The 127,811-nt window shown below is 43.1% G+C and overlaps 1 protein-coding gene across 1 annotated transcript; it reads right to left on the bottom strand.

Moving 5' to 3' along the window:
* Window positions 1-6,901: 6,901 nt before the first annotated feature.
* Window positions 6,902-108,176, bottom strand: IQSEC3 (IQ motif and Sec7 domain ArfGEF 3). The gene is made up of 14 exons (XM_085324037.1): window positions 107,656-108,176; window positions 59,345-59,425; window positions 41,937-42,225; window positions 34,590-35,683; window positions 29,632-29,793; window positions 20,121-20,243; window positions 19,312-19,478; window positions 17,069-17,208; window positions 16,140-16,265; window positions 14,921-15,020; window positions 11,523-11,684; window positions 10,656-10,748; window positions 9,924-9,967; window positions 6,902-7,678 (listed from the first exon to the last, which is right to left on the bottom strand). The coding sequence occupies exons 1-14, from the start codon at window positions 108,174-108,176 to the stop codon at window positions 7,241-7,243; spliced, it is 3,540 nt and encodes a 1,179-aa protein (XP_085180163.1). The 3' UTR covers window positions 6,902-7,240.
* Between the last annotated feature and the right edge of the window lie 19,635 nt (window positions 108,177-127,811).

Below are 127,811 nucleotides of genomic sequence, written 5' to 3' on the forward strand. Positions count from 1 at the left end.
ACTTGATATTGTTCAGGAACATCTACCCTTCATGAGCAGAAAGGCTTAGGAAACCAGGACTCTTGTTTTCAAGAAGTCACTACTGACTGCACCACGCTGTCAGACCCTGAGGCTGGAGTATGGTTGTTGCGTAAAAATGACATCCTACACTACATGGCTGGGAACTATCCCAGCTCATGGATTGTATAGATTTAGACAAAAAAACACAGCTCTACAGTCAGCATTTGACCTCATTTGCACTCATTTGCAAAGATGCTCCATGTCCTCCCAAGTGTGACTGAGCTCTCAAACTGATTAAATCCTACAGCCCTACTCACCAAGTTGTCTTTGTCCTTGAGGCACCTACCTATTTTCAGTCACCTTGCTCATATCAGGCAGGAGTACATGCATGACTCCTGGTTGCTCTAATCAGGATTGGGCAGAGACTTTCTTGAGGGACATTTCTCCCCCCCATTAGCAGATGATGATGGGAAACTTGGACCTGAAGGAATACATGGAGCCTGATTCTGCCTTCAGATGTCCCCTACGGATCYTTGAGGCACCAGCACGACCTTTCTAGATTTCCCCAAGTGACATGGAAATCGAGTCATAGTGCCCTGCACACAATAGTGACAGTGCAGGCACTATCCCCTTGTGGTTCCTGATGTGGGACCATGACATGACAGCTTTGGGTTTGTGGTAATCCTATTGCCACCATGCTTCTCCCTGAGGGTAGCATTGTTTGTGTTGGCCTTGGGAAGAGTGTTTAGACTTAAGGRAAATGCCTGTGCAGAGCAGGAGACAACAGGTTACCTAGTGCTGAATTTAGCAGCAACATCTGTGCATCTTGCTTGGTTGCTTGCTTGGAACCCAGGTTTAGCAAGTCACTTTAGGGATGTGCTGAATTTAGCGCCCATCTTTAAAGTTTCAGAAAATATTGTACCTAGAAATTCTCTGCCGAAAGGAGTGGCATATTTTGATCAGCTCTGAATGTATTATGTATATGTTATTATTTATTATTTATACTATTTAAAGAAAGCAGTATAGAGATGCAGTGTGAGAGGCATAGTATATGCTTTGTGGTCTGTAAAGTCTTTGTACAGGCACTGCCTATCTCTGCCTGCATAATGTCTGTCACAAAGGGACATGCCATCTTCTCATTAGCAATGATCACTATATGCACATTGGAGCAAGGTAGGAGTATACCACATATAGACAATCTGTTTTTATTGCTTTCATTTTTACAGCCAGGTGTGTGATCTAAACATTAGGCAGAAACTTGTTGAGATAATCTCCTGTTTCAAAACATCTTAGAAAATAAATGTGTTTGGGACAGGCTGATTTATAATATATCCGTGGCACACAAAAACATAGATGGAAGCTTCACAGTACTGGGAAAATTCCTGTCTGTGTCTCAAAGGGGTTTCTGCCCTCCTAAGTCTTTCACTGGGCCTGGGCATCTAAGCGATTCTTTGAAGTCAGCAAAGAATTTGCAACCTATGCACAGCCTTTTCAGCAGATGCAGTTTCACCCTAGCATTTGTTCAAGTCTTGGCTGCAAAACAGTAGGTTGCCTTTGCCCATCTGTTGAAGAGGAGAGCTTGCTTTGTGTGCATGTGGTTGTGGTGACATCTCTCATCCCTATGCAGAATTTTGCAAAGGTCAGTTTCACTAACCGTGGGGTTCTGCTTTGTATAAATATGCATGTCTCTGATTTGCATGGGAAATGTCATTTTCCTTGTGTGTCTCCCATCCAAATGTTAACCAAGCATAAGCCTGCTTAGCCTGTGAGATGTGCTTTGATTATAACTGTAGCCAGCACAGCTGTCCTGCTACGGCAGTGTATGGCTGCATATGCCTGATATTTTTGTATGGCATGTTTGTCCACATGGATAGTAGAGGTGCCTACATGTTATCTGCCATATAGCCTTACATATTGAAGGCTGGCAGATGGTGTGTGTATTCACACACAATATGTGCCGATGTCTCYGGGTGCCTGAGTTTCTCAGCAGCCAGCTGGTGTACAACACATGCATCGGCACATGCAGGATGTGAGGTTGCTCTTGAAGTCACARCACGCACACATGGGGCAGCATGAAGTTTGCATGTATGCATGGACCTCCTTCCCCAGAGGTGCAGAGCACACAAGCATGAGCAGAGGGCTTGGGGCTGGCTTTGCCACATGCCAGCAGGGTAGAAAGGAAGCAGCTGCAGYATGGAAGGGCTTTGCCTTCCCCCTGTTTTCCTCTCTGCAGGTGTGACTTTTATACTGCATTGCCTTCTCTTGGACAAGACTGTTTCTTCCTGCTTTTCCCTGGGTGTGATCCTCAGAGAGCCTGAGCACTGAGTCAGCTCCTGCTGCACTGGCGAAAAACCAGCAGTAGCTGCTGAGGGCTGCCTTGAAGCCAGCAKGAAGTGAAGCCGCTTGGCATTCCTCGGGAGCCCCTTCCATGCATGACCGATGTACCTGCACACACCAACGGAGCCCAGGGATACAGGGAGAAGGGCTGAGGCAAAGAAGACATTAGCGCACAAGTGACATATCTCAATATAATTTCTAAAACTCTATTAATTGAACAGATAAAATACCTCTGATCTATTTTTGTTATTTTGTTACAAAATATTAGCCATTTGGATTCTTTGCTAGGTGTGACCACACCACTTTTCCCAGAGGAAGCTTTTCTTGRTAATATTTACAGCAGGAAACAGGTACAGACAGACAGACAAGTGCTTTCAAAAGCCTACACACAGGTAACACTTGTTAGTTTTGCTTTTTAAAAAGACACATTCAGATGGGGTTGTGACTAGTGTTGAAGAGCTGGGTGATTTCAAAGATGCTGTCCCAGGCATGGCTGTGGAAGAGCGGGCAGGACAAGGACAGCTCTAGCTCACAAAACACTGCCGGCAGTCCCTGGAGCTTACACTAGCACAGTGGGTGGCTGGTGGAGCGGGAAGCAGGGGAGCCCACTCAGCAGAGTCAGACAGCAACTCCCGTTTCAAAGCAGAGACTCTCCCAAGCAGCAGCTTCCTCGATCTAGGGCTCAGATTTGTTTTGGAAACCTCACAAACATGTTCAGATGACTGCAGATTGAGCCTTCTGAAAAACACAAAGCAAAACTCAAACTCCTATAGTTCAGAGGCTCTCAAATTCTTCCAAATCTGGTGGTACTTTTCCATTAGAAAGTGTGAGTGTTGATGAAATACTGCTTTCAGACCGTACCCACACCTTCTATCTACAGGGAGGAGAGAAAACATACATGGCGGGATGTTTTGAAGGTCTTACAGGAAGTACTCAATGTTGCTACAGCAGTGGCTCAAACTACAGCATTGTAAGTACTACAGCAGCAGCCAAATACTGCATTAAACCCAACTTGTTAGTGCTAAGCTTGATGTGCCTGTCAGATTTTTTCATCTCTTTGCTATTGGAGTAAATAAATTAATTTCACTGGACTTGCACTAGAATGAGCAAGAGAGAATAAGGACAAAGTATGAAGATTTGCATGACATAGCTGTCTAGATCTCAATAGCACTTTGCTCTTTTCCATCTTCCAGCAGAGTCACCTTTTCATTCGGCCACTGGGTATTGGACACTTACTGCAGAATTCTCTTTATTGATCTTCTCTTTTCTTTCCCTCTCTCTCCTTTTTTTTTTTAATATAAAAGGATATGAATTCAKCAAGAAAAAGCCACTGGTTGATTCTGGTTGATCTTATCTTTGCAGCAGCTTCTTACCTGATCCCACAACCCGAAAAATTATGCTAAGCTCATGATCAGAATCACTGCTGCCAATGGTTGATGATTTTCCTTTGGGCTGATCRCTCATGGTGAGTTGCTGCGTACATTTTGCCCTTCATTAGGCTCTCACTAACATACTCATTCTAGCCTGCACCCTTGTCAATGATTAATTTGTGTGCAAGGGTGTCTTCACAGCACTACAGGTATATGTGGGAGGGCTGTGGGAGTAGACAATACAAAAGATCAGATGAGGTGTAGACATGCTTTAAAGTGCTTGTTATCCTTCTAGACCAACYTTCAAAGGAAAAAAATCCTTATTTTGAAGTGAAGTCTGAAGGGTTCAGCTACACAACAGATTTTAGAGCAAACTGTTTCACTAGAACCTGGAATAAAATGATTTGGTATCTCGCCAGCTGACCCTGACAGAAGATGCTATGTCCAGCAGAATAGAAGACAGCAAGGGTTAGCTATGGTTGCTTCTCTGTCCAAAGCTCAAGGCCAAAATTAGCCTTTGCAAAGTCAGGGAAAGGGAGCCAACTTGCCCTGAGAAACTGTTGTGCCTCAGGTATCCTGGCACTTTAGTTAATGYGTCGCCATCTTCCATCCAGCATTAAGACAGGAATCTCAATGAAGCTTCCTCATTTCTTTCTTACATTCTTGTAGCTTTCCCAATTATTTATTAAAGCATCAAATCTCTCTTGCAGGAACTTCTTAGGTATTGTTATAAATATTTTATCTAAAAAATTATTTTATCAAGTATCTTAAGGGTTTTGTTGTTGTCTCTTTGTGTTAAATGTCAAGTAAAATCTAATTTATTTATTTTAACAAATACACACACACACACACATATACACTCTTTCCATGGCTCACTGTACTGTGGGAAAAAAGAAGCAAATGAGCACTGCTATTCTCATTGCTGTGAGTGAAGTAACTGCTGAGAAGGAAGTGCAGTGCCAATGTTCCTTGGATACCATCACTTTTACCTCAGCAGTGAGTAAAAATAAAATGGCAGACTGGACAACAGTGGATGCCACACATAAGCTTTTCCAGGAAGCTATAGGCAAGTCAGATGAGATCCCAGCTACTACAGGTGTGGTAGATCGCCACTTTAGACAGAACAAGTGGCAAATCAGATGAGTCACATTTCTCAGCTAGCTGGAGGATGAGGGTCTGAGCCCTGGCCAGGGCCATGTGCTGCAGAGAGGGTGAGGACCTCTCTGTGGGTCTGGCTCTGAGTGTGGGATGTCCTCAGTGCCCTTGGGGCTTGGCAGAAGAAAGTTTTTTTGGTATGGAGGGAAACTGGGCTTTCGTTCAAGGCTTTTTTACAAGTTTTCAGTCTCCTGCTTCTGTAGCACTCGCTGGGTCTGTGCTTGTTGGTTCCTGGTCAATACATCTGCTATTACATATGACAGCAGCAGCAGCCTAATGTCCTGCGCCACACAGGTAAGCAAACAGTTAAGACAAATCTGTTGGCACGTCTGGGTATATGGGTCAAGCTCAGAAGTAAGAGGAGCTGGAGGTAAGCTTTCTGCCCTGAAGGACTAGCCRAGCTTAGGAGACCCTTCACTCCACCCCCTCTCCGCTCTCCTAACTCCAGSTGGGCTTGGGCCCAGGACAAATATACAAGCTTTCCTTTGAATGTTTCAGCAGAGCCAGATGGCATCYGAACAGCACTGAGGCAGGCCAGGCCCTGATGCACTGTGGGTTTGGCCACTGGTAATAGCCCCAGAGATGAGCATGGTGGAGCACTGGTTAAGAAAAATGCTGCTTTCTTTTACCCCATAAGGTCAAAAAAATCTTTCCTGCATCTTTCACTGCCCTCCTTTCCCTGACATTTTTCACATCCACACCACTGCCAGCAAAACTTATCTCTCCTCACCCAACAGCTGTGTCATCAGCACCTGGTGCCCATGTCTCAACCTCACATGGGAAGGAACAGCATTTATTTCTTTCCCTCTAAAATAAGAATAAAGGCCATAAAAGGCAGTCTGTCCTATTTTAAAATCCTGAAGTTGATCTTCTTAAGCCTTGAAGGGAGATAGAGCAAGTGAGCGAGACCAAAGCCTTTAAGCTAATTAATATCTTCCCCTCCCTATTTCTCAGAGTTTTTTTTCTAAAAATACAGCCATAGCCCATTTTTAATGCCTTCTTCCTGCACATCAATGTTCCCAATAAAGCAGTGGAGCTGAGCCGTCATCTCTGTCTCAGGATCTTCCCCTCCCCTCACTTTGAAGCTGCAATATGGAGGGAAGGAGGAGGGGAGGCCTTGGAGCCTAGTGTGTGTGGAGCTTTCCTACAGGAAGGGTTGATGGGGTGAAGGTATATAGCTAGGTAGGGGATACAGCTGGGACCTCATGTGATTGGTGTCCAAAAAGCCCCTTCTCTCTAACACAGGAGGAAGAGGCTAAGGGAAGGGATCACCCATCCCACAAGGTGAACATAATACTTCTCTTTTCTTTGAGAAGATAAAAAATCAAGTGAGAAGGAAACACAAATCAGCTACAAGGTGGAAAGCAGAGGTGGGCGTCTCTCATGCTAGAGAAGACATCCTTGTGTGTGTGTGTGTGTGTATGTGTGTGTGTGTATGTGTGTGTGTGTTTAGGTGGGTGGACACCTCTTGGTGCCATCTCTTTGGAAAAGTGCCCATCCATTCCAGGAAGGTTCCTAGGTTTAATGTCTTTCTTCTGCTCCCTCAGAACTGCTTGGTGTTTCCTTTAGTAAGCATGCTCCATACATACTCTACCATATAGGTGTATTTACATGTGATGAGGTCTGCTAGGTCTCAGCAGAGGTCTCTAGGTACATTGCTCCAACATAACAACAGAAACAGTTTTGGTGTTCAGAGTGAGGCCTTCCTTGTGTTGTACTGCAGCTTAGGATAGTCTCTCCTCTTTTCATGCTCTCAGTGCACTCCTTCGCTCCGAACCATCTGCTGCAGGAAGGAGATAATATCGAAGAACGATGAAGAGAAAGCATGGCAATTGGTACAAATTCTCAGCTCCAGCTTAGCAGGCAGCAGCAGCAGTGGCAGGGGGAACTCCGGCCCCAGATGTGACCCAAGATTGGGCCTTGGCATGGATGAGTTTGTCCCTTTCCGAGGCTGCTGAAGTTTTGGGGTAGATGATACAAACCTATGGCCAGGTAAATGCAAGGCAGGGGAAAGGGGTCGAGGAGTAGCAAATGGAAGACACAGTGTCTAGAAAGCAGCAGGTCATCAAGCCTCTCAGGAACAGGGCAACAAAATGTTACATGGGGATGTCATGAGCACAGGAGGCCAGTTGGGCTGGCAGGGTATGAGGATGTGTGAGCATGTAGGTAAGCAGTTTCTACAAATGGCTCCTCACAATTAGCATCATCTCGAGGGGATACAGGGTAAGAGTTAGGTCAATCAACATTTTTTTTTCTTTTCCTCTTCTTTTACTAAAAAATAAATCACAAACTAGATCTCTGTAGGTAGAAGGGGTTCCAGGGAGGTAGTGGGTAAGGAAAGGGGGGAAGTCTGTGCTGTTTTGGTGCTGGTGGTGTGGCTACACAAGGCTGCGTGAGCCACTGGAGTACCTGCGCCTCTGAAGCAGGGAGCTGGGGGGGCAATACTGGTGTGGGTGATTGTAAGGAGGAGGTGGAGGTGGGAGGGGAGGCTGATGGACTAGCTTCATGGAGGTCCCAGGGAGCCCGCTGCCTGTGCTGCGCCAGGGGGTGGAGCTGCAGGAATCAGAGGTGACATAGCGTGTCAGAGTCTGGTTGAGGGCCGGCTCCATTCGAGCGAGGCACGGCTTGTCCAAGACAATGACTTTGACAATCTGCTGGCACTGTACAAGTGTCCCCGCTGAGGCGGGGTGCGAGGCCACCAGTGCTGTCTCCAGCCGTTCCCGTGGCGTATTAAGACGCATGCTGGGCTGCATTCCACTCTCGGGCCCCAGGGCGGAGTTGTGCTGGTACGTTTGAAGCCTGTTGTGAATTGACACCTAGTTTAGAAACAGTCAAAGAAGCATTAAATGTTACAAGACATTTTTCCCATCTGCTGCTGCTGGCTGCCCTGAACCCTCCCCACCAGTAAACCTCACATGCACTAAACCCTCCCTCCTCCTCCTCCTCCTCCTCCTCCTCAAAAAAAAAAAAAAAGGTACAGCCCCTGCTGGCTCTCCCTTTCCAATAGCCCCACCATCCCCCATCCCCATCCAGGCCTAAGTACCCCTGTCCTTTCCATCACATCAAAGGCAGCAAGGCCATCATTCCCAAATGCAATGCAACTTCGATTATCCAAACAGAACAGGGAACACGAATCAGATCTGCAAGTGGAGGAGTGAATTCTCAAATTAATGAACAGACCTCAAAGGTCATGCCCTTGTCCCCAGCAGCAGAAAAGAGAGGGAACTGGAGAGCAAGGTTTCAGATATTTGAGGCTGTACATTTCAGCAAAATGATGGTAGCTGAATCTGAGATAGAGAAAGACAGAGAGACTCAAACCCTTCCCAGCTTCCTGCCTTTCTGAGTAGGAAGGTACACCACATGACTAGCTAATCTGTTTACACAGGAAAAGGCAGAAATCTGACATACTCTAGCAAAAGGCAGCTCCCTCTGATCCATTTGATGGTTTGTCAGTGAAAGGAAATGATTTTCAAAAAAGAAAAAAGAAAAAAAGCCCATCTAGCTCATACAATGATAAAAGAAATTAATGATGAAATGGTAGCAGATTAGATAATATCAAAGAAATGGAAATGCTTTTCTGCTGGCGGAGTATTACTTGGGCAACTGGAAGGGGGAAGGGAAGGAGCAGGTCATCAGGGTCCCTGCAAAGAGATGCCATAATGGAGTCATCCAAATAAGGGAGCTCACTGAGTTTGGCTTGTGAAAGGGGAGATGGCCTGGACTGGCAGTCCCCAGGGAGCATATGCAGCAGGAAAATGGTGGATGAAGTCATAGTTCCTCCTGTCAAGGACATGAGCTGACAGAGACCGCAAAGCAGAGCAAGATTGCTGGCTCAAAACAGAATGCCAGTCAAGTGACAAATCTGACATGAGAAACAAGTGTTTGCAGGCTGGCAGGGCACTTCCAGCTGGGCAGGCGTACATGCRACAATTGTGGGTGCCCTGATAGAGTATGCATTGGGCAGTGGAGCCAGTGACTGGGAAGAGTGGCAGTGTCAGTGGAAAAGAGCAGTTGTGGACTGGCCAAACTTCCCACAAGGGTGGGAAAAGGATGAGCTGTTTGTACCTACTCAAGCATAGAATTTGCTCAGGCTCACTGCACAGCAAGGCCTAATGCTGTGTCAATATTTGTTCAGGCAGCGGATCACCACTGGGAAAAACTGACTGCTGGGCCACAAAGTGCTAATGACTTTACATAGAAGTAATTCCCCAAAAGGAGACAGTCATCCCAGCAGGAATTGGAAGCTGGCTGGGAGAGACACCTGCCCCAGAAAGGGTGAGTGTGCAGGAAAATGGAGTGCTCAAAATGGAAAATCRGAAGCACTCACTTCCCACAAAGAAGCTGAACTCTTCAAGTAAATATACTGTGACAAGCGGGGAAAGAACTACCATGGAAAATGGCACATTTGGGGCAATGGGGGTATTCCAGACAAAGAAAGAGTAGGAAGTAGGAGACAAGATTTTTCTGTGTAAAGATTCACTTTCCTGTTTCCTCACAGGCAGTAGGAGTGCCTGTGAAGAAACAGGCAATCCAGTGGATGTGAGACATCCCTGCAAAAATAGATGCACACAGGACAGCCAAGCTCCCTACCTAGGAAGGTGAAGCTCTAGGGCAAGTCTCTGATATACAAAGACCATGCTTAATCCCCTTCAAGGCGGGGATGGAGAGATAGAACTGCAGAGACTGTGCAGGGAACCTGGGCTGCAGAGGAGTTTGCATGTGATGCTGCATGGAGTTAGCATGTCAGGGAAGTTTTTAGTGGGATTCTCAGTCTCCCTGTAAGCAGTAGGGTGGGTTAGTCTACAGCGTTTGGGAGCTTGGTCCATGAGGGATGTTACAGTTATAAAAACGGATTGAAAATGCTTTGAAGTTTAGTTTGGATTTGAAAGTTGTATTACCCGTCCTAGCAGTAACTTTTAATTGTATCTCTGGAAATTGGTAAAATTGTCAGTCTGGCTGGGGAGGCATTGATTAAAACCTGAGAAAAGAAACAACAGAGAATGTGAGAAGAGCTGAAGTGAGAGGGAATTACTTACCTCAGCTGCTCTGCACTCTACTTACCTCCACTGTGCTGTCCGAGACATTCTCTCCCAAATCCTTCTTGCCTTTGAAATAAAAGAAAACATCTCACTTACAAGGTCCATACCTCAAGTTAACRACTGGCCCTCATACTGTGGACTGGAAAGCTCAAAGCAGAGGTGTAGGACCCAACAGGACTCTCAGTTGAAGGATCAAATTCAGGCCCTATTGTAACCTGATAGCTCCTTAGAGGTGTAGGGGGAAATCCTTTTGGAGCCTTATCTTTAGGTCCTGATCTTAGTGCCATTCTAGTGAGWTGGTAGCCACTAACAACTTTACATGACTTTTGCTGGCATACAAACTAAGGCATGAATGGACACAAAGCCACAGAACACACAACAGAAGCTACACAGAAGATATTCCTTCAGAAGTGTTGATGAAGACTAAGAAGGCAGATAACAGTGCAGTTACTGTGTGGCACCAGTTTAGGGAAGAAAAAGTAGGCCCAGGTTTCTAGGAGTTATCACACAGCATTTTGCTCCATCAGCAATCCCTCTTTGCTGGATGTTACAGCTACAGAATAGGTAATGAGATTTTAATGGCTTTTCTAGTCTATCTGAAGAATGTGCACTGCTCTCATATTTCCATTATTCACCCAAGGCCAAAGGATGCAAAATTGATCACTTCTTTTAGCAGTTATTCCCACAGGGATCAATGAGAACACATTTGGAAAAGTAGCACAACTAGGCCAAGAGTAGGTGGATGTCTCCTTACTTGTTGGAGATCCTTGCTTAGATTGTAGTTCCATCTGGGCTCCGTTGGTCCTTAATGAGAGMGCCTTTGTCCCTTGCTGTTTCTCCAACTCCCCTGCAAGGAAGAAGTGTAGAAGTGAATGAGGAGAGGGATGGAGGGAATGGCATACTGAAGGAGCAGTGTGTGAAGTCAGTAAGGAGAATTAACGCAAGAAAACAATGACAGAGTGATAAAAAAGGAGGAAGAGAGGATCAGTTAAGAAAGAAGCAGAAATTGGAGAGGACTTGACTTGTGAAGGCACTTAAATATCTCCATACATTTGTGTGTATGAACTCCATTCATACAGGATAGGTTATTGCTGCACAGGAGGGGACCATTAATGCTGAGCTACTTTGGCTCATCAATTCATACATGGGAAGGCCATCAGGGACTAATCTAATATGTTCTCCACAGAGGGGCACAATACAGACTGTCTGTCCCCCAGACATTATCACCATCCATGAGTGTCCTCTCACTCATGCAGAGTGCTAAAACTATCAGACCTTTCTTGTACTTTCCAGCTACTGCAGATTATATTTGTATAGTGAAAGGAGTATAGAACGGAGAAGAGTCAGCCAGTTCAGGCTTCACTGTTTCAAGACACAGTACTGTAGGCTCTGTTTCATAGCATCATAAGTAGCTACATTCCTCCAATTTTCCCACTGATGAGTGGTCATAGACCCTAAATGCTTTTTCTACTGATGAACACAAGGACAATCATATGCAGACTTCTACTACTCATCCTCCTTAACCCTGTTCCTGAGGAATCCACCTTGTTTGCCCTTTCTCCCCCTGAAGATATATGAAGTGTGATTTCATTGCAGTCTGAATCATACTAGAGGCCCTTACATTCAATTCGTATCTGTTCCAGCTCCGTCACCTCTGCTATTGACTCTTTCAGATCTTCCACAAATTTCTGCATTTCGTCAGCACCCAGAGCACAGAAGTGTAGTACCTGCTTCTTCTCTGAACCCGAAACTGGAGTCACCAGTGTGATGCCATGGGGGTAATCTGGAAAGAAGATGTGTCAACACAACAAAAAGACATTAGGCATTCTTGCTTGAGAAGCTGGCTGGCTTTGGCACCACTCCAGGACAGAAAATTTCTAACACAAGTCCAGAGGAATAATGCACTTCAACTTGTCACACTGAAAACTGTGGGAACGTGCAGCATTGTGTTGAGCAAACATAGCAGCCAGGTTGCAGCGGCAAGGCAAGTACCATTACCACCAAGAAACTGCATCTTTTCTGCTCTGGGCAGGCACAATAGTGCCATGACCAGAAAACTCTTGTGCTTAGTTACACTTAGTATAACACTGGCTCAGAGAACCTGAACACAGGGATAGGACTATAAAGTCCTCCTGAATCTGGAGGAGTAAACGGTATATGTAAGAGGCCAGCAAAGCTTTTTCTGCTGTGGGAGACGAAACAGGAGAGGCTGGCTTCTGCAAAGACAGAACAGCCATTAACATCCACAGAGGCAGGACCTCTCCTTGGTCTCCACTTTCACCAGCAGGGAGCATGGCAGCGGTGTTAGCACAACATGGGTGGGAAGCTCACTGTGCTGTACAGAGAACATGGTAAGAAGTATGTGGGTTTGTAGGTCTATGCTCAGTATTCCCCAACAGGCAAAAGATATTGTAGGAATGCAAACRGAAGAGTACGCCCAGGCAGTGAAAATATCACAGCAAAAGGTCTTGTGTTTTAAAGATTAGGTTGGGTACAGGGAGGAGGTAGCTGGAGATCCAGTTAACAGAAGCAGGAAAACCAGAGGCTTTTGGGTGTGCAGAGAACTTGCTAYAGTTGTGACTGGACTTTCTCTATCTTTTGCTTATTGGCCAGAAGTTTCAACTCTTTTCCCCCTTCACCTTTGTCTACATTTAATTTCTTTCTTCACCTGTCTTGTTTTCTTTTCTCCTTCTCCTGTAACAGTCTGCCTTCCTCAAGCAGTCTTTTCCAAACAAGTTAGAGGACAAACTTGCTCTTTGCAGCCAGCCCACAGTTCCTTCTGTTTAAATCCCAGGGCCCTTCTCCCACCAAACACAGAATCACAGAATGGTTGAGGTTGGAAGGGACCTCTGGAGATCATCTAGCCCAACCTCCCTGCTCAAGCAGGGTCACCTACAGCATGTTAGACAGGGTTGCATCCAGGTGGGCCTTGACTATCTCCGGAGAAGGAGACTCCACAACCTCTCTGGGCAACCTGGTCCAGTGCTCTGTCACTCTCACAGGGAAGAAATTCCCCCTCATATTCAGGCAGAACTTCCTGTGGTTCAGTTTGTGCCTATTGCCTCTTGTCCTTTTGCATGGCACCACTGAAAACAGTTCAGCCCAATCCCCTTGGTACCTCCCCAAGGTATTTGTATACATTGATAAGATCCCCCCTCAGTCTTCTCTTCCCCAGGCTRAASAKGCCCAGCTCTCMCAGCCGTTCCTCATAGGGCAGATGCTCCAGCCCTCTGATTGTCTTCGTAACCCTATGCTGGACTCTCTTCAGTAGCTCCATATCTTTCTTATACTGAAGAGCCCAGAATTGGGCACAGGACATGAGATGAGGCCTCCCCAGGGCTGAGTAGAGGGGCAGGATCACCTCCCTCAACCTGCTGGCAACACTCTTCCCAATGCACCCCAGGAGACCATTGGCCTTCCTAGCCACACGGGCACACTGCTGGCTCATGGTCAACTTATTGTCCATCAGGACTCCCAGTTCCTTCTCTGCCGAACTGCTATCCAGCAGGTCATCCCCCAGTACATTCCGTGCATGTACTCATGCATGGGGTTATTCCTCCCTAGGACTTGCCCTTGTTGAACTTCATGAAGTTGCTCTCCACCCAACTCTCCAGTCTCTCCAGATCTCTCTGAATGTCAACACAGCCCTCTGATGTGTCAGCCACTCCTCCCAGCTTGGTATCATCAGCAAACTTGCTGAGGAGGCACTCTGTCCCCTCATCCAGGTCACTGATGAAGAAGTTGAACAGGATGGGACCCAGTAGTGAGTCCTGGAGAACTCCACTAGCTACAGGACTAGCTACAGGTCTCCAACTAGATTCTCTGCAACTGATGACAACCCTTTGAGCTCTGCTTTTCAGCCAGTTCTCAGTTCACCTCAGTATCCACTCATGTATCCCACACTTCCTGAGCTTACCTATGAGGATATTATCGGAGACAGTGTTGAAAGGTAAGTGTTGACCATATCTGTCTCATTTGTTCAGATCACAAGCTCTTTGGGACCTCTGTTTTTCTAGCTGTGCAGGGGATACAGAATGGGATGTCTTTGACAGTAGCTCCTTCAGAACTCCCCAGACAGTCACAATACCATGAAAGGTGATCTCAGTTCTGACAGTGCCTGTTGGATGCTCAGYTTTGACTGCCTCTTTTATACATAGAGGGGGTGTGAAACCTATTGCTTGCTGTGGAAGGTAGTGGGGTTCAGAKGATGACTTACGTTGTCAGTAGGGTAGAGAAAGGATGTGAAGAGGTCAATATGGGTACAGTACTGCTACAGTCCCTTCTCTGCAGTATATTTTGCAGGTGCTCACAAAAACCCCAGCAGGTATTAACCACACTGGCCATGCAGTGCCTCTGCTTGTGCCAGCAGGGAGCCCGCATGTTTCTGGCACTCCTCTACCACACAACCAGCCTCAGCCATGATACATCATGGCTCTATTCCCAGACCATCAAGGTCAGGCTAACTAGGGCTGGCCTCTTGCCATGCTTTGGTGGGTGCTGTTCCAAGGGCTCYACATCTGTTTCAGAAAGCTTTCAGCACAGCATGGCATGGCATAGTGAGAGGAAGTGGCTGCAGCATTTCAGCCTTTATCTAATTCAAAGTTAGAAGTGGGGGTTGTGACTTGTGGCACAAGGGAAGAGAGGTTAAAGTCAGCAGCAGCAGTTTTGTCAACAAGGTTGTCCACATACAATTTATTCCTGAGAGCTAAGTGAGATATATTTGGGGATTGATTCCATCATTCCACCCCACTGGCACTCTTCCTGCCACCATGAGAAGTCGGTCCACTCAAGTTCACCACTTCTGTGGATGTTCAGGCCTAAAGAGAGGAACCAGGAGCCTCTTCTCATTGCAGTGTACCTGCATAGCTATCTCCTCCACATGAATTTTTCTTGCCTCCCCTTTTAACCCTGATGGAATACTTTGTCTGGTGCAAAATCACACTGGGTGACACAGCCCCCTCCCTCCTTTTCTTTTTCCCTGACAAACTTCTCCAGGCTGGCATGGAGTGACAGACTTACATTCATTCTCAAAGAGATGGAACTGCATCCCCAGCAGGCCAACTGACTTGCAAAATGTGTAGGTCGAGGAACTTTTCTTTTTGGGGCAAAGCTTGAGGATCTGTTCAAGGGAGAGATGTATCATTGGGCAAGCGCTGGGGAACAGGAGGCAAGAACAATGAAAACTATTCAAAACACAAAGCAAAAAGCTTATTTGTAGGGTTTGTTACTGTAATATGGGAGTAACACTTGGTGACTGACAAGCTCTTTCCCTAGATAAATGCCTGGCATGCTGCACTTGTAACAACACTTCTGAAATTCTGCCTGCACAGCCCTGGGGCCCACTCATCTCTCTGTCTTAGGGACATGGGCTTTTTGATGCTCATATTTCTGACTTTGCAAGGATCATTCTGTTCACCCAGGGCCAGATTGGAAGGCTAAGGGAAGCCTGTTAGAATAGCCTCTTAGAGCTGAGAACCAGCACAAATATGATTTACCCCATGTGCTAGACTAGTAGCAAGGAGCAGACCATCTTCCCATGCTCATACCTATAAATGGGTGCAGAGGAAGAGATGGGGAAAGCTCTCTTGTCCACTGCTCATACACAAGGGATTAGCTTTGGCCAGATACTTGCAAAATCCACAGTCTTCTTTTGCCATAACACTCAGGACTTTTCGCTGAGTGCTTAATACAGAACTTTCCCCCTTTTTTTGCCCGCTCCCAGTCCCAGTCTGCCTGTGCCCTCCCTTGTACTTGTCTGAACTCAATCACAAGGTCCCTTGGAAAGCACACTTTTAAAGTGCTATACAAATTCTTGGCTCCAGTAAGTAGTATCTATTCTCCCACAGAGAGTAGCTATTACCTTCACATTGATAGAAAGCAGTGGCTTTAAAGTGTCTAGCAGGAAAGATCTAAAGTGCATGGGAGAACTCTGTCTACCATGGTATAAACAGTGAAAGAAATGAAACTCCCCAGGTTGCAAAGAGATGAGAGAGAGCAGTGATGTTGCTTGGATAGCTGTGGGATGTGGATCTGTTTTTTTTTTTTTCTAAGATCAGAGAAATTTTAGGTTTGGCTTGTTTTAACAGCAAAGGATCTAGAGCCTTGTCTTGCAGTGTTAATGGGTCAAGAGATGGCCTATTCTTAGGAAAGAGGGGAGATGTGTATATGTTTCAGACTTYTTTAAAGATAGTGGGGCTAGTTTTATCATTGTGGTGCCCAACCATCAGAACACACTCACCACCAGCAGATCATTGAAGAGAAAAACTTCCCTCTGGTGAGCTGCCTGCTTCTGCACTTTGTTCACATCAGTCACCTCATACAAGCGGCTGCAGCAGACCAGTCGGCGATGGGGCACAGAGAGAACCTACAAAAGGCACACAAGAGCATGTGTTGAGGGCAGGATACAGTGAGGGTCTCCACCATCTCCCTCACAAACCTGCCCAGTGGCAGTGGCAAAAACCAGCTCTGCTCACTCATATCGTTTCCTCATGATCAGTTTTCCTGCTGATCCAATAGCAGAGAGAGACTGATGCTTTTGTGACTTTGAGAAATCAGAGTGGAGCGTGCTCTAGGGGACCTTACTGATCACAGATCCCATCTTCATATACCTCTGGCTTTCAGTGGCTAGGTGAATGCTCATCCTCTCACCCTCTGGACAACTGTGAAGTTCCTGACTCCYGAAAGATTATTCAGCTCAGTTTGGGTATTTAGTATGTTTTTGCATTACACTTTGATTGCTGTTAAAGAAAGTGTCTCTGCTTTTGGAGCTCTCTTAACCCCAGCAGGTCTTGGGGAATTCATTAGAGAGATGCGTGAAATTGTTTTCTCTCACTTTCCCTTCTGCTTCCTATATCTCACAAGACCTGAAAAATCTGGAGCACTACAGGGCTATCACTGAGGCATCAGCAAGCAGCAGATTCTGGACAAACAATTAATGCACCAGCTAGGACAAACTCTCTTCAAGAGAACCCCAAGAATTAAGAAAGAAAGAGACAGCAAGGAAGAAGGTGTTTGGAGAAAAAGGACTAGATGAATCATGGCAGACAAGGAAGATTTTATGGAAGAGGAAGAGAAGAAGCATAGAGGAAAAAGGCAGAAAAGAGGGCCCAGTGAGGGAGGCAGAGATGAGAGAAGTGAGTAGGTGGCAGTAGGGGTATGGATGCTCACCGTTTTCATTCCAACTATGGATTTCTCCACTTTAGTGACATAAGTCACGTGATCCTCATTGGATTTTAGTTCTTTTTGCTGGATCCTCTCATAGATACCCACCACCAGTTCCCGTGGGATGTCAGCACCATCATCCACCCCTGCCAAACACAGAAAATACAGGGCAGACTAGACAAGGATAGAAGGAAAGGGAAGAGTTGGTGATCCCTTACAGATACCATCTACAGGCAGTAGCTGCACTGTACCAATCCTTTTTTTTTTCTTTCTTTCAGGCTATCTTCCCTCTTGTTCTAACATACCTGATACACCAGGAGAGACTGACACCTCTAATGCCAATGCAGAAATGAAGAAGATTTCATTATTCCATTGCTCTGCATGGTGGCTCCTTTCCATATGTTCCCTAAGTTTTATAGCCACGATTTCATATTCATATATCTTGGGCTACTCAACAACAACCCCAGCACTGATCTCATATTATCATAATTGCTAAAAGTGGAGGAGATCTATGTTGGAATCTAGCTGCTCTGCTTGCCAATGCAAGCCTCAGCTCTCCTGTTTGCTTGATGGCCTCCATCATTTTCCTTCTGTGATGTCTCCCTGGCCTGATATCTCCGTGTTACACTATCTATGATGTCTCTGTCTTGGATCTGTCCAGTCCTTCTTTTATGTCTCCTTAGATAATTTTTCCGATTTTGCTGTCCAGTCCTTGCAGAGCCTGGCAGAAAAGTTCTTCACCCTTCCCTTAGCCAAACATCAAAAATTAAACTGCTAGTCTTTCCTCCTGAACTGAATTCTTTGAATCATTTTATATTGATTTTCTGTGCTTTCCTTCCAGCTCCCCAGTCTGAGATGTACTGTGTTGTTCTGCAGGTAAAGAAATGCTGAGGAACAAAGAAATATTGTCATTTCCTGGCTTCCTGATTTACGTCCTTGCAAATGTAACCTGATTATTCTCAGATTTTTATAACACAGGCCAGGTAAGCCTTGACCTGGGCCTTGGGCTGAAAGTCAGTTTGGGATGAACTGTATCCCTTTGTGTATAAAGGGGCCTACCTTTAATGAGGTGTGATGTGTTACAAACTGCAGGTGAGTGATACTCATGGTGGCTGAATTCATTGTGATGTGAATCAAAAGTTTTTTGAGCAACTCTTATATGCAAGGTTGCAAGTTAACAAAAAAATAAAAAAACAGCTTTTGAGTTTGGGCTATCTACTGCAATAACAAAGATAATGATGGCAGATATCAGTACCATTTAGTATCTCCACAAAGAGGGCCTCAGCAGCACATTATTCCAATCTGAAGTTTACTGTAGATCGGGGGATGTGTAGGAGGCAGGGATGATACTGTCTAAATAGCCATGAGCACAAAGAAACAAGACAAAGGAACCTACAGAAATTTAAAATCCAGACTGGGGTTCACAATGGGAAAACTTTGAAGGAACTTAATCTGAATCACAAATGTGCAATAAGAAACATTTGGAGGATGACTGACCTAGGACTGAGCATAGCTGGCAACGTAGACAAGAATTTGTCTAGACATGATGTCAAAAAGGCCAAACAATACTAAGCTGCAGTAGTAGATTTGAGAACAAGGAGAAAGCAGTGGCTTTACATATAGGTACGTCATGACTACATCTAAAAGAGTGCTTTTAGCAAACTATTACCAAGATGGGAAGGACTTTGAAAAGAGAAGAAAATTGATTTGGGGAACTGATGTATCAGAAATTGCTAAGAGGTAATGTATGCATAAACTCAGTCAGAGCACTAGTTACTAAAAGTAATTATGAGCAATTAAGAAAGGGAAAAATTAGCCTGAACTGAAGGAAAATGTGCTCATATTTTTGAAGCAGCGAGGAAGGAAAGAGCTTGTTTAGTGCAATCCAACAGGGTATAGGAGGAACAGAGCTGAGAAATAGAAAAATTTAATATGATGGACTGCTTCCAAACAGTGAGATCTATCAGAAGATGAAACCATCTCTCAAGGAAAATAATGCAATTCTAACATTTTGAGCTGTTTCTGAGACTGCTGGACAGCTTTCTGCAGAGGACAAAGCTGAGATTTCCCTCTTCCTCAGCCCTGGCTGTCAAGATAGAGGAGACCTGAAAGTGCCCACCTCCATTTCTGGCTCACAGAGAGCAGAGAGGCCCTGGAAAAAGGCATTTCCACTAGCTTCTGGTTGCAGCTTTCACCTATGTGGGTTTTAGAGTAGCAAGAGAGAAAACAAAGCAAAGTGGGACCCTCACCTCTCAGATTGCGAATGAAGTCCTCCAGCATCATCTTCCTGTCAGGCTTGATGTTGGGGCTGTACATGTCCGTATTGAGAAGTATGATTGCAAAGGCCAAGATGAAGATGGTGTCTGGATTGTGAAACTGCTGGACCACATCTGGGTTACACATGCAGTATCTCTGGCTGCAGCAGGAGAGATGCACACACTTAATATGGAGACCTGGGAGTCCAGTCTGCTCCAGAAGGGCAATGGCTTCATCACAAGTGGATCTCTCCATCTCTCAYAAAAATGAGATGGAGCAGACTGCTCTCTGAAGGTCAATTTACCCACCAATGGCTGAAGTAGGCCATTGAAACTTCAGCCTTCTTGTCTTCAGGAACCAAAGGAACAAATGAGATCAGAGAGGCTACACTGGGTAGTACATTATGCAAGGCTAATGTAAGAGGTGTCTCCTCCAGACTGCCTTGTTAAGGACAAAACACAAAAAGAGCAGACCCAGGACCCCTTACAAGCCCCAGTACTGCTTCTCCTGTGAGTCACCAGTGAAAAGGGAGTCCCTCGCAGGCCCTGCCCTGTGAAGTCATGCAGGCCTGGATCTTGTGCCCTTCAGGTCACTGAACATCCAACAAGGACATGCTCTGCAGCAGCAGTGGGATAGGCAACTCTATGCTTCACTTGCTCCCCCTTATTTAGCTCTTTGGAAGGGAGGTCCTCCGCCATTCAATCCACTGCTACTGCATGTTTTCTGCCTTGAGCATGCTCCTTGTTCCCACCCCATTGCAGCAGAGTGGAAAAAAGGGTGGCAGTAGGGGTTGCTCTCTTACCTGAAGGCCTCAATTAGCCGCTCAACCTTCTGTGCCTCCCCCTGCACGCGGATGTGGGCCTGGAATTTCCGCAGCGCTTCGTCCAGCTCCATGCCCGAGAAGTCCATCTCGTCCACCACACAGCTGTAGGAGAGGGACACAGCCTCTGTCGGTAGTCCTCCCAGAGACAAGGCCAGGCAGGCTCCTTTACTGCAGTGCCAAAGCCAAGTCCCCATGGGAATTACCATGGGAGAGGCCTTGAGATATTGTTACAGCCATCCAGATGGGACAGCAATAGGGCAGTGATTTCAAAAAACCCATTCCTGGACTCTACAGCAGATGAGCAATTCTTACACCTAACCATATACACATTTACATATATATATATAGTATATATGATTTCAAAAAACCCATTCCTGGACTCTATAGCAGGTGAGCAATTCTTATGCCTAACCATATACACATTTACATATATATATGGTATATATCTGTATTGATGTATATTTATATCTATACAGATACAGATATCCAGACATCTCTTTATATATCTATATAGGTACAGATATAAACATACATCTATTTCTGCCTTTCCTATCATCTGGTAATCCTTCACACGCTGTCCATCCTTCCTCCCTTCCAGCACATGCACTTATTCACTACTACTTGTCTATCCTTCTTTTATCTGAATTTACCCAGTTGTTCTTGTACTATCCTCTCCCCATCCTCCATTCAGTCAGGTATCTATCCCCATTCACAAGCCACAGCTTCTTCACCCCTCTTCACTCACATCCAACCACTGCAGCAGCAATGCTTACTATGTCTTTGGAGATCACAGTCGACTCAAAGAAAATAGGAAATTGAAGTTGTTGTACAGGAATGCCATTGTAACATCAAGGCAAGACTGGGTAAAACTCTTCCCACACACTTAAATATGAGGAGTCTCCAACAATTCATTCCATCTCAATCTTTATTCATTTTGTATGTTTCTACCATTCCACACCATCCTTTCCATTTCTACCATATTTTAGTACCATGCTTCCCTGCTGTCTACTGGAAATCCTCCATCTGACATATTTATATTTATTTTCTTTTTAAGGTAATATATTGCACACTGGTAGTTCACAGCCACCTTAGCTCTTCTAATACACCCCACATTTTTTCCTCCTCTTTTGTCTCCCACTAAAGTATTTTCAGCTTATAAAAGTCCTACTGTTACTCTCCAAAATCTGCTGTGACAGTTCTTCCTGTCTGTATTGGTCAAATTGTCTAGTTCTTACTGCATGATAGTCTGGTCTTCACTTCTAATGACCACTCCTTCCTATTGTGGCTTCAACACATTTTGTTAGCATACTCCCACCATTTGTGCCCAGGCCATTACTGCAAACATTAATTAAAAGCAGACTGAGAAAACTTTACTTATAACCTCCCTTAAGCCAAATACTTCCCATTTCAGCACAGCAGGTTAGCATTAATGTCTGCATTAGCCAATTCTCCTCCACATTTATGATTCCTCTGCTAATTTCTCCCTCTTCCAGTCTCAACTGGCAATTTCCCATGTCAAGTGCTTTGCTGATGTCCAGAATTATCTTCTGCATGTCCCTTGTCCAGAAAATCAGTTGTTTTATCAAAGAAATCCACTGAATTAATCTRCTCTCCATGACCTTCAGTACATACCACTTACCTTCATGTCTGCCATTATTCTTTCCCCTAAAATAAATTTTTAAATCTGACATATTGTCTGACACACCATGAAATCCACAGTTACCAAAATCCTGTTTTCTTTAAGCCTTTCTTGAATACAAAGTACTAGTTTGCTAATCTTCTGTCACATGCCACTACCTGGACATTACAAGTGTATTAAAAATCCAATGACTCCATATTTTCTGTTTTTACATTCTTTGGATGCTGGTTTTATTTTTTCCTCCCTTTTTCTCTTTCTCTGTATTGTGATCGGTTTGCCTTTTTCATGTTGTAAAGACAAACTGATCTCAAATTTAAGGTTAGGAGGAAAATTTTCCCAAGATAGGTTGTCAAGGACCTTATGGGGAATAGCAAAGGGAAAATAAAGGGAGAAGGGATTCCCTCTCTTCTAGACCTTTCCATCTCCTAGGCTCATCTGGAAACTTTATAAAATAAACCTCTACTAATAAAGGGATGTGCTGCCATCAGTTTCTCCTGCTTCCTTCCTGTGACACACTAGAGATGTGACTGTTGGTCATCTTTATAATTTTGTAGTTCACCGCAGGCTGTTGGGAAGTATTTGGAACACCACATGCAGCTCTGCTAGAACAAAAATCTATTCTATGGTATCTCAGATGAGGGAGGAACTTGGTTCATATGCTCAAGGGTTCTCTCTATTCTTGCATTYCCCTACTGAGCCAAGAGGTGAGGTAACCTTGCTTAACTGGCTGTGAGACCCGCAGAGTGTTTTACCAATAGCTCTGGCTCTTTAACTCGCATGTCTGTAGACTGTTCGGTATCTTTTAAAACTACAGGTTTATTTAGTAAATTCCAAGCTGAAACTCCTATAAATCCCCTCCAGTTGTCCCTCAGCCAAAACAAGGGTGGCCCTCTTCCCAAGAAAAGATGACTACGCAAAATTACAAGTTAGGCAGAAATTTTGACTCAAGCAAAGTCATCCTGAGCTTGCATTTGATCTCTCCAGCAAAACCTGAACCAAAGGCCTGAGGAATAGCTTCTAGAGCAGTCCTCAGATAGGCTGCTAGGGGACTGCAAACAAGTAGAAAGAATGCTGGGTCACAGTTATCTGATAATTTTTGTGAGTAAATCTGACACAGAAAAGTACATTCAAATAGGCAACCAGCTTTGTGCCATGGGGCTGCCATGTTCCTACTCCTATTCTAGACGTCTACAAATTTTCCTGACTTGTCTGGCCTCAGATCAGGTCAGGCTTTGTACAGTATCCCATTAAGTTTCTGAAGTGTACACTGTGGTGCACACATCAGAACTTCCCTGGAGCTCAGTGCAACTTTTCTTTGTGAAACAAGAGCAGGGAGGTCTTTTCTTTCCAAAACAGGTAGTGACTCCAGAAGCTGATATAGGATATTGTGGCAAACATACTGCAAAGAGCACATTCACCTCATCAGCCTTCAGAGCTGCAACGTAAAAGACAGTATACTAGTGTGCATAAGGAGGCTCTCTCTCCCCAGAACTGGATATAAGAGATCAAGGTCAAGCTGAGAGCGGATGGCTCTGCATTCAAGCAATAAGTCAACAGCTTATGGGTATGTGCTAAAACTAGTGGTGAGTTTATTTTTCCACTAATAGCAGCATGCCTGTGAGAAGCCTGCATCAGGATCACCAGGAGGCCTGAAGGATAAGAAAGGATGGGGCAGAGTAATTGCCCTATAAAATCTCCTGTTTTAGCCCCTTTCTTCCCAAGGACTTGCTATGAGTCTAGTAAATTGAGCTCACAGAACACGCAGACATGCAGTTAGCCCAGTGTCTGCAGGGACAGGACTTTGGATGCTTGGTACACGTTGCTGAAGTGAACAGGAAAGGTGCTGGCACTTTGCTTCATAAACAAAAAGTGGTGCATTTTAAAGGGTCCTGTGGCAGCTGAACGCACAGGGAGCTGGATCTGTCCTGAGGCACTCATCAGATACACACCTCACAACTGCTATGAATTGGACTCCAGGTGCCAGGTGATGTGACCTAGAGGGTGGGCGCCTAGTTGGATCAATTTGCCCAACAGTTATGTATGTTGTGGCCATGCTACTTCCTGGGCTGTAGGGCATGGGTCTGCCAAAAAGGGAGTGGACACTGGAGCATCAGAGCTGCAAAGATTCTGCACAGGACTAAGTATGGCAAAAGAGCCTTGTGGCAGAAGAATTCGGAGAAGGCAGGAAGCAGCTGTATCGTGTGGGGCTGAGATCTGCTCGCCCAAGCATAATGACCTATTTTCCAGCTTTTCCACTCAGGTGACAATGCAGCAGAAACTGGGCTCCAACTAAAAGCATCTGTAATGAACCTGCAGTTCATGCTTAAGAAGGGGTAAGGGGGGAGGCAGCCAGGTGGAAAGTTTAAAACCATAAGGTACAAAGATATTAATAAAAAACATCCTTCTTCTCAACATCCCTACCCCTACACTCTCTCACAAGAACTGAGCTCAAGGTGGGCTACAGAAGGGTTAATTTCCCTGGCAGGAAGCTGCCCTGCATATGTGAACTGAAGCTTATGGTATGAAGAGTAAGCAGGGCTCACTTGCACCAGCAAGTACAGTCATGCGTCCCGATCCTGAACTTCAAATAGTACCTCTCTTTACCCTCTATCTGCCAGGGTAGCCTCCATAGTAAAGATCACAGCATATACCAGTCTCATCTTCTGGGGAATGGTGCACTGCATATATAGCCTGTTTTTCTCTAGGGCTGAATTATGCCTACAAGCCCTCCCAAGCTTGCTGGTAGCTCACATGGAAACTTGCTTGGGCATCCACTCCTTCACAAGTGAAAAATTGCTTGGAATGTCATACTTTGGGCCAGAGTTGTCTCACAAGGTGGAGAGTTGTTCCCACTCRAATTAGGTTGGCCATGCAGGAGAAGTTCTGCCCAGCTTTCATTCCCCCCTCCAGAGCCATTAGGAGTCCTTGCATGCCTGGCATGGTAAGGCTGCTCTAGTTCACAAGGCTGAGCTGTGTGCAGCTCAGCTTTGTAAAGGGAGGTTGTGGCACAGGGAGTCGCAACCAACAAGAGGTCGGAGTTGTGCAACACATTCTGCCCTGTCTCCTTCACCTCCTTCTCATCTTTTCTATTGCTCCACAGCAAGAGCTGCAGCACTGCACTGCTCAAACACTCCTGCAATGCAAGTTCCCTAACAATTCTCTGTAATGTTCTTAGTGAGAAGGGGAAGGGAGGACAGTTTGGACTAGTCTGTCAAGTTCGCTCTGTCGAGCGAATGGAATCTAATGCTTCTTTGAGATACAGCCTTTTTTCTGGGTGTCCAGCTCTGCATTTACACTCTCAGGAGCAGCTTTTCTCTTCTTGACTACCCACTAGAGAAAAAGAACATAGTACATGTTTGACAGATGGGATAGCTGCTCACTCACGTGGAGAGTGTGTCAGAACTACAGCAGCACTTACAGTCTAACAGCAACCAGCCCCCCACCCTGCATAATGTCACCTCTGCTTGAATCCCTCCCCCTTTCTCCTCTCACAGCAGATGTGTAAGGACATCCACTTCTGCCCTTCTCAGAGTCCCATGACCTGAGMACAAACCATCTGACACTAGCAGCACAGTTGACTTCATTCACAGCATCACTCACATTATTTTGCTCATGAATGAACTATAAATGGAAGCAATTCTTGAGTCAGAAACGGGTGGAGGGGAAGAAAAAACTACAGTGAAGGGAAGGATGAATAAAGAAGAACAACAGCAAAAACTAAACACAGAATGAAGAGCGCACAAACAGAAACAATAAATACCTCTGAGTTTTTAATACAAAAGAAAGGAGGTAAGAAAGAATGTTAAAAATGACAGCATGCATCATAATAAAAATAAATGTTAATGCTTTGAGCCTGATACTTCCTTGTTCTTCTGACCAGTATGTATAATTGCTTGTGTGTTAATCAGGTATCATTTTTGGTTTCCAAGAAAATCGGTTAAAGACTGAAAGACAGAGGATGAAAGTGGAAAGAAGAATATAAGTTCAGGGCTTTTAGGAGTTAGAAATTCCAGTACGGGAAGGCAAAATAGCATATCAAAGTACTCAAGCCTCATCCTGTGCTTAGCCTTATTCATGGTCCACCATGCACATCGGAGGCTTTGCAACCAGCATGTCATGACTCTGGAGTTTTGCATTCAACAAATGAGCAGTAAAGAGAGATGATCTTCACAATGCCAAATACCATTGTGCACTCCTAAGCTCTGTTCCCTGCCTCCAGGCATGMGAAGTGTTCGACTTGCTTGTCAGCCACCACAGCTCCAGGCAAGAACCCTCTAACAGCGTGAACAGCCGTGGAAGCCAGCAGAAGTTTGCAGAGCATAGACTTAGGGCTGAACCTGAAGTTTGTAACCTGGGAAGCTCYGCCCAACGTCTAAATGCACAAGCGTGGAGACTGAGACTTTTGCAGATGTTTTAAAAGCTGTCCTATTATTTATTCATGTAGTTTGGTTAATTCAATCTTGCTGCGAGAAAAACAATGCTTACAGTACACATTTCTAACACAAGTTTTCACATTGAGTGAAAGCTAAACTAACACAGCAAGTGGCATTAATAATTGAAATTGTTTTCAGAAGGGAGAGGGTAGATTGGGAAGGCTCCAAGGCCTAGTCTGGGATGTAAAAGAGCACGCGTTCCCCCTTCACACCAGCCTCTTCACTGCACGTAGTCAGTGCCTGCCCAATGGCCATGGCCACTCTGTCTGGCARTTTTGAGTCTGTCAAGACCAGCAGTCCCTGCTCTCCTGCTAACCAGAGAGGTAGAGGAAGGGTCACTTGGGTTACAAAAATGAGGAGTGTGGCACTGGCAGGCTGGGCAGAAGCTATTGTAGGAGCGATCCTGACTGCTACATGCTCTCTGGGGAATACAACACTGTAATGCTAGCTTGTTTGGTGTGCATAGATGTGCAGTCTGCAGGACAGTCCTTGCAGACCCCATTCTCCCAAACTGTGCCACTATTCCTCTGCTAATTTCATGGGAGTTTCTCCTTATAAACACCAAGGGATGGGGAACAAGAACCAGCCTAGGTCTTAGCCAGCTCTAAAAYGACAAAACATCCTTGAGTTGCCTCATGCTCACAAACAGCTCAGAAGCTGTGAATAGTCCTTGTCACACACACACTGGAAATACCAGTACATCAAATTTCACTGTCAACCCTCTGTGTGTTACTGCTTGGATGGGAAAAATAGCCAGGATGGCAATCCTGGGCCAGTACTTTTCCTAGTAATGCTTTGTTTCCACAAATGTCACATCRCTGGGTGTGCAGCCATTGCCCAGACAATTCTCACAAGTAGCCAATGAAAAACTGCTTGCAAAAAACACCAATGATTGCTATCGCCTGAGTCAAAACTGACACAGGAAGAGAGCAAAAGTACCTGCAAAGAGCAGAGCTGTAATTAGCTGAATGTGTGTTTGGCAATCTTTCTGTCTTTTCTCCCTTGCTGTTTTGGAACATCTATGTATATTTTATGTCTACTTTTATTTTTGCCTTTAAGGAAGATGAGTCAGCAATTTATTGTGAAGAGGGAATGGTAGCATGGATTGTTTGTGCAAGAACATCATCTGTTGCCTGGAGGAATCAGACACAAGTTTGAGCTCTGAGTTCAAACTCCATTGTTTAAAGGCTGTAGCATGTAGACACAGCCTCAACAGATCACTTCGTATCTCTGATCCTTGCTTACTTCATCTGTAAATAGGATGGCARAATCACTCTTTCATCAAATACTTGGAGCGCTACCACTAGAGGTGCAAATTAAGAGTAATGGGAACAATGGGATCAAGCGACCTGCTTTAACAGCCCTCCTGCAACATGCAGAGGCCAGTTACGACCCAGCAGCTCCTGTGATTTGAGGCTGAGAGGCAGAAACYAAGCTCTGCAACAGGGACTATTCCCAGGAGCTGCTGACACAGTTTGTAGTGATGCATGAGGCAGAAGAACATGGTCATGGTCTAGGTATGATGCTGAATTTAGGACAATAAGGAAGTACCAGACTATTGCTATTGCAATAATATCTCTTTGTGTAGAGGCTGGGTTTGGACTTCATCAAAGTATCTGTCAGGAGAAGCAGCCCACACATCGCTTGCTGCAGAAGGAGCAATTACTTTTAATTGTAGCTCTCAGCATGAAGAGATTGGAGAGAACATGTGTCTCATTGSTGGCCAGATCAACATCCATATAGTGCATTAAAAATAGGACTGGATCGACGGCTAGGTAGCTGCAGCAATAAACAGAAACAATTGCAGCAGGAATGGATTTTAAAATCTGGGTCTAGATTGGGCTTTTGCACTGGCATCTTCCACGCTTTCCCTGAAGTAGAATGGGGGAGTGTGTTGGATTTAGGGTTTCAGTTTTGCTCAGTTCCATAGAAGTCTGCGTGAAATTCAAGGGAGATGAAATTAACATTTGGGAGGATGAGTCCCATCTCCGAAAATAACAGTGGATCCAGTAGAAATGGATCCTAATGGAAAGGCAGCATGGACCAAGAGCTGTGTTGCTGCCTAATAAAGGAAAGGTCCAGCTAAGTGCTTATMATTTCCAAAAACTGGGCTCTTGTTGCCCCCAGCTCCACACGTCACATCACTACACAAGGGCTCTGTGAGCAGAGAGGCACAAGCAACACTGCTGATCCTACTGCCCATGTAGGGCAGCAGTCACGTTCACAACCCAGCACAAACTTCCTCTGCTTTTACTGTGGGAATTTCTCAAGGTGGGAGAGGCAGTGTTTCCTATCTCTGATATAACCTTTTTATCACACACAGTGCTGTGCCTTCTCCTTTTCTCTCATCTGAATGGCAAGCAGATGATCAAGAACAAGCAGGAAACGAAAGCTCATCTCAGTTCCCCAGGCCACTCTTTGCAGAAAGCACGTCATCTTGGACAATGGGTAGAAGAACAGGTAAGATGCTTTTCTTCCCAGCAGCTCAGCTCTGCTCCTGTAATGCCCATAGTTGGATGCTGACAGGTTGGCAATAGTTATTTTGTGGRAAGCAGAACTACAGGCAGATGCTGAGGTAGGATGTACAGGTCTCAGGTGTTCCCAGGATTTTGCAGCCAAAACTGCAAGGCTGAAAGAGGTATAGAGGAGAGAGGTATAGAGTGAGAGATGATGGTGAGGTTTGTGGGACCAGGAGAAGGTCACAGTGAGTGAACTGAAGAGAACAATCCAACAAGGGCAGCCACTGAACATAACTGGGGAGGAAACCTGGGCTTTGTTCAGACAASGGACAGCTCAGCCCATAGGAGTTTTTGGAGTGGGAATGTTCATCAATGCTCTGGCATTACAGAGGTAGTAAACCATTAGTAGCATGCTTCCAGCAGACCACTTCATTAGTACCAACAGGACCAGCTCCCTTCTTATTATACCCATAATACAGCCAGACAAACTGAAAAGGCCACCCATGTCAGAACTGAGCACTGAGGGAGCCAGATGAGCAGCCAGCATTCCCTGCTTGTATTACAGCAAGTTCTTCCCTTTGTCTGTCTTAGTACTTCCCAGAAAGTGTCACAGGTGCTTTACCTGGATGAGTGGTAAGACTTGTTTCTTGTGCTCGTCAGCCATGGAGCCACACAGCCACAAACCTCTCAGCATCACTAGTTCTACCCCCTGCCTGAGCTYCTGCAGGCACTTTAGGAGGAAGAAGCCAAAATGAACAGGTTGTTGATATGAAGGAGCAAATACACTGCTGGGAAATGCAATGAAAGGTGCCAGACTGAGGTAAGGAATGATGAAGCTTCTGCAGAGTAGAAGATGGAGGGGCAGGGAGGAGGGGGTGCTTGCTGGCACAACTAGGAGGAGGTAGGGCTGGTGGCTCCTTCATAGGGCAGGGAGGGGAAAAAGAGGTTTCCATACTTACTCCAAGACATCCCTGTTGAACTGTTTCTTGCTGTTGCCCAGGAACTCCCCAATCATCTGGCGACTGAGGCCCTTCCGCTGGAGCAGGAAGTGTGCCACCCCAATGGGGGTGTCTGGGATGAAGCCTCGGGAGATCAGGAACTGGATCCCTTTGTCTGGGTTGCTGTAAAGAAAGGATAGAAACATGGTGAGTTTGGATGATCTCTCTGAGGTGTTGCTGCCTCTGGYTCATCTTATGGCTTCCAGCAATGCAGCCTTTGGTATACACATGGGCTCCTATGCACCTGTGTGTGGCAGGAATAGGACTGGTGAGGCCAGGGATAAGTGACTTTGAGGACTCCTCTCCAGGTGCCACTGACTTCAGGACAAAGGGATGCCATAGGACCTGCTGTGTTACCTGCAGCACCTGCTGCTTCCATTGCCACAAAGGACCCTGCCACACAGTTCAGGCCTCATAAAGTGACTCCTCTGTTAGGCCTCTGCTGCAGGGTTGATTCTCTTGTATCTCCCAGTTTGTTTTGTTTAGGGCTCCTGTGAGAACATAACACCCAGATAGGCATTGCTGGCCATTGTTGTGGTGTCTCCCAGAGATAACACATCAGTAGGGTCAACCGCTCCATATGCACCCCACAGAGAGCCATCCACAAGGACCAGGGATGAGAGCTGGGCACTTTGCAGCTGTCTTGGGGAAGCTGAGATGCATTTTGTGTAGGGCAGAGAAAAGGCAAAGGTACAAAAGAGACTGAGGAGGCATTTCTATTGTATGACCACAGCCAAATAAGTATCAAGACAGACAGCAAGGTAACCAAAGGTGGGACYCTTTTTCTATAAAAAAATGTATCCTCTTTTTCTTACATTTTACTCAGTGTTGAGTGCCACTTCCTACCTTTCTTACTCAAGCCAGGTGCTGACTGCTTGAATAGAAATCCCCTGCTCAGATTTGTGCATCTCTTCCTCCCTTAGCCATGCTGTTACTCCTTTCTCTATTGATTTACTCCCTCAGGCAGAAATCTCTGTGTGCAGGCGGATGAGACATGCACCTGGAGGATGCCATAGCAGAGCTGCGTAAGGCTCTGAGACAGAGAGTGTTTCTCCCTCCATGGCTGTGAGGGCCTCTCTGAAAACAGGTCTGGTGTTGAGTGATGCTGGGAATGTTTTTTTGCTCATTAGTGTACCTGTGTACATACCTGTGTATGCAGCTCTCTGAGGGTAATGGAGGTGCCTACAAGTGCACACATTCTTGTGTGTGTGTGTCCCCTCCACACATGCAGATTTTTCTCGGACCATACACATTCCTAAGAGCAGCTGCCTTTGTGCACATTTTGCCTTTCTTCCCAAGTCTCTTTGTGTAAGCACGTTTCTATGTATCTAGAAGTGGCTGTGAGTCTATGTGGGTCCCTGTCCCTCCAGGTACATACAGGAGTGAGCACGTGTGTGCATGCTGTGCAGGACACTTTCTTCCTATGTCTCAGTCTGCCCCACTGAAAGGTGTCAGCTGTGATGYCCTCTTGCTGAGGTGAACTAATGCATGCCAGGAAGATTTCCAAATTCTGTTGGTTGGGGAACCTTTCTCTTCCTAATGAGAGCAATGGAAGGGATGCCACCCTTAAGCTGAATTCAGAGATCTTTGTTAATGTCCAAGGAGTGAGTTTGCTTAGATGGTTCCCTGAGGGGGAGAAGGATAGCACGAGATCTCAGAGCATGAAAATGCATGATATGCATGGGGGGACTGAAACACTGTCAGGTGGTGAAGGACATGGGTGAGCAACATACGTCTAGCTGTAAGGGGATCAGCGTTCAGGACAACGGCCTGCTCTGTACAGGGGMCCCTGTCAACATGCCAAAAATAAATGGGCCAGAAAAGTTCTGCTTACTTTCTAATGACACAGAAAAATATACTGAGTAATGGGGTACCCCTGGGGAGAGTAACAGGGAGAGCAAGCCAGCCCATTAAATTTATGAACAGGAGAGCAACAAGATCTACTGTTGAAAAACAGGACTACTTAACCTAGTGAGATCTTCTTTGAGAAAAAGCAACAGGGTCACAATGCACTTCTGTTTTCTTGCACAAATCTGGCTCACCTTTGAAGAGCACAGGCAAACTTCTCTGCCAAGGGCACTAGTCAAACACTTGGGCTGAAGTCAAGCTCAGCATAAAGAGATTCGTAAAATGCATTTCCATGATCATATTTTGGTGTCCTGCAAGTGACAGGGTGGTGCTCAAGGCCAGAAGATGATCTCAGCTACGCTAGTAGGACTCTAAGACCCCTGGATTAAATTTGGATTCATTCCAGGGGAGAATGCAGCTCACACATTGGCATAGGTATATGGATTTCAGGTGGGATGACACACAAAGTAAGACAATGTAGGATAAAACAGCCTATCTCTGACAGCTCTTCTGCACTGCCTGGACTAAAATTCAAATATATGTGCACACAGTATTCTTTCACTAACAGCAGCCTTTCATCAGCTTTTCCCAGGATTCAGTTGTTCTCCACAAAATCCTGAGAGTGACACAGCACCTCTGCTACTGAACACCTGCAGATATCTCAGGTACTGCAGTATGTGGCTTTTACCCAGGTGTGCAGCACAACTCCACTTCAATTTTTTCTGAGCSTGATCCCTGTTATTTTCTTAGTGTTGCAGAGGTGTTCAAAATGGCTAGCAAATGCTGCGGGATTCCTCATGTCCTGCTGGCTTTCCCTCTGCCCACGCAGCCAGCTTCCCCCACACATGCTGAGTTATTAGAGCAGCACTGTATAATGGAGCAATCTCTGTTCCAGGGATTCCTCCTCCTCCTCACTGTGGAGTGGGAATGGGGAAAGTGCCACAGCGGTGTAGGATCAATATGTTCCAGGGGCCTGCTCCAAATYGGAGCACTGCTTCCTGAAAACACAGTGCACAGCAAGACAGATTATGGCAGACGGTGCTAGCAACTAGAGGATTTAATCTCTTGGCCCAGGGGAGCAGTCAGCAAAAAAGATGTGCACAAGCACACACACAGCTCCATGTCTCAGCTCCATGCCCTACAGTTTGGTGCCCACATCACAAACCCTACAATGGTAAACTGGCTCCTTGTTGGAAATTGGTAGGAATGCCAGCAACCAAATAACTGTAAAAAGATGAATGGCTGAACTACAGCCTCTGGGATAGGGATGCACTACACTGTCACAGGGGAGCTATGTGGCCCTTAGCTCCTGTTCAGTGAATAAAGAGGTTTCACCCCCTAGAGCTAACAAGTCAGATCTCTTTCTGTCCCTCAATGTTCTGTTAAGAAAACTAAGGCTTGCATGTTACTGGCACATTATTTCAGCAGTTAGTTGCAGGGGAGGCCTGGCCAGGAAGTCATGTTTCTGAGTTCTGCAGCATCATCGAGACTTCACTTCCATAGGGACCTGCAAGATGCAGTGAACCTGGGTTACTGAATGAAGGAAGTCAACAAAGTTGCTTCCCGAAACCAGACTTGGYATCACTAATTTGTCATATGAATGTGTGCCAGGTGGACTGTGGGAGAAGGAAAGGCTGTGAAAAAGCATTTTCACTCCTGCTTTATCATCACATCAGTGCTTGTCTCAACTCCACGGGAACCAAAGGACAGCACTTTGGGTGTAGAGACTCCTGCCAAGCATGGCTGAGAATAGTGAAACACCTCGCTTGCAAAGATATGAGCCCAATGTCCCTCTCCAGAAGGATACCTATCCCAACACAAACACCAGAACATCTATGTGTGGACCTGGAACTATCTTTATCATAATCAGTCCCCATCTGTGCCTGATACCTACCTTCTCTCAGTTCCAAACTGGGGGTGTTCATCAGGCAAATCTGTGCACAATCACAGCCTAATTTTGATATMTAGACATGGACCCACTCATTCATGACCTGATCTCAAACCTAGTAAAATGTTTTTTCCAGTTCTGTATGACTCACAAATCTGTCTGCTAAAACTATATTTCAGTTCTGGATGTGCTCTGAGCCCAGCTCTACAAACCTCTTATCCAGGTTCCTCCCTTCTTGAGCCTACAGCCTCCATACTAAACATACGTAAGTCATGCACATTGCTACTTTGTCTGTGCAAAACTGCTATCTGGGACTGTGTAATCTTCAGTCCTCGCTATGGCCAAAAGGCCCACACAAACATGAGGCAAAACATTCTGCTAGTATGGGAGCATCACACCCGCAGCATCCTCATCAGGGGACTCAAATGGAAAACTTAACAGCATGAGATGAGAGTGTGATGATGGGGCAAGGAACAGTATTGCTCATGGCTCRCTTTGATCAGGAAAGTCTCATCTAAAGGCAATGAGCAAATCTAAAGCTCCTTATAGGAGCTCAGCAGCTTTGAACAAGTTCAAAATAAAATATGTGTGACCCCTTGAGCTAACCTTTTCTGACTGTAATCTCTGGGCTGCTCTTCTTTTGCTTTTACACCTCCAGCATTTTCATACAATATCAGCTTCAGATGTGTGAGAGACTGAGATGACTAAACCTGGTCTGTCAGGTGAAAAAAAATCCACCTAAATAATGAAAGGAAAATGGCAGCCAGAGCACTCATACTGAGCTAGCTAAGCTCAGCTCTACCCTTCTTTCTCTTTCTCCTTGGAGAAAATGCCCAGCTATGTTTGTGCCTTTACAAGAGAGTGGAGGGGGGCCTATATCCCAAGCTCAGCTGGTAGATGCCAAGTGGACAGCAACTGGGATTGAAGGTTCAGGACTCAGGGGATGATGAGCCACTGATTTGTTCCTCTGTTGTGACAGAAGATCAAGACAGCACTCTGGGGACCTCAGTGGCAAAGCCTGTGCACAGCCAGCCTGTAGTCTGTGTTGCAAACCCAGAGGGTCACACCTCTGAATATGAAAGGATTTCCCCAGAGATGGATCTAGGCCAAGAGCCTTCCATCACCTGTTCCTGTGAGGCATGAAGTAGTCTGGGAAAAAACAGAAGATGAAAGAGACACTTACATATTAAAGAGGTTCAGCCCAATGCGGTAGAGGCGCTTCCTCATGGTGTCTGTGGAAAGTGTGGGGGACTTGCAACTAGCTGGGTTCTCGCAGTGGTATCGTGGAAGGCTGAGGATCATTGCCTGCAGTGCTTCCTTTGAGGAAACCTCAGAGGCTGACTTGGCTGAAGTGGAAGTGCTGCTGCTGCTCAGCTGCTCTGAGTTGTCCACATTCTCAGACTCAGAACCTTTGCTTTGCCCCACCTCGTTGTTAGCATCAAACTGGAGCTTCTGCACTACCATCTGTCCAGGCTCAGCATTACTGTCCTCCATTCCATTAGTGCTGATGTTCACCTCAGTGAAAGTGTGGCTGTTCTGGAGAGCTCTGGACTCAGGTAAACTCTCTGGGGCAGTCTGTGGCTCACTGGCTTCTCCCTCCCCTTCTTCTGGGGGTTCTTCAGTCTTGGTGGCTTGAGAAAGCCCAGCCTGGCCATTGCTGCTGAGGCAGTTTGCCATGGACACCGAGGTAGATGATGAGACAGAGATGTTCTTGTTGTCGATCTGGACAGTGACGTCCCGGAAGGCCATCATGAGAGTACTGCTGCTCTTGGGCAGGGTGTCTGACAGGATCCCTTCCTCCTTCTCCTTCTCCTGCAGCTCAGCTTCTAAGTCTTGGCTTGGCTGCATTGAGCTGGCACTGAAGGTCTCTCTGATCTGGTATGAGCTCCCATCTTGCAGAGAACACATTGTCTTCAGGCTCCAAGTGCTGAGGGCATCATCAATGGACTTGGCCAGAGACTGAACTTGTTCTGTGAAGGAGTCCTCCAGCTCCGTCAGTGCCCCACTGATGGTGGCTGGCAAAGATGGGGACCTCACCAAAGGAATGCCCACAAAGTTGTATCCCTCTACTAGGGCTTTCTCAGCAGAGAAGCTCTCTGAGTTCTGGACCCGGACTTTTCTCAGAGAGATGCGGCGTGGCATGCGGCTCTCTAGCAGTGAGTTGCGGATCTTCTCAAAATTCTTGCTGAGTTGGTACTGCCGGAAAGCAGTCTGGATGGTGCAGGCTGCTCTGCGAGACACCAGGTGACCTCCGTATTTGTGCTCTAGCATTTCAATCTGAAAGACATACAAACAAATAGGCTTATTTTTTCTTAATTGACTTCTGATGGCTTTCTATGACCCCCAGTTCCTACACTGATTAGTCTGTAATGACTGTCAGAGGAACTTCTAGCACTGAATTAGCCTTTTGCTGCACTGCCATGCCCTTGATTTTGACAGAAAGCACCCCTTTGGGCATGGCKGGCTGAAGCATCAGCACTGTGAGCTTACTCATAGCTGCGTCATGATCATGCCTCCTCCTAGACCACCAGCTCTGAAGCCTGCAGTTCCCCCTGCTTTGCATTCCCACCTCTGATGGCCTTTAGAGCAGGCTCATGACTGCCAATACAATACTCTGGTAACATATATTCTTGCTTAGCAGTGCTGTGGCAACGTCAAGCATGAATCGTTATCCCAGAGAATTACTAATGCTCCTCCCTTTCTTAGTCACCTTAGGAAATACTCTCATGGGAAAGGAGAAGACAAAAGAAGTAAGTAAAAAATATCCAAACATAGAAAATGCTGGCTTGGTCATAGTAGTTAGTGAGAAACATCAACTTCCATAGAAGCCAATGTGGGTTGGATTTGTTCGGTATCCTTTAAAATTTGAAGTGTTTTCCTTCTTCAAAGTAACTTCTGATCTCTAAGTTTTTCAGGTATTAGCCAGCAATGAAATGAAAACAATTCAAGAAGAAAAAGACCTTCAGTTCTGAAATGTAAGACATTCTGATTTAAAAGGTTGAGAGAAGATAACAAGAAAAGTGGCAGCAGGATTTACTCCTTCCTAAGCTGCTACCAACACACACATGCAAATACACACACACAGAGCTAAGTGATATCTTAACGGGCTTCAGCAAACTAGGTATTTATTCCACAGTCTAATACATACACTTTCTAGTAACCTCCTTGTTTTCTTTGTGCAACTGGGACTTCACTAACATGCTACAAGAGGATGTTTAATACCTCAGTGACTGATTGACAGAGGACAAGGGAGATGGTGTGAGGACATTGATGAATGGAGAGTTTGAGGGGGGAAAAAAAGGATAAACTCAAATTATCTTCATTGAGATTTTGGCAGAACAATTGGCTACACTCTCCATTATCTGGATCTCATGCTGCAGAGCACAGGGGCAGACAGACTGTGGTCTATACCTGCATGTAGAAACTCGGAAAAAGATAAAGTAGAAGACAGGGAGTGCTGGGAAATTCAGTGCTTAATTAACAGAAGAATCACAACATCATTCATGCAGTGAGTCTGAACTAATTAGCAGATCTAAAGCAAGGATGTATTTTACTGACTACTTGAGGCATTCTCATTGCCAGATATATACCCCTGCCCCTCATACCATGCCTTGCTAGCACAATATTGATGAAGTGAAAGAGTGAGCTCACAGAAGATCTGAGGTTAAATATGAATTTTTTGGTAYAGTCAAAGCCAGACTGAGGCATGAGCCCCAGCTCACAGTCATGTCTTTTCATCTGCTCCCCTCTTCTTTCCCTTTTTTGTAACAATATGTAAATTGCAGAGAAAACCATCAGCAAGTGATCTAGCTACAGGTGAAGGCCTGGAATGACAGCTAAGAGTTGTGCAAGTCACCCCTGTYATCCTTCTAATATTAACTGCTCTAGAAGTAAGGAAAGCTGATTTACCTTGGGAGATGGCAGGAGAAGAGGAGTGGTAYGAGCCCAGTCCTTCTGCTCCTGCACAGGTATCCCATCTGCTGGAGTAGGTACTGAAAGCCTTGACCTCTACTGCTCCATCTTCCCAGGTAGCAGTAGGTGCAGGGGTCCTGCTGCACTTGGCGGGAAGCTGCTATTTCTTGGAAGGCATAGGGGGAGCACATACTTTAGTGCTTCCCCTTCTGGGAATGAAACAGAGACCCTTTACCTTGTGCTCAGCCATAACATACAATTTTCGTTTTGCTTTGTTCTTGAATTCATATCTATATAAAGCAAACATCAAAGCCTAGCACTGACAAATACTASTAATTTGCTTAGCAATGTGGACGATCACTACACTGGTAAAGGCAGCTGGCTCAGAGTCCTGTTTACTCCTGACTTGGAAAATATTGGTCTAATATTTGCCCTTCCAGAAAGGGCCTGCAAAACTGCTGCTAGAAATCACCCACACAAGGACTGTGGATTCAGCTTCATTTATTGCAAGACTCATCAGCAGGCTTTTTGGATAAACAAAGTGTCTGTGTGTCCCCAGAGTTTGTTTCATGTGGCAGGAAAGAGAAGCAGGAATACAGGGACAGGAAGAGATTCTGGGTAGGTAGCAGAAGAGTTTTGTCCGGGTTCTTTGTCTTTCCTTCCAAAATGACCATCTTAAATCCCACCATAAAACCAGCACTCCTGCCACATATCTCCAAAGGTAGCCTCCTTGGAAAGAATCTGAGTTACCTTTTGGCCCTTCCCTCCAGGAGAAAAGCTCATGTAGATTCATGCAAATTAAGCCAATAACCTCCACAGATCCAATCCAGACAGTTATTACTGGCAACTGACCATGCACACTTAATATAATAGTATGATTAATCAAAATGTAGAGCTAATTGTGTTGGAAGGGAAAGAGGAACAAATGGGAGGGACAGACACAGCTATCCGAGGGATGGAATAATAGTAAGATACCAAATAAAGCAGAAGCAACAGCCTTATAATTATCTGAGGTTTCCAAGGAGGTGACAGCCATTCTGGAAATTTTAAATTCATATGCTTTGATCTTATTAGAGCCCAGGACAAGATGTCATTGCTGATCTGAAGTAAAAGGACAGTTTCTCTCCTGCAAGGACAGTTCTCAAAAAGGCAGACTTTAATAACTAATAAGAGAAAAGGCTCTTTTAAGAATCTAAAGGAATGATGCAAGCTGTCAGTATGATCACCAGCTTGTTGCAGTCCATTATCTCAGTCCTCTCAAAAGGCTAAGACATTAAGCAGCATAACAAGATGTAAAGTGAGAGGACTCTCAACCTAGTCTATTCTGCAGCTGATACGCAGTGTGCTCCCATCCAGCCCTGTCCAAAGCAGGGGGAGTCTTACAGTGTCTTGCAGCTGGGATAAGGAAGGACTTGGAGGCTGGCCAAAAGGATGTTTGAGATGACTAGCAAAGTAAGGAGCAGCACCCCCAAAGCCCTGTGCCCTCCTTACCCTTGCTCGGCAGGAACAGGTCTTTGTCTCTCTCCCCTTAGCATAGCTCAGACATTTATAATGTTTACTGAAGCCTGAGATATTCACATTTGCTACCAGGCTATGCTAACTGACACCTCAGAGAAATTAAGAAATTAATACAGTTGTTGGCCTGTTTCTCTCCTCTCAAGAGGGGGAAGGGCACCCATTAACACACCACAGCAATCACAGGTAATGGAGATGCATGTCTGACTTGCTGAAGGAACCTTCTCTTCCCAACTGAGAGGTGAAAAAGGCCAGACATGATTGGCCCTCTCTTATTCCTAATAAACCCTATGAATCACAAGTAATTGCCTACTTAAAACTACTCTTCTCCAGGGAATGATCCAACAGCCAGAGCCAAAGGAAAGGAAAAGCAGAGGGGGAAATATGGGGGTTAATAAGTTTCTGGGCCTCAACAAATATACTCAGTCTAAGCAATTCAGGCCCTGTGGCTGAATTAGAAATGATTGGGAAATACCCATTGTTGTAAGGGTTTGTACATGGAGAGAACTTTTAACAAGTCCAGCCCAAGGCAAGCCCAAGTGCCAGACCTGCATGTGGCCATAAGTCTAAGGTGCACATCCCATGATTTTTGCCCATAAGCATAGAACAGCCACAAGTCTTCCAGGAGACAGTGGGCCTGACCTTACTTTAAGTTAGCACTAGTTGTCCGCACAGGCTGTTAGTGAGTGAGGCTGCATGCCTCAGTGTTAGCTGAGGAGAATAAGGCTCAGTGACAGAATCCGAGTTGCTCAAGGCAATGTATGCACTGTTAAAAAAAATACAGAGATACATCTACTCTATCACCTCTTCTTAACTCCTCTCCCTCCCACCAATCTCTCACAATGGAAGTACGTTATTATAATGAACATGTGTTAATGGGATATTTTCCTTCATACAAGGGACATCTGCCAGCCTTTCAGCACAAGCATTAGTGCGGATCATGTACAAAGTGTGCTGCTCTATCCTGTGGTCCTCTCYACTCTCCCAGCTCTCTAGCAGAACATAAACTCAGGGAAAACAGCCTTCAGGACCTGAGTTACCCTTCTAGCTTCCCAGCATGGTGTGCTTCTGCTCTGAGCATAGTCAGCTTGCTCTGTCTCATGGGATGCACAGCAAGAAGAATCATGACCTCACTCACTCACTAGCCTTCTAGTGTTGTACTGAGAAGCAATGGCAGGTAAGTGATTTGTATCCCCAAGGACTGCAGAGGAACCTGTATGCCGCCCTCCTTTCTTACCAGCACTCAACCCTCCCCCAAAGCTAAATATGACTCAGCTGCACTGCAAGACTAAAAATTCTCCTTCCACCTGTTTGTAACACACTAATAGTTCTTACAAGAAGTAGTAAATTTGTACTGTGACTAAGTAGATACCGAGACAGTGCTGTGAGGATCCTCCCACCTTTGTTCCCTTTCAAGACAACCTATTTGACAAGTAAGTCAATAGGAACATCTATGAAAGCAGATACAATAGAGTGTAAAAATGGAAGAATTAATACTCTTCCCTACCCAAAAATCCTCCCTTCCAGAGCAGGAGGCAATTCACTAAGGCTATCCATCAGGCTGGAGGAGMACACATACTGTAAAAACAGTTCAACCTATGAGATAGGCAAGGTCCCTACAAGGACAGTACTGCAGGGCACCAAAATATAATGAACAAATAGCTAACATGTCTCTCTGTCTCATATGCATCCAGGGCAGGTCTGGCCTCTGCTGCAAGAACAGTCATAGGACAACATGACCTTAAAATATCACAGGGCAGACACTCCCCAGGACAAATCAGTACAGCTCTAGGGCATCAAGAAGACTAAGCCTGTATATACCAGCCAAGATCTGGTCCACCCCGAGGATATGTTACATTAGATTGTGAAGTCAATTAATTAATCTCTCTTGTTTGTTTCACTAATGTGAAGCAAAAATTCTGTTCAAGTCAAGTTGGGTATGTTGTACTTGAGAAAAATAGAGTTAAAGTACTAAGACCTTTTTGCTGCTCAGGGATTTAGCGGACTGTTGATCTGACTGACATGTCTGTTTTGGGACAGCAGTAATACCTTGAGGGAAATGGTGCAGAGATCTCCCAGGAATAGCAGTTACTTCTTCGGGAACCTTGTTAGCTGAGACCATTGTTTCTTCATCTTCATCTGCAATAGCACAACTCCTTCTGAATTCTCCCACTGAACACAATCTGGATACTGTTACTACCACTTGTTTGTACTCTCCTTCTCCCATTCTTCAAGGCCTGTATATTAGTATTATATTACTCTTTGGTTGAGCTGCCATTCCGGGGAAAAGTCAGAATCAATTCTTTATGTTTTTCTTTGCAGAATCGTTCTCCTAGGCTGTAATCTGCAGAGATGCAGAATAGGGGGGCATGTTCCATCACTGCCTTTGAGTGAGGAGGCCAGCTACCATTAGCCCCAGTCCAACTATCCCCTTGACAAAAGCTGTATCAGGAGACCCAGCTAGAGATGGGCAGATGGTGCTCTAGAGCCAGACTGCAGCCTCAGGCATAGGAGGAAGGGCTTGTAGTACAAAGGACTGAATCATTTTCTCTCAGCCTGGTGAACCTGCCTGTCTCTCAAGTATCCACTGATGGGTTGAAGGAGGTGATGATAGAGATACACTGACACCACAGTAGATGCTGTGCAGTACACCCTGCTTCCCCAGAAAGCTCATGATTTGAAGAGACTAATGTGGAAGAGCGCATGGGGCCTGCCCAGAGTGACTCAGAGCAGACAGGAGATCTCTGACCTGAGACAGTCTGTTACCAGGTGCCCTACAGGCACCATGCATCTGGCTGCCCACAACCCATCTCTAAATCTACAATCATACCTGAGTAACTGGGTCCATTTCGGACCACAGAACACAGGCAATGAGAAGCAAGGTCCAGTGGGCTTGGGTGAAGGACTGTGGCAGTCAGAGGTGGGGAAGTTATTTTCTCCATCAGCCCCACATAGCCAAAGGATCAGGCCTGTCCAGGTGGGGCAAATGCTCCAGGTGAATGGGAGGCTATAGTACTTGCAGAGATATGGTCCACCACAGCGTGAATGCAGTCCCACCCACCCCATCCCCTTCTCCCACAGCCTGAGTAGGAAGCCTCTGTACCTGTTTATTCTTTAGGTCAAGGGAGAGCTCATAATCGGAGGCAGCCGCATGGGAACACGAGGCCGTCCCTTTGCTGCGCTGCACTCTCACTGGGGAGCCCGTGTGGTGGAGGCTCGCCTTCTGCACCAGAGGGGAACACCCCGCTGCCTGCTCTTCTTGGAGCTCCGCATGCTGGGCTTTTAGCGTCAGGGTGTCGGACCTGCCTTCCTGGCCACTGTGTCTGCTGGTCTCCTTCGGATCCTCCGTTTCACACCCGGCTCTCTTGCTTGTGGAACCGCAGGGATCATCACTGTGAACAAAATGCAATGTTTTTGCTTTTTTATTTGCTTTTATTATTTGTATTATTTATGATTATTATTGTTTGCTATACTCATTCACTGATCTGCATTTTAAATATTTAGGGAGCCTGGGGCTGGGAAGGGTCTCTCTCAGAGAAGAATCAAGACTGTACGTTGATGCAGTCAGAGATCTGATCCCTCCCCCGCAAAGAGCAGGCACCTGTGCTACACATACTGCATTAACTAGTTTTGCAACTCTCTGAGCCGCATAGTTGCCTCCACTTAAGGTGCTGCAGTAGAAGGTGAGAGACCAAAGAAGATGTCATGGCCTAAGGATCTCTGCCCTGCTCCCTGAAGCAGCTGGCAGCTGGCAGTCACCTCTGTGCCTCACTTGCCAACCCCCTGTGTGTCCTGGGATCCCATCTGGCATGGAGCCTGGACCCCAACAATCCAGTTTTCCCCTGCAGTTTCTAAGGGCATGAGGGATATGGTACAAGGGCAGCTGAACGTTGCAAAGGTTCTAGAGAAACTCTTGGAGTACCAAGAATAAAGACGCAACAGAAGCATCCAGACTGCCCTGAAATCTTAACTCTTTAAAACATGTCTGCAACGGAGCCATAGCAGGCTGAAAAAGCTTCTATCAAATAAGCTATTTCTTCCTCACCAACAGGGCAGGTGATTGGTGTGCCACTGAAATCTCATGGAGAAAGGAAAGTACCTTTTCCCCCTGACAGCCACAGGAGTAATTGCATGAAACTAGTGTCTAGCAGTGCACTCTAAGAGAGCTGTCACGATTAGCATATGTCTGATGTACTGAAGAGGTGAGGAATTCTTTTGTTAACCTCTCTTGCCAAATGTTTTGTGAAATCATCCAATTTCAATGACTTTGGTATTCTGGGGTACTGTCTGACCTATTGGTCCATTCTTTTGTTTTTTCCTCTCATGTTACATCTCCTTATGGTGGCTACAGAGGAAAGATTTGTGATTTCTGAGAGTGTATAGACCAGCCAGACTGGACTCTGGGTTCTCCTGCACACCATAAATCAGATACCCCACTGGTTGCCAGGGATTTGATGCTTAGCTGAAAGTAGCAGCTGATTCAGAAATAATTACTGCAGAATCAATGCATTTAGTTCATTTGAAACCATGGCTATGTATTGCCTTCTATATTTAAGCATTGTTAAATTATTTAATTCTTCACTTCTGAATTTCATTTTTTCCYCTTGGATTTGCTCCATATAGGATCAGTTTGCTGTCACTTAGATAGCAAAGCCATTTCACAATTAGTATTGGTATCAGAGCAAAATCAGGGGAATTAGATACAATTTTCAGTAGTGCCCAAATCACTTGGAAGCATTTAAATTTCATTTTCAAAAGTGCTGTAGGCACATAAAAGTCCAAGTCTTATAGCTGTAAATAGACTTTACCTCCTAAGGCTCAGAGCACTTGGAAATTTATTAGTACTTTAAAATGAAGTTTGTTCTTTCCAATGGCAGCTCTTCTTCCTTTCAAAGGTTTAAAAATCAAAATTATAAATGTTCTTTCTGAAAGAACACTTTGACAAGCCAAACTCAAAATCCCAACTTCAGGAATAAGAAAGAAGGGGGTCGAAGGAGGTAGGTATTTAAAGGTAGAAAGCTTCTACTTTTACACACACTCATGTAGTCACCAGTTAGAGTTAGAAAAACAAATTCACAGAAGAAACTAGTCTCTTGCAAAAATGCTACATAAATAACTTGTCAAAAGTATATGAAAATGACCTAACTGCATACTCACGAATCAGAAAATACTCCCTTTAATATGAGGCATAAAACTATGTTTTATGTTGTACACCTTATAAAACCTCTCTAGTTCTGTACACTATTTTTTCTAAACCAAAAGATGCACATGCAAACCATTTTTAACTCCTTTCGGTCTATGTCCATCCACATCCCAGGCAACATTAATAACAGACTTTCCCCTTACAGTTCACACCATAACACTTTTATTGGAAGCCTCTGTTCTATTCATTTTCATTTTAACCAGCAGTGCAGTAATTTTCATGTTCAACTAAAGGGATGACCAGGTGAACATAGGTTTGATCATGTTCTCATTGAAGTGCATACCAAAAACCTCACAACTATTAGGGAACTAGACTGTGCCCTACGAAGCAATTTCAGCTGGACTCAAACTCTGATTCAGCAAGCCACTTCAGCTAAGCACTTATCCCAAAGTGCTTAGCTGAATCAAGGCTACAACGCATAGCATGCTGTGTGGATTTTCTTTAGGGCAAGTCAGGACCTGAGGCAGTGGACTAGAGAGCTAGTTGACTTCCCGAGAGCATGAAAGGACTGTAAATGCCAGATAATGTTCCTTGACATGATGGCCCTCTAAACACTCACGCACGTCCTTAGCTATACTATTCTGAGGGCCTCCACTAACTGCTGATAGAGTGCTCATGATAGAACATGAAGTGTGTGCACATTTATCCATCAAACYCCACCCTAGTTCTGCACTCCAGTGTTTCAGTAGACACTTCATGTGCAGGCAATGCACAGAGAGCACCCTCCAGTACACACTTACCTGCAGTGTGAGCAAAGCCCCATTTTCTGCACATCCTCCCAGATTCCATTTGCTCTTGCAGTTACAGCATCATGTAGAAATGACAACCTAGCATCCTCCCTTGCATGGCCCTGAGGCCCTCCCAGGATGTGCTTTGTCACAGTTTACTGTGAGGGCACACCAGATCTGTAAGTAGCGTGGGCTCAGATGACCTGCAAAATGAAAACTGGATGCCAGTCCTGTAAGTGCCCCTGTACACAGAGAGCTCCCATGGCTGGCCTTTCATCTCTGTCTCCCTTCAAGGAATCCAGAGGAGAAAGATCTCTCTAAGAATTTGCATCATTTGAAGCACAACAGTTTTGAAGTCCCTCCTTCCAACCTTATGAAGGACCTTATCCTTTGCTCCCTGAACTCTATGTTCTGTAAGCGAACCTTTAACAAACCCCAAACGCTCAGAAGCCCTCTTTAACCTCATTAGACATTCAGGATATTCCCCCAGGAAGGCCCTGAGACTGCAAGAACTAAGTGAACACCTTCAGTTATGTATGTCTGAAAAGAACCATTAACCTCAGTGCCTCTGTTCACATTGAATAACTGAAGCCCCTAACGACATAGGGGATATAGGATAAGGACGTCAGCTAACCAAAGATACTTTGCTAGGATAAGGATGTCAGCTAACCACACATACATATATAACCTTGCCTTCCTCCTCCATCTTTCTGAGCCAGTGAAAACACCCATACAGACTCTATTATGCTTATGCAGCATGGAATTTTCTGAGGGTTAAAACTCGGTCAAATCAAAATCAGATTTCACTGAAGCACTCAAAGGCATTTTTCAGCTAGATGTTTCTATGCTAAAAATAAACTTTTTAACCCCCTGCTGGTTTGGCTGTTGAGCTGTTCAGAAAGAAATACAAATATTCTTGCTAAAGTGGGAATATTATCTCCATCCTTTTTTATGGCTAAATCATTTTTATTGGGGGGGGGGAAGGGACCCAAAACAAAACAAACTTACTTCACCTTTGGGCCAGAGACAGAACCCAGGAAATTTCAGCTTGACATGGGAAACTTCAATGAATTATAAGCAACAGAAAAAGGAGTAAAACAGAGTTTGCTTAGCAGACTGAATGTTAGCATTGCAATCTTGTGGTTCTAGCAACAAGTGTTTTTTTCCTCCCAAGTTCACTCCCATCTTAAATCTGTTTCCAAAGAAGCTTTCTAGGGAGGCCTGTTCTCTGTTCTCCAATAGCAGTAATGGATCAAGCTCCTATATGGAAGACCCAGCACATTGCTAAAGATCTAAATTGATACTGCAGTGAAATACAGGCTAAAACATTAATCATCATGATCCTTTCCCTCTGTCCTCAGTGACACAGTTGATCTGTAATGGTAGAGCAAAATTTTTGTTAATAAGTGAGAGTCTCGAGGACTWTTGTAACCATGGTAGTAATAATAATAAAAAAAGAAGAAAAATAGGTAGGGCAAGGTAGGAACTACAACGCGTAAGATCTCTGTGGCAAAATCTGAAGTGCTTCAGGATGTTGTTAAAAGTAAATTATGTGGATACTGTTGCTATTCTCTTGCCAATGTACAATCAAATCTCCTCACCACTGGTAGAAGAAGCAGCATGGAGATATTGCATGTTCTGTTTCTTGGATGAGAAAAATTTTCCAGACATTTGTAATAATTAAAAATCCCACGCAGAGTCTAAGGTGAGAATCTCAATGTCCTGGCCAAACTCCAACTAGGTTAATTTAGTTCTATATCCCAGCATCACCCCTGCAGTTTCAACTGTAATCAGAATTCTTTGCTTGCTGTCCTAAAGTATCATATGCCACTGTCTTTCACATTTTTTACAGCTTCCTTTGCATGATAAATGAAGCAATTTTCTGCTGGTTGTGCAATCAGGTAGGGAAGGTTGGCAATGTGCTTTGAATTCTGTTTGATTGAAAGTTGCAATGTTAATGTAAATCACTTGCAATCAGATAAAAGATGAAGACTACAAATTCAGCTGTTTCATTTTTTCTAGATGTTCCTACATGACTTTTATGACCCATAGCAACTAGATTAGTTGTTATTACAAGTGGATTTCATCTGCTGTAGAAAACACATCTGTCTAATGTTTCAGATACCTCCTGCTACTTGCACACTGTTAACTCTTATATGCCTGTATGCCTGTATGTAGACAGGAAACAGTTTTTTTTAACAAAGATGGTAGCAAGAGACAATCTGGCTCAGGGCTTAAATGAAACACTACAGCTAATCTAGCATGAAGCATATTTCAAAACAGGGATATCAGAATTCTGGTTTAAATCTTAGTGTCTGTTTCCAAAAAGCACAATGTTAAGAAAGCTCTCACTGAGACTATTCATCTGGGCACCAATACATATTTTTGTCAATGATGTTGAGCACAGGTTATTCAGACTTCCAGGATTTAGCTTCTATGTGCAGATTTATCAAGAAGACTTTGTATAAGGAGAAAAATGAGGGAAGGATATAGGGAGAGAAGGAAGAAACATGTTATTGTGGAGAGGTTTTTTTCAGACTTCCTTTTTTTCTCCCCTGCTGGTACTTTGGAAACCTAAAATCCAAATCGGTGAGACCTGATTTCCATGCCCATCAGCCCATTTCTGCTAGCATCAGCTTCTTGTATCTGTACAGAGCTGTTGTGTCATTCTCTGTCCTGGGAGAGATTTGACTGTTTCTCAGTTCTCACACCACTGGGATGGCATACTGCCTAGCATCCTCCTTCCCACTTCCTTCCTATTGGAAACACGCATTTGCAGCTAGGCAAGTATCTTGCTTCCAACCACCAGCTACGGAGCTGGACCATGGTTATTTATAGGATCCTGACTAGAAGATGTGAATATTCCTATGCCGAATGGCTTGAGAAAGAGCATGCAATCCCATCCCCAAACGTTTCAAAGCAATTTCAAGCTAGATCCATAGGCAGGAGTACAGAACTTGGATGCTCCAGACATTACATTCCATTGCCCTCACAGTCAAATACTAGAATCAGTTCATTCTCTGAGCAGTAATTTTCAGAGCTCTTGAAGAGATGTTTACAGGATGGCTGAGTGACTAAATTGGGTTCTAAGGCCAGGAGAGCTACTCTTCTCAGAGACAAGAAGGTCTTCACAATAAACATTAGACCTATGAGAAATGAAAAATGAGCTTTCTCATTGACAATTCCATAGCTACATAGCTCCCATGTAGTACAAAATATGTATCTTTGCCCCTGTTCTCCTGCAACAAGAAAAAATAATGCAAATAAATAAGAATAATGACAGACTAACAAAAACAGTAATGACTCCTCTGGACTTGAGTAGAGGTGTAAGCAACCAGTCACTCAAGAAGAAGGGGCTCAGATACCCTGTTGGCAGGTGCACTGGTAATGCAAAGATCCAGCTAATTGGACAGGAGGAAGCTATGGGTGTGAGGTGTTATAAAACCACTATGCAGGCTGAGCTCACTACCTCTTTGTGTCACTCCAGAAGACAGTGATGAAGGGTGGTGCCCTCTAACTGAGGCAATACATGGACTAGCTGTGAAGGATCACAATAATTTATGAATCTGTTTCACAGAGCCTCTTACAAGGATCAGTTGGTTATTGTCTATATGCTGTTCTAAAGTGCTGTAAGCAATTAGCATTACCACATTCTGAGAGTCATATGAGACTTCAAAGCTTTACTGAGGTCAGAATAAAATCCCTTAGAAAGTACCAGTTGGAGAATTAGAAAAAGAGGTCACTAGCAAGAGCCAAGAATATGGAGTCCAGACTCCAAGTATGCAAGAACATGTCCTCCATCTGTCTTAAGACATTTCAGCATCCCCCGTCCTCTCTCTCTTTGCTCAAACAAAACAAAAATAAAAACAAAAAAGAAAGGAAGAAAAAAAAACTTAGCAGACTTAGCAGGGTCCACAGTGCCTTTTCAATTTACTTCATTTTAGTGACAGTTTAGTGAGGATAGTGATAACATACGGTGAATGGATTTATCAGAATTCAATGAAAAATGGCTGGGGCAGACTTGGTAGTATACTACAGGATCTTTCAAGGTCCAGAGATTTCTGACATGCTCGAGGTCTGAGCTCAAAAGAATAGTTACTGATTTGCTTTAAAGTTTGAGGTTTAGAGTGATTTGGAGGCATGACTCTCTGGGAGCATGCAGAAAATGATAGCAGGCAAAAATCCCTCTTGCCAGAGAAGCAGAGAATTTGGAACTTGATCTTGGCAAATCATGCCCTGACAACTGAGCTGCAGCTTTCTCAGACAGTTTCCCCCAACATGTGCAAAAATAGGAACAAGATTCTGATTTTGTCTACATTCACGTAACACCTTGCAAAGCAATGGCACCAAGCCATCTTTTCACACTAGTTTTACCCAAGGGGAATTAAGGATAAYTAACCAAGCTCGCTACCCACCCCAGCATACATTACTTGTTTCATAAAAAAGGCTGGTGCATGCACCTGTAAAATAGATTTGACAGTACAGTACAGTACAGTAAATATACTGAAAATCAATTCAATTTAACATCCTTTAAGAACAGACTGAACCAGGCAACATCTTTCAACATTGCTTAAAGTGGTCTTGGTGAGATGTGTATTAAGCAGATGGAGTATGCAATATAATAACAAGTGCATCAGGTGCCACAGGGTCCAACATGCCTAAGTCAGGGGCCCTACTTCAGAACTAGAGTTTAAATACAATCCCCATGAACTGCTTTAATTCCCACATCGCTACACCATTATTTCTCCTGCTACAGAACCATTCCATGAGAGCTAAGCTTTTCTGATGTATTCCAGGCCCTCATGGTGCAATGATGATTGTCCAGATGTCAGTTTGGGCTGGCTGCCTGTCTGAGGAACAGGTTGACCTAGACTGACTTCAGTCGCTTGAGGACTAGGATCTCTACTTTTTCACAGAAAGAGACAGGCTTCTCTAGAGAATGACTTGGAATAGCAAAGGCAGCTCCCACTGAATGAGAAGTGGTATCTATGGTGCAAGGTTGGGAGTGTCAGGTGGTATGGTTTTCAGACAGATTTTTTTATAGTTCTTACGTCTGCCTGGATGATACCTCAGGATGACACTCAGGTCACCTCTCAGGCATATTCTTATCTCCTTCCTTCCTAGCCATGCCTCCTATTTGACCAGCTGTAGAAGCACAGGGCTTAGCCTAGGAAGCACAGCCCTTTTCTCAGCTGCCCACCGCACCTCAGCGCTGGATGCCCCAGGCTGTGGTTGGTGTGCTGTCTCTTTGGGTTAAACCAGGAGGAGGTCCCATAGCCTACCACTGCAAAGGGTGTTACATATGGCTGCATCAAAGAGTGCACCTGCACTTACCATTGAGGTGTTAGAAGAACTGAGTGTACAGGGAAGGGGCAGGAGGCCTCTGTTCTGCAGGGTTTAATTGCTTTTACTTTAACCCCAGACCCCTCTTGCCTTTGCAATGTTTGGTAAACACGACCTTTTAGAGGAGGAAAAAACAGATGGCATCCTGCATTAGCGTAACTGCCTGCTCAGCACCCCAGGAAAGAGAAACTTGGCTTCTCAGCAGCAGTCTTTCTGCCACTTCGACTCAGATCTCTTGGCTCCTGATCCCCGAGGCAGGTTTGAACATCACCGAATTCGCTGACAAAAGCCTGCCGGTGCAATCATGCAGAAGATAGAATTTCACTGCTAAAATGAGATGAATTCAGGGCTGGGAGGCAGCAAAGCCTCCACAATGGGAAGAAGCCYTGTATTTTCCCTCAGCCCTCTCTAACAGAACTCATGCTTTCCTATTCCGGCTACCTGTGAGCTGAGTCAGGGACACAGCTCTTGGAATTTACAGACCTAGGCAATGACTTCTGTGGTCTTCTCTCTCTCTTTTTTTTTTTTTTTTTTTCCAGCATGCTGTGATAGACCCTGGGTTGGACTGCAGCTCTGGGCTCCTTCCTGAGGGAGCAGTGTAACTGATCACTGAAGGCAGTGAGCGAGCCATGTCTCAGGAAGAACTTTATGTAACCAAAATACATTTTGTTTCTGGTCTCAGAAACATATTCCATCTCTTGTCATTGCAGCCAGGTAGACGACCATTGTTTATGTGACTCTTCTTTGTCTCCCCACTGCACTAACTTTCCATCTAGCCACTACAATAACAAGTCACTGTGTACAGCAGCAAGAAAAGGGCTTTAGGAAATGGATATTTCTGCAAAATGTTCCATTTTAGGGCACGTACTGGCAGGAAATGAGAAATCCCTCTCTGCCCACAGAGAGGGCTTTCTGCCTTCTGCTGCCACGTTTATCACATCCTCCATTCCACCCTTCTCAATAGCAGCATCCTTGTACTACAGTTCACCTTCGGGACCTCATCCAGCAAGTGCAGCTGCAGACTCTGAATGGAGCCTGAGGGAGTCAGGCACCCGCAGCTAACTGAATCTTAGCTCCTGTTTATATCTCGATGCTCTTCTTCAAAAGGCTCTTTCCTCACAGAAGATAAAGCAGTCCCCAGCTTTCCTATGATCTTTGAACAAGCAGGGTGATGTCTCCAACACATTTTTCATCCTCTTTTTCTCAGCTAACCACCTGTCTGCAGAGCCCAATGAGAGTGGCCTCATAGCAGTTGTACAGCATGCTTCTCTTCAACTGCTCTTCCTGGAAGAGCTGAAAGCCTAGCAGTGTCCCACACAGGGAAAGTGACTCTGAAATATAGCCACGATTTTCCAAAAGGAGTGCTTATTGCACTTGAACACAGAACCTGCCCCATGGGAATGGCTGGAAAATGGTCCTGCAGATAAACCTTCCTATGTGAACAGGCATGAGCAGGCATTGCAGAGCACAGAAAAGATAAAAGACCTTTTTATTGATATCTCATTGCAGGAAAATTTATAATAATAGGTTAGAGTCTCATTTCTATTACTGCCAATGTATGCTGGCACAAACAGGAATATTCTGGCCAAGGGACCTGCTCACTTACCCTTGTTTACATGTTCTTCTCTCCAATCTCTTATTTCTTTTATGTTACTCTTTAACTTCCTACTTTTTCTGTTCCCTTCTCTCCCATCACTCTCCTTCTCTCTATAGTATTTTTGATGGCCTTTTCCCTTACAGTAGCACTTCCTTCTTTCTTGGGCTGAAATCATCCACTTCTCACTTTCTCAATGACTCTTTTTCCACTTCTTTGCCAATTTCTCAGTACATACTTGCTCTGTCTCTCTGCCCTGGAAACTATGAACACRTGTGGACAGAGAGTCCATTGTGACCATCTGGTGAGTTCAACAGAATACATCTTACTGCAGAAAAAATCTGGAGTGGTCAAATTTGCGGGGAGGGGTCTGCAGATGATATTCACTGATGCAGTTCAGATGGTCCAATGACATCAGTAATGATCAGTGAATGGTGTCAGTTCCACTGAAACCTGTCTGCTATTACCTTATCAACCTTCTGTGCCCATTTCCCAGTGCTAGATGTTGCCAAACATCTAGGATGTTAAGGATGTTCTCTAAAACCATAGTCTAATTTTTACTTATAATTATATGTGCTTCCTTGCTTCCCCTAAATTTACATGCACAAAATACCTTTGAGACTCTAAACCTAAGCTCCTGCAAAGTAATTAAAGCTGCTATTCCTGTCTATAGAAAACACCTTTAAAAGGAGAGGATCTACTCACCTCCAAGTTTAGAAAGAGTTGAAATCCAGGTCCAGATGTTACTCCTGGCCCACATCTCTGTGTTAGACTCAAATTAAAGTTCTGACAACTCTGACTCTGGAGAATAGTTAGATGAACTTTTTTGATCCATCCCTGTCTCTTTGTAGCATCCCCACAACCTCCAATTGTAATATCCTGAACAAAGGATTATTAAATCTACAGGGAGGAAAGAATAAGAAGCAGATGAGCTGTTAAGATGCAGAAAAAAATCCTCTCTTCACGTCTGTGACCTCAATAAGGAAAAGAAATGAGAAAAGAAGCACAAACAGTATGTGCTAGCAAAGCAGAAATGTTGCTGAGACTTCTCCTGTGCCTTTTCCAAAACAGTGTTGTGGAGGACATTAGTGAGAATGAAAGAATTCAGACTGGAGAGCTCTGTACATGAAGTCATTTGTTCTCAGAGCATACAAGCATAGACTGTGGGCATGGAGACTTCCTTTAAATTAGCATGACCAGTTGCTGTAACTCTGACATGGACAGTTCTCAATGAAGAATCACAGGAGAATTCAGCATTCATGGTCCACCTGTTCTTGGAGCTTGCACTTGATACTGCCAGCTGGGTGCCAATTAGTCAAAGCTGCTATGCTGTTTTGTGTGGTAGGTCATACATCTGATTTGATACAGGCTAGAATTATTATCGTGTTTCACACCTGGACCAARAGCCATTGAGTACCTCTAAACTGAGAGGAACCAATGACCTCCAGGTTACAGATTCAATATCCTGACAACAATCCTAAGTTAGAAAGGCTAATTTCTCATTTCATGAATTGGACTCATGCTGCTTTCTGTCAGGCAGGGTCAACCTTCACAAGTTCAGACATAATGTTGGGTAGCTCGATTGTCTTCAGTAATGCTGAAACAGTGATGGATACTGGTGGAAAAATCATCAATCCCTACCTGACTCAAATTTTTTTGTTAAAATGCTTTGGTGGTAGCTAAAAAAAGGATTAACTTGGAGAGAGAATCAGTTCCCATCAACCTCATGGGCTCCAGCCTTAGGGAGTATTGCATTAGCAAGTCAAAATCTTGAAGACCTCTCAGGAGGATCTGACTGGTGGAGGACCTAGGATGATCTAGGGGCAAGGTGAGAGCTGCACTGTGAGGAGAGGTGCTCCTGGGATACAGCAGTGGACAGCCAAAGAGGGACATGATGCTGTGACTGTGCAGTGGGTAATATCCATGGCTCTCTTGCCAGTGCCTTTCAGCATGACTTCACAGGGAACACAGCTAGTACATGTGCAATGGAAACAACTAGTTCAGGTAAAGACACACAAAGAGTCAGAGACAAAAGACCTCCAGAAGTAAAGGAAATCAGATTTTTTTTTTAACAGTGTGCTGTTTACGGTGTAGCATGCTCTCATCCAGCTCAGGGAGCTATGAAGAAAAATGTGTTTCTACTGACTGATGGTTTGATTTCAAAGAATTATCCAAAATCTGTCCACTCACTTTTCACCCTCCCACATGCAGCAATGAGGTAACAAGCACAAAAGACCACTTCCAGCAAGGATACATAATTCCATCTGACTGGTTTAATAAGTCAGAAGCAGGGCAAGAGGGAATTTCAACAGAAGTGCAGAGAAGGCTGGCTTAGAAATGTAACCAATGGGTAAGAGGATAAATTAGAAGTCTCTTTTCCAGTATTTGGTGCAGTAATGCCAGGCAGTAACCAGTCTGTGACAGTGACTAATCCAGAAGGTGCCTTAGAAACAAGTACGCAGCTGTTTGAAGTCTAAACTATATTGAGTTACAATTTAATTGGCCTATAATCATGAAGTAAACACTTGCCAGTTGCATTGATCATGTTTCAACCCGGATCTAAGAAGCATTCTACATACTGGAAAGTTAAACCTCACGAGGACATATTATGTATAAATACCATGAACAGAGCTTGCCTATCTTTTCCTTAAACCTTTCAAAATACAGTCTTTCTACTCAGTACATATCCAAGCCCTTCCAGGCGATGCTGTTTAGAACCCTGACCTCTCCTCTTCCTGGGAAGACTCTCTGTCTCTTTTGTGCTCAAAGCAGGTCAGGTCTCATTTGCACTTCCTCCAGATCGGAAGGACCTTCTTTCTCCCACAAACACAGTTGGAACATGCTCCCTTTCCAAACTGCTGTCTGGGATCTGATCCTGCCCCTTACACAAAGATAGCTAAATCTTACCCAGTCTCCTCCATGATGTGATCCCTCAGCCCTTGAGTGTTATCCCCATGCCCATCCCCAAAGCAGACCTGCCCCAAGCTTTTAATAATTTTTGTAGAACTTTTCCCAACGCTGGACTAGAGGTGATTTTTCTACCAATTTCTTATTCAGCACTGCAGGCAAGACAGAGGCAGGCTCCGAAAAGCCTATGAAAGGCAATTGAATGAATATACTGTTCCCTTAGATTATGACTCCATCATTTCCTCTCATTACTCTAATAGAAGCAAATCTTTTTCATCTCAATCCCATTACTTCACACAAAGGCAAATGGTATGTAATCCTGTTGGAGTTGGGTTACTGCTGGACACATTTTAAGGACATTGTTCTGGGATGCCAGTCTCCACTGTGTGAGACTGGGAGAAATGGAAAATGCAATTACTAGGCTATTGAAATTCCCAGAATGAAACCCTGCTGTAAACAGGCAGAAGCCAGGAAGAAAAAGAGCAGTTCCTATATGAAATTACAAGGTTTGGCTAAATCAGAGTCTAACCAGTACCTCAATGAAAGAGCAGGGTTAGTTCCTACTACCACCATCATGGAGCCTCCTTGTTCCCCTCAACCTGATCTTTGGCATCCCTGGTGGGGATGGTCATGCAGTAAGCCTCCCCTTGTGCCAGGTGCTGTACAGGTCCAATGCGGAAAATGATGCACTGTAGTTTGAGATGGGGAAACCCTAAGCAGAGCCCAATGACAGGAATTTGCCTATTGCTGCCATCACCTTGCACTGTACTTTGGCTCTGGACTTTTTAGGTGAAGACTCTAGGAACAGATACGTCTATATGTCTCCTAATGTTCATGCCCTGTGGCACCAGTCTTGCTGATCCCTAGCACAACCCCAGTGGGGCAGCCAGGTGGGCAATTTGCATTGCTAAATTTATGACACACTAATCCCTCAGGAATTCACATGGTAGAGGAGAGAAGGGAGACAGAAGACAGGGTGTTAGCTCTGTTTGTTGCAGTCACTGAAGCAAGTGAGAATGAGATGAGTGGAAATTATCGCAACTGCTTCACTGAATTGGCTTCTGTTTAATGGTTAGACACTGATATGCACCTAATCAATACCCACTGACCTGAAGCCTTTTCAGCTGGATAAGCAACAAAGAAAGGAGCCAGAAATCTTTCAGAATAGATGTAGGGGGATGTAGGGGACATAGATAGAGTAGGGGAGGCCACACAAGGACAATGTACAGTGACCACTGCAAAACACAAGCAGAGACAAATTTTGCCCCAGACTGAGCCTTGTTACCAGACTCCCACTGTTATACTCTGTGTGTCTTTGTTCTTCTGTCCCACACTAGAGGTACATGGCTGCTCTTACTAGTCTTCCCATGCACCACTGTTCTGACTTCCTCGTGTTGCATACTCCTCTTTACCTTCACCTTCCTTGCTGCCCCTGTTTCCTCTGTCGCCAAAGGTGAGTCTTTTTTTCCCCCCCACACACAAATTGAGGCTGGATTTCTGGGGAGCAGAATTATTGTTCCAGGTCACACAAGGAGGTGATGTGGGCTGACATAAAGTTCCTGGCAGAGAAGGAGCCATCAGCCAATTGCCACTGGAGTCTCAAAGTCCCTTGAAGAGATGAGAGTCACTTCCTTGTTTATGCTCTTTATTAGTCCCTATTCTCTTTAATCGGCTTAGACTGATGAGCCGAGGCAGTGGTAGGGATCAGCCAGGCTGTTTAATTAAAGGATTGCAGCTCAGCCCTGCAGTTTGGGGGTTTGTGTAAATTAGCTGCAAGTACATTATTTAATCTGCTGCACAGAGAGGAGTTGGGGTATTAATGAAGCAAACTCTAATTAAAACTAGACGGTTGACAGTTATTAGCGGCATCAGTTCTGACAGGATTTATCTCATTTAGGGAAATGCCTGATCATGGAGAGGGAAAAGAAAGAATAAACCCAAGCTAGTTTATCAAATTCACCGCAGCACTGCTTATAACTAGCTGGCCTCTCAGCAGGACTCAGGAGAGCTGCACAAGGACCCCCTATGTTCCCGGCTGCTCCACCAGGAGCCCTGAAGAGCTTGTTTAGTGATGTGCCCGGCTCACCCAGAAGCTAATTGYCTATTCAGGATGTCTGACCCACGTATTTCAGTCCTGGTTGACTTAKCTTTTGTACTGCACTGGTTCAACGGGGACCCTAATAAGGATTTGAGTGGGATGGCAGGCTCCATAATGATCTGATAAACTTCTCCCAGCAGCATATCAAGACATTCCAGAGCAGCATAGCTATCAGGTATGGATTTCAGCCCCATGGTGACCCTGTTGTTTTCCCTCTCTGTTATTTTGCTTGCCCTCYTCATTGCACTGGATATGCCACTTCAGGAACAAAAGGATGCCCACTATTGGCTGCAGAACTTGGAACAGAGTGGAAAGTGCTTTCTGGTCAGCATAAAGCTGATCAGTGAGTTTAATAGTCCTGCATGTGCTCTGCTTTTCTCCTGGCATTGTATAGGAAGTAAGGATTCTCTTCTCATCTGAGACACATTTAAAGACTGCTCTGTTTCAAAAAGCAAGTTTATGTACCTGTTTCTAGCCTTCAGATAGCCAGCATGGCTTCAACCATCTCTGTCTCTTCACAGAATATTGGGTTTCACAGAGACAGATTTAGAACTGCTATTTGGAGAGGGGTAGGGGAGATTGGAAATGAAGAGGTAAAGAGAAAGTCTTGGAAAGAAAGTATGGAAAGTAGATGGCCTGCATGGTGGGATAAACTACAAAAGACAGGCTAGGTAACATTAAACTGASAGGCAGAGATCAGTATGGATGGTTGTTAATTGGAAGCCCAGATGCAACATGCTGTAAGGGTCATTCATCTCCACTTCTGACTTTCCTGACTCGGGCTCATCTTTGGAAAAAACTTGCCAAGTTGTTAAATTTTTGGAATGAGTGACTGCTTTCCCCTCTGTTTACCWGCCAAATCCCAGATGATGAACTTGGCCATTCCCACTAAAAGGAGTACAGGCACACTCAGGTTTGAGGGATGGGCAGGGCCTTTTGGAGTCACTGTGCTAAAACGAAGGCCTGTAGCATGAGGGTGATACATACTATCCTACACTTTAAGACATACCGTGAATGACTGAATCTTTTAGGATGAGAAAATGCTGGAAGGTAAGGGAAGGAAACTCTCAGAAATAAAATGGAGGCTGGGACAAGAATGAGGCAGGGCCAAGGATCAGAGTGCAGAGATTGAAGGCTATGGCTAAACAGAGCTTCGGTGAAGACTAAACAGAGCACATGAATTTACACTATCTCTCTCTAGAAATGCAAGGGAGAGGCCATTGTCCCTACTGCAGAAACCTCTGCTGCCTCCTCCTCTTCCTGACAGCATCTTCCCATCCACCACTGAGATGCAGTCATGGACACTCCATAGGGCCATCACACAAACCATARCAATTCTTCAGAGCCTTCAACACTGGCACCCCACAGAGTTAACCCTTCCATCTTCATACACAAATAGGCAGGAAGGGTCCTGCTCCATTCCTGTCTTCAAGTGCAGCTGAATTCCACTTCTGAACACGCACACATACGCGCGAACGCACACATGTCTATTCTTTTCACAGATGTCCAGCACTCACACTTTTCCTTTTCCTTGCAGGGACATCAGAAACCAGAAACTGTTCAAGTGAGCAGAACAAACAAGAGAAAAAGCATTTCAAAAATGGTCTATCCTCATTATTGCAATTCAGCTGCTTGATCCTGTTCAGAGCCCTCCCCAGTAACTCAAGCTTCTTATATTGATGGCAAAGTTCAGATGTAAAAGTCTAGCAGTGTGATGAGGGAAATCTTTACAAAGGTACCTGTTTGCTGCTGACAGCAGTATGATAAGGCATGAGAAAAAGGAGCAGAGATATAAGTGGTAGTAAGTGAGAAGGAGATGGCAAGAATGGGAAAGAGGGAGATAAGGCAGAACACAGGAGCTGTATCCAGTACGTGTAACTCAGGTATTTCTGAGGCTCCTTAGACCCCTTGTCTTTGGCATTGATGTCATTTACTGATGAGGGGGAGCTCTGCCTGTTGCTGATGTGCCCAAGCTGGAATGCATTGGATGCACATTAGTAATAGTTAATAGTACCAGTCTGTAATTGCCCTTCAGTGTTAAGCTCAGATCAGTTGTGTGTTATGTTAAAGTGTCCCCCCAATACACATGCATAGGCTGCCCCACCCCTACTAGTTTCTGAGAGGTCACTTTGGCCTGGGTGTCTGTAGAACAGAGAGAGGAAATGGATATCGTGTGCACACTGATGTGAAAGAAGAACCTTGAGCTTCTTTGGTGATTTTTGCTGTAGCTTAAAGGTTACGGGCATCACTATAACATGGGTAAGTAATTTGAAGAAGAAGAGTAAAGTATGTACATATGGGTCTCAAAGTGATACAGAAGAGTAAGAAAAGATACAAGTGTGGATGTGAGTTGGAAGTAGATGTTTGAAAAGAGGCTGAAAGGATGTGTTCAGAGTCTCAGGGGTGTGTGTGAGTGGATGCCAATGGGGGGTTGTGAGCAATAACACTGAAGGGGTAACATCTCTGCAAGAGAAAAGGGAGGGACAGCAATACTGGGGATATGGGACACAAAGGAGGATGGAGGAAGACAGAGGAATATAATGCATGAGTTTTGTTTGGGGTAGGAAGATCAGTAGYGGGTGATGAGAGAACAAGAGAAGATGGGAAATAAAAAGCCTTGCTGGCAGCAGTTTCCCACCTTGGTGAGGAGTCTGGAGAGGAAGGCTTCTGCTCTGCATCAGCTGCTGGGCAACAGAACTGGTGTAAAACAGTTTCATTCCTGTAAGAAAAAAACAAACAGTAGCAGATTAGTGTTCAGCTCACTCAGCAGAAAACTCAGGGGAGGCTGCACTTTCCAAGACTGTTACAAGGGGACAGTGGCTCTCCAGTGATGCCGAAAGAGAAATCTGATTATTACATGAATGCTTTGCAGTCTGAGATGGTGGGAAACAGGAAAGAAGGGAGCCTGCAATGTTCTCTCCCTCCCTCACCTGCCCCATGACCCATATCAAGCTATAGAGAACAAGGCAAAGGAGAGAAATGAAAAGTTTTCTCTCGTCAGCATCTGCCTCGTGACCCCATACCTCTTACAAAAAACAGTTTTGCCTGTCTCTAACTTTTATATAGTTTGTGACAGTAACATCTATTTATATATGATTTCCTATACACTATAATGCAAAGAAGTTGATTTCTTTTTGTCATGACAATGGCTGAATAAATTTCACTGACTTTTTCCTGAAGAAAGAGCAGAAATGACCTCTGTATATCAGCACTGGGTATTATCAGAAGTATTAGTGAAAAACTAAGAGGAAAGCACAAGTGGAGGTGCTGAGGTGAAGAASAAAACAGAATAAATGATCACAGCAAAAAAAGGCAAAAACATATGAAGTAACAAACTTCAGGTAAACAACTGACAAAAAGGTGTTTACTAGACGTGAAAGGTGAAAGAATTCATCCAGAAGAAGAAAGCCAGGGCTGAGCTTTCCAAAACTTCTCACTAATCTTGAGTGACTGACTCTTGGGGGCCTTGCTTAGAAACATTTGCAAGGAGCCTGGTGATCAGGGAGGTTGTACATTTATCATACTACTGGTGCTCAGTTAGAACTGCTCCGCACTTCTGGAAATGAGATATTTTAAAATTCTTCTATGTGAGCCCTCACGGTGTTAGAGGCAGCACAAATCAATGGCCAATTTTGAACACATTCACTTTTGTCAATGAAAAGGAATAACTAAAAAGAGACACAGGGGCAGGGAAAAAATAGGGGAATGGAAAAGAAAATAGAAAAGAGGAAAAAAAACAAGGGAGAAAAAGTAAGTTGAATCCTCAGATGGCACAAATCACCCTGTCTTCAGATCAGTAGAAGAGTACTTAGAGCTCTGTTCTCAGTGCTACTGCTGAGACGCAGGTCTCAAATGAGGTCATCTCCTCTTAAAAATATTTTGTAGCTTCTAACCAAGTGATAGCAGCAAAGCTGTGTCTCTTGGCTTAGCATAGGGTCTCAGATTCTTCCAAACGCCTTGCCATACTTTCTATCACTCTGAAAATGTGAAGCTTATCCCCTTTTTCCTTCTCAAAATCTAACAGACATGGCCACAGAGCTATTTAAATTACAGACAACAATGGTCCTGTTCCTGGCCACCTTCTTTCAGCCTTCCCTGCTAGCTTAACTTAACAAACTGCTTAGTGTTTCTGCTTCCTGTGCTACCAACATATTCTCAAAATGAACCTTTGCTTAGAAGCAACAGTATTAGCAGGAGCAAGAGAGAAAGGGATAAAAGAAAGCACTAGCTTTAACTCACTGACCTCTGCCCATATCCTTTGTTCCTGCTCATGACATGCAATTTGCTGGAAAAGAGGGGGCACGTTTGTGCGAATTCATCTCCTGGTCTTCCATTTTGGTAACTACCCAGCTCACACCCCTTCTCTCCTGCCAGCCTCATTATTGCTTGTTCTCACTATGCTGTTTGTAATTTAAGCTTATTTGATAGCAAGTACCTGTCAGTCTGGTGTGTCCGTAATTTACCTGTTCTGTCTTCTTACTAAAGCAAGTGGTAGGATCACATTTGAGCCTACATTCCAGGAGGCTCACACAAATACTCAAGCTCCTACATCTTGTCATTCTGCTTCCAGATAGAATCCATCAAGGGTTTTCTGACAAAATTTTGTTTTCACAGAAAAYGCTGATTCATCAAACTGAAACTGTCTGGCGAAAACATCTTGGTGTTGACAAACTTTCTTCAATTCCAAGTTTTATCTGAATTTCCTGCCAGGCTACTGGAAGGCCAGGCTTCCAGACCCCAAATCTCTAGTGCAGTCATACCATAAAACAATGCCTTGATAGGGACTATAGGATTTTCAGTCTCTCCATTCACCCAAGATTTTGTTCTGCCCAACACTTGAAGAAGCAGTTCTATGTGCTGGCTAGATCAAGAGGTGTGGAGCACCTGTGCCAAGGCTGTGGCTCTGCAAGGCTGCCCTGGAGTATCAGAAATTGCCAGCTGCAGTATGGAAATGCAGAAGGCTCTCAGTTTCTCCAGTTAAAGCCAATGTTTTTTCTGAGGCACGTATCTTGTTTCAGTAGAATTATATGCTAGCATTTCCTACTGAAGGCCTTTCAGAATTCTTTGTCCCCAGGAACTTCTGGAAAAAGAAGGACCTAGTTCCAGATAAGAATCTTCCAAAAAATGGAACCTCCAAATTTCAGCTAGTTCTAATCTCAATACTTCCCCMCACGAACTCCACTGTTCTTTAGCCTTTTTCTAATATTAAATGCACCAGTCACATAAGAATGCTAATTACACTTGAAAAGAATAGAGTCAAAAAAACAAGAAAGGGCCACATAGAAAAAAAGAGGAGTACAAGAACAGATAAAAAAAAATAAGAAATGGAAGCCTGCATATGTATGAAAAGGCTCGTGCCTCTTGAAGCTCTGAGAGCCCAAGATCTCTAGAACAGTTGTGTACCCTACATACCACTACCAGATGTTGATCATGTCCACAGGCAGAAATTTGCCTCCAGAATTTTTGGGAACCTCGAGTCCAGGGCCATGATTCCCAGTGAGAAGTCACCAAAGAGATGGTAGGGAGCAGGCACTGCCTGATGGAGGGAAGCGTATGTAGTGTAAATGAGTATTCCAAGACTGTACCAAAAGCTCTTCCCGTGACTGGGGAAAATCCTATGATATCTCTGAGTTCCCCAGATACCTAAACGCATTTGGAGTTCTTTGTCAATTTACCTGCTTCTCATTTGTCCCTCCCAGACATACACCACAGGGAGCGGGTTCCATCTTGGAGATTATCCCTATTAATTTTCCTCTCTCTTTCCAATCCCTTATCCCTCATATGTCTGATGTTTTGTAAACCTATAGGAAGGTAAGGCCCTGGTCTTTGCACCATGGTATGCATAGACCAGACAAGAGCTATGACAGGTGGGGTTAACCAGGGCAGACTTTCCTGAAGAGGCTGTAGTGCCACTTTGGACCCTAGAGTAAATAGTCTAGGAAAGCAGCTATCTTTTTAACTGCATGCAGTCTTTCAGGTAAGATGTTATTTTTGTTGCTGAGTCTGGCAGCGTGGTAATGGCTGATAGCTACCTGGATTACATTTCCGTATTGGTTTGTCAACTCTTGCAACTCTGGAGAGAATCTTTGGATATTTATTGTCTGTTCTGAAGTCAGTGTAAAACTTTTGATGTCTTTTTTCCTCTCTGTGCTTTCTTTTTATTTTGTTTTTACATAAATCTTATTTCTTAAGTCAGAAAGGCTGCATTAAGTTTGAATGTGCAGCCTCTGAGGAGTTAAACATCAGAAAGCACAAGGCTTGTTTTGCCTTTGAAAAATAGGGAGGAAGGCAGGGTGTTTTCAATCTGGCAAATTCAGACTCATCACTTTAGGKTGCTGTTGTGTGATTATTTTTTTTTCTTAATAATTCATGTGGGTAGTAATGGTTTCTTAAAAGGATAGGTCAATGGCTTGTCTTTTTGCCTTTCTGTCTTTTCCTCTATTGCCTCTAGCTTGCCTTTGCCAGTCTTGCAACTGTTTCGGAGAGAACAGCTGAACAAACACTGTTGTGGGCAGGGCAGGCAGGCAATCAGGAAGAGAGAGGAGTTCTCCCGTCTGTCAGGATATTGTTGAACTGTTCTGTTTCAAATTAGCTGCTTTAAAAATAAACAAATGGTTTTCTCTTGGGGTGTGCCCTGACTGAAGCCTAGAAGAAAAAAATAAGCCAAAAGAGAAGATGTTTCGATGAGGTGAAGGTGAACAAGTAGGTGGTACAAATGAGGAAGACACTCACAGGCAGAGAGGAAGCATGGTGAAGGGTCTTTTGAGGTACATGCTGCCAACAGTGTGATAGTTGTGTCTGTGTGAACAGCAGAGGACAAGGGTAAGCACAGATCCAAAAGGAGGACCACAAACAGCCTGAGCCTGTCAGTGCCTTGCTCTGTCCAGCTGGGATGCATGCTCCAGAGGTGAGGATTTGAAAGTCCAGACCTATCTTAAATGCAGGGAAAGCTGTGCTTGGCCCAGTAGCAACCTCTGTTGTCAATTGAAATGTTAGCCTCTTCTCCTCTGAGCAAAAATGACTGACTTCTATTCAGCTGTCTTTAACATTGCTCCTGACAAGAGGTACCCTCCAGGCAGCTGCCTGCAGGCTCGGTGAGGGTATCAGTGAATGAATCATTTGGCCATACCAATTCCTGTTCTGCGAGGAACTTTAGAGAGGCCTGTGCTGAACCTTGTGGCTAGCATGAGCTGTCTAGTTGGCTTAGGATTTAGCATCAAAGCTTCTTAGACCTTTCTGGCTTTTTAGAAAGTTAGATTGGGCTGCAAAGGGGCCCTCTGCCACTATTATCTTGGTCTTTACAGCTATAGATCCCAAAGGGCTGAGCATCTTTTCTCTTGAAAATGGTGTTGTAGAAGGTATGCGATTTGAGCTCCAAAAACCTAGTGTCTCTAKTAATCTAAATTGCACACTACAGCGCCTAAAGAGTGCAGACTTTCCTAATGTTATCTTAATGCTGCATCTCTCATTAAGATAAGCACCTGGAGTTTTGTGTTCATTTAGTGTTGTTGCTCCTCCAGGGCATCAGTGTCCGTAAATTTGGTGCTGATCATAGCTGTCCTAAAATAGAGATGCCTGTCTGCTAAAAGCTGGATTGAGGTAAATAGCTCATGTGTTCTGACCCCTTCTTTTTCTCCCTCCCTCGAAACAAAACAACCCCCAACCTAATCAGCATATGGAAAACTGTCATGCTCCCTGCTCTCCAGCAGTCAGCTTTAATTAAACAAATACCCAGGATGACCTGTTTCCATAGACAAAGAGCAGCTCTGTGTTTTTCTGCCTGAATGATTTTAGATTACAAGAAATGCCAAATCAAGACAGAATGAAAATTAGTCTCACTGCTAGTGTACAGATCATGCTTCTCTCTATCATGATGCATCACCCTGCCTTGCCCTGTTATTTGGGTCCTGACCACTTATTTATGCAGCATAGCTGTAATGGCCCTCACTGCAAGGAGGACAGTGAAGATCACTGAATTCCCCAAATACAACTACTTGACTAAACTCTGTAGCCTGGTACCTTGTCCGTACCAGCCTGCTTGCTCAGTAGCTTTGCCCTTTGTCCAAATGCACATCAATTCTTAGAAATCAGACAATGCTGACAGGCAAATGCTCCTTCTTCAAGCAATGTTCTATTAGTAAATAACTAGGCCAGCCCTCATAACCTTTCTGGTTTCTCTTAAAAGCTACACTTTTTGGAGAAATGCTAGAGATTTTGACCAAAACTCATTGTCTGTAGTGCTGGATATTTCAGCTTTCCTAGAGCCTTTTGCTAGTTGTTTTTATCTTGCATTTTTTCAGATGACTGCCATGAGAACAAATGCAGTCACAAAGAAGTATGGTCTAGAAATGGAAGAACAAAGGCAGAAAGAATGGRAGGAGAAGTGAATTCATCTCAGATTAGGTTTTACTGGCTGTTATCTTTCCTAAGATGGCAGCTGGAGAACTGCAAACAGGATCTATTTAGTAGTACAAAGTTTACAAAAATGTGATTGCACAGTCTTATATCTTACTCCCCCAAAACGTACAGCTCAATGCTACCACTACCACCAGAGCTGCAATACAACCTAGCTAAGATTAGCTATAGGGCTTACTCATTTTAGCATCTCCCTCCTGTGTTAGATCTATTTCTGACTGCAATCTGCCTAGAACAGCACAGGTGAGATTTGAAGGAGGCAGTGTTTTAAAAAGAAGAGTACCTTTAAACAACTAGCTGTTTTGCTCTACCACCTTTCACTCTTTTCTCTGAAACACCCTGGCTAAAACTTTCTAGCCGTTCTAATTATTGGTTTCAACCATAGGTCATTAGACTGATGTTTTGGGGGGAGTTGAGTATAGACCGAGTTTATTTTATGGAGAAACCAGTATCATTAAAAATAAATGCTAGTTAATTTCTGGACTTCAAATTCTTCAGCTCCTTTTAAGTCTTATGACCTCCTCATTGTTATGTGATACTATTGATGGTAAAAAGTTTGGAAAGATTCAGAGAGGGTCTGGACCCTTAAACGAATGATAAGACTATCCTATCCAAATAGATAGTGCAGATGAGTTTTTATATCCTTCCCAAAGTCAATGTTTAGGACTCAAACTTTTCAGCATTAACAGAAGGCTTTTATGGGTGTCCCATGGCACTTTACTGTTACTCATCTTACTCTTCCTCTTGAGCATCTGATAGTGGCCATCTCTGGAAGACAGCTACACAGACCAGACTGAATCAGACTGTCTAAGAAATCCTGTGTTAGAGGGCAAGGGGATTAGCAGCCAAGGTATTAACGATCTTGGAGATTTTGTCTTAACTTCTGCCTCTGAAAAGTATTTGATTTAATCTGCTGTCAAAGAAGCTAAATGGACAGTGGCTCTTGCACTGTGGGAGTGCAACAAAAGATAGCTGAAATCATTGCTTTGTTTTACATTCCTGGTAACAAGAGCAGTCCCAACCTAACAGTCCCAGGGATACATCTTGGGAATGGACTGATTTAGTATTCTTCTCTAARTTGCCAAAAGCCCTTGGAGTCAGTCCAAAAATCTTCCAATATTAATCCCCAGAACAGCAGAACAAAACTGCAGCAGTTTGGAGTCAGATTCACRTGGTAGGTGGCTGAGGATAAAACTACAAAGAATGAAGCAGGGGGAAGAACTGAGTAAAGGATAATAGGAAGATGATTTGGAATTTGTATTTGAGTATTCAAGCTCCTACTGACGCTTCTGGGCTACTTCAGTTGTATTTTCCCTTCCCTAAATTCTTAGCCTCTGCCTCATCTAATACTCCACTTAATATCTACTTTTCTTCATGACTGGTGATTTCCTTTCCTCCTCAAGTCATCACTGCCTCCACTCTCATCAGAGGCAGCCTCTCAAGTGGCAGTGACCACCCTTAGCCCCTTAGCAATCTGGAAGGTCAGTGCTATATTTGTTTGTAAAGGGCTTGCAGATACCAACAGTGTATGCAAAACCACTTCATACCTGTTCCACATCCTGGTCATTGGCTTTCAGGTCTGTGCACCCAGGGGCAGATGCTCATAATGTGTCTATGTACTGAGTGCCAGCTATATCATCTCAATGTAGGATTTTCTTAACTTGTGTATTTCAGTCTGAGGATTGTCTAATTCTGCAACCCTTCAAAGGATTACATATCTGAGAAATTGTATAGAGAGATAAGGATGGATCTTAGTAATGTCTAGATGCCAGCATGCAACTAGTGTCTACAACAAATTGCTGATGAAATCCCCTAAGTGCTTCAGCATGATGGATGAATGTATAACATGCACATACACGCCCAGCCTTGCTAGGGGGCATGGTAGCTCTTCTTTCAGTCCACTTGTGGGCTTACTGTTCTATGACTCTTTCTTTATCATTTTCAAAGCTGCTCTTCCTCCTCAGCTCCTCTACCACCTCCCTTAAAGTCAAGCCAGGAGGGAGGGGGAGGGTGGAGCTCACAAGGAACACTTATCCTTTCTGCTTTGCTGAAAAATGAACAATCAAATACGTTTTGTTGTCTGGGACTTGSCCTGCCTTGAATGCCTTGTGATTCTTGGAGAGAATGTCTTCTTCCATGATGTTTCTTTGGCAATTCAAAGATCAAAAGATCAGAGCTCATTTTCTAAAAAAATATTTAACACCTGCTTAATCATCGTATTGTTTCTTGGTACAAATTTAGTTTAAGTTAGTACATTCTGTGTTGTTATCCTTCTCTAGCATTACTGTAAATCTACTTTTCTGGGGCTAGAGGATGGGATGAAGAGGGGAGGTCCACTGACAGAGCATTTCCAGCTTTGCACCAGAGTATATTGATTATACGGGCTCTATAAACTATCTTAAGACAGATTCACCTCAGTAGTGTAAAATACCATATGCATACACTATTATTTGGAAAGTGAAAATTCAATATGACATGCTGACGCAAATGTGTGTCTTTCAGCTGTTGTGGGTTCTTCAGAACAGCACAGCTTGGAAGGATAAGCACAAAGCATCCGTGTTGAGGAAATGGAATTTCCTGTGTTGGAGGAAGAAAATATGAGCCAATGCTGATGTGATCTGATCTTTTTTTGGTTAACCAGTTGGATGAATATAACAAATATGTCAAATGTGCCATTCACTTATCACCATCTGCTTCTAGGGATAGAGATATTAATGCCATATCTTCCTGAACAGTTGCTGAACAGCTCACTTTCATCCATATCTACAGCAGACATTCCTCCTGTACAACCTTATTCATACTTTGAAGAAGCTCTTGGTGACAAAGGTGAGCATTGGTGGCAGATAAGTTGATCTGAGAAAAAAAGTAGGGAGGTTTTGTACCAGCATCAGTATGAAGAACATGACTGGTGGACTGATGTGTGTGGATGTGTACTACGGAAGGGTCTGGCATCCATAGGCTCAAGGTTAGAGCCAGCAAYGTGCCCAAGAGATAACACATACRAACTGTGGTCTCTGGTGTTCTAGCTCAGTGGAGTCTTCTCCTCTGCCATGGAGTCAAGTTTTGTGACTCTTGCTGTTTTGGCTACAGTGAAATGAAATAACTCACTTAAGGATGATCCACTGACCCCAATTATCTSTAGGCTAATTTCATCATAACTGGACTTAAGCCTAGATTGTCCACAGGAGGAAGTTTAAGATGATGTGTCTACTGTACGAAAAATCTGATCCTTAAGGCAGCAAATATAATGGATTGCATATACATGCAGTGTCTTAATAAAAGACAATAGCTTGAACAAACTTGGAGAAAGCATTTAAATTGGACTGAACAAAACTGTCAGGTTTGGGACATGTGGATGGCCTGAGAGAAGCTTGCATTGCTGAAAGCTCTCCTGTAGAGTGAGGGCACTTGTATCTCTGAGGTAGCTATGTTGTTGTCTCTTGTGGCGTTACTAGCTGAGGAAATACTTTTTAGGTTTATGGGAGATGCTTCTCATGCTCTCACATTTGCCCAGCAGCAGTGATTCACTCTGAAGCTTCTCTTTTTGCCATTATTATCTTTCTTAAGGCATAGTAGGAACAGAAATGAGGGAAATAATTGCAGTTCCCATAAATAAGCCTGCTCAGTGGAAGAGTCTGTCACCAGCTGCTAGATGACTTGAATTCTTGGTAACAGGAAGGCATGTTGTAACTATGAGTTAAGAGTCCAGGGGCTCTGAGGAGAAGACAGAATGTAGCAGTGTAAAAGGAGCAAGAAATAAGAAAACAAGGGAGGTAAAGGAACAGAAGTGGGGACGGGAGAAAGAACCAGAGTGACTATGAAAGCATYATCAATAGGGCTTGGAGGGCTGCCTCATCACAGATGTTTTTGAATCACATGTCAATGGGGAGTCCATTCACTCCATTTAAATTGGATTTCTCTCTTCCAGAGGAACACCGGCCACAAAGAGCCTAGCTGCCTGCTAGCTGGACTGGTGCCTTCTTAGCACTAAGAGGTTGAAGGCAAAGCAGCCATGATGGGAGGAAATGCTGTTTGTGAGACTAAGCAATAGCCCAATGTGCACCATCAGTCTTGTTTAGATCCTCTGTCAGTGGTGGACACAGTTGATGATCTGCTGTGATAGACAAGMCACAATACCACTTGCTCTGCCTTGCTATTGGAGTCAGCAGCAGTGTACAGGATGAGCAGCTGCTGTACTAATGAGCAATCTGATAATTCTATATGTAGAGGTACAGCCAATCACAAGGATCGCTCCTATAGTGATACATGAAACACTCACTGGCAGTGAGGAGGCCGTTAAGGAGGTGTATATTTCAAATATCACAAATAGGAAGCTATTCTATAAATGTAAAGTGGGGTTTTGGTATGTAAATTCCTAAATTCTTTCAATGAATAACTGCCATAAACAGAAGTTGTATTGATCAATTTCTTAATGAAAAGATGGTATATACATACAATGATACTTTTCCAAGACAGTATCTGATCTTGTGTACAAGTACTTCTTTCCCTCAACTTTCGCTGTCTTCAATATCATCATTTCTTTTAAAGGTTATATATGTAAAGGAATAATTACATGTCTGCAAATGCATACAGATAATGCCCTTCTGTAGCACTGAAATATCTTTTCACATCTCTGTTGTTTTGTCCTATATAAAGACCCTTTCTTCTCTGTTCAAATAATAGATTTATAACTATGTAGAATGAAAGTAACTGGCAAAAGCTCACTTTTAATTACACTGATGAACATTCTCCAAATCCCCTCCAGTTCTTCATATATTAATTATAGTTTGTCAGCCTAATACCAATGAGTATATGGCCCTCCTAAGAGATCTAGCACTAGCACTCTGCCTGGATACCCCGCTAGCAGGGTAAACATCTTTTTTTCTCTTCCATTTTGAACTAATATGTATGAATGCTATAAGAAAGCTAAGTTTCATGTTAGTGGAATTGGCAACCTTTTTCATAATTACTGGGACTGAGAGATATAGGTATCCTCCTCAGTAAGAATAAATTATTTTTACATTTTGAATCAGTGTCAGAATTTCACTTAGGATTTTTGTTTTGATTTAAGTCTGCTTTTAATCAGGTTTAGACTTTTTACTGGCTGCTCAGTAATGTGGCTCATGTTTAACCCTTTAGCACTGGAAGAAAGCCATGGAACTTTCTAGAGGTTGAAATCAAACTGTACTTCAGCACTGGAAAATGACACAAAGCTGTACAAAGGAGTGCTGTTCAATATTGCAGAATCCCATAAAAATGCAAATTAACTACTTATATAGAAATGGCTCACAACTGAACTCTTTATGTGCATTAGCACCACTGCCTTCTGTAGATTTGCACCTGTACGGAAATGCATGGCCYGATTTTCTGCTTCTCTAGCTGCAATTCTGAGCCCTTAGAGGCAGCTCTGTCTTTATTGCCCGACACCAGACTAACACAACAGTGAACTGCACCAGCAATGCAGTGCTTAAAAGCTTATTACTACCCTATTGGGCTTACATACTATGTTTAAACRCTGGTTTTATTCTGCATACTAACCACCAAAGACTATCAAGATCATTCCGTGGGGTCCTGCTGCCTAGTATTCAGCTGCTCAGAACTGTACTGTATATTGAGGCCTGACAAAAAAAAAAACAAAAGAACAAGAGAGAAGTGTAGCTGAGTACAGTCAGAAAGACTTTAACCAGGTTTGGCTTGATTTGGCTTGGTTTGCAGAAGGCTGCTTCAGTCCCTTTGTCTGGAACCTTGGCTATAGAAACCCCACTGCTACCAGCCTCTGCAACGAGAGTATTGTTGTCCATGTCACACCAATGACACCTACAGCTGAAGGTGGAATGGCTGCCTAACTGGGAAGCATGACAAGGGGAATTAGAAATAGAATTGGACATAGGCTGCTTTGTGGCATAGGCAAAAATGAATTGTGCTGTTCTGCAGATGATGCATCAGAGCTGAGCTGCTTCTGCTGTGGGAAGAGAAGTAGAGGAAAAAGCTGAACCAGCTCCAGAGCTAGTTCTTCTGCTTCAGGTGACAGATAGAAAAGAAGGGAATAGTGACCACTGCTTCAGGGGAAAGCTACTTTCCTCTTTTCCATGCCATGCATACCCACGTGTTTGCACTATGGCTTTGGCATAGGTAAAGCATGCAGAATTCAAGACTGCTTGTTGTCAGCAGCCTGCTGAGATGGACAGCAGCTGAATTTGTGTCTGTTGTTGCCCTGGAAAAGCATTAGTGCCTTTGGCATTAATGAACTGTACCTAAAAAGCTTCCTTTCAGGTGGGAAATTTGAAATTGTAGATGGAATTTGAAAGCTGTAGTTCAACATTTGAACATCATGGATACACAGTTTTGCGTAAAAGAAGACTTCAGTATCTTGAGGCTTCATATACTCCTGGCCTTCATAGGGTAGCAGGAGTGCAGGTGGGATTAGTAAGATGTCTAAGATTTGGAAAAGCTATGGAAATTGTTCTCTTTCTGCATCTAAATTGCTGAATAATTCCTGAGATTTAAAATCATAGAAACACACAAGGTACTGTCAAGTCAATACCCTCTGCAAATTTATCAAGATCACGACAGATAGTTTAGGTTGCTCTCAATCTCAGGAATTGAACTATATTATACTCCATGTCCGATGAAGTTGCTTTGGGAAAAAAAAATCACTGCAATAACTGAGAAGAYGTCACTTCTTAAGTTGATGCTCTACCTACATTAATTATTCATCCATCCATTATTCATCCCTATCTTAGTACTGGGATACAAATGACAGTCTGCACTCATATTCCTGGCCAAAAAAACAATGCCTCAGTCAGTAATGACCAAAGGAGCCTACAGCCTGTATTTACAACCAACTGTAGAGCTACTCTTGAATTAAATGAGTTGCTCATGTCTTTCTATACTGATGACTGTTCTGTAGTGCCTTATTGCAGCTAATTTCTGCCTTGTGGGGATTCTTAGCTTGCTAAAGCATCTGGCTTACAAATCCACTATTGCTTTCTATTTAACAAAGCTTTGAGCTTCTCATCAGTGTGCTTTAGCTCTTATTTCTTTTCTTCTTTTTGGAAAAAAATAGATAAGGAGGGGTTCTGGATGTATAAACATAAGCAAGTTTTCTATACTACTGGAGCCTGAGGTCTGTTGAGATATTTCAGGGAAGCTGCAACCATAATTACTGGCAGAGTCATGAACTGTGGGACTGATTATGCTCCTGCTCCTGAAATAAGATGGCTGATGCAGATCTGAACCTTGTGGTACTACAGCTGGGCAATCTCCTCTAACAACCGAGATTTAATAAGTATGCTTCAGTACTCTGGTGCCAACAGGGCTTTAGCATAAGCTGACACCATGTGGCTCAGCATAAGCTGGCAGTGCTATTTCTGCTTTCACACTTCAGCTGTGAAGCTACATTAGTGATGGTTCCAGACCCTATATGCTGGAATGTGACGATACTTTTTCCATCTTTGGAGGAGGCAACAGCAGTGCACGCACTATCCACAGTATCTGYATCTGTAGTTACTTTAACACTAGGAGATGTTAAAATCTTGATTCTTGTTATGAATGCATTCTGCCTAGAATCTAGTTTAGCCTCAGAAGTTGTGTGGTGGGGGAAATTCCACTTTTGGTAGCTGTTATTCTGTATAACAGGGGTATAGTGAATGTAGGAATCCCAGAGCTGTAGAAGAGGTGACAGGAGGAGACACTTCAGCCTTTCAAAAGAAAAGCAGCCTAGTACAAATAAAACTTTAGTCAAACAAGTGTCAAACATGGAGAAGAACACAAGTAGAATTCTGGATTGGAAAAGACAGGCATCTTCCCATTCCCTAAGCACAGGTATGAAGATGGAAAAGCAATTATCACACCTCCCAGGCTACAGGGGTCAGTTTTGACTTAAAGTTGAAACATCCAGGGAGTAGCTACACATCACAGCATTCTTAGGGTGACTCTAGAGCAAACAAATTGTGACAGGGATTCATTAGTTACTGGATTTCCTTCATGGAGATGAAACAGAGCTTGTTTAATGTGCCATGGAGACTATATACCCTTTCTCCTGTGCTAGGAAGGGTACTTTGTCTCCAGGGTCATCTAGTTCTATCCTATTTACATGCTGCTGCACTGCTCCACTCCAGTCTTACCATACAGAGAAATAAGATCCTTCATGCCTGGTGTCTTAACTCTGAAATCCCAGAATTCCTGTCTTCCAACAGCTTCTGTTTATTCTTCTAAAAGGTTAGTACCTGATTGCCTACATAGTTGGCAGAGACCAGCACGTTCACACAATGAAAATGTTCTTGAAATGTACAAAGAAGCAGCAGTGCTGTCCTGGGCTGCTCCCTGTGTGCCCTTGAGAAAGGTAGAATCTGGGCTGCAGCTGCTTTCTACTATATAATCTCAGTAGGCTGGGGCCTCCACAGCCATTTTGAACAGAGATCCAGGGAACATTTATAAAGTGAAATTCTTGGTAGTCAGTCAGCAAGCACCTGTTAAAAACCATCAGCAGTGATTCATTTTGCAAGGCAAGAATACTGAATAATCTCCAGTCTCACAATAAATTGACAAAAACTTCTGAATGGAGTGTGGAAGAGGCATCATCTTTCCATCTGAGACAAAAGTTGTTCTGCCTTGCTTGCAAACCCCACAAGTAAATAAACTTGAAAAACAAACTTGAGAAACTTGAGAAACAAACCCACTTTTTATACACTTACTTACTTTCTGTTTTAACTAGAAAAGCATCTCCTCAACACTCTCCTCATCTCTCTCTCCTCCCTGGTCTCGACTACTTCAACATACTTGCCAATAGCATGTCCAAGCTAGATTAGAATGGTTCTGTCAATAGCTCTGTGTTCCTCAGCTGACCTCTCCATCATGTAACAGACCTCTCTGCTCAAACTAAACTTACTTGGTGCAGCACTTTATTTTCGTTCTTGTTTTACCTTTCATAACAGCTTATATACTTTCTCAGCTGAATATTGATTGCTTCAACAAGCACTCTAGTTGGTACTTACTCAAACTATATAAACTCATACTTGGTTGATTTGCTCATTTCTCCTTCTACTCACCATGTTTTCAAATTAAGCTTGAAGGTAATAGATTTCTCTCTCTAGTCTGTGTGGCAGCAGTTATGCCCACAGAGGGGGCATCCACAACTGGGATAGGGTTCAATATATAATGGATTTTGCTGGGATCTGAATCATCATAAGCACAAGATACCTTGGCAAGAGATCAACTTTAACAATGGTCACTTCAGAATATGCATACTCTGGCAGGTGGTTTCTACCAGGAGGGACTTTACTTTTGCAAGTAAAGATGTATTACATACTGTTTACGAAATGACCAAAGATATATTATTAAAATACTAGTGTGTATCTGTATGTGGGAGAAGGGACCAGTTCATTAGAGTCCTGAGATGTTAGCACTTTGAATAAACCTGAATGATGAAAAGAAATTAAATTGATTCTTGCAAGCCATAAACTTCTCTCACTGATAGCATTTTTAAAATTGTGCTGCTGTGGAATTCCTTCTGCTGGTGCCAGGCTCCCTTGTTCAAGGAAGCATAGGAGGGAAGGGGAACTGGGGTCAACAAGTATATAGAAAGCTTCAGGTTTTTCTCTTCAAAGAAAAGGGCAGATTCTAATACCTTTTTCATCCCCTTGTAACATTAGTTTCTAGTAACTGGTGGAGGGACTGCTTTGCTACTTCACTCCATGACTGTCTATCTGTAAAGGACATGGTAATATATGCCACTGTCTGATTTTTTCTCTCTCCGCTCTACTCCATTATTTGAAGCACACCTTCCAAATACCAAGCTCACTGTAACTGATGTTATTGCGGGTCTGAAGGTGTGTTTGTTTGGTTTTTGCATGCCTGTGCAGAACAACTGAATTCATGCATCCTTTTAGACATATTGAAGACCCAATAATGCTCATCACCATCTCTCTTTTCCAAAATAAATGAATACAGTAACTGGAATGCCTAAGACATCTCAAATGCTATTTCTATGTACTCAGTAGGAGCTCTAAATCTCTAGGAATAACCACTGCATTAACAATTGTCTTCCTTGTATACCAACTGTTTCTGCATTGTATAATACTCAATGAAGATCAAATTGCCAAAGTTTTGACCCAACACAGAAAAGGCTAACTGGAACAGTATGTTGGAAAACTCTAGAGAGATGTTATTTTGGAACTTGCAAGGTCTCAGAATAGCAATAATTTTTCATTTCTTGCCAAAGTAATACTTTTCAAATAACTTCAATGTAAGAGGCTGTCTTTTTCTTCAAGTTTTTTAATGGTAGGACTTGGATTCCATTCCCATTTGCTACAGTTGCACTTCACTAATAAGATTTTCCAGGCAGTGACCCCTTCTTAGTTGGATGGACACAGAATTTCCTATCTTGAAAAAACAGGTTGCATTATAGATTGGAGTCTGATGGCTAGGTTGCACTTGGAATAGACCATTCTCTTTCAGCATTCATTGACATTTTGTCATACGACAACTTAAGCTTGTGCAAAACAGTGCTGAATTGCATAGCAGGCACCAAGGGTGAAAAGTAGGGGCATTTGCTGCTTCAGCCACTGGATGGTACTGCATGCAATGACCCAAATTACATGATTTAAGTGCCACTGTAAAGATGTTATATAGAATATGTAGATGTTATGTAGCTTTCATTGTTTACATGGCTGTAAATGCCTATTAGAATAAACAATCTAACACACATAAAAATAGTTGGCTCATGTGCTTTCAAGATAAAAAGCTATTTTAAAAAATCAATAGTAAAACCTGGGGTGAATTTGTGTTACTGTGAAATCAAAATATCAAAGAGACACTGGATTTTGTGGAGAAAAGACACCTAAAAGGACACTCAGGGCAAAATACAAACCTACTGTAAATTTATTGGCATCAATGGCATTTGCACAGCTTATGCACAGGTGGATCTGGCTTGGAGACTTGCAGTTCCTATCTAATCAATCACGTTAAAGGGAAGGTCAACTTTTGATATTCGGAGAAGCAGGATTCTGTTCTTATTTAGTAGCTAGGCAAAAAACATTAATTGAATCATTTTATAATTTGCTCTTGTTCACTCTGTAGCTGAAAAAATGAAAATCAATGAATAATGTATTTGATGAACTTTGCAGCGTTTTTTTTCTAGAATCAGTTTGTCCAGATTTATTAGAAAACTTTCTAGGTGCCATGGTAATGTTTCCATGCAGTCCACTAATCAACAGTTACAGAATTATTGAGGTTGAAAGGGACCTCTGGRGGTCATCTAGTCCAGTCCTCTACTCAAGTAAGGTCAGCTAGAGTAGGCTTTGAATATCTCCAAGTATGGAACCTCTGCAGTCTCTCTGGCAACCTGTTTGAGGATTTGATCACTCTCACAGTGAAAGAGTTTTTTCTTTTGTTCACATGGAATTTCATGTGTTTAAATTTGTACCCATTGACTCATGTCCTGCCGTTTGGACACAGTCCTGGGCAACCTGTGCTAGGTGACCCTGCTTGAGAAGGGAAGTTGGACTAGATGAACTCCATAGGTCCCCTTCAACCTCAATCATTCTGTGTCCTGTTACTGGGCACCACTAAGAAGTGTCTGGCTCTTTATAGCCTCCCTTCAGATATTTATATACATTGGTAAGATCCCTTCTTAGCCTTCTTTTCTCTTGGCACAACAGTCCCAGCTCTTTCTACCTCTTCTTGTGTGACAGACACTCCAGTCCCTTAATCATCTTCACAACTCATTGCAGGACTTGTCTCCAGACCTCCAGCCTTCTTTGTTACAAGGGCATGCTGCTGGCTCATGGTCAACCTGATGTCCACCAGCACCCTCAGGTCCTTCTTAGCAATGCTGCTTTCCAGATGGTCATCTCCCAGCCTGTATTCCTACATGGGGTTATTCTTCCCCAACTGCAGGAGTTTCCATTTCCCTTTATTGAACTTCACGAGGTTCCTCTCTGCCCACTTCTACAGCCTGTTGAAGTCACTCTGAATGGCACACAGCCCTCTGGTGTATCAGCCAGATACAAGAATCCTCCCAGCTTTGGATTAGCCATCCATTTGCTGAGGCTACATTTGGTCCCATCATCCAGGTCATTCATTAAGGAAGATGTTCAACAGTTTTGGATCCAATATTGACCCYTGGGAGACACCACTAGTGTCTGGCTCCCAGCTGGACTTTGTACAGYTGATCACAACCCTCTGAGTGTGGRAGCTGAGCTAGTTCTCAATCCACCTCATCATCCACTATCTAGCCCATACTTCATCAGCTTGTCTATGAGGATGTTACGGGAGACCATGTCAAAAGCCTCGCTGAAGTGAAGATAAACAACATCCACTGCTCTCCCCTCATTCACTGAGCCATTGTAGAAGGCTTTCAGGTTGGTTAAACACAATATCCCCTTCATAAATCCATGATTACTGCTCCCAGTCATCCTCTTGCCCATCCTATGTCTGGAATTGTTTTCCAGGATTAGTTGCTCCATCATTTTCCCAGGGATCAAGGTGAGGCTGGCCAGCCTACAGTTCCCCAGATTCTCCTTCTTGCCCTCCTTGAAGATGTAAGTGATATTTGCTCTCTTCCAGTCCTCAGGCACCTCTCCCAGTTGTGACCTTTCAAAGGTGATAGATAGTGACTTCACAATGACATTGGCCAGCTCCCTCAGCACTTATGCATCCCATGGATTTGTGTATGTCTAGTTCATTTAAATGTCCCCTAACCTGATCCTCCTCCACCAAGGGTAAGTCTTCCTGGCTCCAGACTTGCCTTGTGGTCTCAGGGGCTTGGGATTTTTGAAGGCCAGTCTTACTAGAAAATACTGAGGTGAAAAAGGCATTCAGTAGCTCAGCCTTTTCTGCATCCTTTGTCACCGGGACCCCTGCCCCATTTAGCAGCAGGCCCACATTTTATGTAGCCTTCCTTTTGCTGCTTATGTACTTTCAGAAGCCCTTGTTCTTGTCCTTCACTTACCTCACTAGATGAAACTCCATATGGGATTTAGCTTTCCTAACTCCATCCTGGAATGCTTGGACACTGTATCTATATTCCCCCTAGATCACCTGCCCCTGCTTCTACCTCTTGAACACTTCCTTTTTATGTTTGAGTTTAGTCAGAATCTCCTTGTTCATCCATGCAGACCTCCTGCTGTCTTTGTTTGATTTCCTGCTTGTTGGGATGGGCCATTCTGGAACTTGAAAGAAGTGATTCTTGAATAGCAACCAGCTCTCTGGGACTCTCTTCCTTATAYGGCTGTATCCTGTGGAATTCTTCCAAGCAGATCCCTGAACAGGCCAAAGCCTGGTCTCCTGAACCTCAGGGGTGTGATCCTGCTTTTTGCCTTGTTTCCTCCTCACAGGATCCTGAACTCCACTGTTTCCTGGTCACTGCAGCCAAGGTTGCCCCTAGCCTTCACAAGCCTGACAAGTTCTTCCTTATTTGTAAAAATGAGGTCAGGCAGAGCGCTTCTCCATGTCAGCTCCTTGATCACTTCTATTAGGAAGCTGACATCAATGCACTCCAAGAACCTTCTGGATTGCTTGTGCCCTGCTGTGTTATCCCTCCAGCAGATATTGGGGTGGTTAAAGCCTCCCACAAGGACAAGGGCCTGTGAACAYGGGACCTTCTTCCAGTTGTCTAAAGAAGGCCTCATCTATTTCTTCTTCCTGATCAGGGCTCTATAGCAGAGCCCACTACAACATCTGACCCATAAGCTTTCAGCTGCCCCCTCACCTACCCSTTGGCAAACCTCCATGCATTCCARCTGTTTTCTCACATAAAGGGGAACTCTCTCTCCTTGCCATGCTGGCTTGTCCTTCCTGAAGAGCCTGTATCCATCCATCGCAGTACTCCAGCTGTGTAAACTATCTCACCATGTCTCCGTGATCCCAATTAGATTATAGCCCTGTAGCTGCACAAAGACTTCTAATTCCTCCTGCTTGGTTCCCATGCTGTATGCATTAGTGTACAAGTATCACAGTGTGTTGTTTTCCCAAAAGGGCATGATAATTTTCCACATAATGTTGTTCCATAGGCACTTCCTTATTTATGTGCATATGCTTGGTTCTGAGAAAGGATGAGAGATTTCAGTGSAGCATAGCCACATTAGAAGACTCCATAGAAGTCAAACATAAGCAATACATAATAACATAATACATAATGACTCTAGAAGATTCCCCATCAATAAAAAGCTTGGAAGGATTCCAGAAGACCCAAAGCTATACAATGATGCTCAGGTGGACCTCTTTACCTTYACCTTTACCTTTACAGAGTTAGAATATAACGGAAGAGTAGACAGCCCTCTAYATAGTTCTTACTTTTTTTCAGAAGAAACATGTCACAACTCTTATCAATATTCTAGCTAGAAAAGGGCTTGTAATGCCTTCGACCACCTACTTCCTTATACACCTCAATTCCACATCTAATCATCCTTTGTTGCTGAAATTTTCTCAAAGCAGAATGAGTTTGATTAAAATAGACTGCTCCTTGGCTGGCTATATGCAGTTCTCCACAATTAGACTCTTGAAAATCCCCAAACCTGAATCTTTTTAATCTGTCTGTTAGCACTTCTAGTACAGAGCCAGAAAATGCCCCCAAACTGGGGTAAGATGCCACCTGAATATTGTTTCTAAACTTTTTAATCTTTCCCAGMTAATACAAAAAAAGCAACTGCCCAAGAGTAAGGGCTGAAATGGAATCTGATTGTTATTCAGCTGGGATCTCCTCCAATTCCTGCTAAACAGTCTTTCCACTGATTTCATATAGGATCTGATTTCAACTCTCATGAAGTGAATCTTAGCCAGTTCAGCTCTCAAGGGATGTCTTGACTCAAATGTTAACTATCCACATTCAAAGGAAGGCTCTTCCTTCTTATTCTTGTCTATTGAATGAGAAATGTCACTTATTGCCATTTCAAGCAGGAAAATCAGTAAACGGTATGGCTTCTCAAATAGCTAACTCCCCTATTAATGCCTGTGTTGTCCCCTCTCTCATATCTTTTTACATTTGTTCCTAAACACTTTCAGCGTCCTGCACCTAGGGAGGAATAACCCCAAACACCAGTATAGGCTGGGGGCTGATCTACTGGAAAGCAGCTCTGTGGAGAAGGAACTGGGAGTTCTGGTGGAAAATAAGTTAACTATGTGCAATGTGCCCTTGTGGCCAAGAAGACCAATGGAATCCTGTGTTGCATTAAGAAGAACATCAKCAGCAGGTCAAGGGTCGAGCGATCCTGCYGCTCTACTCAGYCCTGGCAAGGCCTCATCTCCAGTACTACGTATGTCCAATTCTGGGCTCCCCAGTACAGGAGAGACATGTACCTACTGGAGACAGTCCAGCGTAGGGCTGTGAAGGTGGGCAGAGGGCTGGAGCATCTCCCCTATGAGGAAAGGCTGCGAGAGCTGGGCCTGTTTAGCCTGGAGAAGAGAAGACTGAGAGGGAATCTTATCAATGTATACAAGTATCTTTATGGAGGGTGTCAAGAGGATGGGACCAGACTCTTCTTAGTGCTGTCCAGCAACAAGACAAGAGGCAATGGGCACAAACTGAAACACAGGAAGTTCCATCTGAATATGAGGAAAAGCTTCTTTATTGTGAGAGTGACAGAGCACTGGAAAAGGTTGCCCAGAGAGGTTGTGGCATCTCCCTCTCTGGAGATAGTCAAAACCTGCATGGATGTGATCCTGTGCAATGTGCTTTAGGTGATTCTGCTTGAGCAGGTGGGTTGGACTAGATGATCTCTAGGGGTCCCTTCCAACCTCAACCATCCTGTGATTTTGTGAAATGGAAGCATTTTCCTACAGGTAGCAGAATCAATGGCCTGATTTTCARAGGCTGTGATGGTTCTGTGTTGAATACTACTTGAGTATGCACCTATAGAGAGATTACATATGTAGGCATGCAGTTCTGAAAAATCTGTGGCTCACAGATAATCCTCAACGTATGACCAGCAAGAGCCACAAAAATATTGAAGTAATAGCAAGAGAGGTCTGAACTGTCCCTCTTATCTCTATGGAGTCTGGGTGCCAGTATTACAAATTGCTATATGACATACTATATCCCTTTAAGCTGATGCTATGAACAGGCCCAGCACTCAGTAGAGGTGTTTCTCTTACAGAAAAAAAGCGGTAGTTCAGAGCTCTCCTGTATATGTTCACTGAGACCAGTGAACCTTCTCAAGATGCTAAGCACATGATTTTAGGAAATTTGTAAAGCCTTTTGAGATTTTTGGGCTGAAGATACTTTGAAAGAACAAAGTGGTAACATGCTACAAGGATACTATCCCCATACTCCTGAGGTACGCTCCCTTTGGGTGAAGGCTGAAGATGATTTGTTGAGGCATTCTGTGGAAGTCTGAGCTACCACAAACTATGCTATACTTCTTTTCTGAGGTAAACAGAAAACCTCAGACTTCAGCAATGTCAACTCTGAATTTCTCACTAGGACTAAATTTCCTTTGAAGGGAAAAGAGCAGCAGGAATGATCTCTCTGTTTAGCTATCTCATCTCTTGTCTTACATTGCCCTCTCATGAGTGTGCCAGAAAGCCAAAAGGAGACCTCTGATTGTCTTGACTGACCTGCAAAACACACTTTTCCAGTTGTTGATAGGGCATGTGGGAGACTGAGTACTCAGAGTTGTGTTCCTGTTCTATGTAATTTAGAGTGTCTGGAGAGAAAAGCCTTTGATCTGAATCTGCAGAGACTTGAACCTCTCTCCCTTCCCAAATGAGCTCTGAATACAAAAAAATTACCTGCAGAAATGCTAGGCTGGCTCTGAATTTCAGCTTCCAATTTTCTTTCTTAGTATTATCACTGGAAAATTGTCCTATTGCATTTGGAATATCTTACCCAGCTACAGATTTAATCATCAAAATATATTTATATACTGGGAATTCTATTATTTCTCCATAAGAGACTAGCAGAATACTCTTTCTGTTTTTGTTTTCCTTGAGCTTTCCAAGGCAATTCAATTCAAGATCTTTGTTTAACCTACAACAGAACACTTGTTGGGGTATGAAGTTGTATTGTTACCTATATGCCTCAATCACAATGTTTGCTTCAAGGTGCTAGAAAGACAGGAAAGTAGCTAAGCAATTTAAAACTACCATCCCAAGAGCTCTCTCACCAAACAGTGTTTACACCTCGAACTACTCCATCTAACCTGACTGGAAGGGGAAATGGGATTGTTAGGCACAGCACATGGCTCTTTCGGTTAGAGGCTTTCAAGACCCAAAACGCAATGTTGGCTCTGGGGCAGTCACAGTTATTCAAGAACGTTCCAGCACAACTGCCTGATTCAGCCTCTGCTCTAGTTTTTGAAGTTGTAGTGTCTTCTATGTGTCTAAATTGAAATATATTCCTGCATTAAAATGATGTATAGAATTCAGCTTCAAAAGCTGTCTGTGAAACTCTCCCCTCTTTGTGACAACAATGCACAGTCCCACTCATTTCTTTGCTCCACAAAGCGCTGTCAAACATGTCCAGTCATCCAGCTCTTGCTGTAGCAAAACCCCTCATCTTTCAAAGGCAGCAGTCTCAAAGCTCTTTATAAACCCCATTAGCAGACACCTTGTGCTACCCCCTGTGAGAGAGGTGAGTAACACTTCTCTGCTCACTTAGGGGGAAGCTGAGGTAAAGCAAGGCAATTTGCCCGATGTCACACAGCAAGCAAGTCTGTAGAAAGAAGGTCCTACTTTTCTATGCCTCAGTCCTGGTTTCTAAGCTTCCTCTGCACTCACCAGCTCAAAAAGCTGCAAAGACAGTGCTGTGAAGTAGGCACTTGATACCATATTGAGCAGGAGCCAAAAGGATTAATTTCATTGGGGAGGAAGGAACAAGTACAACAAATTCAACAAATGTGTGGGGGGAGAGGGAGGGAATGTGTGTASTGATTAAAAGATGGAAACAACCTCTCGCAGTCTAGCCCTCCTGTGCTGCTTCCCCCTCTGATGTGTGCTAATTTGCAAAGCAAAAAACTTCTTTAAATGAGGGCAAAATTTTCTAGAAAACATAGTGCAATTCACTTCTGCCAAGTAGCTCACCTGGCCAGATGTTCCCCCAAAAGTCATTGCAAATTCGTTTATTGGATAGCAGCCCTAAGAAACAGAAGCAAATACTCTTCCTTGGAAAGAATGGCACCCGAATCCTGCTCTTCTACATAGCCTAAACTATGGTCACAAAGAGTATGTCTGTCTCAGAAACAGTATGCTCTGTCTGTCTGAATTGAGTACAATATCTTTGCTCTACCAGGGCTGCAGATGCTGTGTAATGTGTCATTGGAATGGCAAATGAGCTCACACAACCGAAAAGGGGGCCTTGAATCTGAGTGGTATAAACCTGACCCTTCCAGGCTGAGCAAAACAAGCCATTAGTTACAAATAGTGAAAGCAACACAAAATGGACTGGAATGAAATGTCTCATGTCACTGATAAACCAAAGGAACAGAAATCAACATGACCTGCACTGTTCAGTCATTACTAACAGACTAACTTTACRGGTATCCCACCCAGTCTCCTCCTTTTCAAATGCAAACATCTATTCTCRCTAATACAGCGACAACCTCCAGTTATCTGTCAACACAGCAAATCAGCAACACCTTTCTGTTGAAATTACTACTAAAGCTTATAAAAGTCTTGCAGCAGCGTGCAAATGGACACACCAGCACCTGGCTAAACACCTGCTTGTATGAGGGAATAGAGAACTGGAGACCCCATTGTCTTCCTCTGGAAAAATAACCCTCTCCTTCCTGAGCTGAAAAAGGATCTCCATGAGAAGGCATAAGCATTGCTGGAATTATTTCCTTCAGTCTCTAGGCCTCCTTAAACCAATCATTCTCCATCTCTCCTACCAAACTGCAAAGAAGGAATGTGCTCAGATTTGTTTTTCAGATGGCATTTATATATAAGAAGAAAACTAAATACAAAGGACATGCCTAGAACTTGAGTCTATTTCATGGGATCATTAAAAATAGTAACTGCATCTTTCCCCAAGGCACACATTAACAATTTAGTTAGGTTCTCACATCTTGTTGTTTCCATTCAGGCGGAAGATATGTCATGAGGTGGGAAGTACAGCATAAGYAAGATATTTAATTTGGTTTGATTTTACAAAGAATAAAATAATCAGATTGAAGAGYTGCAACATGCCCTAACAGGCAATAATATTATCTCTTTTACTAATTGATTGTCACTAATAGCCACTGTATGCAAAGGAAAAAATAAAATGGAGGCCCAGCAAAATGGAAGCCTCAGCCAGTGAACAGAAACAAATATCTACAAAGCTTCATACAAGCATTTGAGACATCCTCTCCTAATCAAACAATACAGACAAAACATAGCTCCCACATAATGTGATTTATCCCTTTCTGTGACTGATMCCAGCATATTTTCCTGTTAAAGGAAAGCGCATGAGAGGCACCAGCCATATAATGCATGCAGGATGGAAAAGCAATCATTTTGTAATGAAATCCTTCTGTATTGTTCTAACATTGTGCCTCTGCTTTAGTATTAGGTTTGAGAAGGTTGTTAACCATTGTAGATCCCACAGGCACAGGTTCCTCTACCAAGCCTACCCGTAGTTAGGCCATCTTCCTATGGCTGTGTCTGTTCCTATTGAAAAGCTAGGAGCTTTCAGCACACTGCCACTAATGTCACCAGTCCTGAAAATCTTGTGGGCACTATACTACTCCACTGCTATGCAGACTCCCTCCTCCTGTGCTCTAATCTTGTTGCTTGGCATCAATGGAAGAGTTTTCAGTGCTGAGGAGGATTGGCACACTTGAAATTTCAGCTAATCCCCTTTCAAAAGCATTGTTGCTATTCTTGGAATAATGAGTAGGAAGTTTCCTTAGTCTCTAAATGGGTACAATTAGAGTAAGAATTGCTGAGTCTTTTTCTGACAGCTTGCTCCAAAGATGCCATGACCAACATCAATTCCGGTTGAAGCACAAGAAATCGAGTTTTTGTCTGAAYGACAATTCATCAGATGACAACTGGTCAGATGTTAGAGTCCAGACATTCTCCTGACAACAAGTGCTTTTCTGGCCAGAAGGAAAACTTCCAGATTTTTCATGCTGATCAACTTTTTTTAAATCATTTTCAATGGAAAAATAGGAACCAAAGACTGTTTGCTGATTCTTAAGTGTTACATTTTATTGAAAAATAGTCTCATGAGACTTTATCTTATACTGAAAATGTGTGAGTGGTTTCTTAGCCAGTTTCAGTGTTCGTAAATATCCTTAAATGGTGCAAAAGAGGRATTACAAGAACTCCTTATGCTTATGCTCAATGAAAAAGGCTTTTGAATCCTAACCAAGCTGTGTTACTTCTTAACATGGAAAAGGTATCCTCTTTGAGGTTAGCAACTGGATGGTATTATTTTGGTAGTATAATTCAATCATAATGGACCAAATGCAGTATTTCCTTCCACATTTAGTAATGTGATCCAGCTCAGCTTAGGGTGACTGAACTTCATCCAAGATAATGATCTCTCTGCAAAATGATGTTAATACAGTTCAATATTATCTGTGAAAACAACCCTCACCCATGCTGTGAGCTGACATTATGATTTCTGTTTTCATGCTGTAACTGTGAAGAAGATACTGCAATGCTATTCATTGATCTGGGATATGTCACATGCTCTTTCTCATGCAGCAGTGGTGACCATGGATACATATGTGATTGTATTTGTCTTGGGRAGGAGGGAATGTTACAAATTTGATTGCTGGAAATGGGTTGGAGAGAGAAAAACTAATATCTTGCTGCTAAACTCATATCTTAGTTCCTCAGTCTGTGTAAGGAGCATAGCTGGGCAAGGAAGACAATGAAGATGCTTTGCCATGCATRGAACTACTGATATTTTTTGTACAACTAAAGCAGAACAGCTGCTTGGAATAGGAACAATAAGCAACTTTCTTAATGCTTCTGTTAATCCCTTAAGTACTTCATAAGGGGGTCTGTGTGTGAAAAGGAGAGAGACATTGATGTTTAGGCATCTCTTAGGTGGGATTTGGCAATCCGTGTGCTGCACAGCTGTGTAAGGAGGAGTGCTAAGCCAGGAATATATAAACAAACCCTTATTCTTGCAAAATGTACTAGAAGATTATCTAGGACTTCAAGCCTGCCTAGGAGGATTCTTTTCCATGAGTGTTAATAGAAACTAAGCATGTGAAATCTCTGGCAACTTTAKAGGTCCTGAGTCTTTACATTAATACACTTTCATTCAGAGCAGATGGGAACACTGCCCTTCAGATGTCAAATCAGAGATTTACTACTCCAGAGTGAGCTCCTGAGAAGTTAGTTTCCTTTGCCTTAAAACTGAAYGCCATTCTCCTGGATCAGGTTTGAAGTAAAGTGCTCAGATCACTAGTCCATTTGGGGTAGGAACTGAAGAGCTGTCCTGCTCAACTGTGAATTGCAGGTATGCTGAAAGTCCCACAAATGATGGTGGCAGATCTTCAGAAATCAATATTCCTGGAAACATGACTGATTTCTTTAAGCTAATTCTGTTGTYCCAGAACAAGTGTACAGGCCATATTATTTGGTATTATTTGAGTTCCCAGAAAAGTATGTCATTCTGTTGCTTTTAGCTTCTTACCTCTGTAGGATTCTATATGATTCTTTATCCCTTTCCACCATTTTTTTTTTCACTTCAGACTAAGTTGTTGAAGTCGATCTGGTTACACTGAGGGAAATTACTCCTTCACTTGTTTTTGATACCTTAGTTTCCTGTCACCAGCAGGGACTTGGAGCAAGAGAATCCTTTATAGAAGAAAAATGGGGAAAATACTGAGAACAGGTAGACGTTTAGGCTTATTTGGTTCAAGACTGGCAGGTAGAAATGTTTTGGGAATAAAACTAGGCATTGCCTGTGTTGTATTCTCGCCACTTGCGAGGGTGAACGCCTCTCCTTTAAAAAGAATTGGAGTGAGATCCTTGTATTTAAGAGGATAAAATTCATGGTAAAGTTGGATTCAGGGTGATTCAAAAGCAAACAGGCTGTGACAGGTTTTCATTGCAGTAGCTAGACTTTCTTCACTGAATTGAAAGAGAGTCTGTTTAGCAACGCTGTGGCCTGCAGCTATGCTTCCTCAGGCTGCACTCATGTCAACTATTATAAGCTAAGTGGGTCAGTCTAGGCCTGCAGTTGATTTGGAGACTTCAAACAAAAACTGAAGGGGGTGCTGCTGAAGAGTAGGTGATATTCTTTCACCTGAGTCACCACTGGACCAGTGCTGTGGCATGGTGCTACAACTTCCAGGGCCCCCAGTAAGATGTAATGCTGAAGTCCTGACCACTTGAACTCCTAGTAAAGCAAAAAGGATTTTTCCCTTGTTTTGTGCTTTCATGTCTAAAGCTGGAGTCTTCTGTCAAATTGCATTTGGTTAATGGAAATCACTATGCTCATATGCACCAACTAATGACCTTGTATCAGTTGGTCTAGCCTRACACCTACCCAACAGGTTTTGTGTGAGAAATGGCAAAGCTGATCACAGGCAACTGCGACTCAGTGGCAAGTAATGGATCAGTGTAAGTGCTCAGGATAAAAAAGGGTTCTTTAAACGTAAATTAATATGCTTTTGACTTGGAAATGAAGTGGAGTGTCCCTCAGGGCAAGAAGGAAATTCCATGTCTATGACTATTATTTGATGAAACTGTTTCCAATTACTTATCCTCTGAACTTTTTAATTCACGGTCTTCTGTCTAAGGGGAAAAATGTTCCTGAAAAGCTTTATTAAGGATGTGGACAGAAGGAGAGAATTTCTTGACTACTTTGGCTAAGGAATGGGAGGTTCCTCATGGTTATGTCAAAGGGATGCTGATCTGTGTAAGATCTCCAAGGCTAGGCACTGCTAAGGGCCATGCACACAAGGGAACTGCATGCCAGACATTCTTTAGAAAAATTACATAGCAAAGAGACTAAGGAATGAGCTAAGCTTTCACAGGTGTGCACAGCTGCACATTACATCACTGACTCTGGAAATATGGAAATCCTACAGTAGCTAGCTGGAATGGGTGAGATATTAGATCTCGGCAGGATATTCCTCAATATCCCTTACTCAACAGTTCTCTGTCATAGGCTTATATTTTCTTTCATGATCTTTAAAGTGAGAAAGACAAATAATTTGGCTCCTTCCCTACTACTGTCCTCTCCATAATCCAGAGCCAAACTCCTAAACCTCTGGAAATATTTCTGTAACTGGACTAGTTCTTTCTCAGCTTTTGGAATTTAAAATGCAGCTGAGGGCAAGAGGTGCTACCTCTTGCACCAGAGAAGGAGAGATGGTGTTTTGAATCACTGTAGGTTTTTTTTTTTCCATATAATACCCATAGTTTGGTTGTCTCTATGCAGACATGGCAGATGCATGCCAGCTTAGTCCCACTCAATAGCTTGGTCTTTCTATGTGCCAGGCTTTCTGAACAGAACTGTATGAATACCTAGGTACAGACAGGATCCTTAATGGAATCTTAGGGACCCTGAGGTGTTGTGGTTGGGGAAGAAGGAGTTTAATTATGTGTAAGTATGTCTGTATCACTTTCTCTTTTTTGGAGATTCTAAACCCAAGACATTAGCCATATTCTTTCATTCCATTCTTCTGTCTCTCATTATTCTCTAGTCATCCCCCTCTCCAGTGGACAACATGGCATGCTTTCTAGGATCATTGAGTTTTATTTATCATATCATACTTCTGCAGTAATACTTCTGTGATATTCTTGATTTCCTTTGATTTCTTTCTGTTACATTTTCTAGTCATGGCTTTCAGTCTTTTGCTAGTGGCTGCCAAGTCTGTTGGAAAGTATTTTGCAGCTTGCAATGCTTATAGAATAAAAGTTTGGTGGATTTTTGTTGTAAGATATCTAATGCATAATTGCTTGATTTTGCAAGGAACTAGAATCAGTGACTCAGCTGGTCCTTCCAGCCTATTGGTTTATATGTTTTTGCAACAGCTGGTATTGAGAGCTTAAAGTGTTAGGACGAAATTAGGAGGCGTCTGCACTCAGTCRCTTTCCTCAGCCTATCTCTTGCTTGTGATGGCTCAGGAAGACCATGGCAGCCTCAGCATCTCACAAATAGCAAGGGAAAGGCACTTACATTTATTGTTTGACCTCAGTTGAAATAAAAATCCTCTGTCTTTCTGACGACCTGTTTTTTTTGACTGATGGCAGATTCATAACAAGAAAAACCTGCAAGGAGCCAGGAGAAAAACAAAAGGAACAGTGGATGATGGAAGTACAAGAATAGGATGTGGAGAATTATGTGTTTTGGAAGTTCCAATTCTGCCTTGGAGACTAAATAAATTAGGGCTTATACATCAATCCAAGAAGTGCTCCAGTGAAAGAAAAGATGAGGAACTGTTAATAATAGTTAATAGAAGGAGACTGAAGACAGAGGCAGGAAGAAAGAAAATGGGGAATTATACAAGCTTATAGAATTGAAATTCAAACCCCTCTGGAGGCTGCTCCTGAATGATGTACCTGCAGGCTCCTCCAGCGATGGGTTCCACATGAAATACAGGGGCCTGTGAGTCAAATGCRAACCTCCAGAACCTAGCAATACTAGCACATCTGAGAATGGGAAACTTGCCACATCACCCTTAGGTATCCATAAAACAATAATTGCTCAACAAGCTCCAGTAATACAGCCATCTGGCCCAAGAACAGCAACTTTAAGTGTTCAAATGCCATCTTGCAGAATGTGCTAAAGCTTTGTGACTTCTGGATGGTATGAACCTCTGAAATGCAACAGGTCTGATCAGTTGATAGTATTAGTTTCTATCTCATCTTCTCTTTCCAGTTGTTTGTTGTTTTGCTTTATTTTGCTTTATTTTGTTTAATTAACCCAGCTTTCTCAGGGAGAGAGCTATGCAGCAGTCATTCTTCTGTTTAACTTTCTTCATAAAAACAACTGCTGACAGTGCTAGGGTAGGAGTGATTACAAGACCCTTTATATAAATTCACCAACATAAATCATTTTTCTGAAACTCATTTGTCTTAACAAGTTCTTCTATCAATGTTCTCTTTATTATTTCTCCTTGGGAAAATAGTCTGTCTAAAGCTAAAGTCTGTCTAATAGCTATGCAGTCTGTCTGAAGACCCTCAGTTTGWTAAAGGAGAGGGTAAAATGAAGGCAACCAATTAGGTTTACTAAAAACTACACATGTACTATAACAGGCTGACTGTTGCACTCATGCATGCCCCTGTAAATGTTTTTTGGGGAAATGCAAGGCAAAATGAAGCATTTTGCTTTTTGCTTCTTTAGCATTTATGAAGGCTGCCTTCAGATGACACTGTGTGGTTTTAAATCAATATTCTCATCATTTTTATTCAGTCTTACCATCTTTTTCTTTTTTATATTGCATAAACCAGATCCTTACTGCAAACAAACTAGTAGGGCTTTTGGTCTTGACAGTGGCTAATAAGGGAATTGAGGAAGAGGGTAGGGTAACTTTTGTTCTGTTTTGGGTGGKTTTTAATGATGGCTGTTTTCTTGGGGATCTTCTCGCACATTTTTAAAGAAAAATGAAATACTGGAGTATGGAATGAAAGCAGTACTTTGAGCTTTAGCTTCACATGACATTCTTATTTGTGATTCTCCAACTTTCTCAACTGCATTCTCCAACAAAAAGCAGGAAATATGGAGAATGAGGACATCATGCTTTGAGTGTCTGGAAAATAATACTCCATTGGGGCTTAAAAAGGTAAATTAAAAGAAAAAAATCACTTCTCAATTCATCTTTATCTCACTTGTGATAGAACTGGAATGGGCATGAATCTTGAGATACAGAGCACTGGGCAGAACAGCTGCTGTGGCATTGGGACTCATGCCACCTCCATCACTACAGCCAATTGTTCTCTAACAGACAACAAGCATTGATGACCACAGTGCTACCCTTCTCCTTATTTGCTTATTTAAGGTATTTTTTAGTTAGCAGTGCAGCTTATATCTCTACTAAGGCTGAAACAGCCTTCCCTATTAACTGCTCAACCAGCTACTAAAGGTTTAATTAAATCTGCCTCTGTTACCTGTGGACTCATTAGAATTCCAAGGGACTTTGTTCTCTCTGTTCTCTCCTCACTTATGCGTCTTCATGGCTATGGGCTTCCATTGGATTGGTTTCATTGCCTTGAATGGTTACTCTCAATGTTCCCCAAGGTAAACAAAAGAGGAATTATKCACTAACTGTCTAGAAGACATTGGGAACAGACAGAATATGTGAATAGTACTTATGTTTGCATCTATGGTTAGTTAATTCTGCAGAAAATCTGTTTTGGAGACTGGTTTGAATGCTGCTTGGGAGGTGGCTTGATCTGATCTATTTTTTCTTGAATACCTATTCGTGTGTAGTTAATAATTAAAACACTAACAACAAAAGCCTGATCAAGAAAACTGATTTGGATTCTTCAAAGTCTAATCCCCAGACAGTCAATGAATGCAATCTCAGAATTCCTGTGTTATGGAAAGGCATCAAGTCTTTCTACTCAGGTAGAAATCTACCTGATTTTCAGCTACGTATGGAATAGCTATGCTTCTCCACTCTGGTAATCATGATTCAGTGAGCCATGTGGAGCATCAGAAGTTCTCATGGTGACTGTATGGACTGTGGACTATGTGTCAATATACTGTTACACAAATAGGCACCAGCAATCCCACTTGCATGCCAGCATTGTGCCATTAAAGCAGCATTCCCATCTCACAAAACTGGCTAGAAATATCCTCAGTGGATGGATGGAGTTGGTATTATTAACTAGAATATCTGCTAGCAAATGAGGCAATTTCTGGCCTGGTGCTACCGGAAATCATTAGGCTAAGATGACAAAGCACAGCCTGCACTTTACAAGGAAGAGGGAAAAGGAGGGGTCAGTAGCAAGTAATCAGATCACACTCACACTCATCATAATGATGGGCAAGATAAAATTGAGATGTCACTTTTCCAGATTCATACCAAGTTCTCTTTTGTCTAAGTTCATAAATATGAAAGCTAAAGAGCCTTTTCTGCTGCATTTGAGGAACTTTTTTTTCATAATTTATATGAATATCAGTGCTTGGGGAAGTGAAAGATTAATAGCTACTGCTTGGTGCCAAGCAGAACATAAGCAGACTTCCTTTGTGCAGCTCTGTGGCTTCTCCTCACCTGCAACTCCTCTGCTAGCCTCGTCCTGAGAAGCTGTGCAGCTGCCAGTGCACCAGAGTCTTCCTAGACCAGACCTATTCATTCATGCAGCTCTGGTGCTGGTGCAAAGCTGCCTTGCTATTCTGGTGTGGACCATCTATGCAGCTCTGATGATGCATTAGAATCCTGGCTTATGCTTTCTCATGCTATACCAGTATTGATCCTTCACCTATCTTACAGCATTGCTGGTCATGCAGCCTCTCCTAGTCCTTTGCATAGCACTGCTCCTGCATTTGAATTCTATGGCATCTCTTCCTCTATTTCACAGTGTCTTCTCTAAATACAGACCTCTTGTGATCATTTCAGTTCTGCCCAGCAACTCCTACCTTGCAAATCCAGTTCTGGACTTGCACAGTGGCTCTAGTGAGCAAAGTTGAGATTTTCATCTGGGGAAATACCCACACAAGGGGTAGACAGAAGTCACTAAACTCACTACTGTTCAACTTAAGGCAGATCCAAGACAGCTTGTAGGTGTGAACTTGCTGCCTCCAAAGCCTCTCCCCATCTAGCAGAGGGTAGTGGTAATAGCATGGTGCCTCTTGCAGACAAAATGTACTGTTTCCATTTAGATAGGCGCATGCCCTGCTATGGTGTTAATTCCCATAAACACACCTCTAGAGTGTGTATTGAAACAAAACTGTGACTGCTGAAGATCTCACAGCACCTGCCACACTGCTTGCTACAGCTACTCAGAAATGGAGTGACAAGGGATGTTGATAGAATCCTTTTGCTTCATGGCTTGTGGTCTGACAGTTGAAACTGAGATCAGAAAGCCTACACCTGATTTCAGCAGTCTCAGTTCTGTGATATGTACCTTTGCTTGTTTGTTTCCATGTACTAGCAGGAACTGGGTTACAGGTGCACAAGTCAGCATTTTGCTCACCTCCTGAGCACTCCCACCTGTGTTTTTGCAAGCTTAACTTCCTCTTGCTTGAAGCCTCTACTTAGTTCTCTCCTTCTGGCAGTATGACTTCCTTTCTGCTTACTCAGAGCTTCTTCTAAAGTTGTCTCTGGAGCTTTCTAAGTCTCTGTTTCAGAATGTGGTCATTTATTCTTTGGAACACAAACCACAGRTCAAAGGAGCTGATCTTTCTATAATTGTCACCACATCACTAAACAACACAATTAAATATAAGTTCTTTTAAAAGTTACTGGGTAACTCTCCCCTTTAGTGTTTCCTTACTGTTGATTTTGTTAATTCACAGGGTTCCTGAAGCCTATACAGGTCATCAAGTATAAAAACTGGATATATGTGACATGAAGCATATCTCCCTTAGACTGCTCATCTAGCCAGAAGTGAGTGAGTATATATGTTTATCTACTTTTATACCCCTCCTTCCTAGCTGACCTCACCTATTTGTACACAAATGTATGTCAAAGGAATGTACGTAAGGGAGATGTATTCTCTTGAGGATACAGGGGAATCATTCACACCCCTCTTCTCCCTTCCTGTTCGCTCTTCATGCCATGTTCTCAGCTCTACTACCAACCAACAGCCATTGTGGAATCTGGCAGCACAAACCTTCATCAAAGCCTTGTTCTAAGTAGTGTTGTATTTCTATGCTGCCTTCATGATGCAGCTGCATCTGCACCACTAGTGTCTGGGCAGCAGAGCTGTAGAATGATGGTTGCAGGGGAAAAGGAGGGTGCAACTACCAGTCAGAAAAAGGAACAAGGGCTGGAAGGAGACAGTGAAGTCTGGAAAGAAGATCTAAATGCCCTTCCTTTATGCCAATTTCATTTTGGTCAGTATCTGCAAATGGTGCCATTGCTTTCAGGAGCTACACAGGTTCATGACTTTAACAAAAGGAGTAATAACAGGAAATTGTCATGAAAAATATTTTTTTTTTTTTTTTTTTTTTTTTTTTTTTTTTTTTTTTTTTTTTTTGTAACATATCTTCAGCTGGTGCTGCAGTGCATCGCAAGGGAAGAGCTAATTGTGTCTCCAGTTACTCTTTACCCCAAGGAATTCAAAACAGCAGCAAATAAAATGGAGAAATAAAAAATGCTGCTGGGAGATGGAGAGATGAGTGAGGTCCCGATCCTCTGAGGTGCTGAGTCATTTTCATTTGAGGTCAAWCAGTATTTTCCCAGAGAACAAGCTGAGAGGAATAAGTAACCAACATAAATAGTTCCTTCCTGCTCAGAGAAAGGAAGTTGAGAAAAATCCAAGGCACATTTCACATCTTGAAGGCATTCTTGCCTTTGCTTCATATCTCCCTTATCATCTTTGTCATTATCAAAAGCAGGCTAGGTCTATATTGAATGCGCCCCTTGACTGTGCGAAATGGATTCCAATTGCAGAGGAGTTCCCATAATGTGTCCCCCTCTCAGGCTTGCATGAGAGACCATGTGCCAAAGAGCACCATTCAGGTATGCAGAACAGTGGGATCTGCCCAACACTTAATGAAAAAAATGGGCAAGATGGAGGATGCCTATCAAAGTGCCAGGTTACAAGACAAGTCCCTGTCCAAAGGGTCAATAACAACAAGTCAGACTGAGCTAATGAAATGCGTAGCATCAGGAACTATTCAACAAACAGGAAGGATGAGGGAACAGGGTGAATGCTCTTCTTTTTGCTGGAAAAGTAAACCTCAATTCAGAATCCATTAAGCCATGCATACCAGTCAAGCAAGAGCTCTCCTTGGCCAAGGCAAGAAGGATGTCACAGAGCAAGATCTGTAGACTGTACACATACCTTAGTGTTTGCATGTACCAGGGTGTTTGTGTTGGGGGTAGAAGGGGATGGAGGCAGCAGACTCCATATTTGACAGGAGGAAGGGGAAGCGATAATATAGCTGTGGAAAGAAGGGACTACATCTTGCTAGGTCATGGCTTCTGAAGAAGGCTCTCTGTCAACTTATTCATATGGAACTTATTCATATGCACAACTGTGATAATTAATTTCTGCTTCCCTAGCTTACATGCAGTGCCTACATCTGTGGAAGGTCTTTCCTTTTGCTCCCACAAGAGGAATGATTTTGGTGCCTCCTATGTGCTTGTTGAGCTCACTCTCATCAAATCAGACCAAAACAGCAGAGGCAGTAGATTGTTAACCTACCTCCTCTGGCTACTCCCTCCCCACATCATTCTCTGCAACCTATAATTGGTTCACTGCTGCAAGAAACAAAACAGGCTATATCAACTTGGACAACTCTTGGATTTGGTGATATTTTCCTGCTCGTTAGTACAATGGCTGGCTGCCTTTGTGAACCTTGCTGGACTTACGTGCAACACATATTATGGCCCTGTCTATCTGAGACCATGTGTTTCAATTCCCTCTCAAATTCAAGATTCAACTTTACCTCCAGCCTCTACTRCTCCTTCTTTCTAGTGTATCTGACTGACCCTAATCATGAACAGATATTATCGATTTTTGAGCAAGTTCTAGCATCTTTATTTRGGCAAAACTCTTCCTAACATCAAGCCGTCCAGGGAGAGAATCAGATTTTAGGAGTTCGAGCAATGTTATTTATGCCATAGAAGTTGACCTTGTAACATTTAACGCTTCTTGTTCTGTTTGTCCTCTTCTTTTGAGGCACTGTAGCTTACTTGACAGATAAGTGCCCTGGGCCACAGGTTTTTTTCTCAGCTGTGGTTTGTTGAATGAACGCAAGCAGAACATTTTTCATTTCTTATCCCCTTCCATAGGACCTCCTTTGTAAAGCACTGAAGGGTCTGCTGACAAACAGTAATGTAGAAGAGAGAGTGGTAATAGCATTTTTTCTTATATGTTTTTTCTATCATCCATGTTGCAGCAAGATCTTGCAATGGTGAGAAGTATGCTAAAAGAAAAGTGTACATACTTGCTACGTGCCTGCACTTTTAGATATTGGTGAGACGTACTCTGCAAATATCCCACTTGTGAATAAGTGCATTATTCCCCAAAGCACTTTAGAAGATGTAACATTACTTGTATATCTCTGAAATGCAGACATTCCTGGGGTTAGATACAACAGCTGCCCATAGCAGTCTGCAAGGAAGCCTTGTATAAAACTACAGCAGAAGAAAGGGCCTGATTCCTTACTGTTTTGTAAGTCATATTATCATTTGTGCTTGAGGTAGCAAGACATGAATGCTCAGTGACAAATTTCTAGCATCTCAAACCCATGTCACACAAGGGAAAATAACTTGACAAGGGGAAGGCTATAGAGAATGGGACCTAGGCAAACAGTGAGAGCAACATGACAACAAATTCAGGCAGGCATGTGAACAGGGATAATGTCCTTGCTTTCTACGTGTGTATTCTGGGAAGGGACACAGGTGTTTTAAGTCTCTGACATGTAATCTGAAAAACAGGTGCTAATGCTAGGCTGGGACGTCTTGAAAGGGATACTATCTGCAGACCTACCCCRGTGTCCTCTCCCAGCACTCTAGGTATTTCTTGAAGATCTCCCAAACTGTCTGACCAGGCCAAATTACATTTGCTTTAGAGATTTGATAAGCTCCCATCCTGCTGTGATGAGAGCTAGTCACATATACTCTGGGCTTGCAGTAGTGAGCTSCTTCCTTAAGCACAAGAGCTGCTGACCGGAGAGGTGGCTTCAACTACTCAGTACCTGTTAAGGGCAATGTTGAGGGTGTAGTGTTTATTAGTAATTTTGCCTGAGTAGGAAGGCTCATAAAAATAGAACATAGCCCCTTATCATTCCTTCCCTCCCTTCTCCCAGCTACATTAAAATATCATTACAGTAGCATACATAAATGAACCAGGTATTCAAGCACTTCACAGCTTCTGCAGGATGAGGTTACGAGGACTCCTGGCATTCTTGTATTCTTCAGCTTTCAGTGGGTCTTTTCACTATCCCCTTTTAACTCCTCCCCACTGCAGTCCACTTCTCTACCAACTTGTATCTCCCTGCACAGATAACCCCTGCAGAACCCAGAAGTATGGTATATTCTATTTTACCACTGCTGCACAGGCTTGGGAGAGCATGCAGTTGTACACACCCCTGGGATGTAGTCCTGAAGCAATACTACAGCCATGCTTTCAGGCTTGGGGTCTGAAGATCAGGTTAACACAGAACTAAGACCAGCCTGAAGGCTGCTATGAGCAGAAAGTGGAGAGACACTGTAGATGCCTCTCATCCTCTTCTTCCCTACCCTATCACTAGTTATTTCCTGTCTCTTGCCTGCCTGTAAAATAACTTGTTGAAATCAAATGGAGTTTAGTAGGGAAAAAAAACCCCACTCAAATAGCACTCAAATCTAATCACCCCTTAAAAAGGAAAGAATTCATTCTTTCACCTTCAGGAAGCTACATATCTTTAAATGTCTGAGACCAGAATTCTTTGCCAACTCTTTTCACTCATCAAGGATACAATCTGCTCCTGGATTCTCCTCTTCTTGGCTGTGTAAGAGCCACAGAAAATGAGGGGATAAAGGTAGAATAATTGTTCCAGTCAGAATATGTCTAGTGAAGTAAGTATTTATGTATTCAGTTTGACAAAGATAAGAATCTCAGTCCTTTCTTGGCAGAAATGAGGAACCAGCAGTGGATGTCACTGCAGCTACCAAGGAGCTCAGTCTTTTCCCAAATGGGTAATAAAGAATTCTTGAGGGAAACATTACAGCAATTGGCTCTGCCATCCCAAATGACTGCCATGGCAAGTATGCAGGAAATCTGACAGACTAATAACTAACTCAAACTAACTAGCTTCGGTGGTGGGACAGAAGTTAGCCCAAGAAGATCCATAACATCAGATGTTGTATACAAGTGTATTTTCACATCTCTTCAAATGTGAAGCCACTTAACTATGGTAATTCAGTTGCTCAGATCTGCTGTTAAGTGATAACAAAATCTGTCTCTTAGACCTGCATAGACTGTAAACAAGTGCATATTGCTGGTCCATGTAGTCTATGAACATGAGGAGTTTGACTGGATATAGATTTATTATCACAAAACATTGTGATAGAACACCGTGAAGAAAACCATTTAAAGGGAAGTCTTTGGCATGGGAGTTCAGAGTGTTCAGAGAAAAGAGAGGAGATTCCTCAGATCCTTTGTAAGTTCAGATGAAGGTCAGTGGTCTACTGTACATGGAAATCAGCTTGGATCCTTAAGACAAATCCAGATACTCAGTTACCATGGTGAAAGGGGCCATATGTGTGCTAAGGCAGACACAGGCAATCTACTAGGGTCCTACTGGGAATGGATTTGCAAATTAAAGATGAGCAAATGGAAGACAAGGACATTTGTGAGTATTCGGAATGGACTGCAGAGCCAAAACTTTTCCTGGAACAGCCCAACAAAGACAGAAACAGCATTCTTCATGGAGGGGCAAAAGCAAGGGCTGAGTTTGATTCCATAAGCAACCTACAAAGAAAGATAATAATCTCTATAAATCTGGACAGGTACCYTCCCTTTCAGTAAATACTATCTTGTGTAGAGAAGACTAAGGATTTCAGGGCCACAACCACGTCTCTCCCAGAGGTGGATCCAAGAATGTTCCTCAGGAACAGGACCTCACTTGGGCACAGTGACACCAAGATGCTGGACACTGAAAAAGGTCCTGTGAGAGCAACGGATCCAAGAATGTTCCTCAGGAACAGGACCTCACTTGGGCACAGTGACACCAAGATGCTGGMCACTGAAAAAGGTCCTGTGAGAGCAACCTTCCCATTAGAGCAGTGTGAACCACTTTGCAGGACTGCCTGGAAATGTATGTCAGAGAGACAAAGAGATTGATAGGAAGGTCTTGATTTTTAATAGAAAGCTCAGAATTTGAACAAACATCTGAATGCAGCAAAAGCTGAAGAAAACCCCAGGCCTCTGTAATATTGTCAGTGTCAGGTTTCTGCTACTCTTAAGAATGACGTAATGTTTTAGTGTAAATATAAATTAACCTCTCCCGTAGTAACTGACTCAGTAGCAGCTCATGCCTATGCAATTGTTAGCATGTGGGTTAAGATGATCCACCAAATTCAWATGCAAAGCCAGGAAGAGCAAGAGACTCCACTTGTCACTGCTAAACTCTTACCTGGCTGCCCAATGAATTCCTACTGTCATTTCCCAGCTCTTTGTAACTTTAATATTCCAAGACTTTTAAGAGATGATTACACATAGAAAGCCAACTCTATGAAACATTCCCATATCTGAAGTGGAGTGGAGTACAGGTGAGCTAATTTTAAAACATATCTGAGGTTTGATCTTTTTGCCTGATTTCCTAAGAAAAATGTGTTTTCTGTAACCATATATTTCTCTGTTTCCTTCTATGTGTATGTGTCTGTTTTTCTCTGTGTATGTGTGTGTGTGTGTGTGTGTGCACGCGCGTGTGCATGTGTGTGTGTGCGTGTGTGTCTATATGTCAGTTCCTACTTTCTAACTATGGATCCCAATGTGTAGTTTCAACAAAGCTTAACAGAGTAACAGTGATCTCAGATACATTAATTTCTCATAAGTTCCATGAAATAGGTGGCTAGGTAGAACAGAGAGATCTTCGTAGAGTCTCCCCTGAGGGAAAGGCTACAGAGTGAACTGAACCATTACTCCACACAGAAGTCTCCACACTGGAGAGAAATGTTATAAAAGCCTCAATATCAGAAAAAGCTTAGATTAGAACTCATATCTTGTTCTGACATYGGAAAATGTAGCCACGACACAAATCTTCCGGAAGCCAAGCTTTGTTAGYTCTGCAGCTCACAGGGCCCTTTGTTTTCAATTAAAGAGGGCAGGCAAGATGAGGAGGTTTACCGTCTTTCATTTCATACTCAAAATCAGTTCAGTTTAGCCAAAATATTGCTTCTTAGATTGGAAAAGCTATAAAAATAATACCTACGCAAAAAGCAGACTAAGAGTGGATGCTCAAGATAGAGAACAGAAAAGCATTTTCAAACAGAATAAATATATCTTTATAATCCTACAGAAAAAAAAATTCCTACAACCTTAAGTAAAATACTGAAAGAAAACACTAAAACACAAAGAATCAAAATGTTGCTTGATGGTTTTCTCATTGTTTGCTCTTATTTCTGCAATGAGCTGCTGCTATTTGCTATTGTCAACACTCATTTACACCAGTGGATGTTTGTGTATTTGTGTGTGAGGACAGATGCACAAAATCTGGTAYAGATCCTCAGGTGATGTAAATTGCCTTGGCTGTATTGACGTCAGTAAAGATACACTTCCAAGCTGAAGATGTGCTTTTCTGTACATAAAAAGTGCAGAAACTAGGTGCTGTTTCACTTTTCTCTTTGACGTGCATTGTGGACATATGTACATGCATATACATTCTCTCTTCTATGTGTAAATATACATATCGTCTTGTAGTACACATTGAGAGTAATGACAGGGGCACTATGCTGCTTCTTATGTTTAAATGTATAAAAAGAATAGTTCATGGTCTGTCTGCCCACTCTTATCTGTAACAATATCTTCAACTGCTTTGTTATAGATCCTAAAATACACAGAGTAAAAAGGGACTGTCCAGCATCAAAAGTCTGTTAAAAWTACATTTAGGGAGAACTGAACTTTGATCTTAAGACCTGCAGTCTAATGCTCTAGCTGAGAGATCTTACTGCCTCTTAACACAGCCACTGCACAAAACAAATCCAATAGTCAAGACTTTCATTTTCTCATCTAGGGTTTAGCTAACTGAAATAACAAACTCCAAAACAGATGAATAATAGAATATTGTTAAATTAGTTTGTGTCAGGACGCACCTTTTTTTTTTGGGGGGGGAATATACATATAGTTTTAAAATTTTGCATCAAAAATTTTTAAAAAGTCATATTTCAGGCTCTGACTTCATAAATGTCTCTTTCCTCTTTTGCTGATCTGCTSTTACGTTGTTCCATGGTTGTAGACTAAGTAATGATCACAGGCTACAGGTAATTTTATAACAAATGAAGTATTTTCCATCTGYTGCACAAAGGAATATTTCTGTCTTTCTATAATGTTTTCCCAAGGGAGAAACAAAAGAAGGTTTCATACTAGAGATTTTAAAAAGAAGGAAATAAACCATTGCTGAACTAAGAAAGAAAGGGGGAAAAAAAGCAACATAACCAGGCACTTACAGGAAAAATAACAGGAAAAGCAGAGGACAAATAACCTGAAGGTTCAGAAACATTAAGACAGAGAGAGAGTAGCTCTTCTTTATTCCTTCTACTTGGATTCCAAGAGAGAAGGGAAGATATTAAAAGGCCAAGACAGGGAAATCAGTGCAATCCAACATATCTATGTGTCTACAAATATTTGTGCTTGCCAAAGTGTACTTCATTTTATCATGCAGATGCTTTTTTGAATGAGTATGTAGAAGCCAAAATTAATAGGTGACCAAACTGCTTGCTAGCAGGCTCTGGTCTGGCATCATCTGAGGACTAGAACTACATCCCAGGGCTAGATTTCTCTGTCTTACCCTGACCAAAAGTGTAAATAATATCATGTATTGTGTGGTGGGAACATGCACAGTCTGTTTCATATTAAGTAGCAACTGGCTGCATGCATAAACTGAGGTGTATGTGCCTAAACTGTATATTCCTGTGTACATGTGGTTTTATGAAGGACATTTAAGTATCAGCCACTTGTTGCAATCTCAGAACAGTGGGTATCCTCCCACATTGTACATGCTGCAAAGAACAGGACAGCTGGCCTAAGGGTCACCTTGCAAGACTATACTTCATTTTATCATGCAGATGCTTTTCTGAATGAGTACATAGAAGCCAAAATTAATAAGTGACCAAACTGCTTGCTAGCAGGCTCTGGTCTGGCATCATCTGAGGACTAGAACTACATCCCAAGGTTAGATTTCTCTGTCTTACCCTGACAGTGAGGTAGTGAGTCCCTGGCAAGAATTGGCAAAAGTGGTGTTAATACCCATTCATTTGGGGCCATTTTCCTTTGCTACCATTTCCAAATAACCATGCATTTGGTTGCTAACASTGTTGTCATGTGAGCCCATTGCTCTTAAAGTCATCGCACGTGCACCTTAACTTCAGATCTACCTGGGAAGTGACACCAAACAGGCTAATCCAAGCACACGCAAGAAATGAATCCTTGCCACCAACGAACAGCCTAGCTGTAACAGATCATACAGCTGCGTGACATAAAAACAAGAACTGCACTATCTTGTGAGAAAAACAAAACAACTTATTTGCATCCTTCTTCATTTAAATGTTAAAATTTTCACCTTTTTTGCTGTTGCTTTCAGCCTTGGCTTCTCTTCTTAAAAGATTAGTATGAGTCTTTGTTGCTACAGGTATTGCTCTAACTGAAGTCAGGACACAGAACCCTATGGCAGCTGTCCAAAGCACAGTTAGGTAGTATTTCATATAGAGTCCTTCCTTGTTATTACTTCTTGAGGTTCTCATCCAGCCAGTGAGATTTCCCACAATACCACTTTTAGATGTTGACACTGTGTTGCTCTAGTCAGGATTTTACACAGTATCATGTTGAGGTGCTCTCCCTGCAGGTGGGATTCCTCGTTTCATCTTTAATAGGCAGTTTTATAAGTCTTTTTGCAGCAAGAATTTCATTCTGAATTTTTCCTACACTGAGGCTTTTTCCTTCTCTGCTTCATCTKGTATTTCTTATGATATCGTTATGAATCATTAATTCCATAGTCCTTTGCCTGGGATTTTACAGGCCTTAATGCAGATATGAYGCAGGTGTGTTCATGTCACAATATATATCTTCAGCAAAATACAATGTGAATGGAACAAGTATGGATGGATATAACTTAAAATGAGAGGTTGTCACAGTCTACTTTCTTTTTTCCTTTTCTTACGCCTTTTATTTCAATCTGATCTAAGCAGGGTTTTAGCATCTGTATAGCTATGCCAATGCAAACCTCAGTCATTTGAAGTCAGCTTACAGCACTCTATATAACTTTYAATGCTGAATGTACATTGCTAGCAGGGATTTGCAGCACCCAGGGCAGCACCAATGCAACTGTTCCTGGTATGTGAAAGCTCAAGGGAGGTAAATCTTGAAATAGGTTTGGGGAATTTTGAATCCAAAAGAATGAAAGCAGAGGGCAAATGTAGTGTTCCTTGTGCATCTAAAGTAAAAGTGGGTATTTGGGGGTTCACAAACAATTCACAATTGTTCTGGTCTCTCTCTCTTTTTCTTTTCTTTTTTTTTTTGATGCTGGTGCAATGCGCAAATATAGCAAAATATGTTAATAGTAAGCCATAATATTTACAGTAATTGTTAGTACCCATTGAAATCAGTGGGATTTTGTCTAATGCCTTTACCCTGGAGATAATCCATAGAATAGAACATTAATGCATAGTTAAAAAGAAAAATTATGGAAAACAGCACCTCTGCATATGCAATATCTTCATTTTAAAGTTACGTAATTGAGCTTTTGAAATTAAACAAAAAATACCAAACAGCTTCAGACCACTACAGAGACTAAGTGACTCTAACATCAAGTCTTTTAGACTATGTCTTCTTTACTAAGACAAAAAATATTATCCAGAACCAATACAAAATAAAATAAAACAGGTTTCAGCCGAGTGCAAACACAAATGAGCTTTAAGACCTCTGGGAAAATGTGATTTTAGAAAATTGCTTCCAAGAGTTTTAAGAGTTTGTTCTTGCAGCAGGAGATGATCTTGTAATAACAAACACAGAGTAATAATTTAAAAGAAATACTTAGATTCTTTATGTCATGCTAGATAAATAAAGTTTCAATGCTTTTTTCACTGTTGGTGACATGGTTGAAAAAAGACTTTACTACCACATACAGTGTTGGTAAACTGCACCCATGTCTTTTGATGGAAGGAACTACAATGAATTTAGTTGTTATTCTAACTGTATTTATCAAAGTGAGTTTTCCAGCTAATGCACGGTTGAAAATCTTCCATAGGCAGAGCTCCCATTTAAAGAATTTCACTGATAAAATGACCGCAGGATTTGGCCATTTGGACTTAATCTGCTAAATTCAACCCTGTGACATTTCTCTGATACTCAGTTAAGGGTACTGAGGATTGGCAAAGAAGGTAGTTTTCTGATAATGAAAGGAAGGAAAATTTATACTCACAGCATTTGACRATACTTTGGGGTGGTCCCCTAAGACAAGAGGCTGCCTAATAAGGGTGATCTAAGCTATGCTAATTTGGCAACCTGTATTCTTGAAGCAAAACACTCCATGACGAATGACCTTATTTTTTGTTTTTAAAGCTGTGAGGCACTTATGCAATAGATTCCTAAGGTAGAAAGAGACAGATGCCATGGAATAATAATCAGCCTAATTCTTGCTGAGGATCTATTCAAATACCCTTTTTCCCTATCTTTCCTCTCATAAGTAAGCTTAGTGCTACCTTTCTCACACAACGGCATGTAGCAACAATTAGTGGGCCTCTGCATAATGCCGGAATTCCTCCCTCTTTAGAGGAGAACTTATAACCTAGGGATATGTTTTTTTGTTCTCTTTWAAAAATGTAGGCTTAAAAAAAACCTTAGCAGTTTTATGAAAACTATAAAAGAAAGTAAGACTAAACTTTTTTTTCTTTTAAAAATGGACTTTTGTTGCTTTTCCCTGCAAGCTGCCTACAGAAGACTGCCCCAGCTGACATGAATAGTCATATGTGTCCAAGGGCTCAGCTCCTCACTTCTATCCAGGGCTTGAGGTGAGCTGGGCTGCAAAAAAACCCTCAATTCTGGCTCAAAATGAACAAAATCACTGGGCTATGTCTGAGGTGAGAGAGGGTATCACACGTACATTTAAAAACACTGTGTAGAACCCCTTGTTTTCTGAGAAATGGAGGAAATTCCATTGCTGGGCAGTGACAGCCAGGTGCTGCGTGGGTGCTGCTTTAACCCTTGCTTTCAGCCTCCGCATCCTGACATGCTGAAATTTCATTTCTGTTCTGCTTAGAGTGGCCATTTTCTGTAGTGATTTCTAGTCAGTTCCTAAGTTCTTTGCTAAGAGGTAAAAAAATCAGAGTTGAATTTCAGGGTTTATAAGGCAGTGTCAAATATGAGTATAGATGTGAGGAGGGAGGAAGGGAGTGCAGATACCTATTCTGCGTATTAAAGCATATGTCCCCTGCTGTCACAGAAACGCCAAAGATAACTCTCAGGTTGGCCAGTTGGATGATAACAGATACTGGGCATGCTGTCAAAAGGAGGTGAAATATCCTTCACATCCAAGTTGCCTTTAAGTTAGATTTTATAGTCTCTTTGATTTCCTTCTAACAGTCAGACATGAGAGAGGATGAAACCCAGTATACACAATCAATGGGGAAAAAAACAGGAACCTGCAGGAGTGAGAAATGTAGACTGCTTTGCATTTCTCATATTTCCTTTTCTATACAAAGATTTCGGTTTGCCTAAGCTATAGAAGGAAACAGAAGCAGTCTATTTTAATCTTCCTGAGTGAAGAGCACTGCAGGGATTGCTCTGTTATCCCCGGCAGCAGCCCCGACTTTCCACAAAAAGGCTACATATATTTATCTATCTATCTGATATATATAGATTAATGTTATATCAGATAKCAGCTGTGTTCTTAATACAGTTCTCCTTGAGCATTTTGATACAAAGCAAAAATCTACAAATTTGTTCCCCCAATCAAACCTCACTGCAAAAAGGCTCAGATAAGAAGGCGGTATTTAGATTTGTGCATAGAAATTGATTCTTCAATCCTTGTAATGACGTATGTTAGAAACTCTGTTCAGATGACAGGAAAGCCCTTGCTGACACAATGTTTTTAACAGTGCCTTCGCTGCAGCGACTCACTATTTAAAAAGCAATGAGGTTGATTATATGTTTCTATATGGGTTTCTTACTGTTTTGACCTGAGTGACCTAACCTAACCTATTCTGGATTTAAAACAATGGGTTTGAGTTCAGGATCAGGCCCTATGTCTTTTTAAAACTTCATCTATCACATGATGAATAAGGGCCAGATCTTTCAAATGCTTACTACTTGAATTAAYACTCTGAGTAGCCCACTCAGTTCCTCTAAGTTGTACTCRCAAAATTAAGTCATTGCAGTGCAGTATTTTAGGAGTATGGATCTGTCTTCTGAGATTCAAGCATGCCTTGGACTGTACATATTCCTTTAATAGTATTTCTTTCAACAGTAATTTCTCCACTGATTTTCATAGAATCACATGATAGATGCTTAGCTGATACGAAGTGGCATAACTCTACTTACACCAGCTGAAAATCTAGCTCTATGTTCTAGCTACGCTTCCGCATTCAAAACAAACATAAGAGAGAAGGGACCCTTTTATCTAAAGTGTCAGACAAAGAACATGTCCTGGGATACAGTGTGTGCTGCCTTCTTCATTTGTTTTGACATTACCACAGCCAAAAAAAMCAGAGTTCATTCTAGGAAAGAAATTCAGATCTAGCTTTACTACTTATATGAGCTTTGTTCTTACACAAAAGAGACCAGACCAGAAACTATGCTCCCTGCCTTCCTAAGTTCACTAACCCTGGCTTTCAACCACAAAACATTCCCTTACTTTCAGAGTGTCTAAGCAAAGGCAAATACAATACTGARTGCAGTTGTATTTACCAACTGGTGTACTGATGGCACATACAGGACAAGTTATCCAAGAAAATGTGACTCTTCTGTAGTAGCCTCTTCCACTTCCTCTAGCACTGGAATGCTAGTCGTTGTTTACTATACATACATGCACATAGAGCATTATCAGTATCCAGTACTAGTAGGCATGCTTTCTTCACTAAAGAGGAAGGGAGAGCAAAAAATACTTTGTCCTTTTAAGAGCTAGATCATTGTCAGGTCCCACTCACAAAAAAAGAAGGAAAAGAAAAAAAGAAAAAAAAAGACAACCAATAYACAAGTACAATATGCATCCTAAATGTCAAACGTCTGTGTGGCATCTGTATCTGTATGAAACGAAAATGCATACATCATATGCAATATAGTGCATATGCTACACCTTTACATGAGTAAGGATAAGAAAATCCCAGCTCCTTTTAGGGAAGACTTTTTTTTTTTTTTTTTTTTTTTTAATTTGTGACAGATACCAGCAATTTAAGTGAAATTGCAACGGCCACACTGCCAATGTCCTTTGTAAAGCTTCTTCTCCCTGTCTGGGCTATATCACACTCATCTTTGATCAAAGACTTATTTATGATAAACAAGTAGGGCATGATGCTGTGTGTAGGCACCGTGGGTGAGCAGCCCGAGTGGGTTCAAACGGGCCACAGACACTTGCACATTAAAATAAAAGCGGTAAACTAGGAGGCAAATACCTCTTGGAAGCAGCATCCTGGCTCCTCTTTGCACTCTGCCTGCTCTCCGTGAGAATGCATCGAGGGAGGGATTCCCCACCCACCCACACACTGCCTCGCTCCGTGCCAGGCTGCAGGGGGTTATAACCCCCTTCTCCCGCGGACTGTGGCCAGGAAAGAGCCCGTTACTGCTTCTCCCCACCACCGCCCCCAGCCCGCCTCCTTCCCCCTTCTCACTTACTCCGGTCTCCTGCTCAGGACGCCTTTGCCGATGGCCGGGGGGGGCTTGTGCTGGAGCAGCGCGGCGCAGCAGCCCTTCTCCCTGCCGTCCTTCTCCGAGGGGTGCTGGTGGGGCTGGAGCGGGGGGTGCTGGTGCGCGGGCGCCCGGCCGCCGCCGCCGCCGGGGCCCGCCGCTGCCTGCTTGCCCGGGGGCTGCTGCTGCTGCTGCGGCTGCGGCTGCTGCTGCTGCTGCGCCGGGAGCTGTTGGTGGTGCTGGAGCGGGTCGGGCTGGCCCGGCGGCGCCGGCGGGGGCTGCTCGGGCGSGGGGCCCTGGGGCGGCGCGGGGGCCGCCGCGGGCTCGGCGGGGGGCGGCTGCTGCCCGCGGAGGCTGCGGTTCTCGGTGCTCAGCTCGTCCAGGCGCCGCTCCAGCTCGTCGATGCGCTGGCGCTGGGTGTGGATGAGGCTCTGCTGGTTCTGCACGATGGCGGTGAGCTCCTTCAGGTAGAGCACGGCGCGCACCGGGTTCTCCAGCAGGCTCTCCATGCCCCGGCTCCCGGCCCGGGGCCCCCTGCCCGGCCGCCGGCGCTCCGGCGAGAGCGGCGCGGGCTGCGGGGAGGCGCCTCACCGCCCCGTGCACGCACGCACACACACACACGCGCGCGCGCGTGCTCCCAACGGCCGCGCGCGCGTGCTCCCAACGGCCGCGCGCGCGTGCTCCCAACGGCCGCGCGCTCGCCCGCGCAGTCACTCACGCACTCGCGCGCCTGCCCCTGCCCCCGCGCGAGGCCGGGCGGGGAGGGGGGGGGGCACGGCGGAGGCCCCGCCCCCTCGTGCCGCGCAGGCGCACAGGGCGGGGCTGGGGGAAGGGGCGGCTGGCGGGGCTGCTGCGGCAGGAGGGTGGCTGGGCCCCACTCGGGACGGGGCTGCTCGTGGGGCTTTTGGGAGAGAAACTGTCCGCGGCCCCTCAGGGGCAGGCGGTGGCGCCGCTGCGGCCGGCCGGGGCATAGGCGGGGAGGAAGCGGCGGCGAGAGGCGGCAGCGGGCGCCGCCTCAGGCGCCCCGGCCGTGGCCCCGCCAGGGCTCGTTGCAGCCCGCTCCGCACGCTTTCTCCTGTCCTCTCCGAACGGTATTTCTAGACGTTACCATTCCCCCCCCCCTTTCTCTCCCTTCTCCTCTAGGATGACTTATTTTTTTTGTTTTGTTTTTTGTTTTGTAAGTGACTGTAATAGTTTTGGCTGGTTTCGTCTGCTGTCTAGGTAACACTCCTATGTTTTGCTCACCCTGTTAACATGCAAAAGATAGAACTAAATACGCACCCCAGGGAAAGAGTTTCCAAGGAAAATGGGTGTTAGAGGAATGTGCTGCTTCCCCACAAGTTGTATAAAGCCTCTTCTTTGAGTCTTCGGTCTCCTTTAGCTTCGTAGGAAGAAAATGAGTTACTGTGGCGTTCCTCACGCGGGAAAAGGAAGGGAGAATACTATGGGAAAAATACCACAGAAAAGACAGGCAGGCCTTTGGTCTTAGGTTCCACGCAGATTACGTTCRTTTCTGAAGAAATACCTTTCACTCATCCACAGCTTTGAAAGCTCACAAACTTAGAAACCACCTGAGAAATGTGTATGCTTTCTGTAATATTCATTTGAAAAAATACCGTAGCTAAGAGTAATAAACTTACTTGCAGGAAGTCCTGCATGGATCCATAAACAAGTCCGGTGATTTCTGAAAAGGGAAGAAAAGCTTCCTTTCCAATCACTGTTGGCCCTGAAGAACCGGGAGGAGTAACAAGCAGTCAGGCTTGGTTTCAGGCATGCATGTCAGTAGATTTAACTGCCCCCACAAAAAGTGCGAGTCTACAGAACGAAAAGTTTTTAAGCAGGTGATTTTGAGGGTTTGCCTTTTCAGATCAGCTAAACCTGCACCACTATCCTCCTCTGGAGATATTCAAGGCCCGCCTGTATTCAGCCCTGTCTAACATGCTCTAGGTGACCCTGCTGAGCAGGGAGGTTGGACTAGATGATCTCCAGAGGTCCCTTCCAGCCTTACTGATTCTATGATTCTGATTCTATGATTTCCTGAAGTGAAGCACTGAGAAATGTGAAAGAGAATCTCTGTTTCAGATGAGCTGAAAGGTGTATTTCTAGCCTTTTCTGTTCACAGATAGCCTTAGAAATGTAAACTGATGCAAACAGGATCACCAGGATTAGAAACTCTTCACAGATTTCTTCCAAAAAAGAGCTGCTTTTCACAGTTCTCTTGCAAGCACTTAGAGATGGCTTTGGGGGATCGTGAAACATTGCTGTATGTCTCCTGTGAGTTGGGGGAAGACCTTAGAGTGAACTCCAAGGAATAAAAGCCTTCAAGTCTCACACACTAATGATTTTACTCAGAAAATTGTAAAGGAGACCTTCCACCATCTCATTCTCTAGTGTGGCATTAGTGCCTTGTGATGGGGGACTAACTAAGTAGAAGCAAGTGTTGTTTAGTAAGGTGAGAAAAATGGTTATAGGAGAATGTGAAAAAAAGGCACACAGAAACAGGGGAGATGCTTAAGCATCTAATATATTTGGGGGGAAGAGTGGAAATGATCATTTGGGAAACTGCTGGTATGCCGTCTCGTTTCAGAGACATTACTGAGCAGCAGCATTTTGCTCTAAGAGGAATGGAATCCAGGGAGACCAATGGAAATAATGTAAATTTGGCATTAGTACATGCTAGGAAGGGACCAGGGATAGCTGTGGGTACACTTTTGTACACACACACACACACACACACTTACTTGTATCTATAGAAAAGAGCTACCTTATCCTTGTTAGGAGAGACTTAAGGTAGGGATTGCTTCTCTTGCAGAATAGACCAGACTGTTTTAACTGTTCAGGCAAGCCCTGTGCACAGTGGACATAACGTTCCTTTACAGCTCAGCTGGACAAAAATAATGGAGAAATAAGAGTCATAAACATTGTGCTGGCCTATCTAGAAATAGTAAGACAGGCTGTGGCCTGTATTCTTAAGGAAATGCTAACTAAAATGAAAAATCATCCTGTTTTGGATGTTTGGAGATGAGGCAAAACAGCTTGGAAGTCCTGTGTWGTAATGCTTGAATGCCCACTGAAATGTAGGAATTTTACCATGCAGAATGGGCCCAATGTATTTATTCACTTTTGTTGCACCTTTCATTTGCTTCACTAGTCTCGTTAGCCTAGTTTCTTCTGAAGAATCTTTGTCATAAATTAAACAGACAGGGACCTACGGCCATTGACTGGTGACAAACAGGCTGCAAGAGTCAGAAAGAAACCAGCCAATTTTCTATACAAGTATGGTGACTGGTGGCCAAAAATGCTAAGATCATCCCCTGACCTTCCACGTTTCTACAGAGAGCATGTACCAAAGGAAAACACAGCATAAAAAGAATATGCAGGGATCTACTTAAAAAATTTCAAGAGGTAAGAGAGGTGTATAATCCTCAGTAATAAGAAAATTCAATGAAGATAGGGTATTCATTCAAGAGAGATCTGAAAGGATATCAGAAGAAATTGAATGTCTTCTTTAGCTGGATAAGAAAGAATCCTGCATAGCTAGGAAACGCCTCTTCTTTTATCCAGCCATCATTGTGTCCCTTTGATTACACTGCCACAATACCTAGCATATATCATTTGCAAAGCTCTGCACATTAGTGAAGTAAGCTTTACTGTTCTGCAGAAGGTGAATGTCAGGATTGTAACGATCCTACATCTCTTCTAGCCAAAGAAACAGGGAAACAGGGATACAGAATGGTTAAATGTTATGTCGAAGGCCATGCAGGGTGCGGGGGGTGGGAGGGAGGTAAGGAGAGGTAGAAGAGGGCAGATCTCTCATTTCAAGCATCTTTGGCATTTAGCCCAATCTTCAGGTCATTAAATGCTGCTGCTTCCCTCTTTAGGAGGGATGATGTCTAGAGGGAAACAATGGTGAAGATGATGAAAGTATGAATTCTGTTGAAATTATTTTTGCCATAGATAATTTGTTGGTATTGTATTTTTCAAAGTCCTGATTCTTTTCAGTCCATTCCTGAGAAATATTAATGAATAATAATGGATTAATGATGTTATTATGGAATAAAGTGCTTCCCTTATCCACTTAGCAAGGTGCTTGGGCATTGCACAGACAATTAGAATTAAAGTGCAGCAGTAGTAATTAAAATGAGTATGCATTATAAAAAACAAAACAAAATGCAAATGAATCAAGCCCCAGGATTTAACAAAAAGGTCTGATACTACAAGATTGAATTTTATATTTATTTAGCTATTTCCTTCCATCAATGTAGAAAGAATCCATAAATAAACCTATATTAATAAGCATACACTATCAGGGAGGTAGTTACATCTTCACGTATTTCATTTGCAGAACAATTTTACTGCAGAATGAGCTTGAATCTCTTTTTGAGAGGTCCTATCCTCTTTTAAATTGGCAGCAGCTTACTGAAACTTGATGGCAACAAATCTCTGTAGCCTTTTGACAAGTAGAGATTTCCTATGTTTTTCCTTTGGAATTCTATTCCAAGGAATTTCCTTCCTCTCAATTGCATTCCATCTCCTTCTCTTGGAGGAGAGCTCCTCACAACTGAAGAAATCCAGGCGGGCTCCTCTCCATCCCTTGTGATGATCCAGCACTCCTCCCCATTGCTGCTCCTGGCCTTTCAAGGTAATAACTTTCAACTACTAGCTCAATACCTAAAAAGCTTCCAGTTTAAGAAGAAGGGCATATAGCTTAGGTTCCCATCACTCATTTTATGATCTTATTATAACCTTACGAGGTTTTAATAAGGGTTTATTACATTGTATGAGACAAGTGGGTTTTTTAGGAGAATGAGAATCATGTACAAACACACCTAAATACAACAATCCATTTATTATTATTACTTGACAACAGCCAAATTCTTAGAGCATAAGTATGGCAGATGTAATGTTGTCCAATCAACTTTAATTAACCTGACATTTTCTCCTCTTCTTCCTGTCCTCTTAAAACCATGGTGAATTCTAGTGAAATCACTGCATCCAGAGTTTCACACTGGATCCAGTCTCATTCAGTTCATAAGATGGATGCACGAGGGAGTGTAATATAAATCATATTAAAAAGACAGAATTAGAGTAATAGCAGAGAGAGAAGAGAAGAAAAGATCGCTGACTGGTGTACACCTCCATTCTGATTTCTGTGGGAAGCTGAGGCTTTTTCGCCTAATTCTGGAAGTTAGCAGCTGCTTGAGCAGAGATTCTCAAAAACTGCTTTCAAACAGCCTACAAACCAAAAATTTTATGCAGGAATTAGATGAATAATTTCAAAATAGAAGATAGACTCAAGACAATCACAATGTACTCATGCATAATTCATGGATAGGAAAAAAATTTGCATCTCCTGAATGCTTCTTTCACTCAGACTTCTTCGCTTAAGGCCACTTCCAAAACCGTTCAGATCACTGGGAGTTGTTTCACCATCTTGAATCTCAGCAAAGTCAGTATCTGCTTACTCCTGTTAAGTAGATGGATAAACTGAAGTTAAGACCAAATAAAGTGCGTGGTCCAGGATCACACAGGAGGCTGCTGAGGRTCTGCAATCAGAAAGCATTGAAGTAGACAACATTGCTCCTCCACTTCACACAGGGATTGAATAAAGGCAGGAGGAGTCCTCYGGCATCCTTCTTCTCAGTACTTCACTGCAAAGGCAGGCAGTATAGTCTGCAACCTTACCTGTGTTCTTTAAACCCAGACCTGCAACAAGGTGAACTCACTCCTGTTGGGTCTGTTGAATTATTAATTCATACTGATACCAYAAAATCAGGAGCAAAGGGAAAATATCTTGTTCAATAAATCAAACATAAAGAGCTGAGATGTGGTAAGGACAAATACTTCAGTTTCTTTCATTGCTTCTTTTCTTCTGTTTGGCAAAGCACATCTAAGCTGATAAAAATATTTTAGAACAGCTGCTCATCAGTAAAAAGGTACAAATTCTGTATTGTAGCCTTAGCTGAGATGTGTACTTTTCACACATTTAAAAGTCTTGCCTATATTTCTACTGTGCTATTGCAACCTTGCAGTATTTACAGCAAGTTAAAAAAGATCAAGGTTTCTCTTTAGAATGCACCTTCCTTTTTAATGTCACTGAATGTTACATTATCTCCAGTCTTTTCTATGAAATGAAGCTTTGCCCACTTAATTGATTAATTCTAGTGAGCAAAAGCTAGGCAGAGATATTTTTTCAGGCAAGTCAGGTTTTTGTTTGAACTGACAGTTGTTCAGTCTTTTGTAAATACTGCAGTAAAATGAAAAAATGGAATGTGAGCTTGATTCTCCAAATCTTATCTGACCAGCCCCAGTGAAATACAAGCGGATTTTCAGATAGGACAAGTTTGTGTGATCTGTGCTTGCATAAGATACAGAGAAAATAAATACATGAAGAAATGGAATAATATTAARTCTAAACTCACACTACATCTAGAAGCTTTTTCCACAGTGGCAGAGATCAAATACCGTCAAGAAAACAAAAAACATGCATGAAGTGTATACATCTCAGCTGAGGCCACAATATACCAGTTTTCTGATGAGGAGCTGTTTAAAATATTTATCTCAGCTTAGCTGTGCTTCGCTGAACAGAAGAAAAAAAAGCAATGAAAGAAACTGAAGTATTTGTCCTTACCACATCTCAGCTCTTTATGTTTGATTTATAGAACAAGATATTTTCCCTTTGCTCCTGATTTTGAGGTATCAGTATGAATTAACAGCTCAACAGACCCAACAGGAGTGAGTTCACCTTGTTGCAGGTCTGGGTTTAAAGAACACAGGTAAGGTTGCAGACTATACTGCCTGCCTTTGCAGTGAAGTACTGAGAAGAAGGATGCCRGAGGACTCCTCCTGCCTTTATTCAATCCCTGTGTGAAGTGGAGGAGCAATGTCATCTACTTCAATGCTTTCTGATTGTAGAATCTCGATGGCCTCCTATTTAACCTTGGAAAAGTGGCTTGTTTGGTCTTCATGCCTGTTTACATAACAGGTACATGCAGATGCTGGCTTTTCAGGGAAATCAGGGACAGGACAAACCCATAAAGCACCTGGCCTGACATGCTACATACCATATAATCGCATAGAGCTACTGAAACAGGAACTTGTATTAAAAGAACAGCATTATCTCCATAAATGCCTCTTGTGCCCCTATGAAGATAATAAAAGATGGAGAATTCATCCTTTTCCTTGATATTTTGTACCAACAATTAATTCCTGTAATTGTTGACAAGTTGGAGTATTTTTCTCATTTGAATTTATCACTTTTTACTTTCCAGTCAGGAGTATTTATGCTATTCTCCACTAGGCTAAAGAGCTCTTTAGTCCTAAAGCTTTTCCCTCCCTGAAGGTGACTGATCAGATCACCTGATGATATTTTTAGCAAACTAAACAGACTGAACTCTTTAAATGATGCCATTTTTTCAAAACTTGAGTCATTTTTTTGGCTTTTGCTTTGAGGTGATCCTTCAGACTTGCTGATGCATGGTATGGTCCTACTAGAGGCAGGCCAAATGTGTGTATGCTGAAGAGGTCACTGCTCAAATGTGTTCCTGTCTCTTGATGCCCATTATTTATGGGGTTAAGCTTCTGCTCCAGTTAAACTTTGCTTTCAAGTCTGCTTATAAACAGGATTATCTGAGACATGTTTGATTTCTGATAGAAAATTCTGGGTTTTATTTTAGTGTCTAAAAAAAAAAAACAAGGGGAAAATGAATAGGCAAAAATGATCCTGTGACTCAAAATCAGAACTTGCTCCTAATTTTTCTTTGAGGAAATTAGTGGAATTGCTCTGACAGCTACCATCTTCCATATTCCTGCAACCACGTCTGTACAGTAGGACCTCTTCCTGCACAGGACACCAAAGGCCACGCTCTCTTTCAGGAGGCCCAGATGGAGAGAGCGGGAGATGGGTCAGACAGCAGCATACCCCAGCTCTAGTTCTTGCRTTGTGCACATCAGCTTAACAGCAGAACTGTGTGGTGATTACACACAGGCTGTGGGTGCAAGCAACTCTGCCTTGCCGGTTTTTTCACAAATGATGGGATTTTGGCAATGGCTGAAGCCAATCTAGTGACCAGKCAAGCAGCTGAAACCTTCTTTCAACATTTTAGCTTGGCCAGAGAGAAGTTCCCCCCTGATTTGCTGGCTGCTATATTTRCCCATGTCTCTGTGTAAAAGCAATCTTTCAGGCCTTTGCAGGTAACAGACAGAAGTATCTTCTCAAACACAACACCCATTTTTAAAGGAGGGGAAGAAACAATAAATCCCCAAAGCTCACAGCAGCTCTGCTCCTCCTTTCCATGCCATGCATAGATGGCAGCTTAGTTATTCCTTGCATCTCTGCAGTGCTCATCTTGGCAAAGGGGAGAGAGAAACAGAGAAGGATGAGGAGTTTCAACCTGGAGGGAGGGCTTAGGAGCTTGAAGTAGTAACAGTGAGTGGGTGGATAAGGAGGAGAGAAAACTGATGTGAATTGAGAAGCATGACAGAGAGAGAGAGTGGTGCAGAGTAGATAAGGTACAGGGGACTGAGCATGGCCATTAGTAACCAGGGTGAGCAGAACTGAGGCAGGGGAGGAGGGCTAGTATGTGGTCTGCAGAGGGGGCAGATGTGGAAGTTGTAAAGAAACAGGAATGGCAGGGGAGGCAGGAGGTGTGAGGGGAGGAGGCACTTGGAGCGCCTCAGCAAACAGGGCAGAATGGCTGAATAGGTATGACAGAGACATGCTGAGTGTGGCTGAAAGGAAGACTCAAAACTCCAAAGTGTGTATGATAACCACAATGTAAGACTTTCAAAACATATAAATAAACAAAAGRGCCAAAGTCAGATGCCTAGGAAAGAGACTTAGAACGGGACCAGCACGAAGTGATACCTCCCCCAAGTTGTCCTTCAGCCTGACTTCCAGAGCCAGAGGTTATAGCCTTGTATTAAGTGACCCTCAGTAGGTTTCTCTTCTGTCAACTTAGCTGGTCTCCCCTTGAACCTGTCTGAATTTTTAGCATTCACAGCATCTTGTAGCACAACTTTGTGGCACAACTTTGCTCCAGTGGTACCTAATACTGTAACCGTGTAGTAATGAGGAATAAAGACAGCACCACATATCAGAATGTGGGATCAAGGCCATATGCGCAGACACAATCCTCTCTCCAAAGACCTACCTGTGCAAGAGCCCCTATGTACCTGGAGCTTGGTGAAAAGGCAGTGCCAGTCCTTCCATTGACTCTGCTTTAGTTTCAGGTCTGGATACTAAAGTAGCSAGAGTTATATGCTGATGTCTTAAGTAATGATTTCTTTAAAAGCTCCCCATCTGTTTAGCTTTGTATTCTCTTTCATACACATTTAAATTACTGCTGGATGGATGTGGTACTGATGATTTTTGAAATATTCTCTTTGTTTTTTAATTTCTTATGTRCTGTGTTTTTTACAGAGATCAGCACAAAAAGGCAAAACAACTGTGACAGAATATATAAAACAGCATGAACTGTTTACAGATAAATGAAAACAGTCCAAAATAATAGAGACCAATGTAAATCATGAACAATAAGCATAATTGTAATAATAAACATGTCATCTATGTCAGATTAAAAATCACAAATATTTATTACGATAACAAACATTATTAATGGAGAAACACTTGAAATTCAGCTCATGCCTTTCAATTCTAGTATATATGAATTAGCAGCCAAATCTGCCAAAATAAATGCAGCACTCTCACAGAGGTCATCATGCCTAGCAAATTAAGAAAAGGAAAGTAGAAAGCAGGAGAGCACAGACAGGCATTTTTTTTCTCCTTTTGTCAGTATGACATAGTTTAGAGGGATCAGGCTGCATTAGTGCTATTTAAGATGATATAAACATGATGAGCATAAGAAAAAAATGGAGGCAGGGGTGAAAGGAAGGCTTCTCCTGCTAGCTGAAACTCTGACCCCAATCCTGTAAGCTGCTCCAGACAAGCAGGTGCATGAGACCTCATTTGAAATCAGTGGGTTCCGTCCAAGCACAGAAATCTGTCTAGCTGGAGCATCTGCCTGCATTTACTGTTTACCTGCATTCACCAGTCTTTCAGATGCAGATACATTTTGTTGATGTGGATGGCTTTTGCTGTCATTAAAAAATGAGACATGGTATTCTTTGACTCTGGTTGGTGCAGGATAAGGCCAGTCAATTTAAAATCAGATTTCAAGAGTAGTGAAATAGAGCCACTTGTTTCTTAATGCAAACCTGGCACTAACACAGTGTGCAGGTGGTGGATGTACAGTCCCAAGCATCTGGAAATTGAAAGGTTGAGGTTGTAGCAGCAGTGGGAATTCTCCCATAATGTACATTCTGTACGTTTCATAGCACAGATTTCAGGACATAAACAGTATTATACCAGACGGAATGAAACAGACCTAAAAAAATCCTCTGTGTGACTGAAATAATGTTGTTTTGGCATTAATTTGTTGTATTTCCTTCCCTTCTGTGAAGGTAATGGTGCACACTCAAGGCCAAGTTGCTGCTGGCTCAGTGCACACGTGTTCAAAGAGGGAAAGGAGGCACTCGTAATGTTACAATCTGCTTGTCCTGGTGGGGTCTCCAAAGAGGAACAGGAGCAAAAGCTATCTCATCATTGCTACTGTTAGCTCAGCTAAACCCAGAGTTACGGTGGTGAGTGCCCAAGTTGAGGTGATGTTCTGGCAACTGCTGGCATTTTTACCGCCGTGATAATTATCCCTCCTTATCCTTGCTGGCACTTCCACTGGTGTCACTGCTGTTTCAGCTGCACTGGTCATTAGTGCTGATGGGAACTTGTCCCTGCTTAAACAGCTGTACTATAGCCATTAGATCATTTGTTCAATGGGCTCCTGAAAAATGAAAAAAAAAAAAAAAAAAAAAAAANAAAAAAAAAAAAAAAAAAAAAAAAAAAGAAAACTCTTTTATGGAAAAAGTAGAGCTAAGGACAGTAGTTCACTACATGCTTTTAAAGTCAGAGAGAAAAACTTTCATTGACTTCAGTGGGAGCCAAGATTTTACCCTATCTGACATCTACATTGTTTTCCTATGGTCCAGGAGCAGCAGTGAATATGAAATAGTTTGTAGTAATAGAGACAAGGTGGGATAATATGCCACAGTTTGCATAGCAATAGGGTGTAAAACACAGAATAAAACAAAGAGCCCTCAGCTGTAAATACTAGTCAATGTAAAAAAAGATAGAGATCACTCCTACTCCCCACTGGAGCCAACAGCATCACTGCCAGACCAGTCTGAATTTTAAGAAATATTTTTGTAGCTGGTTTATATTTYCATTTGCCTTCTCGTAAGTCCTAGTTATGCATTTTGAACTACCCACAACAATCCCTCCTCTTCCTTTCAGGTATTTCTTCCCACTCCCAGAAGCTGCTTTGTGAAGCAGCTGACTTCTCTGACTCCCTCTCTTGCAATCCAGATTCTTGCTCCTAATGCTGTGTGACTTGCCTGTCATGGCCATCTCTGTGCCTAGCCAACTTCTCTGTCTGCTGGAAAGGGCAAGTCTCTAGGTCCCCCTCAACGCAGTGACACATCCTTTACTACCCGCTGCAAAGGCAGAATGCCACCAGGCATCTGCAGGAAGAGCAAACCAGTGCTGTCTTCTCGTTCAGAGCAGGGCGCACCTTGTCCTTAGGACTCCAGCTCCGCACCTCTGCCTGGCAGCAAAATACTCGTGACCAAACTGGACGGAGAGACCTCCTCAAACAAACCAATTGTATTTCTGGGCACAGCCTTGATTCTCTCCACCCAACAAAAATTTCAAGGAAATATCCATGGTCTGTATAGGTTTGAGATCACATCTTTTGTTGCTGACTGAAGATGAGCCTGAGCTGAGAGGTTTGCATCTTGGCTCCGGTTCGAACTTCCTGCTGCAAATATTTGGTTCCTGGGCTCATTTCAATGGATGTATTCACCTCCTACAGAAGGCCGTGCTGAAATTGATGTATTAGTAGTGAATTGTTTCTCATAAATTGTTTCTTTGCCAAAACAAATTTAGTCAATGCAAATTTTTTTTGTGAATTTGAAATGTACCCACTGAAGATTTTGGACATTTAAAACAATGAGCATTAGAGGAATGTTGAAATATTTCTTTCCTGTATATTTTTAAACAAATTGTTTGGATTTCTGAGATGAATTCATAAGGTGGTAGGGAGAGAGGGGAGCCCCACGCCATCAACCAGCTACAGTCCTCCTGTTCAGTAGCTCCTGTTCAGGATGCTTAGAGGAACAACGAGAGAACTGAGTCACAACCTGCACATGTACCTGAACGCATCCCATTTCTCAGGAAAGAGGTCTTAACATTGGGGCATAAGGTGAATCTCCTTCATATGCTTCAGGTTGTATGAAATTTCCCATATTTGTAACATATTTGTAAAGTCTGAGCTTTTTTTCCTGATTTTTTTCCCTTCTCCCAAGAACAGGGGAACCTGGAACAGTTATTTATTGACACAACTTTTTTTTTTTTTTTTTTTTTTTTTTTTTAAGAATAAGCAATATAGTTTTGCTAGCACTTAGAAGTAGTATTAGGTATACTTATCAAATAAATGCACTGTCTTTATTATGGGAAAATGACAAAGATAGTCACTTTTAAAATGGATGTTGTGTTGCACACAATATTGTTTTGCCTGCTGACATTTCTCTAAATTGGAGAGGAGAATTAAAGACTGAAGTGAGAAATATATATTCTACTTATTTATAMATGAAAATGAATATTATATCTGTAGGTCTTAGAACAGAATTAAATAGGTACCTAATGTTATCAAGCAGATGCAAAATAAATTCATGTTTCTACAGAAAAAAAATGTTTGAAATTAACATGACCCCTTAGTATACAGTTATTAGAATGCAATTAATATGGCATAATTTTAAGGACCACCAGGCCTGCAGGATATAGGAATTATAACAGCCAAATATAAGCTTTGAAATAAAATAATTTCATGTAAATACTTAACAGCAATAGAAAGCATTTGAAAGATTGAAATGCAAGAGTAATAACATCACTGGAAAGGTTTAACATGTATTTCACTGTTCATTCAGAGAAGCAATAATTCATATAAGAATTATATGAATTTTACTGCATTTCCAGTTTGGGTAGAAAAGGCAAAAATGTCTCTGAATGCAATGTCTATGTTTTTCTCTGAATCTAGTCCTTTGATTTTATTGCATATACCTGGAAAAAAAATGGCAGTATTAATGCTGGACCAGATCAAACAAATAGCAAATAATTTACCACAAAATTATGTGGTTTAATTTGTTTCAGTTTACCAAATACACCACAAATAATTGAACTTGGGGAAAAATAGAGCTTAATGTTTTGGTTTAACAATGGCATCAAATAATCAATTATTCACATCACCCAGCGATTTGAACACCCACTTAAATCCTAAAATAGGAGCTTACTATTGACAACAAAGAGTTTGGATCAACTTCTTTTCCCAGGGGCAAGGCTCATTCCCACGGAATATTGAATTCTTTTTGTTAGTTTTTATATTTGAAAAGATGAAAAATTGTTTTTGGYTTGAAACTAACTCTGCAGGAGCAAGCTTTAATGAAAGGATTTTTTTTTGGTGCAAAGTTTTTTACTATGTTAGTGCCTTTTCTAAAATATGCTCCTATTAGGCAATGTCAAAAGTACAATTATATGGTGCAGGACCCTAACTGATGCTGTCCATGATTAAAATGAATTGCTTCATCAAAGCTTCTCTTTATGTTTTGCCCCCTAATTATTTTGTTTGGAAACAGACTGCCCTAAAATCTATCAAGTGTCCTGCTGTTACTATTTAGACAAACATATGTCCATAGATTCTTAGTATTTTGAGTAAGCTTTTATTATTACAGCTTTCTCCAGCTATATTTAACTCTAATCTTTAATGAAGGGACTTGCATCTCTTTTCATGCTTCTCTATTTACTAACTTCCCAGATATATTCAGAAATTCCCTAATTTGCATCCAACAATGACTTTTGTCTTGAAGCATTAATATGTACATTGAAAAACACTGAAGCTAATGTAAAAAAATGAGAAAATACTATTAAAAGTTCCTGGTTTAAATATATGTGTTTTGTAATACATGAATCTTTTAAAGACCTATTTAAAAAATAGGAAGAAATGTTCTTGAAAATTCCATCTAATCTTTTTTCCGCAGGAATTAAGCCAGAAGACAATGAAGGGGAAAAAAAATGCTGGTCTAAAGCTGAGTAAGAAGTGCAGTGAATTTTCATCAGAATGCTGACATTTATTTCAGTCTCAGAATGGCAAAAAAAAAAAATCCAATTTTTCTGAAACAAGGTCTAATATTTAGCAGCCATGTAGCTCTAAAGGAACTTAACAGAGATGGTCAGCATCAAAAGAATGATGTTAAATGCCTTGCTAACATAGTGAGTTGTAACTGACCATAACTCTTGGGTTAAAATCCTGTTTTTGTGGCAGAAGGGGATTAGTTAGTTCACGATGACTGGTAACTTCATTGTAGTGATGAAAGAATGGCTCTGCCAGGGCCTGGTAGTCACAATCAGTATTTGGTAAGCCTGGATTGGAAAGACTTTGTATCTGAAATAAAGCAGAAAAGGCTTGGATAGCTAGTTTTTGGTTTGCATATGCAATGGTAATTGTGACTGTATGACCAATAGCTGGATATTTGGAAGTGCAGGTTCCTTAAGTCTTGTATGTGTTGACTTATAAAATATGTAGTTTGTGCCTGTTGGCAGCATGGCTAAATGACTACCTCAGAATACTTGTTGCTTTTGCATTGRCCATAGCTGTTCTCAGTATTTCTCTCTTTTCTGTTAAATAAGTTATTTTTAAAAGCCTGGTACGGGATGTTTGATGTCTTGCCAGGTAGCCTAATGGGAATACTGTGTTCTGTTATGCAAGATGCACGGGTTTGATCCCTAACTGCTGTTATCATGCTCTTAGGAATTTATGGTTACAAAAATAAAAGCATTAGCCTGCAGCCATACTGCTGTGGACTGTGCTCTTGTTAGATCTCAAGGGTTAAGCAAGGTCAATCCTGCTTAGGACTCATATGGTTGGGGAGTGCAGTGGGGGTATGGAAAGGAACCACAAAATAACAAAAAAAATGTGTGTGAAACTCCTTCCTTGTTTACACTTCACTCTAGGGAGCTTCTGCTTTTTTCCTTTGTTATTGCTTAGTTTTGGTTACATTGCTTTTCTCACATATACAACTATTTCATAAAAGTGCTTCTTTTTTTTCTTTTCAATGAGCACAGGCAATTACTGTGAGTATGCAGAACTGTCCATGCAACACTAACCATGGTCTTTTGGAATTCACGGCTAAGCRTCTGCCCAATGACATCCTAAACGGACACTGTTTGCAACCCACCCTGCCCTTACAGACCATTCAAGGTGCAACACTGCATCTGAAATGGCATATCTGTGTAGTTGTACACAAAGATACCAGTTTTTCCTCAGGAAAAATTTTTGTCCTCAGACAGTAATATACAATCATTTGATTCTCACGCATGCATTACAGAAGATGCATTATTATTGTTAAATATGTTCCTGACAGTACTGCCTGAGAACCACCCACTGCCGGAGCCCTATGCGACACACTGTGGCAGTCTGTGCCCTGAGGACTTACAGCCTAATGGATGGTGCAGACATGGGTGTCGGAAGCACTCAGGCACCTATGAAGAAGGAGCAGTGTCATTCTGGCAAGTAGTATTTAAAGTTGTGAGCTCGGGGGGTGAGGAGGAGGCTGGATGATCGGGAAGAAAGTGAAGTAGAAGCAGAAGGGGCTAAGGAGAGGACTACGACAAGCAAGGAGGAGTAAGAGGAAAAGGGAGAGAGGTCTGGTGCTTCTGTCAACTGTAGGCTCTGGTTTTCTCCACTCTGCTGTACCTTACCCCAAAGCCTCATGACTAGGGAAAGAGGGATGCCATATGTTGGGGAACCACCTGTATGGGTTCCTCAAATMTGAATCAGATCTAAGCACCTGCAGTTACACTGCCTCAGAGGTAACAGGAATATTGAATGTTAYATTGAGAGTATCTAAAGCTCCAGAAAAAAATGGTAGTACTTAGCACATTAYTTTGTTTCCAAACTGAGAAAACATTGTTTACTAATGTGCAGTTTCAACATYCCATTATCCTGCACTAAGAAGGGGAGCTGGTTGTTACCAGACACAGAATAAGGGACAGATGTCCAAGAATTATCCTACGTATTCCTCCAAGGCAATCCTGAAAGCAAAACATAAGAGTCAGGCCTGAAGCAAAACCTGAAGTCCAGACACTTCCAAATGTTAGGCGAGTTCAGTTCTCTGTCCCAAATGCAATAGCAAACCATTCCTCAGATCTGAAAGACTGCAAAACTACAGGGAAGTCTGGCGTAAGATCTGATCTGTTTTCTGGTCTTCTCCTGACCTTGTGTGAAAGAGACTCAGTCAGTCCTGCTTGAATGTCTGACAAACGCTATTCAATGGACTACAAGAAATTTCCGGTGTCTTCAAAATACACAATCAAAGCATCATTCTGTATTCTGCTCACTTTCCCTTTTTCCTTTTTCCCTTCAGGTTCTGAGGTTTATGTTATTAAATTTTGGTGTAAAACATTATAATAAGTAGCAGCATTTTCCATCCTAAAGATATCAAAGGTAGAAAAATATTATTGTTTCCATTTTTCTAGTGAGGAAAATGAGGCACTAATTACTTGCCCAAGGTGACTTTGCTCAGTAAAAGATATTGCAGCAAGAGAAAGAGCAAATTAATTTAATGTTTTGAAGGTGTTTTTTTTTTTTTTTTTTTTTTTTTTTCCTTAAGAAAAAGCACTCTGGTGGAAAAGTGCACTTTCAGAAAGTGAAAACAAGTACAAATGCAAGGTGAGTCTAAAAGACTTACACAGGAATTTGTGGCTGTGACAGAAGAATAGATGAGTTATCAGTCTGTGTATAGATAATTGCAGTGAGTGAGTCTAGCCTACAGGAAAAAATGTCTTTATGCAAAAGTCTTGGACATAGTGGAAGTGCTTGAATACTGCTGTGATGGAAAAGCAGGCAGACAGTATGAACACTGTAAACAGTTAGACAGAGAATGGCATGTAAAAACATGGAAAATTTGAAGTCCCCTGAGCTGCTCTGGATCAGTCGCTTCTTCAGAGTGAGGACCCTGCCTGTGATTGACAGCAACGCAAAGCACGCAAAGTCTCTGCACAGCCAGCCAGAAGAACTGGTGGAAACATCTGGTGTCATTTATTCCATAGGCCAAGGGCATAATCCATAGCCCCTCCTGACTTCAAGCAACCTCACTGAGAGTGAGAGGGTCTGAGTCCCCACTGCAAGACAAAGGGACCAAGAGTGGCATTGCCATAGTCCATGGACAGGGGCTCTTTGCAGCTCCTGGGACTAGTGTCTCCCCTTGGTATCAGTTTGGGCAATGGCTCTGGGAAAACCAAAAGGTGTTTTCCTAACCAGCGGACAGGCTGTCACGTGTGACTTGGCACGCTACTAGGCCTTTCTCTTCGCACCCTCTAAAAAATAATGTCCTATTGACTGTATGGGAAGAAGGACCTCCACCTAAATCTTCCCCTACCTGGGCAATAATGGGCAATAGTGTTCCTTTTCGTTAGTGGAGAAAAGCATTGTGCCTGATTTTGTTTACTGCGACTTGTACCAGGAAAGAGAGTTAGCTGACTGTGGGTGTCAGGCAGCTCCCTGAGTGCAGCACTAGCTTATGTAACAGGATCCTGTTCTCAGGACCGCTGAAAATTACCCAGCAAAATATTATGAAATATAGCCAGTAATCATTGTATTAAAGAGAGAAGAAAATATGTTCATTATTTCACTGGCTGGGTTTGGTGTCGCTCAGCCTCCACCAGCCAATTGTGTGGGCTGAGATGTGCTGTCAGTCAGACTAGTGCTTCCAGCTTGCCTGTGCTGTGTAAAGCAGCTGCTTTCCTACTTTGCCTCCAGATTCCTTCTGTGTGCTGTTGTTAACACCTACTTGTTCTCAACTGGTTAGGCTTTGCCTGCACAGGAAAGATATGTGATATATGATGAGGTTACACAGGAGCTCACTATGACTTACAACGTCTCATCTGCTACCATGGTCTTACTGATTTTTCCTTCAGTCTATCTGGTATGCTGCTATCCTGCTACCACTTCTTATGCTGGATTCAGTTCCTCCCTGCTGCTCTTCTGCTTTATTATCTCTCTACCTCCTCAGCCTAAGATTCACTACCTTTCTTTTCTCTGTCCAGTTCTGTTAACTCTCCTTTTGCCTCCTACTGGTCGATTTTGCAAAACCTGCTGTTTCCTCTTCCTCAGGATGGGTGGGAAAGGGACATGGAAGGAGGGGGCTGCCTCAGCCTGCCATCACCTCTTGCTTTATCTTGAATTTTACGAATGGATTGACTTGAATTTTTCACAATGCAGTTGAAAGGCTTTCCGTCAGCAGTATATAAATAAAAATGAATCAGAATAGATCGGATTGTTGCTTCTTACATCCGCTTCCCTATTTTGTTTCTGACAGGTCCTGACACCCACGCATATGCTCCTTGCTCAGACTCTGCTAGATCTCTTTTTTTGTCTGCTTTGAATTTTTGCCAGGATTTTACATTCCTTATAACCTCTTTCCCTTACAGGGAGTTTGACTAGCTCTTAGCCTGGTTCTTAACTCTGAGGCCTTGTGGCCTTACGCTCTCCATAATGATGGGTCTTACCAGTGCCATCATTAAAACATCACAGGGCAAGCATTGCACTCTCCTGCAGGCTACTGCTGGCTATTAATTTGTTTTCGATTTCCATCAGGTCTAATATCTCCTCTCCACTTCATTCTGCAGCGAATCTTTCTAACTGTGCCTCCCACCGCAAAGGAGTAGAACTGAGTGAAAAATCTGCAACAGGTAATTTATGTAATGGATTTACCCTTTTTCCCGAGTTGAATATGCATGAGCAGATCTGGATTTCTTCATATGCATTCACCATTTGAAAAGGTTTGCCCATTTTTTTTTACTTGGGTACTGTTTTTAATGCTATGTATCAATCACAGTGTTCCCTGTGTGCACTCAAAAACTGGTATTTGCTATTCAAATAGCATTATGTTCTGTTTAGGTATGTTGTGAAGAATTGTTTCTGATCCTGAAGTGGATGAGCTTGCAGATACCTATGCTACATCTTGCGCGTGCCCCTTTAAAATGTGGTATTAATATTTACAGATGCTGTCTTGAAATTCACTTTCCATGAATATTTGTGCTGGAATATGCACACTGGTTGTTTGAATGTGTGCATAACAGGAGAATATAAAAGAGACACAAGAATAAACTAGGAGATTGTTGTACTTAAAAAAAAAGGAAATGTTCGTCATTATTATAAAGTCAGTTTTTAAATTGCCCAACTCTAAATATGAGCACTGGAGGGAAAACAAGCAAGTGTGCAAGTCAGGACACCTCTCTTGTCTACCACGTTCCATGTCCAATACGTGGAAGCACAGAAGCGGCTAGGAAAAGAAGCAGGGCTGACAGTGGCAACACAAAATAACGTTTGTGGGATCCTCTCTTAAAATCATGACTTCGTTGCAGGTGGGCAGAGCCAAGATCAAGTGGCATGACAACACCTCCCTCCTTCTCAGGGCAGGCACATTGCTCTTTGCCGCCATGGTGTGTGCTCGAGGCCTACGACTGCCCCTAAGAGGGGCAGAGCTGCCCGCTGGCAGGAGGAAGCTGCTGGGGGACGCAGCAGACGACCTCCCTGGCGAGGAGCCCTTGCCTTGGCCAGGCTCGCAACATGGCRGCCGGCCTTGTGACATGGCAAGCCTGTGACGTCTCGGCAGGCCCTGTGACATCACCGCCGGCCTGTGAGGTAACCAACGGCTGCCCGGCAGCCACGCCATTTTGAGTCGGGGTGTCGGCAGGGGCGGAGGCCCAAGTCCGCAGGGAGGGCTGGGGCAGCGGCTGCGGCGCCCAGCGGCCGTGCCAGCGGAGGGGGCTAGCACGGGACAGCCGACACATCACACGATGCCCGCAGCACCCGGAGGGCGGCAGACCGAGGCCCGGCCCGGGCGGGCGGGCGGTTGCGGCCGCCYCGCCGCCCCCACGCATGCGCAACCGCCTCCCCCTCCCGCACTCGGAGGGGAAGAGCGTGCCACGGCCTGAGGAGGTGCTGGAAGTCTGGCGGAAGTGACGTGTTAGGGGC

The sequence above is a fragment of the Rhea americana genome, unplaced genomic scaffold (assembly GCF_003343005.1).
Source record: "Rhea americana isolate MKP2758 unplaced genomic scaffold, rheAme1 scaffold_9, whole genome shotgun sequence".
NCBI lineage: Eukaryota > Metazoa > Chordata > Aves > Rheiformes > Rheidae > Rhea > Rhea americana.